Here is a 140,541-nt window from a genome sequence, read left to right as displayed (position 1 = left end):
CCAAGATATCTATCAGCAGGAGGTCAGATAAACAAATGTTATATTCATACCACTCACCAATTAAAAGAAACAAACTGCTGATATGCCCATCGAAATGGCTGAATCAGAAACCATAATCAAAAACATTGCACCAGATACAAAAAAAGTACACAACATACAATTCTGTACATGGGAAGTTCTAGAATCAGCAAAACTATTCTGTCGGCGTTTGTCTGGCACAGGGCGATGGGAACTTGACTGCCAACGAGGCTCCCTTTGAAGTGATGGAAATGTACCAGAAAACCTAATCACCGCTGCTCCCTCACCTGAGGATAGCAAAGGCAGGGCCCCTACCAACCCTGGAACCAGCTGTGTGCCCAGTGGGCGCTGTTGCTGTCTACCCGTGCGATGTCCGCCAGCAGGTGGCATTTCTGTCTCGCCTGCTCCTGGCAGAGCCCCGGCCGTCTTGTTTCCATACGCTCCTCTGGTCTCAGCAGAAGAGTGAGGTTGGCGTGGAGGCTGCTATTACGACCTGCTGCAACGGCCACTTCGGAGCGTTGGTGCAATGAGGTGACGGACCCCCACACTTCTTGGCCGTCTGAGCAGGAGTGCTGAGCCTGGTCACAGGTGGGAGCCTGGGGTAGGAGGTGAGGGAATGGGGGTGTCCCAAGTACATTTTCCAAAGAGGCATCTTATCTACCGTGTGCAGCGTGTTCACGAGATATTAAGGCAATGATGACAAGAAGCTGGAGGAAGCTGAGGGGGAGCAAGGCTGTGAGCTGCGTGGAGCAGGCAGTCATGGGCAGGGGCTCCCTCTGTGCCTGCCCCCACCAAGCAAAGGCCCAGGCCTTGCTCCTCGTCCCCCCCCCCCACTACCTTGTCCAGCCCACCTCCAGACTCATCTTAGAACCTCGATTCCCCTCTGCCCAGACCTGGCAAACTGAGTTTTGTCCCCCGTGTCTGGTAGGTCTGCCGTACTTCTCCTCTTTCACTGAATGAAGGATGAATCCAAAGTCCCTAGGGTCAACCCCTGGTGTGGGCCTAGAAGGTGGACACAGGTGGCAATTTGGGAAGATGGAACGCCTAGGAGTCAGTGGGTCTTTCTTTTTACCAGACATTCTAGAAATCTTTCCAAATGCACTTATTCTAACAGTGCCAGAAAAGACTCCAGCCCTACTGTCCACAAGTGTTAGGGACAGAACGTTCCAAGCCTATTGGAGAAAGCAGCAGCTGGGCCATCGTGTCCTCCACGCCAGGCTGAGCTGTGAATTAATCACTCCTGAGGTTCCCACTGTGGGCCCTTGAGCTCACAAAGGCGCCTTTGTTGACTCAATGTCCAGTGGGACTTGGCAGGGCCTGAGGACAGGACTTGCAGCCATCAGGGCCTGCTGGGGATGCAAATAGGAGCCAGACGGCCCCCAGGGAGTCTCTCTCCCAAGGTCACTTGGTGTCCTTGCTCATCTGGTGCATGGCCCAGAGTGGCCTTTCAGGCCCAGGCCCAGGCCCAGTCTGCTCACTCCCAACTCAAATTCATGGCCACACAGTCTCATTAGACAGGGTCATCTCTTCAGATGGGCAGTCCGTGGGTCAGGGCCCCAACCTCCCAGGGGAAAGGTCTTGTGGCTCCGAGTGTAACCAGAGGCGAAAAGGGCAGTGGGCTTGCAGGACCATAAAAATGTCCAGCTGAACATGCTAACAGTGTTCACAGCTGCTGCTTGTTGAGTCCGGCACGATGCTGACACAGTGTATATTATCTTCTTAACCCCCCGGGAGTCTATGAGGCAGTGTTACCAGTTTCACATCCCAGATAAAGAGCTAAGGCTTAGAGAGGTCAACTAACTTTTCCAGGGTCCCAGAGCCAGTTCAAAGTGGAGCCAGGCATTGGGCCTGCATCTGACACCAAAGTCCTGGCTACCTCTGACAGAGTGCCCACAAGATAACAGCAAGGCCCCGGGTGGTGACAATCCCCCAAGGTGTCTCTCTAGCCTGACCTCTGCCCTGAAGTCCAGGCTCAGTGTCCAAATGTCTACTTGACAGTTCCACTTGGATGTCCGATGGACAGTCAGCATTCGGGTGTCCAAGCAGAACTGGTTTCCCTCCACCCACTCCTGTCCCTGCAGAGTCTTCCCATCTCGGTCAGTGGCAACTCCGTCCTTCCAATTCATTGCTCAGGCTAGAAAGTTTGGACTCACCATTGGGTTTTCTCTCTCTCTCTCGTTCATGCATCCAACCCATCAGCAAATCCCCTTGGCAAGACTTCAGGATAAATAACACGTCTGACTCCTTCTTATCACCTTCACAGCTACCACCGGGGCCAGGCCATCATCTCCTGCCTGGATTACTGCATGAGTCTCCTCACTGCTGTCCCTGCCTCTCCACTTCCCACCCACGTTCTTTCTCAACACAGTAGCCACAGAGACCCAGTTAAAATGCAAGTCTATCTGTCCTTTTGCCCAAACCCTCCAAACACTCCCAGCTCAGAGTAATGCCAAAGTGCCTCTGGTGGCCTACAAGGCCCATATGACCTCATGCTCTGCTGCCTGTCCCTCTGGCCTCCTCTCCTTCTGCCCTCCCCTCTGCTCACTCTGCTCCAGCTACACTCCCTTCCTTGCTGTCCATCCAGCATGCCAAGCACATTCCTGCCCCAGGGCCTTTGCTCTTGCCATTCCCTCTGCTTAAATGCTCTTTCTCCAGATATCCATGCTGCCAAAGGTATCTTTAGGTACTCAGCTCAAAAGTTACCTTCTCAGTGAGACCCTTTCCTGACCCGCACATAAAATGGCCACATCCTCCTCCATGGCACTCTCCCTCCTCTGTTTTATTTTTCTCCATGGCACTTACTACCTGACACCTACACTTATCACTTGTCCTCTCCAGCACTAGGGTGTGAGTTCTATGAGGGCAGGCACTTCGCTTTGTCCACTGCTACTCCCAGAGCCTTGAACAGCACAGGACACACGTGTCTTGCATGGATTAGTGAGTTTCACAGCCTGAACCCCAAGACCCAGGGTTCACGTATACAGCGGACAGGTCTAGAGAGCAAGGAGGGAGGACCCTCCAGGGACAATCTGCGTGATGATTGAGGAGCTGCCAGGGAGACGCTCACCTTAGGGGAAACGATAGTCCAGGCACACAAGTGTGTCCTAATTGTAATGGTGCGATCGGTAACGGAGAGCTGTGGCTCAGCTCCACGGGGCCTGTTGGAGACCCAGGGCAGGGCAGTGGAGTCCAAGGGCCAGCATCCCTGTGAGGCACAGTGGGCACCAAGAGGTGGACCAAGGTGTCAGAGAGCATGACCAGCCAAGCCTGGGTATTGGGGAATGTGACCCCACCTCTTAGCAGTAGAGACACCATGTCAAGAAGCCAGCACAATGCAACCTGAATCACAACTGCATGGTCCAGCCCTCGTAAGCAATGCGTTAGTGCTGCATGACACTTGAACGGATTAGACGTGGCTTCTGCCCCGGGGAGCTCACACTCTGGAAGGAGAAGAACCATTCATCCATTTGACACGTTTGTTAAGAGCCCACAACATGCCAGGCACAGTGCTAGGCCCTGAGCTGCAGGCTGGGGACAGGGCGGGGAGACAGAAATAAACAAGCAGTCCGGCCGGGCGCGGTGGCTCACGCCTGTAATCCTAGCACTCTGGGAGGCCGAGGCGGGCGGATTGCTTGAGGTCAGGAGTTCGAAACAAGCAGTCAAATACATGGACAAGATCATTTCAGACACAAAAGCTACCCCCAAAAAGGGCTATGAGAGGGATTTTGTTCTATTTAATGTTTTTATTGGTGAGTTGGATGAAGCTCTAAAACATACGCGCCTCAGGTCTTCAGGTGATCAGAGCCAGAAAACAGGGCTCACATAATCTAGAGTGCAGCAAAATGGAATTTAGTAGTGACAAGTTCTTAAGACCTGGAATCAGGTTCCCCAAACCAATGACACAAACTCAAAATGTCAGAGTCACAGATTGCATAAGAATGATTTGTGAGATTCTATTGACCATAAATCAAGGATGATGTGGGCCGGGCTTGGTGGCTCACGCCTGTAATCCTAGCACTCTGGGAGGCCGAGGCGGGAGGATTGCTCGAGGTCAGGAGTTCGAAACCAGCCTGAGCAAGACCCCGTCTCTACTAAAAATAGAAATAAATTAATTAACCAACTAAAAATATATATACAAAAAAAAAAAAACCCAAAAAATTAGCCGGGCATGGTGGCGCATGCTTGTAGTAGTCCTAGCTACTCGGGAGGCTGAGGCAGGAGGATTGCTTGAGCCCAGGAGTTTGAGGTTGCTGTGAGCTAGGCTGACGCCACAGCACTCACTCTAGCCTGGGCAACAAAGTGAGACTCTGTCTCAAAAAAAGAAAGGATAATGTGGCTGTTCAACAACTCGTTCATTCAGCAAATTTTGACTGGATGCTCGTAGGGCCAGGTATTGTTCTAGGCAATGGAATTACAAAACGAAACCTGTATTACAGAACATGTTCTTAAAAAAAATAAAATAAATAAAATAAAAATAAAATAAAAATAAAAAAAAAACGAAACCTGCCCCTGTGCTCATGGAGCTCACATTCTGTGGGAGGACCGACAGTAAGCCAACGAACAAGTAAAACATATGCATGCAGATGGCAATGGGTGCTGCAGAGCCGGGCAGGGGGGGATAGTGGGTGGGTTTGGGGAGCGGGGGTGCTACAGTTTGCAGTGGGGTGACCAAGTGTTACTGTTTGAGCTCTCTGGGGAGCAGACTCTGATTTCAAAGATCCAAGTACAGGGTATTAGGGAGTGTAGCTGGGATCAGTGTGTGTGGGAGGAGGGGAATGCCGCAGGACCCGGCAGAGGGAGAAGTTGAGCTTCAATGCGGGCCTGACGAAGGCCTCAGCCAAGCCCGCAAGGAGCTCTGGGCACAGAGCAGCCTTCAGCCTCAGATCAGGGCAGGGGCCGGGCCTTTATACCCCCGCATTGATCAGCCATTGGACGAGGCTGCCCCCAGAAGGAGGTATGGCCTCGGACAGGCAGTTTTCTCAAACTGAGGCAATTCTCTGGGAGGACTGAAAGCCAGTGGCCACCTCCCAGCAGCTAGGGAACAAGTCCTTCCTTCCTGAAGAAGAGCCTGGGCCATGCATCACATCCACTACACCAGGGAAACTTCAGCAAGAAGGAAACATTCACATAAGAACGTGGCAGGGTGAAGGCGAAACCTTTTCCAGAGCGAGGGAGCAGCAAGTTCCCTGAGGAGGGAGGGACAGTGCCGGTGTGTCTGGAGCCAGTGGGTGAGGGCGGAGTGGGGGGCCGGGGAGGCAGTGATGGTGGAGCCTTAGTAAGGGCTTTTGCTGGGAGTCCGACCGGCCCCTCAGAGGGTTTTGTGAAGGAGCAATTTGACTTTCTTGTTGAAATGACCCTTCTGGCTTCTGTGGAGAGACTAGAGTGTAGGGAAGCAAGGACGAGACAGAGAGATCAGAGGGGACCAGGCCATGGGAATTATCTAGGTGGGAAACAGTGGTGGCTCGGGCTCAGACAAAGCCGCAGGGGTAGTACTGAGCCAGGATAGGACGCCAGGCTATGTGGCCCCCAAACCCACTTCCAACTCCGGCCTTCCATCTGTAAGTCGGAGATGACCTGCTCGCCTGGCTGGGCTGCTGGGAGAACTTGGTGCAATGGGGGTGTGGAGGCCCCGGCCGTGGGAGGGGCTCCATGAACAGCCGCCCTGGGATCCTGCGATCGCCATGAACGGGTGGAGGGCAGACAGAGAGAGGGCTCTGGGCATTTGTCCTGCCACTGTCAGGGTCCAGGGTGATTTGAGGCTGTTTTTGAGGAGCCCAGGCCTCTCTCAGGCTGCAAGTTGGCCAAGTTGAGTGCTAGGCCCGGCTGGTGGCCTGGGCCCAGCTGGGTGGGGAGGGAGCTGGCTGGTCACTGAGGCACCAAGAGGGAAGGGAGAGAGTGGCTTCCCCAACCTTAACTCAACCTGGCCAGGCAAGCATGCCCCAGAGGAGGAAAAGAATTGAGTGACTCTCTTGGTTCCTTTCATGTGGCTGCGTGCACAAGATGGATGGCGTGGGGCTTGTCCAAAGCAAGGCGTCAGCCCTCAGATCTGGGTGGGCTTCCTTCATGCCACATTCGCTGCACATGCTCCACGCTCTGGCCCCTCTCTGTGCTTCCCTGTGCCGGGCCTGGTGCAGCCACACGATTGTCACTGAGGCCCCTGCGGGCTCCAGGGCCAAGCTGTCCCCTCCCAGCCTCAGTGCCCTGAGGGGACTCAGGAAGCATGCGTAGTCCTGTGTGGTGGTGGAGGCGGGGTGGGCTGGGGGTCTGCAGAGAAGGAGCGAAGTCCTGGGGTGTGGGGGGAGAGCACGCTGGTGTCTCTCAGACCCAGGTTCCGGCTCCTCTGCTTCCTGGGACTGCAGACACGAAGGTCACTTTACCTCTGGGAAGCTCAGTTTCCCCAGCTGTAAAATGGGAATCATTACATGGACCTGCCCCTTAGGGTTACCAAAAGGAGTAAGCAGATAAATGTACGAAAAGGCCCATGCCAGCAGCCCTGGTCACCGCTGCCACTCACGAGGACTCAGGAACAGTGGGTTAACGGGCTGTGGGGTCAGACACCTGCTCTGCCTCTTGCCAGCCTTGTGCTCTTGGAAAAAGAACCTGCATTTCCCAAGGCCACATTCCCACCTCCATGAGATGGGAACAATAAACATATTGTTGTCCCAGTATTATCCTGAGAGCTAAATGAGATAATTCATTAAAGTGCCTGCACACAGGATGAACTTAATGTAAAAAACACACTCTGGGAAGAAGCAGGGCTCATTTGTGGAGAACACCGACCGGGCCAGGGATGTTGTTGGAAGGACCACAAATCACTGATACAGACTTTAACAGGAGGTAGGATAAAGTTCTTCACTAAAGTTCAAAATACGAGTTCTGTATAAATATTTTTCCACTTTTGTCTTGGAGAAGCCACCCCTCCCTGTAATAAGCGCTTGGAACCTTCATAAAGAAACGTCAAATGAGAAAACCTAGCATGTGCTGGCTTACGGCATTCGCCTGTTTTCTTTTCACGGCCAGCAACCCTTACTGAGCACCGACTGTGCGCCCGGATGCGGCTGGGGCAGGGGAAGCGGGGGAAATGCCCTCACCAGCTGCGCCCGTTTGCCTTCCCGGCTGAGAGTTCAGACGAGCAGGCTGACACCGCCGAGCAGCCGGCTCTCTTCCACCCAGAGACACATGGGGAAACGGATATTCTAGAGGAGTTGTCCAACAGCCATTTCTTGGAATCGTAAACGTCTGAGGGTTGCTGCAATGCTTTAGATTATCTTGTTTTCTTTATCCACCGAAGCCAAGATTTTAATGCTACATCTGTGTGAGTATCTTTTGATAATAAGAACCAAATGTTGTCGGTAGAAATGACTGGAAATTACACTTCGGATCAGAATGTGGGGTTTTAGATTCCCTCTTGGAAGGCAGTGCTGAGAAACAAACACACAGGACGTTTTCCCTATAAATCACCTCGGGATGTTGCAACACTCTCGGCTCCTGCCTCCCCCTCTCCCCAGGCATCGGGAAGACGGGGCGAAGCAGCGGGCAAAGGCGTCACTGCCTCGTGGTGAATAGCCCATAGCTTGAACTAGACCTCCAGCCCCTGTGCCCCCTCTGAGCTCTTTCTCTGTTCTTGCAAGCTCCCCCTGGATGTCTCACGGCCAGGCCCACACGGAACGCATCGTTTCCCCAAACCTGCCTTCTACCTGCAGACTCCACGGTGGCAAAAGGCAACACCTGCCCCCACGCCAGTCAAGTGCCACCCCTCTCTCTCTGACTTGGCTCCCCTTTTCGATCCCTGTGGCCCCCATCCTGGCTTGGGGTCCTCCTGCAGAGCCTCGGCCATCGCAGCACCTCCTCTTGCCGGCCCCCAGCAGCCTGCCTCCCACCCCTCCAATCCCACCTCCAGCCAAAGTGATCTTCAGAAAAACCCAGATCCCACTCGGCCATGGCCTTTTTTGAGAACTCAATTGGAACCTGAATCCATCGGACTTGGACTCTAACTTTGGAGAAAAATATAAATGACGTCAGCATAAAGTCATATCTAGGGCTTAGTGAAAGGTGGGGGGACGGGCGCCCTTCCAGGAGCTGCCCCGAGGCCAGGACACTGGAGGTGCAGAGCATCTCCCTGCTGTCCACTCTGACCCGGGTGGTGGAGCGGGTGGTCTGCAGGCAGGTGCTGGGCGGGGCCCGGGACTTGGCGGTGACCCAGAGGCAGTCCCTGCCGGTGGGGCCTGAGGATGGGTATTGAGAGACTGACGGGAAGGTTTCCAAGAGGAGGGGCCGCCAAGGGCAGAGCCAGCCTGAGAAGGACCCTGGAAGGCAGGCCAAGGCTGGACCGATGCCCGTGGGCTGTGGGTGTTGACGGAGCATCAGCAGGACAGGCGATGGGCAGTGCTGGGCTTCCCAGCCATACCGCTAACGGCCACAAGCTCGCCCACACCCCGTTGCCAAATCTGCTCCGCACTTGGGAATCGGACGAGATCACCCCACCATCCCTCACCTAGATTTGGGTTCTTGGGCCTGGGCCAGCGCCACCGTGGTGCTGGGAGGGGCCTTTCTGTTGCAGCCTCAGGGTTTCTGATTAATAACAGATTTGTGTGTGTTTGCTTCATTTTGCTTTATTTATAGAAGGCAGCTGGGAAATAATTACTTGTTGGGTGAATGAATGGTTCCCATTTCTGTAACCCGAGGGGCTCCCCTTGCAGTCTGCCCGAGGTACCCAAAGGGCAAAGCTGGCAAGACCTTAGTGCGAGTTTGCCCGCTTGGCGGCACCTCTGGTAGAATAGCGATAATGGCTGATGCTTGCTGTGCCCCCTGCTATGTTCTAAGCATTTTGCTTGGATTATTTGATGCTGACAACAACCTGTGAGCTCCATACTCTGATTACTCACATTTGCGGACGGGAAACCGAGGCCCTAGTCAGCTAAGCATCTCCTGTGCCGCCTTGGCTCCCTGCTCGGCACAGCCCGCGCACACAGCACGTTCTCCTTCCCTCCCCTGTTCGCTAGGGCAAAGACCCGAGCCTGTGAGCAACCCGAGCATAGAGTCCAAGGGAATCGTGTGGCACGGAGGAGCCCAGGACAAAGTGGGCACTCAACAGATGTCCTCGGAAAGCGTGCAGGGACAGGAGCCTCACTCAGCCAGACACGAACAGCCCGGCCCACGCCAGCTCCCCTTTTGGACGCCAGTACGACAGGCCCCCGGGCAGCTGTGAATCGATAGCTGGGAGGGGAAGTCCTCACTTGCCCACCCATTTCATACAAGCGGACCCATCTGCCCTTCCCGAAGGTGGGTCCCATTGCTGCTCCGGCTCCGTGGTCGGCTGCTGAACACCCACGGAATGTTCAGACGTTTAGGCGAATCCATGATCAATCAGCTTGTGGCTTTCCTTTGGAAAGGCAGGCATGGGCTTTGGGCGTAGGAGGGTCACAGAACTGACAGTGGGGCGTCCCCCACCCAGCAGAGGGGCCTGTCCTAAAGGGCCCACTTCCACCCCCCAACCCCCACTGCAGTTGCTGCCCCCTCCGCAGGCCACTGCCGGGTAATTGGTTCTGCATGGTGTTTGTTATGGTTTGTGTCGAAATCAGAAAGAGCTCGGTGGGGAAGGCCCTGTCAGAGACCACATGGTTTACTCCCTGCTGGCGTCTCCACTAACCTGTTCCCAATTAGGGGCTTGGGGGGCTCAGGGCCTGGTATTTGCAAAGCCCTTTGACCAAATTTGGCCTCCGAGGGCCCTTTTTGGAGCTGTGCTTCCTTTTTAAAATGCAGACTAAAAACATGGAGGAGGTGAGAAGGAGCAGGATCTTGCAGTTGGGAAGGGTGGGAATAACGTTAACGCTTCTCCCTGCGCAGCAGGCTGGGCCCACGCCCAGTTACGGGCCGACACTCCTCCAGCTGGACGTTCCCGGACACCGCTGGCCACCTCGATTCAAAGAAGAGCTAGACGGAAATTTGGGAAGAAGCGGTATTTGCTTCCAGGGCTTGGGCACCACTTTTGCCATCTACAGAAACACACGCTGCTATATTTAGGCAGTGCTATTAACAGGCCTCGCTCCCCTTTTTTCCCCCCTGAAGAATGTTTCTCAGTTTGTTTTTGTCATTTAACATTTTTTCCTACCACCTGGAGAAATCATCAAGCACTCACATTCCCGAATCAAGTTTTCCTGCTGCTTGCTAATTAAAATAAACCTCTGGCAAGTCCTGACTGTCTAACATAATTTAGGTGTCAGTGGAAAGTATGCATGCGTGTTTCCCCCACCTCGGACAGCTTGTCGCTGGTATTTATGGGCACCTGCTCTGTGCCAGGCACTGTTGCCATGCACACACTGGCCTCACTGGGGCCTTGTCTGCTGTGTTGCGGCAGCCGTGTTCATCATACCACCTTGCAGATGAGAAAACCACGCCTCAGGGAGGCCGAGCCACCCGCTTACTCACAGGGGCGTGGGGAGACGGAGACCAGAATCCAGGTTTGTTTCGCTCTGAGTTCTGTGTCCCACACGATGCTAAACAGCTTCTCCGTGTGTGTCCTCGGGTCAGAGCTGGCGCCTTCGGGACATTCACTTCTGACGTTCAGCGTGTTTTATTTTAATGTGGAATTGCACGGACATCTGGCTAGCTGCTCCTGGAAGCGTCCTCGCCAAAGGGACTGGCCTCCTCACATGCACCCCCACACCACCAGCATGACTCTGAGAAGTCTGCTTTTAGCTTCCACCCCTCACCCCAAAATGGAAGGTCCTCCTCACTGCCCCCAGGGGACCCCAACACTTCAGGTGTAAATTAGGGAGAGCCCCCCTAAGCTGCCCCCACTCCAATGCAGGGCTCTCTGGGGGGGTGTGGGCCTCTGCCCACATCACTCGGCCAGCTTGCGGTGGGCGGCATCCAGGCAGCCACGCACCCCTCGGCCTGACATCTGCGTGCAGTTAGTGGCCAGCTTCAGCCTGCGCCAGCCCTGACCCACTTCAACCAGGAGGCTGCCGGTCACTAGTGCGCGGGCCGCCGTCCTCCTGAACTGCAAATTCAGCCCCTGGGCCCGACAAGTGGTGACAACGTGTCTAATGGAGCACTCAACTGCATGCAGACACTGTTGTAAGCACTTTCAGTTGTACTAACTTGGTTGATCTGTACTACAATCCTGTGAGGTAGGTTCTATTATTACTCCCATTTGACAGATGAGGAAGATGAGGTTGTCATTTGAGAAAATGGCAACTGTGGGCCAAGGTTCTTTTATGAAACAAACCTGACCATGTCGCTCTCCTAAGTCCCTCCAGGCATCCGTCAGTGTGACATCAGAGCGGAGGGACGCGGCCTCCAAAGCCCACAGGCAGGTTCTCGCCTTGTCCTTCCGGGGCCCCACGCCCACCCTGCTGTGCCTCTGGGCCTTTGCACAGGCTGTCTGCTCCCCGCTGCCCTCACCTGTCCTTTTCCACCTGGTCTGCCTGGCAAGCGCCTCTTCCTCACCTGTCAGTGCTTACTGAGCCTCAGTGGTCGCGCAGGCCTGGAGAGGAAGCACCCAAGACAGGTAAGTGTCGTGCACGATGCCATTCAGAGGCCGTGTTCTCAGCAAAACACCCCAGGGAACGCCCAGCTGGAGAAGTGCAGTGAGCCAGGGCCTCAGACTCCCGGCTCCCAGAGCGGGGACGTGCTGGGGTTAATAGTGACAGAGTTCTGTCAGTCCAGGGTGAGGTCTTTCCCACTTCAGAGAAACCCTAACCCTAGCCTCCTGCATCCCTGAACTCCTAACTCTGAACTTGCAGCTTAATTGCCTTGCGTGGTGGCAAACGTGCCCTGAGTGAGCCGGGTCCCACGCCCGAGTTCCCGGGGCAGGGTTCTCAATCCCGCAGCACCGCCCCATCTTGGGGCATGGTCCGGGGGTTATGTGGTAACGTCTGGGTGGCACCCAGGTGCAGGCCCCCTGTCGCCATGCCTGGCTGTGTTGCTGGGGTTACAGGTCCTGGGAAGTGCTAAACTGAGCCGTTCTGCCTGTTGGGTGGTCAGCCGCGGGGTGGGGGTGGGGGGCTGCAGGGATAGGAAGTTTGGAACAGGCTGAGTTCTGAGAACCCCTGGGATGCCCAAGAGGTGATGTTGGATGCAGGTGTCTGGCTCTGCAGGGGCTGTGACCTGGCTGCAGCAGCAAGGGCATGGTGACTGGAGCCACAGGGGAAGAAGAGGTGAGCCAGGATGGAGAGTGGAGGGAGAGGCAGCGCCAGGACCGAGCATGCAGGAACCAGCGTGGCAAGGCTGGGTGGGTGCTGTGAGCTGTGGGGCCGGAGGAGACCCAGGGGAGGTGGAGTCACAGGAGGGACCCAAGGAAGGGGTCACCACGTGGATTGGCCTCCGTGGGGGGTGGGCCTCTTTCTCTCTGGCACTGGTCCCATTTCCAGTCTTCTGAAGATGGCGGCCGGTGTATCCAAGTCCCCGGCGCTCACGCCAGGGGCACGGTTCAGGAATGGAATAAAAATTGAAATATGAAAATATTATTTCCAGTTTTCCTTAAGCAGATGTGAGTTTCTTGTTTTGTATTATAAAATCAGTTCACTTTCTGGGGGTTAAAGATAGGCAAGTGCATCCTTTGATCACAAAAGGTTCACGCCCTACTCAGAAAATGGTTCTGAGCTGAGATGAAACTCCAAGACAGGCTGTTCTACTTGGAAGGTAAAAAAAAGAAAGAAACCCAACCCAGCCTCTGCTCACTGGGGCTTTGTTTTGGCCTTTAAACATTGATTGGTTGAAGTGAATGATATTTTCCAGATGCTTCCATCTCCTCCAGCCTAGAGTCCGGCTGGACAGCTGGGCCCCCCTCGGGCCTCTCTCTCCTTCAGTCCAGCTTCCATCCGCCTCACTCCCGCTGTGTGGCTGTAGAGGAGGGCCGGGCAGATGGCCCCGTGGACACTTGTGACTCTAACACGCCACAGCTGAGTGCCTCCTGGGCTTGTGAGGGCCTCAGAATCAAAGTCAGGCCTCTGAGGACCCCCAGGGGGCTAGCAGTCGTGATGCCTTTTATTTGAAAAGTGCTTCATAATCCTCAGAGACCCCTCTGCACATGTCCGCCCGAGCCGCCGGCCCAGCCCCGCCTCCTGAGCACCGCTGGCGCCGTCCGTTCGTGGTCCCACTGCCGTGATGATCCTGCTCCCCATGGTGGGGCCCGCTCTGCCTCTGAACTGCTGTCCTGGGACCGCCCCACCCCTTGGCTTTGTCACGCACTCATTTGAATCGATGACAGCTTTCTTCTCTTAGAATAAATATCTTTCTTGCGTTCTGATACTTGAACAAATCTGTGAGACACTAATATGAGGAATTCCTTCTAACATTTTATGTTAAAAGGATTATAGATGCACAGGCAGTTGCAAAAAAATAGCACAGAGAAACTTCTGTTTCTGGGAATATATACTTTCCCCTATTCCTCCCACTAAGTACAACTAGAAACCCTGGATGTTTTATAAAACAAATATAAGAAGACGCTGAGACCAAGTCAGCTAGGGACCTCGGGACCCAAGGAACAACACGACGGTAGGTTGCCTGGGTTTTCCTTTTGCCCCCGTTTATCGTTGACTTGGAGCTGGAGAAGCTGGCGTCTGGAAACGCTCACAGGCACAGACATAAAAAGGTTCCAGCGAAAGCCTGCTCTCCCTGAGCAAGAGACGAGGAAGTGGGCAGCCTGGCTAGACAGAAAACTCTCAGACCATAACTGCTCTACTTTAGCTAAACACCACAGTGGTCCCACCCACACCCACATAGGGCTGTAATGGGGTGCCCCGGCATCCTCCGCGGACTGGCATTGGAGAAGGTCCCGCAGGGAGCCAGGGCTTCTTCCTCCAGCTGATGGTGAGGTCCCTCTCCTGTGGTGTCAGTGGAGATGCCTAGGGAGTCTGGACGTCCACACTCACTTGGCAATAGTAGGGCACCTCTCCGCCTCCCACCGGGGTGGTATCCAAGGAGGCCTAGTAGAGTCAGGACTTTCACTACAGCCCAGCTGTAATAAGGCCACACACCGCCCCCTTCACCCTGTGGCCCCAGATGGGGAGAAGTAACAAGGCATTTCTATTTCTACCCCTTCCAACCAGTGGAGGCTTCATGGGGAGCTGGAACTCCCACCCCCACCCATCAGTAATAAGGAGCACCCTCTGCCTCTGCAGCCCTGGACTCCCCCACCCGCTGATCGCACCCTGGCTTGTACAGGTGGATGGCTTTCTTCTCTTCAAGGCAGGCTCAATGGGAAACTCGGACTTCTACCTCCACCCGAAGTAACACGGCAGAGCCTCCCACTTTCCTGCCTGAGAGGTGTCAGAGAAAGCCAGCTAAAACAGGAGGTTTAAATAAGATCCAGAATCTCGTATGTAATATGAGAATATCCAGGTTCCAACTGAAAATCACCCATCATGCCGAGAACCAGAAAGATCTCAAACTTGAGTTTAAAAAGACAAGATGGATTTCAGCCACAAGATGTCAGAGATGTTAGATCATCTGGCAAAGATTTCCAAGGAGCTGTGATAAAAATATGTCAACAAGCAATTATAAATCTTCTCAAAACAAATTTAAAAAAGGAGGCCTCTACAAAGAAATAGAAAATATAAAAAGGAAACAACCTGTGGCAGGAAGATAGAACAATGGAAATTACCGAATACGAACAAGAGAGAGAGAATAGCCTTGGAAAAAAAGTGAACAGAGCCTCGAGGACCTGTGAGACTACAATAAAGGATCTAACATTTGCACATCGGAATTCTAGAATGAGAGGAGAAAGATGGTAGAGCTGAAATAACTGAAAACTTCCCAAATTTGGCAAGAGACACAAGAAAATCTTGAAAGCAGTGAGAGAAATGACGCTTTACCTATAGAAGAAACAATTTGACTTACAGCAGATTTCTTATCAAAACTATAGAAGTCAGAAGAAAGTCTCTGACATTTACGAGACGGAAAGAAAAAATTCAGGATCCTATACCCAGAGAAAATATTCTTTAGAAACAAAGGAAAAACCAGTACATTATCAGATGAATGAAAACTAAAAGAATTTGTTGCCAGCCGACCTATCCTAAAAGAATGGGCTAAAAGAAGTTTTCTGAACAGAAAGGAAAAGATAAAATAAGGAATTTTAGGACATCCGGAAGATAAACAAAACTATGAGAAAATACAATAGGTTTTCTTTCTCTTGAGTTTTCTAAATTATGTCTGATAATTGAAATAAAAATTATAACACTGATGTTCTAAATATATGTGAGGGAAATATTTAAGACAGTTAGAAATGGGAGAAGGTAAAATAAACTAAAAGGAGATAAGGTTTCTATATTTCACTCTAACTGGTAAATGACAATGCCAATAGACTGTGATGAGTTATGTATATAGAATGTAATATCTGGAGCAACTACTACAATTGCTATACAAAGTGATGCATTTAAAAACACTATAGATAAACGAAAATGAAATTCCAAAAATATGTTGATGACATATTTTGTCAGGAAATAGATGACAGGAAAAAGAAAACAGAGAAACAAAAAACAGAACAAATACAAAACAAAAACAAAAATAGCAGACTTAAGCCCTAACACCAATAATTACATTAACTAAAAATGGTCTAAATATACCAATTAAAAGACACAGATTGGCAGAGTGGATTTTAAAAAATGACCAAACTATATGTACTTTATAGGAAACTCACAATGATATAGGCAGGTCAAAGCAAAATCATGGAAAAATATAAATCATGCAAATATTACTCAAAGGAAAGCTGGTGGCTATGTTAATACCAGATTAAGTGAAATTCAGAGCAAAGAAAATCACCAGGATAGAGAAGACATTATATAATGATAAAAGAGCCAATCCACCAAGAAGACATAGCGATCCTAAATGTGTATACATCAGAGAACAGAGCTGCAAAATATGAGAAGGGAAACTGATAGAACTGAAAGGAGAAATAGGTGAAGCTATAATTGTATTTGGAGACTTTAATACCTCTCTTAATAATTTATAGAACCAGATATAATATCAACAAGAATATGGAAGAACTCAACAATACCATCAACCAACAGTATCTCAAAAACATTTATAGAACACTCCACCTAACAATGGCAGAACACACATTCTTTTCAAGTGCCAAGGAACATATATCAAGATAGACCGCATGCTGGGCCACAGAACAAACCTCAACAAATTTTAAATAATTGAAATCATACAGAGTATGTTCTCTAATCATAATGGAATCCAGTAAGAAATTAATAACAAAAAGACCACAGGAAAATCTCTAAATACTTATGAAACTAAACAACACACTTTTAAATAATCTGTAGGCCAAAGAGAAAGTCTAAAGGAAAGTAAGAAAAATACATTAAACTGAGTAAAAATGAAAATATAACAGGTCAAAATTTGTGAGGCACAGCTAAAGCAGCGCTGTGAGGGAAATTCATAGCAATAAATGCACACATTAGAAAAAAGAAAAACCTTCAAATCAAGAAGCAAAGATTTCACCTCGGGATCTGGAAAGAACAAAATAAACCCCAAGCAACCAGAAGGAAGGAAATAATAAAGAACAGAACCAACGAAATGAAAACCCATGAAACAAAGAGCTGGTTCTTAGAAGGGATAAAATTGACAAACCTCTAGTAATACTGACATAGAAAAAAAGAGAACGAATATACAAATTACCAATATTTGGAATGAAACAGGGAATATCACTACAGAGCCTGCAGAAATCTCGAGGACAGTAAGGGAACACTGTGAGTAACTCTATACACACAAATTTAACACATTAGAAGAGATGGATCAATTTCTCAAAAAAAACTATCATTATTCACCCAGTATGAAATAGATCATTTCAACAGCCCTGTAACCATTAATGGAACTGAATTCATAATTTGAAAACTCCCAAAAAAGAAACCTCCAGTCCTGGTGGTTTTACTGGAAAACTCTACCAAATGTTTAAAGAATTCATTCTACATGATCTTTTCCAGAAAATAGAAGAAATACTTTCCAATTTATTTTATGAACACAGTGTCAACCTGACGCCTAAGCCAGAGAGAGCCCCCTACAACAAACAAACAAATAAACAAAAACTACAAACTTATATTCCTCATATAGAGAAAAAATCCTTAACAAAATACTACTACTTAGAATTTAGCAATGTATAAAAATTAGCAATGTATAAATATGTTATTAAAAACTCTATCATAAATAAACACACAGAGTTTATTCCAGACATAAAAAGCTGGTTCAATACTCAAAAATCAATTTGTCCTATTAATGGGTTAAAAAATAATATGAACATATCAATTGATGCAGAAAAAGTGTAGGACAAAAGTCAACATCATGCATGGTAAAAACTCTCAGAAAATAGAGATAGAGGACCAATTCCTTGACTTGATAAAAAGCATCTACAAAAAATCAACAACTAACCTTATACTTAATGATGAAAGACTGAATGCTTTCCCCCTAAAATCAGAAACAAGGCAAGGATTTCTACCCTCTCCGTTCTTATTTAAAATAGTACTAGAAGTGCTAGCCAGTGCCATAAGGTAGAAGAGGAAATAAAAGGCATACAGATTTTCTTTCCTTGGCACATCTTGCTAAAAAAGTAAAACAGAAAAAAATGTATGGATTAGAAGAGAAGAAATAAAACTGTCCCTACTTGGAAATCATATAATTTTCTGTGTAGAAAATCCCAAGGAAACAACAAAAACTCCTAGAACTAATAAGTAAATCCAGTAAGATCACAGAATGCAAGAAAAGCATACAGAAATCTACTTTCTTCCTATATACCAGCAATGAACATGTGGACACCAAAATTAAAAATACAATTGTCATTTACAATCACTCAAAAAAAAATGAAATACTTAAGCATAAATCTAACAAAACATGTACAGGAATTGTACACTGAAAACTGTCCAACTCTAATGAAAGAAATTAAAGGAGTTTATAAGTAAATGGAGAGACATACCTTGTTCATGAATTGAAAATACAATACAGTAGTGATGTCAATTCTCTCCAAATTGCTATACATATTTAAATGCAATTCATCTCAAAACCCCAGGAAGATATAGACAATATATATTAATAGATACAGACAAGACTATTCTAAAATTTATATGGGAAGGCAAAGGACCTAGAATAGCTAAAACAATTTTGAGAAGGAAGAATAAAGTGGGAGGAATCAATCTACTCAATTGGAAGCCTTATTATATAGCTATAGTAATTGAGACTGCATGATACCGGCAGAGGAATAGAGACAGATAAATGGGACAGAACAGAGAACCTAGAAGTAGATCTATACAAATGTGCCCACCTGATTTTTTTTTAAGAGATGGATTCTGTGCTATGTTGCCCAGACTAGACTTGAACTCCTGAGCTCAAGGGATCCCCCACCTCAGCTTCCTAAGTAGCTGGGACTACAGGTGTGTGCCTGGCTTCCAGCTGATTTTTTACAAAGTACAAAAGAAATTCAATGGAGGAAAGACAACTTTTTCTACAAATGGTGCTGGAGCAATTGGACATTCATTGGCAAAAATAATAATAATAATAATAATTTTATATATATATCTATCAACCTAAGCTTATGAAAAATTAATACAAAATGATTCAAAAACTTAAATGTGAAACATAAAAATATAAACCATTTAGAAAAATATAGGAGAAAATCTTTGGGATCTAGGATTAGGCAAAGAGTCTCAGAGTTGACACTAAAAGCATTATTCATAAAGGGAAAAAATTGATAAATTTGATTTATCAAAATTAAAACATTTTTGCTTTGTGAAAGACCCTGTTAAGAGGATGAAAAGACAAGCTATGGAGAAGGAGAAAATATCTGCAAACCACTTATCCACCAAAGCCCTAGTATCTAGACAATATAAAGAACTCTCAAAACTCCACAGTAAGGGAACAAAAAACAAACAGAAACAACAATCCAATTAGAAAATGGACGAAAGGCATGAAGAGACATTTCACTAAAAAGAATATACAGATGACAAGTAATCACATAAAAGGTTTTGGCCATTAGGGAAATGTAAATTAAAACCACAGTGGGATGGTTCACTACACACGTGTTGGAATGGCTACAATAAAAAATAGTGTCAACACTAAATGCTGGTGAGGACGTGGAGAAACTGCATCGCTTACACATTGCTGATGGGAATGTAGAAGGGCACAGCCACTCTGGAAAACAAAGTGGCAGTTTATTTTAAAAACTAAATATTGAACTACCACATGCCCCAGCAATTGTCCTCCTTGGCATGTATCCCAGAGAAATGAAGACTTATGTTCACACAAAAACCTGTATGCCAGTGTTTATTGCACGTTTGTTCTTAATGGCCCCAAACTAGAAACAGCCCAGCTGCTCTTCAGTTTTCAATAAGCGTGTCCACTGTCAGTTTATGTGGCTGACCTTTATCAGGTTGAAAATTTCCTTCTCCTCCCTGGTTTGCTGAGACTTTTTTTTATCATGAATGGATGTTGAATTTTGCCAAATGATTTATGTCAACATGGTAAATTACAGTGGTTGATTTTCAAATGTTAAACCTACCTTGAATTTCTGTGATAACTCCCATTTGGCCAGGATGTTTTGTCCTTTTCATATATTGCTGAATGTGATTTGATAATATCTCATTAAAGATTTTTGTGCCTGTATTCATGAGGGATATTGAACTGCCATTTCCTTTTCTTGTAGAGTCCTTGTTTGGTTTTGATAGGAGGATAAAGCCGGCCTTATAAAATGGGTTGGGAAGTATTTCCTCTTCCTCTGTTTTCTGAAAAAGTTTATGTAAAATTGGTGGGTTTTTTATTTTTCTTTTTTTTATTTTTTTATTTTTTGAGAGTATCCAGAAACAGTATATTTTTCTTAAACGTTTGATATAATTCACTTGTTAATTTTTGAATCTTCCTTCTAACTCAGTTCCTCTCCCATCACAATAGGTACTTAGTATACATGGAATGAATGAGTTTGTGCTCTGGACCAACAGTTGCAAATTTCAAATGGCTTTGAGGCTAGGGCAGTCACATACACAGCCAAAACAGCTGAATCTTATAATAGGGAGTGGTGAAGCTTGTGGCTAGAGAGCAAAGCATTCAAACTCAAGCTTTTAAAAATTTATTTGTGAATCCTGCCTACAGACCTTTGGTTTGCAACCTCTATAAAAATCCTAGTTCCATATTTGGTTAAGGCAGGGAGAAGTTGATAGAGGATGCTTTATGAACTCTACCATTTTTAGCCACATTTTTATATGTGGCTCTGCACTTTCCTTGCATTGATTCGCCCTCCACCCCTGTGTCTTTTCTCTTCTCTCTCCCTCTTACTGCCCTGGGGTTGTGTGCTCCCAATAAAGCATTTGCATGTTTAAAATGGGCGAATTATGGCACCCTGCAGCCGTTGCCCAGAAAAGTTATCCAAAAGTACAGGCAGGTGGGAAGCGCCTGGTACTGCTGTTCTTGCTGGCCCAGCCCCAGCTGGGATTCCTGCTGGCTGCAGAGGATTTGGGCAGCACTTCCTGGCTGGCAGGCTAGAAGTGTGCACACACGGGTTGGAATTCTCTCTCTCAGGGTTATCTTAATGCCACTCATAGCCCCCAGTGTTTGGGGTGCAGAGTCATTGAGGAGATGTGACAAAGAGAAATAAAGCAATTGCAGTCTTTTTCCTAGACTGCTGGAGCCATTCTCCCATCTCTTTTTTTTTTTTTTTTTTTTTTTTTGAGACAGAGTCTCGCTTTGTTGGCCAGGCTAGAGTGAGTGCCGTGGCATCAGCCTAGCTCACAGCAACCTCAAACTCCTGGGCTCAAGCAATCCTCCTGCCTCAGCCTCCCTAGTGGCTGGGACTACAGGCATGCGCCACCATGCCTGGCTAATTTTTTCTATATATATTAGTTGGCCAATTAATTTCTTTCTATTTATAGTAGAGATGGGGGTCTTGCTCTTGTTCAGGCTGGTTTCGAACTCCTGACCTCGAGCGATCCTCCCGCCTCGGTCTCCCAGAGTGCTAGGATTACAGGCGTGAGACACCGCACCCGGCCCCATTCTCCCATCTCTTTATCCTCTGAGTTTCACTCATACAAAAGGGTCAATCAACAAACCTTTTCTGCATATCATTCCTGGGCTGGGCTATGTACTGGGGGCTGAGGGACAAACAAAAACAGTCCTTCCCTTGAAGACTCAAACAACTGCATCCTGTCAACGCGATGACCAGAAACCATCAAAGAAAAGAAAAACGAAATTAAATGATCTCATGCTCTGTTTCTAAAGGCAAGGACATCTCTACATTCCGGAGATCTTTCCATTTGAAATTGTCAAAACGGGAAAACAAAGGCATGTCACTGGAAGGGCTAAACTTCGATATTAGGGAAAAATCTCTCACAGGGAACTGGCATTTTCCAGACGCACTTGACCTATGAACCGTGGCCATGTGGTGTTTTCAAAGAGCAGTTGGAATGTTTTTCTGTCGCTACAGCCCGGGAGGACCCAGGCGGTCCAGCTCCACATTTTAAGTCATGGTGGTGACTTCAGTGTTTAAAAAACAATTCTTTTTGGATCAGTTCTAAAATATTATGAATCCTGCATAGCTATGAACAAATTTTTACTTGACTCTGTAAAGTAGTTCTCATATCTTTATGGTCTGCTTCATTTTCCATGAAAGCTTAAAAAATATATTTTGAATTTTCCCTGGCATCGGAATGAAGTCATAAGACCTCAGAATCGCCAACAAACGCGCTCTCTCCAGAAAGTGAGTGTGCGGGGAAGTTTTATTAAAGTGATGTTCATGTGCAAAAAGAGATGAGGCACATCTCAAGCCTGCCATAAAAAGTCCACGCGTTCTCTGGGGAATGTCTCAGTTTTGATTTCAGGGTTCAGTCTTGGCTAGATAATATGATAGCCTTTGATTTACGCACAGTTCTCTTCTCTTTTAGTTTGGGCTTGTTTTTTTTGTTTGTTTGGCCCGAGTCCCCACTGTGACTCTAAATTGCCAAAACTTACACCTGGAAAACTGGCATTTGAGATTAGGCATAAAATTATGAGATGATACATGCCTCCGGATTTTTTCATGCATTTTGGATAGTCTCGCGTCCAGTGTTCTTTCACGCCAATAATGAGCATGTGCTGAGATGCAGCGCAGGTTGTTAAAAGTGCTTGCCAAACATGCTTCTAAAGCTGACCCTATTAGGGGAAGAAAAAGAAACAGCACTACAGCACATTGGCTCAAAAGCAATTTACCCAATGGTTGGTCCTCAAATGTTTCTCATTAAGAATCTTCCTTCCCCAAGGGCAGGCCTGGGATTCATTTGTTCTTAATTTTCAGCCCCACACTCAGTGCCCAGCACTGCGAGGCACTTAATTGATGTCAGCTAAATGGATCATTTGAAAACGTTTGTCCCTGAGAGGTGTGTTAAATGAGCGGGTCCCAGAAGTAAGAGCCACGTGTCCGGGCAAAGGACACTGCACTGTCTTTCCAAAATGGACTTTTGAAACTCCGAGAAGACATTGTCTTGAAATCCAAGAAGCTGCTTGGTCTGGACGGGGCGATTTCCACCGGGGAGGAAGAGAGCTTTGCCCCTGCTGAGTTCCTGGGCAGGGCCTGTGTCCTGTTCCGGGCTCTTCCCTCAGAACAGCCGGGCCCACAGCACTGGGGGTGAGAGGGGCTAGTGCGGAGAGGACCCGCCAGGGGTTCCATCTGGAACCTCCTTCTCTCTTCCCTGGGTGATTTTTGCCTGTTCTTAAAGACTCTGGTCAGGGCCGGGCACGGTGGCTCACGCCTGTAATCCTACCTGTAATCCTAGCACTCTGGGAGGCCGAAGCGGGTGGATTGCTCAAGGTTAGGAGTTCGAAACCAGCCTGAGCAAGAGCGAGACCCCCGTCTCTACTATAAATAGAAAGAAATTAATTGGCCAACTAATGTATATAGAAAAAATTAGCCGGGCATGGTGGTGCATGCCTGTAGTCCCAGCTACTCGGGAGGCTGAGGCAGGAGGATTGCTTGAGCCCAGGAGGTTGAGGTTGCTGTGAGCCAGGCTAATGCCACGGCACTCACTCTAGCCTGGGCAACAAAGTGAGACTCTGTCTCAAAAAAAAAAAACAAAAAAACTCTGGTCAGATGTTCCCTCTCTCTGCCAAGACTACCCTGAGGCCTGGTCTGGGTGACCCTTCTCCTCTCTGGGCTTTCCTTGTCCCCTGTGCACCTGCCTGTCATGGACCAATAGCACGGTGTTGAGTCTTCTGTGTCCTCCCCAGCCTGCCAGCTCCTTTGGGAGGGACCACGCGTGTTGCAACTCGTGTTTCTGTGATCCGCAAAGGACACTCTTGCACTCCCACCGCCCCTCCCTCTGCCCACCCAGCTCATCAGCGCTGCTCTTCTGGAGGGGATGTGTCTTCCTCTCCCCCAGCCCCACCCCAGCCCCAGCTGCTTTTGCTTCGTGTTTGTTTTCCAGCAGTTTGACCATGCTGTGCAGGTTCTCTTTGTGTTTATCCTGTTGGGGCTAAGTTGAGCTTTTTGAATCTGTGAGTCTGCATCTTTTATTTTTTTGTGGACATTTTTGGCCATAATCTGAGTGTTCCTGCCGTCCCTTTCTCTCTCTCTCCTCTTTTTCAGGGCTACTGTTACATGGGTGTTAGGCCTTTTAACTATGTCCCACCCGTCTTTTTATCTTCCGTTTTGTTTTTTCTGTTCTTTTTTTCTATGCTTCAATTTATGTATTTTCCATTAACTTGCGTTTGAGTTCACTTTTCCTGTGTTCTGCTATGTCTAACATGTAGTTAAACCCTTCCATGAAGTTCTTAGTTTTTTAGTTCTAGAATGTTAATTTGGTTCTTTTTGACCAAAGAGTCCAATATCCCATTGAAAATCTACCTTTTGTTATTTTGTCTACATGTTCCTCTATTTTATTTGACATATTAATCATTTTTTATTTTAAAGTCCTTATCCACTAAGCTCAGAATCTTGCATCGACTCAGGCTCTGCATCTTTTGCCAGTCTTTTCGTCACCTGTCATATTTTCTTGGCTCTTTTCATGTCTAGTAATTTTAATGGAATGTTGGACATTGTGCATGAAAAGCCAGGAGGCCCTAGGTGACGTCATTCTCTCCAGGGTTGGCTCCTCCTCACCTCCTAAAAATATTCACGCTTGAGTGAAAAGAGCTAAATACAAAACCATCCCCAGTGGATAAATAGTATGAGGGGCTTGTCACCTCAATCCAGTCAGAACTTGAGCAGGAAAAGGGGCCGGATTGCGGCTTTGGTCATGCTCGGCCTCTCTGGGGTGCCTCTGTCTCCAGATCAGGCCTCATAGGCCTTTATTGAGAACTTGATGGGACTTTGTCTCCTCACCTCTGAAAGACGACAAGACGGCAGCAGCTCTGCCCTTCAGAGGTTCCAGCCTGGCTCGCCCACCTCTGCCCAAGTAGCTATAAAGCCTGACAGATGTCTGGAGGGGGGACACTGGCAGTGTGTTTGGGACGATTCTCCTTCCAGGCTGGTCTTTTATTCCCTACACCCAATTCCGCCCTCCAGAACAGGCGTCCTCAAACTACGGCCCGAGGGCCACATACATAGCATATTCATCCGGCCTTCCGTTCCCGGGGCCCACAGTGCGCATGTGTGGAATGTGCACTGCACTCTCCAGCGGTCTGAGGGACAGTGAACTGGCCCCCTGCTCTAGAAGATTTCCTCCCGGCTCTCCAGCCCCCTGTGCAGCCTGGACCTCAGCAGAGGTACCGCCAGGGAGAACGGGCAGGCTGTGATCTGGGCACCCGCAGGTTTCCCCGGCTCGCCCTCCCATGCGACCACGCGAACACCTGCTGGTTTCTTGTTCCTGTGGCACGGGGGCTCTCCACCCGGGGAAGCCTGATCCTCATTCCTCGGAGAAAAACAATGGCTGGGCAGCTCACCTCAGGGTCCCCCGCACTAGAATTTAATCCAGTCTAAGCCTCGTCGCTTTCACAGTTCTTGAATGCCTTTCAAAGTATGATTTTTGTAATTCTTCCAGCTTTTTTTTTTTCTCTGATTGTTGCAGTGGGAACATTTTCCTGTTTCTCACTTATTTACTCTAATTTAAAAAGCAGAAAAAGAATGTCTCCTAGTAGCCACATATTTGCTTAAAAAAAAAAGTCATGCTTCAGTGAAAACACAAAATGCACAGTTGCATCTACTCTGTGATTACAGCCGCGTAGACCCGCAATGCAAGTGAATGAGAAGTAGAGAGGAACATGGAAAAGCCAAGCCTGCTGGGTTGGGATGGTGGGACTGTGGGCCAGTTATTTTCTGTGCTTTCAGCTTCCTTTAATATGATTAAAATGTGGTTTATGGAATTTTCCAAAATCTCATTTTGGAAATCCAGGCTTAGTTCTGTGGTCTGCTTGAAGATCGTGTCCTGGGTTCTTGTCCCTGAGCCGCTGCCCTGCCACTACCTGCTCTGAGCCGGCCCAGGTGATCCCCTGCTCTCCTGAACAGTCTTCGCACCTCCTCTGGCCCAACTTCCTCCTCGTGAAGACTCTTACAGAGGTTATGATTGGGGGGAATCAACCACATTGATCCATTCGGGTCTCCTGTCTGTTTTCTGGTGCTTTGGGGGATCGAACCCTGGACTTGGAGCCAGGAGTGCTGGGGCGAGGGGAGCAGTGGGCTCAGCTCGCACTGGCCACACAGCAACTGGAAAGTTTCTGAGCCCCAGTTTGTCCATCTGTAAAGTGGGCATGACGCACCTACCTCTCAGGGCCGTCGCAGGCCTCGGGGCCAGGCTGTGCGTGGCTCGCCAGTTCTTGGCCACGTCCGCATTTGAGCCTTGGAGTCCAGCTGAGTGGCACGAGCACGTGGCAGCTGCAGAGAGGCTCAGGGTCAGTGGGGGCAGGGGGGCCCACGCACAGCCCGGGAGGTTCTGGGACGATCTGATTGGGCACGTTCACAAGTCAGGCCCTCCCACACTTCCACGGGACTCTACACATGGGCGAATGCAGGGCACATGTGCGCCTTCTCTGGGCGAGCCCTGAGCTGGGGACCCTGAGGGGCACCATGGCAGCCCCACGCAGCGGTGAGAGAGAGGAGCTGACCGTTGAAGACCGAGGTTTTTTGTTGTTGTTGTTGACACTGGCAATGCCAAGATGGGCTGGCACATGCTGAGACCTGGCGGGGAAGCGCATGTGGGGACCCAGAGGAGGGCCAAGAGCAGAGGAAGCCCGCACCCCACGTGCCCCCACGGACCACCCAGCCTGCGCCCCCGTCTGTGCGCTGGGCCACGTCACACCCACAGACCCCGACAGCCCAGAGGGAGCCACAGGCATTTGGTGGTGTGAAACATGAGAGCACATAAAACAGGGCCGCGAGTGAAGTCAGCCCTGCAGACTGCGGAACCCAAGACCCAGGCTGGCAATTTCCTGTTTCAGAGTAGACACTGCAGTAGGAAGGATGCCTGCCGAGGCCAGAGGGGAGGTGGGAGCCCCATTCCGCGGGGAGTCCCGCCAGCCCAGTCAAGGTGCCTCTCAGGTCCAGAGCTCCGGGCTGCGGAGGGGCCGGTTGCGGTGCTGAGACATCCCACCCTCACTGCTTCCCAGCCAGCGTGGAGGGGGCGGTTGCGGTGCTGAGACATCCCACCCTCACTGCTTCCCAGCGAGCGCAGCGGGAAAGGGTTCGCGGGGAGAAGGGGGCCTGCGGGACAGGAATGGCGAGGCAGGCCAGGGGAGGGCGGTGAGAAACGTATTTCCTGTCTCCAGTGGAGACTCGTCCTCTGCAGCGCCAGCTTCGTGGAGGCACAGTCGCCGTCATTTGGTTCCCTGCAGCGCCTAGCGTGGTGCCTGGCGCACAGCAGCGCTCAGCGCAACGCTGGTGAGTGAGCGAGGGAGTGGGTGAGCCCCGCCCTGGGCACACGGAGACCAGAGGCCCAAGGGGAAGCTGAAGAAAACAGACAGGGCCGAGTCCCAGGGGCCCTTCACGGCAGGCTGAGGCCTGGGCGTGGCTCTGCAGACCCCGGCAGTCAGCAGCGACGGTGACCACGCAGCCAGACCCCTTTGCTCTTGTCCGACAGTCCCAGGCGCGGTGGCGGGGAGGGGCAGGTGTGCGGACAGCCAGGACCACAGCCACACACATACCAGCCTTCGGGGCAGCCAGGGGCTGGGCGCTGAGTCAGCGTCCTGCTGTGAAGTGTGTGGTGCCTCCAGGGCCTCTCCCTCTGCACCGACCACAGCAGGAGACAAAGAGGAGCAGAGCCCAGCAGCCGGCAGGGGGCCAGGAGCAAGGCCACACAGACGCCAGGCCCAGCAGACGAGGTCTGTGACATCAGGAGGGAGCCACCACGGTGCCACTGGCAGAACCTGCACCTGGGTGCGGGGGCACAGACTCGCTGGGTGACGCCGAGGAGACGTGGACCCCCTGTGCCTCCCTCTGTGGACTGGCACCGACTCCCAGGCCCCTGGGAGCTGAGGACATGCCAGCATGTAGCCTGGAGCAGCGATGGAAGCCCTGGCCCACCGGAGGAGGCCAAGGTCTCCCTCTAAACCTGCCCCCCCCAGCTATAGTGCAGTGGCATCAGCCTAGCTCACAGCAACCTCAATCTCCTGGGCTCAAGCGATCCTCCTGCCTCAGCCTCCGGAGCAGCTGGGACTACAGGCATGCGCCACCATGCCCCCCCTTGCCCCTGCCTGGGGTGCCTTTCCCCTCCCCCGCTGCCTGCGGGACTCGAGGTGCTCTCCCCAGCTCTGTCTGCAGAGTCTCCGTGAAGGTTTCCAAGATCAGCTCTCCCTCCCACATCCTCATTCCCCTCCTCCTCCTCTTCCTCCCCTCCTCCTCCTCCTCCTCCTCCTCCTCCTCCTCCTCCTTCTCCTCCTCCTCCTCCTCCAGCAGAGCTAACATGTACCAAACAGGTTCCAAGTACCAAGCACGGTGCTGGAAGCTTCACATGCGTCATCTAGTTCAACCCTCCCAACACCACTCACGAGAGCGATGCCATTGTCCCTTGTTGCAAGGAAAGCGCTGCAGCTCAGAGCAGGCGAGCCCACTTCCCCGAGGCCATCCGGCTGGTGAGAGGTGGAGGCCGCACTGGCACTCGAATGCAGGTCTGTGGGGACAAAGCTCGCCCTTGACGGGGACACATTGCCGCCATGAGACGGCGGATGTGGCCTCCAATGCTGGTGCTCTATGCATATGAGGGAGCCCTGACCCTTTCCCTTCAGGGTTTGTTTCGTATGCTTGTCTCTGCCCAAGACGCGGGGCGCTGAGTCTCCCCAGAGCCGGGACGGCAGCCCCGCTGCCCGCAAGCGCCGCCGCACCCTCTCCCCTCGGGCCCTCAGCCCTGGCCGGGCGAACTTCTGCTGGGCTCGGGGCAAACCCGGGCTCCTCTGCGAGCCCTCCCTGCTCCTTGCAGGCCGCCAGTTCTCGGGGCGCCCCCAGTTCTCCCCGGCACGGGAATGGCTGGCGCAGAAGCCGGTCTCCCCAGACTGCGAGCTCCCGGGGACAACGTGGCCTGACACCTCCAGGTCTCCGGGGCCCAGCACAGAACCCGGCCAGGTCGGAGTTCGGTGGTGGTTGGGCGAATGAACCCATCCAATGTGGACGGGTTCTGAAGCGCACCTGGAGTGGGAGGGCTGGCCGGAGTGCTGGTTTTGCGCAGTAACTGCGTGACCTCAGACAAGCCCCTTCACTACTTTCGAGCCTCAGTTTTCTCGTCTGTAGAATGGGGACCACTTGAGGCAAAGAGAGCCTGAGGCACTTCATAAACTCTGAGTTGCTAGTTGTGAGGTGAGATGATGGGGTCCCCGAGGCCAGGGTCCAGGGAAGGCCTTTTGGGCCTGTCCTCGCTAAGCAAAGCGGGCGCTCTCGAAGGCTCACAGCTATCATAGACTTTTCTAAGACACAAGTCAACACACAAGATTGTTGGGTTACTTTACGAAACGCTGTATCAGAGGCTCCTTGCACCAGCAATTTAGCTTAGCGAGCTGGCTCTGGTTGTGCAGGCCCCGGGGCTGTCCCGTACCTGCAGCTGGAACCCATGAAGAAACTTTGGACCGTTAATTAGAACCATTTGTCCTTCCAGCGAACAGCAGGTGGCTGGGCCAACTTAGAAAGGGATGCTCATTAGAGCAGCATGTGCGCTTTGACCCCTTCATCTGACTTCTGGGAATTTGTCCTAAAGAAATAATGCCAAATATGGAAAGGCTTATGAACAGATAAACAGTCTTTGCAGTATTTCTTATAATAGCAGAGAAACTGGAATCGACGCGAATATCCGATGCGGGGGCGTGTGCTGCTGCTGTCCCCCCAACTGGATGGCATTTTCTTGCCCACCGAGGAGTGGCCAGGAAGGCTCTGCAGCATGAAAGGTGTGTTCACGGTAGAAGGCCACCTGTCCTCTGAGGCGAGCTGTGTGAATACACTGTGTATGCATTCGTGCAATGATGGGAATGAATACGCCACCATTCTAGTTGTGTCAACACATTAAGGTTGAGGGTAATTTTTGTTTCCATTTTCCCAACTTTCTGCTATGTGGTTATGGTTAAAAGTATATTATAGGTTTTTAAAAATCAAAAACAAAGAAACAAAGGAAAGGGCAAGGGTAGAACTCCTGTCTTGAAGGGAAAACAAGTTCTGCAGAATCACTGGCATGGCCTACTTCAAGTTTTTTTTTTTTTCTTTAATGAAAAATAATACACGTACAGCATAAAAATATTCAGTGTGAAGGATACACAAATACCCCTATCCTAATAAAACTGTCTTTTTCCTTCAATATTCTATCCATTTTATATATATTTTAACAAAGCCCAGTCTATGTATAATTTTAAGTTCTACTTAAATTTTTACTTTTTAAATTAAAATTAATGTTTTACAGTCTCACTCTGTTGCCCAGCTAGAGTGCAATGGCATCAGCCTAGCTCACAGCAACCTCAGACTCCTGGGCTCAAGCGATCCTCCTGCCTCAGCCTCCCAAGTAGCTGAGACTACAGGCATGCACCACCATGCCCGGCTAATTTTTTCTATATATTTTTGGTTGGCCAATTAATTTCCTTCTATTTTAGTAGAGACGGGGGTCTCACTCTTGCTCAGGCTGGTTTTGAACTCCTGACCTTAAGCGATCCACCCACCTCGGTCTTCCAGAGTGCTAGGATTACAGGCGTGAGCCACCGCGCTCGGCCACCGTGCCTGGCCGAAATTAATGTTTTATTATTTCGCGTGACCATAGTGATCTAGTTGTTAAAGTTTTCTTTTGATTGAATTATAGTTACAACTTTTTTTTAAATTCACAATATTACAGAGCTGCAAAAGTTTAGGTTACACATATTGCCTTTGCACTGCTGGGGGCAGAGCTACGTCCCCCAGACAGTGCACACGGCACCTTAGGTGTGAACATACCCATCCCTCCTTCCCCACCACAGGCCCAACACCCAGTGAATATTACTTCCATATGTGCACATGAGTGTTTAATTATTATTTTGTTTAAAAACAAGTACCTAGTTAGCACAGTCTTCATATTTACAGATTTAAAGAGTTACATAATATTCCATAGTGGGGATATATTGTATTTACTTCAATATTACTTTCTATTACATATTAGTTGTTGCGTTTCTATTTATGATTGTGTTTCTTTTTTTTTTCTTTTGAGACAGAGTCTCACTCTGTTGCCCAGGCTAGAGTGAGTGCCTTGGCGTCCTAGCTCACAGGAACCTCAAAATCCTGGGCTCAAGCAATCCTGCTGCCTCAGCCTCCCAAGTAGCTGGGACTACAGGCATGTGCCACCATGCCCGGCTAATATTTTCTCTATATATTAGTTGGCCAATTAATTTCTTTCTATTTATAGTAGAGACGAGGTCTCACTCTTGCTCAGGCTGGTTTCGAACTCCTGACCTTCAGCGATCCGCCCACCTCGGCCTCCCAGAGTGCTAGGATTGTGTTTCTATTATATATCTCATGGCAATAAGTATAGTTGAGCACAATGTACATATAGCTGTATGACTATATGTTGAGTATGTAAATGACTATGTAAATGACTATGACTATGTAAATCTTATAGCTTTCCTTTATATCAGTCCTAACAAATTAGAAAACATGATAGAAAAAAATATTCCACTCAGAATGGCAATAAATAATTTAAAGCACTTTATATTTAAAGTGCTTCAAATTAAAGAGGTAAACCTCAGCCGGGCGCGGTGGCTCACGCCTGTAATCCTAGCACTCTGGGAGGCTGAGGCGGGCGGATTGCTCGATGTCAGGAGTTCGAAACCAGCCTGAGCAAGAGCGAGACCCCGTCTCTACTATAAACAGAAAGAAATTAATTGGCCAACTAATATATATATAAAAAAATCAGCCGGGCATGGTGGCGCATGCCTGTAGTCCCAGCTACTCGGGAGGCTGAGGCAGAAGGATTGCTTGAGCCCAGGAGTTTGAGGTTGCTGTGAGCTAGGCTGACGCCACGGCACTCACTCTAGCCTGGGCAACAAGCGAGACTCTGTCTCAAAAAAAAAAATAAATAAAAAATAAATAAAGAGGTAAACCTCGAGGCCATTATGCTAAGCACAATGATCCAGACACAGAGCATGGTCTCGTTTGTGCGTGAGATCTAGAAACAAAAGTCTAATAGATAGAAGCAGGATAAGATGGCGGTTACGAGGGAGGAGGAGATGGGCAGGTGCAGGTCAAAGGATATGGAGTTGCATATATGGAGGGCGAGTCTGGAGATCGAGGCATGAGGTCTGTCCGCAAGAACCACAGCTGAAAACACTGTACTATGTTTGGGGTTTTCGCTAAGGAATAGACTTTAGGTGCTCTTGCCACACACACGGAAAGGGTAACTGTGTGAGATGACGGGTGTGTTTATTTGCTTGGCTATAGTAGCCCTTTCACTACGTGTAAGTATGAATATATCAAAACATCATGTAGGGGCCGGGCGCGGTGGCTCACGCCTGTAATCCCAGCACTCTGGGAGGCCGAGGCGGGAGGATCGATCGAGGTCAGGAGTTCAAAACCACCCTGAGCAAGAGCGAGACCCCGTCTCTACTATAAATAGAAAGAAATTAATTGGACAACTAATATATATAGAAAAAATTAGCCAGGCATGGTGGCGCATGCCTGTAGTCCCAGCTACTCGGGAGGCTGAGGCAGGAGGATTGCTTGAGCCCAGGAGTTTGAGGTTGCTGTGAGCTAGGCTGATGCCACGGCACTCACTCTAGCCTGGGCAACAAAGCAAGATTCTGTCTCAAAAAAAAACAAACAAATAAACAACAAAAAAACCATATCATGTTGGGCCAGGTGTGGTGGCTCAGGCCTGTAATCCCAACACTCTGGGAGGCCGAGGTGGAAGGATTGCTTGAGCTCAGGGGTTCGAGACCAGCCTGAGCAAGAGTGAGACCCCATGTCTACTTAAAAATAGAAAGAAATTTGGCCAGGCAACTAAAAATATTTAAAAAAAAAAATTTGCCAGGCATAGTGGCACATGCCTATAGTCCCAGCTACTCGGGAGGCTGAGGCAGGAGGATCGCTGGAGCCCAGGAGTTTGAGGTTGCTGTGAGCTAGGCTGACGCCACGGCACTCTAGCCCAGGCAACTGGGTGAGATTCTGTCTTAAGAAAAAAAAAAAAAAAAGATGTGGTCGGTGCAGGAGGACTCAGCAGCACACACGGCCCTGCCTCGGGGAGCCCACGGAAAGGAATATGAGGGGTACGTGTAATAAAGGGGGAGGTGGGTGCAGTGCAGGGGACGCCAAGGCCTGGGGGCTTGGTCAGCAGGATGGGCAGGAAAGGCTGTCTGCAGAGGGGACATCTTGGCTGAAACCCGAAGGACAGGAAGGAGCCAGGGGGACAGGGAAGGGAGACAAGGAAGGGAGGCAGGGGCTTGGGTCCTCCGGGGGCTGTGCAAAGGCCCAGGGGCTGCTGCGGGTGAGCCCTGGGTGTGAGGCCAAGATGCGCCTGGGGCGTCCAAACCCCAGGGAGGGAACCGGCGGGGAGCAGCACCAGCTCCAGGGGCCAAAATCGACGCAGGCATGTGCTGCAGAGGCCGGGCAGCGTCAGACCCATTTGTTTCCTAACTTGGGGAAAAACAGTCCACATGCGCCGACAATGATCTTTCAAACAAACGGAAAGCTGTTTGTTATCAGGGGAGGGTGACCTGTTCTGTTCTTCCGAGATGGGAGAAAGCTGGACTGTGACATAGGACATAATGAATGACTTCCTGCTTGGAGCAGATTCCTTGGGGTGTGTGTCATGTTGCCCAGGACCCAGGGGTCAGAGGGTGGGGGGCCTCCCTGGCCCCTAATTCCCCGCATGGAACCTTCCCAAAGAGCAATCTCATTTTTTTTTTGGAAACGACAAGCAAATGTGCTGCTCATGAAGTTTCTTGACTCTTACATAAAGACCCAGGAGAAAAATGATTAGAATTTAGTGCCAGAAACAACTGTGTCTCTCCTGAGAAAAAGATGCACTTTCTTTGGTCAGAAAACAGAAACTGTTTAAGCGACCATAATTTGAATTTTGCTCTGATTGCCAAGAAGCTCAGGGCCAGGTTGAGGTGCAGTAATTATGTTACACTAGGTTTTTGGCAAAATTATTCCTCCTTGCCTCAATTGTTTTGTAAAATAAAAAACAACAGCAACAAAAATTGTTACGAGTCAAACATGCCGTTCATTTTCATTTAGTTTCCTTTTTATTTTTTGCCTCATGAATACAGTTTTTACATAGGCATAACTGCACCCTCACACTCAATTTTGTTTTCTATTTCTTCAAATCATATTAGTTCACAAATACCATATGTCTATTGATGGATCTATTCTGCCTTTTCAACAATGGTACGATATAGTCCATTGAATCACTAAATATCGATATAGGTGAATCTAATTGTATATATCATAAATATGTTATTATTGAACACTGCATCTTTTTTCTAGATTTTCATTGTCATAAATAATTCTGCTACTGCAAAAACAAATAAGTAAAGGTCATCAAAGAAGTCACCAAGAGAGAAATAGAAACGGCTAATTAGTACATAAAAAGTGTTCCGCCTCTCTGATGATTGCAAACATACACTGAAACAAGATAGCTGTGTAATCCTAGCACTCTGGGAGGCCGAGGCAAGCGGATCACTCAAGGTCAGGAGTTCAAAACCAGCCTGAGCAAGAGTGAGACCCCCATCTCTACTATAAATAGAAATAAATTAATTGGCCAACTAATATATATAGAAAAATTAGCCGGGCATGGTGGCGCATGCCTGTAGTCCCAGCTACTTGGGAGGCTGAGGCAGGAGGATCGCTTGAGCCCAGGAGTTTGAGGTTGCTGTGAGCTAGGCTGACGCCACGGCACTCACTCTAGCCTGGGCAACAAAGCGAGACTCTGTCTCAAAAAAAAAAAAAAAAAAAAGAAACAAGATAGCTGTTTCTTTTCCCTGTGAAAGTAGCTCAGATTAAACAACAAAGTGACCCAGGGCAGGCTGGGCGGTGCAGAGCCCCACACTCCTGAGTCTCTGGGGGAATGCGAGTTAGACTGTCAATCTCTGGGTGCAGCAATTGCTGTTCCAGCTGAGCCTGGAGCACACAGGTTTCAGGGCAGCACGCTTTATAACCCTGCAAGACTTAAATGGCCAAAATGTCCCATCATAGGAGTGAGTAAACACGTATACAACTTTCATACTATCCACTGGCTAGATGTGTAAGGAAGATTTCTCATAAGACAGGGCAATGTTCATGCTATAATGTTCAATGGACAGCAGAAGCCTAGATGAAAAGTTGCTTTCAGTAGAGAGAGTCAGATGACCTTGATCAAATGGAGGGGCTGCCACTGTCTAGTGGTGAGACTTCCGGGTCAGAGACAAGGGACTTTATTACTAGCATAAAACAGCAGCCAGCGCTCCTACATCCTGCTCGCAGGAGTTCCCCGTGCCTTCCGAGTTCAGGGTTGGCGTGAGACCTGCACACACAGTGGGCCGCACTGCACAGCAGAACACTGAGCTGGGGGATTCGCCGCTTTTACGGTAAACTTACCTAGAGGGAGATGTGACCGCAGCCTTCCAGGTTGCTTGCTGCAAATACAGCCCTCGGCCATGAGCACAGAGTGGCCAGGGCTTTGCCATCTTGGACATACCCAGCAAGAATGTGCAGGGACACCCAGGCCCATGGCAGACTGCCTCTCCCAACACCTGGGTGAAGCTTACCTGGGCTCCAAAACCCTCAGGACTGTGATTTTTCAGTGGGTCTCTAAAAGCGGGAGGTCCACCTGGAACTGGAGAAGGGACCTAGAATCAGCCTGGGGTTTGGGGTCTGAAGCTTCCTGGGAAGCAGCCTGGCCCCTCCCCTTCATTTTGCTGGGAGGGAAACTGAGGCCCAGAGAGGGACTTGGCCAAGGCCAGGTGGAGAGTGAGTAGGTCGGGACTGGTGCTTCCTGGCTCTGCTGCCACCATCGCAGCAGCTGACGTGACCACTCCCCACGTGTCAGCATCTCCTTCGATTCTCAGAACCGAGTGAAGTCCTGCCACCGCCCCACTGGACAGATGAGGGAATGAGGCACCAAAGAGGTTCTGTAACTTGCTGAAGGCCACAGAGCCAGGGAGTGGCAGAGCCTGGACTGGAACCCAGGTGGTCAGAGGTCTGGCCCGGGAGCCTGTCCTCTCTCCCCACGCGCAGTCACCACCTCTAGCTGTCCTGGGGGTTCTCACAGTGGTGCCTGCTTTTCTGACACCCGTGGCTGACTCTCCAAGTCACTAGCCACAGGGACGAGAAGATCGGGAGAGGCTGAGGACAGGCCTGAGACCGGGACCAGAGTGAGCACCTACAGAAGGGGAGCCTTAGAGCCGCAGTCGGGAAGGGCTGAGGCAGGAAAGGTCTCTGTGTCCTGTCTCCTCCCCTCCCACCTCCCTGTCCCGCTGCTGCAGGCTGGCTCGGGCCTTCCCCTCCCAGCCAGGCCCATGCCCAGCAGAATGAATGACAGCCACCGACTGTCCCCATTCCTGCATCCCCAGCAGGACTTCCCAGTCCTGGCCTCACTGGCACTGAGCCACACGGGGCAGTCCCAGTGGGAATCACTCTTGGAGCCCTTCTTGGACATCTCCGCCTTCTGGTTGCCTCCCACCATTCCTCCGCCTGTGTCCTCCACTCTCTTTCTGGATCTCCCGGGTCCCCTCTGCACTTGTCCTTGACGTCCTCGAGGCCGCATCAGAAGAACAAGGACAAGTGTTTCGGGGAGGAAGAGAGAGAATTTTTATTACTTTGCTGGCAAAGGAGGAAAAATGGCAGACCTTCTTGTCTCAGAATCCAAATTTCCTGAACACAAGCAGAAATACAGAGCTTTTGAAGGGAGGGCCACTCAGTTCTAGGCTATTGTGGTTAACTGTTCTTTTTTTTTTTTTTTTTTTTTTTTTGAGGCAGAGTCTCGCTTTGTTCCCCAGGCTAGAGTGAGTGCCGTGGCATCAGCCTAGCTCACAGCAACCTCAAACTCCTGGGCTCACGCAATCCTGCTGCCTCAGCCTCCCAAGTAGCTGGGACTACAGGCATGCACCACCATGCCCGGCTAATTTTTTCTATATATATTAGTTGGCTAATTAATTTCTTTCTATTTATAGTAGAGACGGGGTCTCGCTCTTGCTCAGGCTGGTTTCGAACTCTTGAACTCGAGCAATCCGCCCGCCTCGGCCTCCCAGAGAGCTAGGACTACAGGCGTGAGCCACCACCCCCAGCCTGGTTAACTGTTCTAATTGTCCCATCTGCGCCAAAGACAAAGCCTGTGACCTCGGGCAGCCCACCCTGGATGCAAGAACAAAAGGCCTTCTCTGGGCTCCTCCCAGCCCTGGCCTGAGGCAGGGATGCAGGTTCCAGGTCTCAGAAAGAGTGGGGGAGTTTCAAAGAGAAAGCTACACCCCCACCACTCCTCCCTCCCCACTGTCACCTTCTCTGGGTCCTCTAAACTCCAGTGCTTGAACAGGGGCCATTGATGCCAAAGTAGTCATGTCTCCCACCTGTGCCCGGCTCAGAGCTCCCCACCAGCACCCACCTTGCCAGCTGCTGTGTCTTCGGCATCCACACCTCACCCAGTCTGTTGGGACCCGATCCTCTTCCTGAGCTGCCCAGGAGCTCTGCTGCCTCTGAGCCATTGCAGAGGCTGTTCCCCCTGCCCAGGAAACCCTCCCATCCTTCTCAACTCTCAGCAGCCTGGCTGGTCACACGCCTCCTCTTCTGGGAGGCCTCAACCCGGCAGTGAGCACACAGGCCCCTTTCAAGAACTCGCAAGACATCATGTGGGGAAAATGAGTTTTTGTCTTTTTGATTTTGATTTTCAAATTTAACGTGCCTTCAGAAGAGGGCACTTAAGGTAAGTGAACAGCCCGATACATTTCCACACGCTGAGCGCAGCCCCATACCCAACACCCACGCTAAGAAAACGGACCCTAACCAGTGCCCAGAAAGCTCCTCAGCGTCCTCCAGCCACAGGCCCGCCCAGGGTCCTCTGTCTCCTGACTTCCGACCAGCGCTTGCCTGTGCGCGCACACGGAACAGCGCAGCAAGCCCTCCTGCCGGGCCGGCCCCGGGGCTCCGCGCTGTGTGTGCGGATCCGTCCCAGTTCTGTGAGTCCCGCACCCGCCACTTTCCGGAGTTCACGGTATTCCAGCGTGCGGGTTCTCTGTGGACTGTGTTGGGTAGTTCCCTCCTGGAAGCTATTATAAAATAGCGCAGCCACGAACATTCTAGCACGTGTCTTTGTGTCTGTCGGTGCACGTGCATGTGCGTCGCTGCGGGGCTAGACCTGGGGCCGCACTGCTGGGTGCGGGAGCCAGGCGTTTAGCAAACGCCTGGCTTCTTTTAAACGCCTTCTTCTTCTTTTAAAAATAATTCTACTTGTGGTTGCAACAGACTAACTGGTCCTCAGGAACCCCTGGCCGCTGGCAGCCATGAATTCCTACACAAAGGAGCGGCCGCCACACCGGCCCGGCGCAAGGGCCGCCTGCCGCGCGGCCTCCGCGGGGTCCACACGGATCTCCTCTTCCTCCGGGCCTCGGTGTCCCCGGCAGGCCCAGCGCCTTCCATCGGGGCTGGGCGGCTGGTTCAGTTCGTCGGCTGCCCGACTGGCAGTCCCTGAGGGCAGAGCCGGGTCCCAGCCCGAACAGGCCTAGGGGCAAGCCCCCACCCCCACTCGGATCCGCAGGTCCCCGGCGAGGCGCGGGCGGGAAGCGGGCGGGCGGCGGGCGCGGGCTGTGCCGCGGGGAGCCCCGAGTGGGTCCCGCCCTTATTCCCCCTCCAAGGGGCCTCCGACTCGAGGCCGGCTCCGCGGAGGCCCTGGCTGCCTGCGGGAGGGTCCCTCCTTTCCGTGGAGCCCTGGGGCCGGCGGGGAGGGGAATCGGGTTTCGCGGGCGCAGCGAGGGGGTAGCAGTGGGGGTGCCTCTGGCCCGAAGGCGCCCCCCATCCAGGTTCCGCTCCAGGGAAGCCGGGGGCCCGGCCCCCACCCCCGCCAGTGGGCGGAGCGCCCCTCGCGGCGGCGCCGGGTTAGGAGGGGTCCCGACCTGGGGCGGGGGGCGGCCCGGGAGGGAGGACCGGCGCCCCGGCCCCGCCTCCGCCGCGCCCTCCTCGCGGGCGGGATAATTGAACGGCGCGGCCCGGCCCAGCGTTGGCTGCGGAGCTCGGCCGGAGCGTGGAGCCCGCGCTGCCCGCCGCCCGGCTGATCCCAGGAGCCGCCCGCGCCTTTGTCCGCCGCCCGCCCGCCCGCCGGCCCCATGGAGCGCGCCGCGCCGTCGCGCCGGGTCCCGCCGCCGCTGCTGCTGCTCGGCGGCCTCGCGCTGCTGGCGGCCCGAGGTAGGGGCCCCGGGCCCACGGGCCCCGCTTTAGGGTCCCCACCCTTGGGCCCCGCGCTCCCTGGCACTTTGGGAGCTGAGGGCGCCCCGAGCCCGCGGCCGCCCCGCGCCGCGCCCCCGGGCAGGCATCCTGCCGTCCACGGGCCCAGGACACGTCCGCTCCCCTCCCCCACCGCGGGGGCCCGTCCTGCCCGCCTCCCGCACTTGGGGGACTTGTTTTAACGACGGGATCCCCCATCTCCCAAACGTATCCTCTGGGTGGCCTCTCAAATCCAGTTTCCTACCCCAGTCCGGGCAAGTCGTGGGCCCGAAGGCCCCACCCCAGGCCATGGGGGCTGGGGAGCGACGGCTGGGGGCTACCGAGCCCACCGCGTGCCATGCACTTGGCGCCCGAAGCGCCCTTGGTGTCTCTTTTCCCACCCCCCTCACCTCGGTCCCCAGGTAGGGGCTGTTGCACCCAGCTTGCTGGTGGGGAAACGAAGCCTGGGGGGTGGGACGGTGATTTGCCCAGTAGACACAACCAGTCCCGGGGTGGGGGCTGGACAGGAACAAATCCGAAGGTAAGGAAGCAGCCTGGAGGTTTTCAGGGCCTTAGCTGGGGGCAGGGAGGGAGGGGACACGGCCTCCCCTCCTGGGACTCAGTGGGCCCAAGGCTGTGGTTCTGCCAGGGTCCATGCTCAGCTGGGACTGGGGACAGGCCAGTTCCAAACCACTTCCACCTATGGAAAGGGGATGGAGTCTCTAACTGCACATCTGTGACCCAGAGCCACCCCACCCCCAGCGGTGGGACTGACACCAGGATAGGGGCCACCCAGGCTGTCTCTGCCTTCTCTTCCCTAATCCTCAAGGCCTAGCTCCTAGGGGCGGTGAGCACGAGGCCCTGTGGATCAGAGCAGCTACAGGGCAGCAGAGCCGTGACCTCTGACCTCTCTGCTGACCCTCTGGCTTCTGAGGGCCATTAGCTAGGCCTCACCCTACTGGAGTCTTTGTTCTGGCAGGGGCTGGGGCCTGAGGAACGCCCCTGGCCCTCCTGGGAGCCTCAGATTCTTTACCCCAGGTTTACTTTAGCGTCTTTTAAGCGCTGATAACCACCCTCCTCCTTGGTCAAAAGGTCGCTTGTCCCAGCTCCTGCTTGCCAGGGGAGGTGGGGCGTGGGGGAGCCAGCTCTGCAGAGGCATCCTGGCCTGCATGCTGCCCCGGACCGCTGTGGAGGTCTGGTGGTTCCAGGCACTGGGCATGGCTGGGGGCGGTTTTCGGGGCTGGAGACAGCGTGGGGAGGTGTGGGGCTCAGTGTTGGCACCGAGAGCTGTCCTGGCCCCTGGGGCTCACTGGAGGCTCTTGGAGGAGCGGGTGGGAGCGGGTGTGGGAAGAAGGGCATTTCGGAGGGTCCCACAGTCTTGGGACCCAGAGGGGACCTCAGAGCTGTGGTGGGCACCCAAGACTCCAGCTGGAAATGTAAGGGACCTCAGAGACCCCCGCATTTTACAGATGACAAAACTGAGGGCCAGAGAGAAGGCACAGTTCAGCTCACGAGCACACGAGTCCCCAAATCCTCCGTCACTTTTCTTTTCTGCCTACTGTGGAGCAAACAGCTTCTCCCCGTGCATGTTTTACTTTGAATGAACACCCTGGACTCTCCGGCCGGGAGCGCTCACAGCTCCCGCTGCCTTTCTGGGTAGAGAAGGTTCAGCTGGATTGTCCTGTGGGCCTTTTGTGTCTCTGGGGGAGAACCGTTTTTTTTTGAGTTGCAACAAGTTTACTTTGGTGCAGTTTGGGGAGAAGGAGTTAGAAGGCTGCCTGGCTCCTTTCTGCAGCCCTGAGGCTCCTGCAGCCGGGTAACAATGCCTCGGGTGACAATGGGTGACAATGCCCCTGCTCTCGGTGGGGCCACCAGGAAACATGCAGTTTAAAAGGCATCTTGGAAAAGGCCACCAGATGGTGAGCCCTTTAACCAGTCGGCTGAAACTCCTCTGGTGACCAGGAAGCCTGGCCGCTTAAGCATAAATGCAGAAGGGCTCTGATCTTTCTGGCCAGAGGCAGAGATGGAGCCGCCTGTCTGTCCTGCGTCTGTCTGTCCCATTGGGCTTTGATGAGAGCTGGGGTGGGAGGGAGTGGAGAGGAGGGGGTGTTGGGGAAAGGGATCGTGTTTTTTCCGAGGCTTTCTTGGCCTCTGGCTCCAGCCGGGCAGTGGTTTCCTACGGAGGATTTAAAGAAAGTTGGATTAAAAGAAAGTTGAGTTGGGAGGGAGAACAAAGGCCAGAGAGGACTTGGCTTAAAAGCATGTGGTCTGTGCCGCTGCTGCTTCTGGAAGTTTCCCAGACGGGGAGGTGAGGGTCAGAGTGCTGAACTTGGGAAGATGAGACTTGGGGTGCCGTGGGGAGCAGCAGTGGCGCCCGCTCCTGGCACTGCCCAAGTGTGGGGCGTGGGGTGGGGGAGTTGGGGGAGCCCAGCTAGCTCTTTCTCAGGCCCCAGCAGGGTGACATGGGCCCGTGGGACTGCAAAGCAGATGGCCTGTCATCCCTCAGAAAAAGCCCACGGGGTCATTTGGTGGTCATTTCTCATTTGTCACATGGAGATAACAGAAACCTACTTCTTAGGTCGCTTTGAGGATTAAGGGAGGGGACACAGGACTGTGTCTACCAAGATAGCTGTGTTATTATTATTAGCTGTTATTCATGTTGTCCCCTTTCCTAGGGTAGGGCAGTATAGGCAAGACTTATGAAAATTCTACTTCTGCCAAATTTCCCAGCCAGGAGCTGGGAAGGGGCCCAACAGCGCCACAGAACTGGCAGCTGTAAAATCGTGCAAGTGACATCCTCGGTCACTCAGTCACTCATTCTCCAGGCACAGCATCTGTCTGTGCCAGACACTGTTCTGTCCAGGGGCTATGGCAGGGGCCCGTCCCCCCAATGTGGCCCATGTTCCCAGATGATAGACAAAAAGGCACCCAGCCCTGCTGGCAGAGTGGGGGAGTACTTCCTGGAGGAAGCAGCACGCAAACTGGGACCTGCAGGAGGAGAAGCATGGGGAGGGAATGGCAGGGGCAAAGGCCCCTTAGGCAGGAAAAAACATGAGTCTTGCAGGGAGCTTCCAGGAGTCCTGCCCCCTCCTCAGGATGGGGCACTGCGCTGCCCAGCCACTTCTCCAGTGTCCCCACCCTGCCGGTGACTCCGATAAGGCTGGGCTCTGTGAGCAGTGGGGACGTGGGCAGGGCAGCTTTGCAGGGAGAGTTTTATGGAGGCAGTTCTAACAGGGCATGTAGTTATTTTGCCAGTACATTTTATATGACAAAAGATTTCTGTTTTGCAGAATATCAAATCATAACAATTTGATTAATAAATGCTTTTGGAGGCCCGAACAGTTCCAGTTTCCTTGTAATGATTTCAGACGTGGCTGCATAGTTCCCTGGGATCAGAAACCCCTTGGGCTGAGAAGGGAGGAGGCTGCTACCTGGGCGGCCAGGGTTGGGCTGCCGCTCCAGCCCCCAGGCTGGCCTTGACCAGAGGCTGTGGCTCCAGCTGCCCAGTGTCCCTGGGAGGGGCCTGCTCTGCAGCCGGCAATGGAAGGGGGGGTGAGGGTCCCAATCCTGAAGGCGCCTTGAGAGCTCTTGACCGACGACACGGTGATCCCTCTGCATCTGTCTCCTTCCGTGGGATATGAGCGCGTGCTTCGCTCCAGGGAATTACTGAAACAGAAACGTTTTCCAATTGGTAACTAATGTCATCCCCTCGATGACTCTGTGAAGAAGGGCAATCCGGTATTTTTCTCCAACCTTACTTTTCCTTTTGCATCCTGACACCTGCTAGAGTAAAACTGCACTGTTAAGCTTTGCTACCTGGGTAAGAAGTCCTGCTCCCGGTTTTGGCCTGGCGCTCCTCTGCGGATCCGCTCTGTGCCCTTCCTAAGGGTCACTGATGCCCGGGGGTGGGTCCTGGGTGCACGCCCAGCACCTGTCCTCGCAGACTTTCTGGCCCCTCCTGTGCCCACTTCACCTGTGTTACCTGACTGCACCCTGGTCCCATCCCCACGAGGAGGATGTGCTGTCACCATCCTGCTTGTGCAGGGAGGACGCAGGCACAGAGAGGCCGGGGGTCTGGCCCGCACACACAGCTGCTCCGTGGCAGTGCTAGCATTCGAACTGGGCAGCTCATCCCTAGCGCATTCTCCTAACCAGGACCCTGGGTGGCCTCACTCATCTTTTGAAGACGTGATTTTTTTTTTTTTTTTTTTTTTTGAGACAGAGTCTCACTCTGTTGCCCAGGCTAGAGTGAGTGCCGTGGCGTCAGCTTAGCTCACAGCAACCTCAGACTCCTGGGCTCAAGCGATCCTCCTGCCTCAGCCTCCCGAGTAGCTGGGGCTACAAGCATTCGCCACCATGCCCAGCTAATTTTTTCTTTTTTCTTTTTTTTTTTTTGAGACAGAGTCTCACTTTGTTGCTCAGTCTAGAGTGAGTGCCATGCATCAGCCTAGCTCACAGCCACCTCAAACTCCTGGGCTCAAGCAATCCTACTGCCTCAGCCTCCCGAGTAGCTGGGACTACAGGCATGCGCCACCATGCCTGGCTAATTTTTTGTATATATATATATTTTTAGTTGGTCAATTAATTTCTTTCTATTTATAGTAGAGACGGGGTCTCACTCTTGCTCAGGCTGGTTTCGAACTTCTGACCTTGATCGATCCGAGCGCCTCAGCCTCCCAGAGTGCTAGGATTACAGGTGTGAGCCACGATGCCTGGCCATTACCTGTGCTTTCTAGACTGTGAGCCTCCACATGCCTGGAAACATGTAGCGTGCTGTTGGTCTGCCCCATAATTACCACAATTCACAGTTTGCACCATAATCTTTGCGAAGGTTAATTTACCTGGAAGAAATTTAGTTTCGGCAGCTGTCTCGGGTGACACAGGTATCTGACGCCTGTGAACTAAGCCGCGTCTCTCCACTTGCACACCAATAACTAGGGGCAGGTGTGTCTCTCCGGAGAGGGGAGATGGACATGGTGGGGTGTCGGCCACCTGGCAGCGAGTCCGCCTAGGGGTGTGTGATTCCGGTGAGCAAGAAAGAACGTTCTGCTATTCCTGATGCAATAACCTTTCCACTTGCTAAACGTTGAAGATTCGGTTTTTTCTGTGGGTTGTCTCACACTGGTCTTCCCAACCCTGCCCGCAGGCTCCGTTAACCAGCCCATCTTACAGGTGAGGGAACGAGGCTCAGTGATCTGTAGCACTCGTGGGAGCGGTTCTCGGCTGGGCGGTTTAACCCACGACGTGGCCTTGCCTTGGAATGTTCGGGCTGAAGGTGAACAGGATTTGCGAGCAAGTTCGTTCTTGGCTTATATTTAGTATTACGCTTTGTGGATCTAATTGACACAGATGCAGGAATCAGGTTAAAACTGTAGTTGGCTGAAGTTTCTTCTCGGGAAAACAAGGGAAACGATCTGTGAGAGAAGTTCCAGATGGGCCAAGGTCCCCCTTCTCTCCGGAGGGCACCCTGGGCCCGGCGACGGGGCGCTGAGTGGCCGGTGCGTGGGTGGGCATCCGTGGGGGTTTGTCTGCGGCAGTTTCTGGATTTTGGAGCCGCTCGCAGCTGCCGGTGGTTGGGGAGATGGAAGGCGCCGCGGTGGCTGCGTGTACCCCGCCTTGCTTTCTGGACAGCTTGGGTGCGTCGGGTCTGTGTCCGAGTGGCTTTGGTTGTATGCCCTTTGGAAGAGGTGCCAGCGGGTCCAGGCCTCGCCAGCATGATGCCATTCACCCCTGCAAAACTCTCGGTGCCATGAGGTGTGGGGTCGGCGTGGGGGGTCTGCGGCCCCAGCCTGGCTGTGCTGAGTGAGGGAGGGGTGGGGGAGGAGAGCGGCACCTGCTTGTGTGATGGGGCAGTGGCGTGCAGGACGCTGGTTTCAGGTGACCCAAAGGTGAGCCAATTCCCAGGCAGAGGAGCGAGTGGGAGCACCCGCGGTGGGGCTGACCTGGGGCCCCTCACCCCATCCTCCTGCCCTCTCTGGACCTCTGGGGAGGTGCCATCCCTCGGGTGTTTTTTGCTCCTGTTTTTTAAAAAATTTTTAAATCATCTTTGTTTTGGTTGCAGAGTTACAATGTGTGTGTGTGTGTGTGTGTTTGAGATAAGAGTCTAGACACAGCTAGAGTGCCGTGGCGTCAGCCTAGCTCAGAGCAACTTCAAACTCCTGGGCTCAGGCGATCCTCCTGCCTCAGCCTCCCAAGTAGCTGGGACTGCAGGCATGCACTGCCATGCCCGGCTAATTTTTTTATATATACTAGTTGGCCAATGAATTTCTTTCTATTTTTAGTAGAGATGGGGGGTCTAGTTCTTGCTCAGGCTGGTTTCGAACTCCTGACCTTGAGCGATCCACCCGCCTTGGCCTCCCAGAGTGCTAGGATTACAGGCGTGAGCCACCACGCCCGGCCTACAATGTGTTTTGTTACCGAACATTTCACCTGTTCCTGTTGTTCAGTCTCTTAGCTTGCGGTGGGCACTGTCCCATCCGCTGTCACGCGTGCTAAAGCCCCATTGGCCAAGAGTCTTCTTTATACTAAGATCATTAAAACAGCATCGAAAAGGCATGTAAGTTAATGGGCAAAACATCCAGTTCCTTTCCTAATGAAGGATGTTACAAAATGGCCCACAAACACTAAATTATTTGGTGTAAAAAATGTACTTTTTTTTTTGTTTGAGACAGAATCTCGCTTTGTTGCCCAGGCTAGAGTGAGTGCCATGGCGTCAGCCTAGCTCACAGCAACCTCAATCTCCTGGGCTCAAGCAATCCTTCTGCCTTAGTCTCCCGAGTAGCTGGGACTACAGGCATGCGCCATCATGCCCGGCTAAATTTTTCTATATATATTAGTTGGCCAATTAATTTCTTTCTATTTATAGTAGAGACGGGGTCTCGCTCTTGCTCAGGCTGGTTTCGAACTCCTGACCTTGAGCGATCCACCCGCCTGGGCCTCCCAGAGTGCTGGGATTACAGGCGTGAGCCACCTCGCCCGGCCAAAAATGTACTTTTTATTGCGGCAAATTATATGATGCATAAAATTTACCACTTTAACCACTTTAAAGTGTATAGTCAGTGGCACTGAGCACATTCGTGTTGTTGTGCGACCATCACCACCCTCCATCTCCAGAACTTTCCCCCTTTCCAAACCGAAACTCCATACCTGTCAGACGCTAACCCCCTGCTCTCCCCCTCCGCCCAACCACCTTTGTATTGTTGTCTATGGATTTGACTCTAGGGACCTCATAGGTACTCTTGTCCTGGGCTACCATACATGCCTTACTGACCTTATTCGATTTTCATAACTCAAAATTTATTTTTTGAGATATTTTTTACTATGTTGACCTGGGTAGAATGCAGTGACATGATCACAGCTCACAGCAGCCTCGAACTCCTGGTTTCCAGTGATCCTCCTGCTTCAGCCTCCCGAGTATCTGGGACTGCAGGCTCATGCCACGACACCCTGCTAATTTTTTCTGTTTTCAGTAGAGACAGGGTCTCACTCTTGCTCGGGCTGGTCTCTTCCTGAGCTTAAGCGATCCTCCCGCCTCGGTCTCCCAGAGTGCAGGGACTACAGGCGTGAGCCACCAAGCCTGGCCAAGTTTGTTCATTTAAAAGGGGACAAAGACCTGGTTTTCCCCTTTCTAATTGGAATGTGTCTTGGAAGAGACAGGTTCGTGTATATGGGGGGCTGGGAGTGGCATTGGCTTTTGTGCTTCAGGGAGCTGGTCCTGCCCCACCTCGAGGAAGTGCTGGCAGGTGTGGGTGGCTTTACTTATTTTGCAAGTCAAGTTAATAACAGTCCTTTTCTCGTGTGGGATACGCGCGTCTTTTAAAGCCCAGCCTGCTGCGCCTGGTGCCTTTGTTGGGGTCTTGAGCTGAGCTGCAACCCCAGGGAGTTCTGTAGGCCATCCCCTCTGTCCACGGGACCCTCCGCTCCCCGCAGTTCAGCTGTCCTCTGAGGGGTCGGGGCAGCTGGTGCTGAACCCACCAGGGAAATCGAGGCCCATCTCCACGGCTAAGAAAGCGGCAGTTCTATGGTCTCAGACGCCCCCCACCCCCAGCCCGTCCCTGGCTTTTGCTGAAACCCTAACCAGCCCTGCACTTTTCTGTGGTTGGCTCCAGCCTGTGGGTGCTCCCTTGGGGTCCCTCCTTCCACCCGCTGGGATGAGGGAGGAGGAGGCCTGTTTGTGGGGCAGGACGCCCTGACCCAGCCGCCTCTGCCGGTCAAGGGCGGTCTTGCCGAGCGGCCCCCTGCCCTGGTTCTGTGGAGCTAACACTTAACTGAGCCCCGATGTTTGTGCTGGGCGTGGGCAGGTGCCGTGGGCTCGGTGAGAGGAGGGAGACACCGTGCCTGTCCCCAGAGGAGGTCTGAATTCAGGGGAGGCAGAAAGAGCCGGCCAAGCCTGACGCCAGAGCCCAGGGCCGAGGAGCGGTGGGTGGGAGCAGCGGGCAGCCCAGCCCCATGCAGAGCAGGCCACGCACCAGTTCTCCGTGGGTGTGGGCGGCCCATGTGGGAACCAGGACACCTTAATGTCCATGTTCGCATCCCTGGTGACCTGAGTCCATTCCGCTTTCTCTGCTCTCAAAGTCCTGTGACAGTTTGCTGGGTACTCCAGGGACGTCTCCAGGCACCCACAGGAACCCTGGGACGGGATGGTCTGAGTTTCCCAGATCAGGAGCCGGAAGCTCAGAGCAGGGGGGGGCAGGGCTCAAACCCAGGCGGCCTGCAGCGGAGCTTCCTCTGCCCTCCTGGCTGCTGGGTCCCGGAGCAGCCACAGCCCTGTGTGTGCCGGGGGAGGGGTGCTCCCAGCACGTCCCCAGGCAAAGACCCCAGCTGTGACCTGGAGCCTGTGAGCTGTGGCCAGCCGGCTGCAGATGGGCCCCAGGTCCTCCCTGGAAAGCCACATTCCTGTTCCACTCCCAGCACGGAGGGGCTGCCCCCACCGTGATTAGCGAGCGTCTTGAACATGTTCCTGCCTTGGACCCAGCTCTTCTTCTGGGCTCCCGCCTGAGCAAACAATCCTGACTTTCGGAATAGAGATTTATGAATCAAGATGTTCCACCCAGAGCTGTTTGCTCCTTCCTGACAGTGAAAACTTGGAAGCGGCTCAGACCCCAGGACAGGAGAAATGTGCTGGGGAATGGTGGCACTTCGACGCACTGATGTGGAGCCACAGTGCGTGCCGTGTCCTGGGCTGGGCTCGGGGATGAGAGTGGTGAGTGAGGGGCCTTGTCCGCAGGGCCCTCCGGGCTCAGGGCTGGCTACCACTAGGTGTTTGTTACAGCGAGGACGATGATGCCCCTGTACCCCACTCCCCACACCTCTGCCTGTCACTGTGCAGCCCGAGCTGTCCGTGGTCTCTCCGATGGGCCGTGCACGAGCTTTCCCTTGGCTGACGGGGCTGGCGCCTCACGCCCACGGGGCCTGAGCTGATTCCGCAGCCGTGAGGCTCCCAGCTCTCCCGACGCAGCCCCCAGACAGCTCCGCTCCCCAGAAATTCCAGCTCTGGGCTGCTCCGAACATTCGAGCCGCATTCCAGGGGCATTCCAAGTTTCCAGACCGACCATGGGCCTTATTTGATTGTCCTGCTGAGAATAAGGTTCCAAGTGCCCAGCCTCGCCGCGGGGGTCCCTTCCAGACTTGTTTCTGCAGCTCTGGCGGTTCCCGCCCTGCTGGGGGCTGCAGGACCCGCACTGCACCTGTGTTTGCCTTTCTAGGGGGCGGGGGGCAGGGGGCGGAGCAGGGCCGGGGCGGCTCATCTTGGGGGTTGCACACCAAGACTGGGCTGCGTCTCCGCCATTGCTCACGCACTTTGGGGAGTTGGTCCCTTCGATCATTTAACACACAATCAAGCTTCTTTACGGAGAGCTCGCTCTGCGCTTGGAACTCTATAACCTTCAGCGCCTCTGCACCCCGTTTGACCGCTGGGGAAGCTGTGGCTCACAGGGGTGGAAGTCGCCAGCAAGAAGTCACAGAGCGAGAAAGTGCTAGAGCCACTCAGCTCTGCGGCTGCCGAGTACTGGATTTTCTGCCAAGGGATAAGAGGACAAGAGACAGACCTGCCGTTAAGGAATTTGTGGTTGGGAGGGTGAGAGGGCAGACAGATTCTGGGTGAGATGTTCACCCTGCATAGGGTGGTGCTGCGGGAGCAGAGGGCCACCCGAGCCAGGCTGGGGTGGCAGAGAGGCTGCCTGGAGGAGGTGACAGACAGGGTGGAGGTGGCTGGCCAGGACAGGGACTGCAAGAAGACAGGAGGGGTGAGACTGCAGGCAGGGCGCTGGGTGGGCTAGGTTGCAGGGAACTTTGAGAAGGGGCAGAGGGGGTGCTGGGGGCAGGGGTGAGAGCCAGGGTGGCTGCATGGGCATGAGTCTTGGTGTCAGGTCATGAGGCTGGGTCTCACCACGGTCACCTGGGTGAGACCCACAGCAGCGTCTTGTCTGTAACAGATAAGCTCCTATGTTTTGTGCGTGTTTTGCTGAACAGTGAATTGGAGAATGAGGGGATGGGAGCGTCTGAGGTTGTCTCTATGATAACTTATGGTGACTCACATGCTTTGGTGCTGGGAAGCGTGTAGCTCCAGACAGTTCAACGTGAGCTCTGGCTTCTGGTGAGTCTCTCATGTCACCAAATGGTTGGGGAATATGGCCAGGGGACTGCTGAGCTAGGGGATGTGTTCATCCCCTTTGCTGTGGGATGGACTGTCACCATTACCCATGCCACCACAGGACTCCCCTGCCGACCTGGGAGAGCTGGTGAGAGGGGGAGTGGGCAGGTATACCTTTCACTGCATAAAGTAGCTCAGAGTTCCCTGGTAGCCCCGGGGAAAAGGGAAAGCCTCGAAGTTGTCACTGGGGGACCTAGGTCTAGATCAGCCCCCGTCCCCCAACCCCACCCCCTGGCCAGGTGGAATGGCCTGGGCAAGCCTCAGCTCATCCTTGCAGTGACCACACCCATCTGACATGTTTCTGGAAGTTTCTTCTCTGCTGAGAGGGGGACGGGATATCCAAAGGCCACGTGTTCTAGATGCGCACTTGACCGTAGGATGCTGTGGTGGTTGACGGCAGGTAGCCAGAGTGGGCGGTTTAGGAAGTCCTGGCCTCACCCAAGAGCAAGCCTCGTCCTGGGCCACCCCAGGAGCCCAGCCTTGGAAGAGCAATGAGCTCACACGCAGCGCCCAGTGGCTGTCTGTGTTGGGAAACATTGCCAAGTCTGGGGGATTCACCCCATGGGTTCTGGAAAGCCGTTAGTAGGAAAACATGGTGTTTCTTAAAGCCCAGCTGTGTACTGTCCTGCTGAGAGGTGACCTGCCTGGCAGCTGAGGCTGGCAGTACTAGCACTTCTCTGCAGGTAAGTCCCCGAAGCCGAGAGCCGGGTACATGGGCACCTTGGTACCTGCTGGCTCCTTGCTTGGTCATGGTGGGGTCTTCTCCCATGAGCTGAGGGTCGGGGAGGGCACCCACTGGGGCCACAGCTGTGGCTGGGCATGAGGGCCTGCCTCGTGTGGCCGTGAGGGCGTGGGCTGGCTGCAGGCTGCATGCGAGGCTTTTATCTGCCCGCTGTGAGCAGGAGCTGAGACGGCGAGGCAGCTCTTGCTCCAGACTGGGACTCCCTGCCCTGCCAGCCCCGTCCTTACCAAGCTCCTCATGGGTCTCTGCCTCTGTAGAAAAGAGGGTCTCGTGGCAATCCACGGGCAGAGACCGTCACCAGCCTCCGTGTCCTCTCCGGTGGCGTGAGGTCTGGTGCCCCCTTACAGGCTGCTGCAGAGATGAGAGGAGAGAACGTGGATGTGGATCACAGAGATGCTCTAGAAACAGGGGTTCCCTCCTCCTTGCCTGACGGGGCTCGTTGCATTTCGAGTCCCCCCAACCCCCATCTCCAGTCTCTACTCTGGAGAGAGTCGGGTCAGTGGTTCCCTGGACGCTCCCTGACCACTGGGCGGGACGGCAGCCCGGCCAGGCCTCTGTAGCAGCACCCCCCGTCCTGCCATCCGGGTTGGAAGGCGGGGCCCCATCTGCATCTGTGGCGTGCGGCCAGGCTCGGGGCTCGGGTGCTGGGCTGCAGCATGCGGTCCGAGGTTGGATTCGGAAGGCAACAGTCGAGGACGCAGGCCTTTCTGGGAAGAGTGGGCCGTGTGCTCCCAGCTGGGTCCCCGTGGAGTCTTCAGTGCTGGTTTGCAGAGTGACTAGAGGACGGGCGTGCTGTTAGTGCCCACCGCCCTTTCAGAGCCAGCCTGGCGCTCTCGTCGAGACCTCCGGAAGCACGTGTCCTGATGCGGGGCTGGCTGGGGACCACGTGGGGTGAGTGGTGAGCGCCCCTCAGCCTGTTCTCTTCCTCGGCAGTGGCCACCGACGTCCCCATGGAGGCTTGCTGTGCAGACGGACATCGAATGGCCACCCAGCAGAGGGACTGCTCGCTGCCGTATGCCTCGGAGTCCAAAGAATGCAGGTATGTTTGCCAGCGGCTCCCGTGTAACCGCAGTGATGTTCCCCTAGCGGACAGCGGGGGAGGAAGGGCCGGTGTGCGCCAGAACCCCAGGTGCCCGGGCCGGGTCCACCCAGGCTGTGGGCGGTGTGGTGGGTGACCCTGCCTCCCGGAGCTGCTCTGTCCTCTGTGTGCCCGGGGGCCCCGCTCGGGCCTCAGCTTGCCCTTCCTGGCCACCTGTGATTGTCGGGGCATCTGTCCACTAAACTGGGCTGGAACCAGGAAGATCGGGGTCTGCAGCCTGCGCTGCCACAGCTGCAGCTGTGTGGGCAAGTCAGTTTCCTCCTAAGAGTTGGGGGCAGTTGTGGGGAGCAACTGAGGCCGGTGGATCGTTTGAGCTCAGGAGTTGGAGAACAGCCTGAGCAAGAGCGAGACCCTATCTCTCCTAAAAAAATAGAAAGAAATTAACTGGGCAATTTAAAATATATAGAAAAAAATTAGCCGGGCATGGTGGCACATGCCTGTAGTCCCAGTTACTCGGGAGGCTGAGGCAGGAGGATCGCCTGAGACCAAGAGTTTGAGGTTGCTGTGAGCTAGGCTGACGCCACGGCACTCTAGCCTGGGCGACAGAGTAAGACTGTCTCAAAAAAAAAAAAGCAGAGGAGATCATGTGATTCTTTGCAAATGGAAGCTCCAACTGCCTGTAGACCCTGGGACAGGCAACGAGGCAGGCCCAGGGCCATGAGTTCCACCTGCTAGTTGTTCACCTTACACAACAGCCAACATCTGGATCGACTAGCTTTATCCTTCTCTCCCTAAATTGAGGCAGGATCCCTCAAAATTAGAATTAATGATGAAAATAGGTAATGTTGATCATCACCATAAAATTAATAGTAAAAATAACAGCAGCACGTCATGGAGCACCTGCTTTGTGCCGAGCGTTTGAGGCATATCATCTCATTTAGCCTTGATACCGATCCCCGAGTGCCCAGCTGGTAATGACAACGACGTGAGGATTCGAACCCTGAGCAGGGGTCTGGGGGGCGAGTGTGGAAGCAGCCAGCGGCGGGCGTGCGTTTGTCTTCTCTGCCTCTAAGGCGAGTCCGGGCAGCCCCGGCTCGTGCGGCGGTGGGGTGGGGTGGGGGGCGGGGCGGGGTGCTGTCACAGGAAGAGCGTGCGGGGCAGCCCCGTTCGCCTCACCCTGAGGTCTGCGTTTGCGTTGGCACCAGCACTCGCCACCGCCTGCCAGCAGGGACAGCGGGCGTAGACCCTGGTTGAGGAAATTCTTGAAAAGTCGAAAGCATTATAGACCAAACAACGGAAGAGAAACCGGGAAACTCGCGCTGCTTGAATTGCCCGGAAGGCCCCGAAGTCGGTCGGGATTTACGGGGCGTGGCGGCGGCGCTGGCAGCGGAGCCGGCGCCCGGCGGCGCTGTTGACAGTCGGCGCTGGCGAGAGCTGGGCCGGTGCTGGGGACCTGGGTGGCCTTCCCGACGGGTGGCCCGAGCCAGCTCAGAGCCTCGGTTTCCCCGAATGTAAGGTGGGGACCATGATACCTCGCTTTCAGGGTTGCCATAGTGATCAGAGACAGAGTGAGAAACCCGCAGCACACAGCCCAACGGTGGGGCGCGTCAGCTTGCTCCGCTGAAAGGACACAGTGCCCCGGACCGGGCGGCTTAAATAGTCGGCAGTTGTTGCTTCCTCCAGTTCTGGGGGCTGGAAGTCCAGAGCAAGGTGTCGAGGGCTGGGTGCTCTGGGGCCTCTCCTTGGCCAGCAGGTGCTGCCTTCCCCGTGTCCTCACCGGGTCTCCCCTCTGTCTGTGCCCCAATCTCTTCTTCCTCTGAGGACACCAGTCCTGTTGGATTAGAGCCCACTCTAATGACCTCGTGCTACCTGCGTTGCCTCTTTGTTTCATGCCGGACAGGTAACAGGGTTTGAGAGAGGCACGTCTCACTCGTGAGTGTGAACGCCCAAGCCTCACACCCGCGAACTCCCGAAGGATCTCATCACCCCTTCAAAGGTCCCGTCCCCACGTGTCGTGTCGTCACCTTCAGGGGCACTAGGGACTATGACTTCCGCCGAGGAATTTTGGGGCCACTGTTATTAAACTCGCTGAAATCAAAGACTTAGAAAGTGAGGCATCCGCCCGGCGAGCCCCTCCGTGTGCAGGTGGAGAGAGTGAGGGGCGCTCTGGGCCCTGCTCGTGAGTTTGAGTTTTAGTCCCTACTGAATTTGTCACTGACTTCTACTCCCCGATGTCTTCGATAAGTTTTGGAGTTGTCTTTAATCCCCAGTGGTCCCAGAAAATACCCTCCCAGAAAATACTCAGAAAATACCCTGTTACCTACGTACCGGACGTTTGTTTTATGGTCTGCACTCGGCCAAGGCAACTTTCAAATGCACATTAAGAGATTTCTCGAGAAATGCGAGAACTGCCCCCTGCATGGGGACTTTCTTCTCTCCCACGGGAAGCAGGGGAGCCGGTCCAGCCTCCAGGGATCCCTGACTTGTTTCTGGTGGTTCCTGCCTCATCACATGGGGCCTCCGGAAATGCGCCGGATATGTGACTTTCTGTGTCACAGTGTCCCCAGAACATCTTATTGAATGCCCGGGACACCACTCGAGGGTCCCCAAATGTGAATGACCGGCCCTTTGTTTCACCGAGGCTCTGGGAAGCCAATTGGCCTGTCCCAGTGAGCACACGGGTCAGGGGCCACGTACCTGGCTGAGGCCACTCCGTGAGTTGGCCACTGAGCTGCCTGGCTGAGATCAGAGCTGAGCCTGGACCCTTGGGCTTCTGGGGAGGTGGAGCTCGTCTAGGAACTCAGCACGCAGTATCGAGTGGCCCTGCGGGGTCCTCGGTGGGGCACAACGCCCCCCAGCCCGCCCTCCCTCAGACCCCCACACTCAGAGCGCAGTGCCAGGCGGGGCCAAGGCCCTGTGTGCGGGGCAGGGCCAGCCGGGAGGTGATGCCCGGTGGTAGGGATTTTCTAGCAGCTTCAGCACGTGCTGTCTTTTTTAACGCAGGCAGGGAAGGGAGAGCAGATCAGAAGTCAAATTCCACGAATGAGGCTCTTCTTACCAGTGATATTTAAAAGGTACAAGAAACAGGGGTCACCGGCCTCTTGGCCAGTCCAGTTTTCTCTTTCGAAGTGGCGTTCTGCGAGGCTCCCAGCTGAAGTCAAATCCTCAGCCTGCCCTCATTCAGCAGACTGTTGCTGGTTCCTGATGCTCAGGCAGAGGCGGGTGGAGCAACGCGGGCGGGAGGCTCTGAGGGTCCTCGAGGCCCCAGGAGGTGGGGTCGGCTCCCCTGGGGGGCTGCGGGCTCAGAGGGCGCTGCAGGGAGGAGCCGGCCCCTCTGTGGTCTCGTGCTTTAGCCAGGCAAGACGAAGCGGCCTGAAGCCGCCCCAGGGCCACATTAGGGTGGGCAGGAGGCAGCAGCTCCAGTGTTTCCCCAGTTCATGAGCCTCCTTGACCAAGGCCCCTCATTCCCTAGGATCCAGATCCCAATACCCCTGAAGTGCTGGGTTAAACCAGCGAGTTAAACCCACGAGTCCTTGAGCGTCTTCTGGAGGAGTTTGGAAACACACCAAGCGGGCCCTAACTCGGGTCCTAATGCGGGTCCCGCGCTGACGTTTGTCCATCCTACGCCCTTCGCTTATTTCAGGATTATCCCTGAGGCCCTGGTGGGTGTCAGGCACCGTTCTGGGTGATCGGGGTAAACCAGGGAACAAGATGGGCAAAGTCCCCCGGCCTCCTGCAGGGGACGCAGGCAATCTGCAAAGCAAGGCGTAAGCTGTACGGTTTGTAAGGAGGCGCTGTGGGGGAGAGAGGAAAGCAAGCAACAGGGAACGAGGAACGAGCAGGGGCTTCCGGTCAGGGCGGGTTTGCAATTTGAGACAGAGCCGTCGGCCTCACCGAGAAGGAGGCAAGAGAGCGAGCCGTGTGGAGTGCGGGAAGGGCATCCCAGATAGGGAACAGCCAGTGCAGAAGCCCAGAGGAGAGGCTGTGCAGGCGCTATGGGCAGCGGCCAGGGGGCCGTGGGGCTGGGGCGGAGTGAGCAGGGGCCCTGGCGGGTGACCAGGATGGCTGAGAGGGCCGTGGGGGCCATTTTATTCTTTTTTGTTTTTTGAGACAGAGTCTCACTCTGCCTGGGCTAGAGTGCCGTGGTGTCAGCCTAGCTCACAGCAACCTCAAACTCCTGGGCTCAAGCGATCCTCCTGCCTCAGCCTCCCGAGTGTCTGGGACTACAGGCATGCGCCACCATGCCCGGCTAATTTTTTTTTTTTCTATATATTTTTAGTTGGCCAATTAATTTCTTTCTGTTTTTAGTAGAGACAGGGTCTTGCTCTTGCACAGGCTGGTCTCGAACTCCTGAGCTCAAACGATCCGCCCACCTCGGATTGCTAGGATTGTAGGCGTGAGCCACCACGCGAGGCCCTTGCAATCAGTCTTTCTAACTAAACACATACTGAGCGCCTTCTGTATGCCAGGTGCTGTGTGTGTCTGGGGGAGCGGGGGAGGGGAGGCCCCGCCACAGCCCGGCCCAGCCCGCCCTTCCCCACAGGATGGTCCAGGAGCAGTGCTGCCACAGCCAGCTGGAGGAGCTGCACTGCGCCACGGGCATCAACCTGGCCAACGAGCAGGACGGCTGTGCCGCGCCCCACGGTGACAACACCAGCCTGGAAGCCATGTTCGTGAAGGTGAGGACCCGCGCACCGTGGAGGGTCGCTGCCCATCCCTGCTAGCGAGCAGACCCGGGTCCCCTCCCAGCTGAGCGCTGCCCGTCTGCACCCCAGCCCCAGACTGCCTTTCCTAGTGGGCAGCAGGGGGGGGTGCCTGGCCCTGGGGGGCCACTCAGGGGTCCCTCCTCCTCCACCCAGTGCCCAGCCCTACGCTGGGGACCCAGGGCTGAAGTGAGCAGGCCTTGCCCTAAGGATCACCCGTCCCCAGGCTTTAGTCAGAATGCAGAATGACCTCTGTCAGAGCAGGGGTCCTCTGGGGCCTTCTAGAATCTTCTCAGTTCAGGCGAGGCACCCACCCACCCCATCCAGGAGGCCCTCAAGCTTCTCTGCCCCCAAACTAGTCAGGGCCCAGAGCTAAGAATGGGCTCTCACTAAGGCCTCTGATAGCACATGACCTCCATAACCACCCTGGAGGAGGAAACTGAGGTCCAGAGAGGCCCACAGTCCACAATGGCCTCTCGGCAGTCCTGTCAGGGACCCACAGGGGCTCCTGCACTGAAGGCGAGCTGTGAATAAAGGGCATAATCCCCTTCCCTGAGCGCTCCTGGGACCCCAAGTCCAGGCAGCTCATCCAGGGCAGCTGTGGCGTCAGGTATCCAGTGACTGCGCCCTGGCGGGTCTGGGCCCACAGACGCATCTGCCTGGCAGGTAGCTGTGCCCGTGTCCCCAGACTGGAGGGAAAGCGGGGTGCAGAAAAAGCACAGAACATTCTAACAGGAGGGGGAACAGATGCTTTGGCAGATGAGTGATTTGTGCTTCCGAGAAGGATGATCCCCTCCCCAGGAGGGGACGAGGAGCTGACGCTCCGGTACCTTCCGGCAGCAGAGGGGTGGAGGAACAGCCTGGAAGACCCATCAGCCTCCATAGAAAGGGCAAAAACCAGACCCTCGGCTCCTGCGGGGACTCTGGAAAGTTCTGTGCCCTCCATAGGACAACCACTTAGTAAGGACTTTAAAGTGGGGTTGCCATGTATCAGGGCAAATGTCACCCCCGAGACTCGGGTGCTAGGACACAGGGGCTCGGGGATCCGGGCTCCATGTGACAGTCGCAGCCGTGTCCCTTGCCCTTGCTTGACGACCTGTCTTGAGGTTCCTGTGCTTTTCAAAGGCACGACTCAGTTCCCGCTGCCCAAACCCCCAGCGCAAGAGGGGAGGGACGAGGGGCCTGTTGGTTCTCCCGGCACAGCGGAGGCCAGACCCTTGGGAGCCCTGCGTGACCCTCTTCCCGGAGGGGTGTGAGCAGGGCCGGGTGGCCGCTGGGCAGGGCAGGGCAGGGGTGTTCGCGGGGAGAGGAGGTGGAGCTCGCGCCGGGTCCCTTCAAAACCGAGACCTAGAAGATCTGGGGACGAAGGGTCCCTGCGTGCTTTTGCCATTTTCTGCCGACGTGTAGAAGTGGTACCTAAGCCGGACGTGGGTCATCACTGTCCAGGGTGCGTGGACAAGGGGGATCAGAGAGGCCCGCCGAGGCCCCGAGTGGGCCCCCGCCAGGCCACCTGTTCCTCAGCTCCTCCACCTGGCGTCTCCGCTGTGTCCGCAGAGGTGCTGCCACTGCTGCCTGCTGGGGAGGGCGGCCCAGGCGCAGGGCCAGAGCTGTGAGTACAGCCTCATGGTCGGCTACCAGTGCGGGCTGGTCTTCCGCGCGTGCTGCGTCAAGGGCCAGGAGACCGCGGACTTCGCCCCCGGGGACGTCGGGGACATCCAGGACACGGGTAACTGTCCCCTCTCCTCCCTTCCCTCCTGGGCAGTGCTTCAGTTCTCCAGGATATGTATGCGGGGGGAGGGGGAGGAATGTGTTTTTAAGGACACACAGTTGCTGGGGCCGGCCGGTCCCAAACCCACAGGGCAGCGGCAGGCCGGACCCGTAGGGGAGAGAGCGTGCGGCAGCGGGAGTGCCAGCCGTCTGCGGGCGGCTCCTCATTCCTGTGTGTGTGTGGGGGGGGGGCGCCCTCGTCCTTTAAGGCCTTCACCGATTCCATGAGTCCCCCCCCATGTTATGGAGGGTCATCGACTTTTCTCAAATCCACCTACTGAAATGTTAATCTTGCCTGAAAAACACCTTCACAGCAGCCTCCAGGCTAGGGTCGGACCAGATCTCCGGGTACCGGGGCCCCGCCAGGTGGACACACACAGTTGCCCGCCACAGTAGAGTGAGCATGCTCATCACCTTTGCCTTGTTAACACAGCCCCGTTCTCGCTGTCAGAGCCACTTCACCTTCGTAACCTGCCCCCGAGAGCCACCGTCGTGGGGCGGGGCTGAACGCTTGGGACCTGGGCTGACGCGGGTCTGCGTTTGTGTCCCTTGGGCCCCAGTCCCCTCATTGGTGAAACGGCGAGGATGCAGCCCCCCTCGCCGGGTTGCTGGGAGGGTGACGCAGGAGGATGGGTGTCATGTGTTTGGCGAGGGCCTGGCTCTAGGACCGTCTGCCCTGCCATTTCACCCTGCCCCTCCAGCAGCCCAGGGCCGCGAGGGTGGCCGGTCTTGCTCTTGTTCCCTGCAGGAGCGTCTGACGCTCATGGCCACGTGACCGACACTCGAGGAGGCGCGCCCTGGCCTTCGAGTGCCGGCCAGCTCCCTCTGTCCCGCTGCCGCCGGCGTGTGGCGAGGAGCTGGGGCTTCCTTGTGCATGGTGGGCTGCGCTCTTTCAAATGGCAGACACGTACTCAGCAGAGGGGTGCGGGACCCCCAGAGCCGCTTCCAGAGAGCCCCCAGCTGTGCGTCCACCACTGCTGCCCCCGTGTGTCCTCCACGTGTCTGAAGCCTCGTCACGTGGCTCAGGAGACTTCGTGGCTGTCTAGCGATCTCTTTCCGTCACGCAGTGGTCTCTCGTGCCGTATGGAAATATCCCCGGAAAGACGCAGAGTCTGCCTTGCCTGCGCTTGCCGTATGGCTTCGGGCCTGCCCTCTCCTCTCTCTGAGTTTTGTCCCCACTCTGTTAAAAAAAAAAGGGGGGACGGTGCAGGAAGGGGTTAAGAGAGAAGCCCGGCCGCTACCTCCGGCCGCTACCTCTGTGGCTTTGAGGCCCTGCGTCAAAGGGACCCAATTTCCACTTTTCTGTTCTCAATTTTTTAAGCCCTCCAAGGCCCCACGGACGCCATCCGGCTGATTTCAGATGTCGCAGTCGTAAAGGGGGATTGGGACCACATTCCGGCTCCTTCCTTGGCTTTTGAAATCAGAGAGGATGTTTTCATATTCAACAAACCCAGACTTTTCATCCCAGTGGAGGATTTGTCCCGCGTCTCCGGGAGGATTTTTGCTGATTTATGTCTGCAGCGTTTGGCAGTCTCGGGCGTGGGCTGGGGTTTCTGTGGCTCCCATGCTTTATCTCGCTTGTCTTTTATCTGCTCAGCTCCCTCCCGGCTTTCCTCCATCCTCTCTCCCCTGGGGGGGGGGATTTCCTCCCCCTCTCCCCGCAGTCAGGGGCACACCCTCCTCCCGCCTCTGCCCTGCGTGCGCGGGGGCCCACTGTGCTCCCAGGGGCCACACAGAGCGTCCTCACGCCAACGCCGGCTTGTGCTTGCGACAAGGACGGAGAACGAGGTTAAGCCTTTAGAAATGAATAGGACCGGCCGGGCGCGGTGGCTCACGCCTGTAATCCTAGCACTCTGGGAGGCCGAGGCGGGCAGATCAATCAAGGTCAGGAGTTCGAAACCAGCCTGAGCAAGAGCAAGACCCCGTCTCTACTGAGAATGGAAAGAAATTAATTGGCCAACTAATATATATAGAAAAAATTAGCCGGACATGGTGGCCCATGCCTGTAGTCCCAGCTACTAGGGAGGCTGAGGCAGGAGGATCACTTGAGCCCAGGAGTCTGAGGTTGCTGTGAGCTAGGCTGACACCACGGCACTCACTCTAGCCTGGGCAACACAGTGAGACTCTGTCTCAAAAAAAAAAAAAAAGAAATGGATATGGCTATTTGATAGAGTCAGTCTGGGGACACAGTTCAACCTGTAACACTAACCGTGCGCGCTGCCTTAGGCCTGGGCGGTGCGGCTGGGTGGATGGTGAGGCTGTGACCAGATCTGCTGGGCGGCCAGGGGTCGGGACCGTGTGACGGTGCCCAGCGCGAAGTTAATGATGACAGCCCCCCCCCTTCATGTCTGTGTTCTTTCTTTGTAATCAGTCTTGTAGGGATTTAACCTGCGTTTACAAGTGAAATTCTATTTTAAAAAGGACAAACTTAATATTTTAAGCTATTTATAAGATTTACTAATGGGCATTACTGTCCGATTTGACAAGACAAGAAAGTATTTGGAGTTTCTTCTAAAATAAGATGGGACACTGCGTTTGGATAAACATCGTCTTGGTCTCTTTTCCCCCTTAGGTAAGATTTCTGAGGTCGAAGAGGAGCAGGAGGACCCGTACCTGAACGACCGCTGCCGAGGTGAGGCGCCGTGGTCTCCTGCGAGCCATTTGGTGGCCGATACAGCTGAAGGGCAGCCAGTCGGTGCTGACCGCCCTGGGATTTGGGCCTGGTTTTGCCTTGGTTCACCCCGGGCAGTGCCCTGTGGCTGGGGCCAACCACAAGTTGCTTCTGCCCCTCGTGGACTGCTGGCCCCGCCCCTGCTCCTCTGTCTCTCCCCCTCCAGAGCTGGGCCCTGGCAGGGAGGGCCGGGGCACTTATGTGGGGGGAGGTGAAAGCTGGCCTTAAAGCCCTCCGTCCACCTAGACATGCCAAGCTCCCAGGCTCTGAGTGGTGACCGCCAGCTTCCCCCCGGGGCTGGGAGTCCCTCAAGGCAGGGGGCTAAGTGTCACTTGCCTTTGTGTCCCGGGAGCCCGGACTGACTGTACTGTCATTGCCATTGCTAATAATCATTTGTCTCACAAGGGGGACGTTTGCAAATTCAGAGTAAGTAGGGCCTTGCAGGTTTGTTTTTCATATGATAAAACTTTATTTCTCTTTCATGGAACATTCCCGCATGTCTGGACTGGCAGGTCTGCTCTGGCCTGCCCTGTGCTTGGGGTGTTAATTAGGGAGCCAGTTTAATCACAAAGCGATGTAGTCGGTGTGCAGTGACAGCTGGTTGGCACAGAGGCCTGGGAGGGGAGGGACAGAGAGCCCCAGAAAGTCTCGTAGTCCTCCCTGTGGGGGGGTGGGTAGTTGGTTTGCCACAGGTGAGGCTGGAGTAGCCGGGACGATAATGCTGAAAGGGAATTGGGGGCAGCAGAGTGGAAACCTGAAGCCGCGTGAAGGGTGCGGTGCCCCTGGTGGGGCTGGAAGGACGGAGGGAGAGGCCAGAGACGGGCGGGGGCAGGGCCCCGCAGGCCTGGGCAGCGGTTAGAGGTGCATCTCCTGGGACCTTTCCCTGGCAGATGCGTGTCCTGGTGAGATTTGCACTTTGAGCGTGACTCTGGCTGCCCTGTAGGGAGTGTGGCTGCAGGGGTGGGACCCGGGATGCTCAGAGAGCCCAGGTATAGGGAGGCTGCAGCCACAGCCAGGTAGTGGCCGCCAGAGCTGAGGCTGTAGTGGTGGGGACGGGGTAGCCGGGCCAGCTTGAGGGTTACGTCGGGGGCAGGTATGTGAGGCTCGTTCAGGGGCTGGCCTCCCACTCCCTCGGTGCCCGCGGCTGGTGGTGACAGGTGTGCTCTTCTCTGCCTCACCCCTGCCAGCTCCACTGTAACCTGCAGAGGCCACCTGCCTTGCCGGACCTGAGGCAGTCCCCAGAACCAGGCCTGGGGGGCTCACCTGTTAGGGCTGGGGTGGGCTGCAGCCCAGAGGTTTGCCTTCTTGTGTCCATCCCCCCTGAGGCCTTTCCCTGACCCGGCCCGGACAGGTCTGGGCCCCACTCACGCTCGCTCTGGTTCCAGGCGGCGGGCCCTGCAAGCAGCAGTGCCGCGACACCGGGGACGAGGTGGTCTGCTCCTGCTTTGTGGGCTACCAGCTGCTGCCTGACGGTGTCTCCTGCGAAGGTACGCGTCTCCGGCCCGGGTGGCAGCGGGACTGGCAGGTCGCCCACACTCGGGAGCCCGGGCTTGGGGTCTGAGCAGGGCCTGCCTTGCACAGCCGGGGCCCCGCACGCCGGTGGAGAGCAGCCCGGCACTGGCTTTCCACACTCCCTGGGGGCTGCCGTGCCACGGCCCGGCCAAGGCTCTCGTCCTCCGGGGAATGTAAACACCGGGGCTGGGAAAGGGGACCGGGTTTGGGGTCCCAGGGACTCTGGATCCAGGATCTGCCCAGTGGGCCTGGGCACAGCCTCTCCGGCCCTCCTCTGTGAGATGGGGAGATGGGGAAGATGCTGTCCCCTTGGGGTTCCTGGGGACCACATGGCTGCAGCCCATGGCCGGCACTTAGAGTGAGAGAGCCGAAGCTTCGCAGGGCAGAGAAATTGCTGCTTTTGCCTTGGTGACTCGGCTCGGTTTGAGGCGGGGAGGGCTTGGGTGCAGGGAAGCACGTCCATGGTGGCTTTTGGCACCTTCCTTCTGAGAGAGGGAAAGGACTGTTCGTTCTAGCTGGTGACTCCTGCGTCACCTTGGTCTCCCCTAGACATCAACGAGTGCATCACGGGCAGCCACAACTGCCGGCTGGGAGAGTCCTGCATCAACACGGTGGGCTCGTTCCGCTGCCAGCGGGACAGCAGCTGCGGGACTGGCTATGAGCTCACGGAGGACAATAACTGCAAAGGTACGGGATTCTCCGAGTCAGGCTCCTCCTCCCCCGGGTGTAGAGCCGGCGCGGTCGGGGGGAGGCATCGGCAGCGGGGTCTGGGGTGTGGGGTCTGGTCTCGGGGGTGCTGTGCCTGCTCCTCTGCACCGGGTGGGCAGTTAGGCCTGCGTGACCGAGACGCAGGGGGTCCTGGGCAGATGGGATGGAACGTGAAAGTGCTGACGGTGACGTTTAGGGCGTTCAAAGAGCTGACAGCCGTGCCCTGGTACCCATAGGAGAGATTTGCCATCTTACAGTGCCGAGTTCATAATGGCACATTTGGATTTCTAAAAAGGCTCAGTGCATGGTCATTTAAAAACAGGCATGGATTTCAAGTGCTCCCCTGCGCTTTCTACAAAAAAAAAAAAAACCAAAAACAAAAAAACACAACTATTTTTGCACAACAGCTGCCTTCCATCTGGTTCCAGGCTTCCCTAAAGTTCAAAGCACATCCCCGTCCCCTGCATGAAGACATGACATTCCTGGCTGCTGGCCGTTCCCCGCCGAGCCAGAGATGTTCTTTGGCAGATAAGGCTCTGATGAGGATCTTTTAGAATGTGGTTTTTTTGCAGAGGGTTTTAAGCCTTTCAGAAAGACAAAACCACTTGTATAAAAACGTGGATTATTGAATTATGAGGGTGACTCAAAAGCAAGGCACACCCTCCTGACGTCTGAGGGCCTCTGAGCGAGCTCGGTCCGCCCCACCCCTGCGCACCGGCCGGGCGGCGGGGACCCCGAGACCCCAGTGGTCGAGCCAGCTGCGTATACACATTTGCACATTTGTCAGGCTCGAACTTCAAAGGAAGGGCAGCTTTCATATCCTATCGTGACAAAAACCACTGTTAATATTTGCAATATCATGAAGCCTTCAGAATAAGTTTATAGAGACCATGTTTATTACCACTAAGATAATTGCTTTATGGGCTAAGCTAAACACACACTTAGCCCAAATGAATAATAATACATATATCTGCCAGGAAAATGCCTGGGTAATTTATTATATAACAGAAAGTTTGCCTCTTAAGAGCCTTGGCAACAAAAGTCAGCATGCTACGCCCTTAGCAGCCGGAGCACTGTTCAGCTCACTGAAGCCCCTTTTGGTGCACGAGCTTTCTGTTGGGATGTTGTGGGTATTAGTCTGAGTAATGAGCATTAAAAAGAACTTTCTTGTGATTTTAAAGTGTTGTAAGATGCTTCTGGCAGGACTCTTGCTAACAATTTCCTTTTTTTATGATGTACCAGATATTGACGAGTGTGAGAGTGGTATTCATAACTGCCTCCCCGATTTTATCTGTCAGAATACTCTGGGATCCTTCCGCTGCAGACCCAAGCTACAGTGCAAGAGCGGCTTTATACAAGATGCTCTAGGCAACTGTATTGGTAAGACACGCTGCCGCCAGGGCTGGCGGGGTGCTCCAGCGGGGGCCGTGATCCAGTTACGGGCCAGGCCTCTGCAATCCGAGGGTCTGCATAGTCTTGAGGATGGGGCTGCAAGCTGTAAAGGGCTGGACGACGGATATTTTAGGCATTGTGGGCCCTGTGGTCTCATAGTCAGAGCAGCCACAGGCCATATGTGAACAGATGGGTGTGGCTGTGTTCCAATAAAACTTTATTTGCAAAAACAGATGGCCAGCTGTGTTTGGCCCATGGCCTGTAAATTTCCCAATGTTAGATGAAAGAGTTTGGATTTCAGAGTCAGAAACGTTTTTTAATTGGTTGACCTAAGAGCATTACTTCCTCTGAGCCTCGATTTCCTCTTCTGTGAAATGGGAATAACCATACTATCCGGCCGACAGGCTGGAGCGTGAAGTAAGCGCATATCAAGTGCCTGGTGCGTGACAAATGCTCAGTAAATGGCAGTTCCCTGCCATGGCCATGTGATCTCTTAAGACTTGTTTTTAAAAATCCTCTGCTAGCTGAGCACAATGGCTCACGCCTGTAATCCCTGCACTCTGGGAGGCCGAGGCAGGAGGATAGTTTGAGCTCAGGAGTTCGAGACCAGCCTGAGCAAGAGCGAGACCTCGTCTCTACTAAAAAAAAAAAAAAATAGAAAGAAATTAGCTGGACAACTAAAAGTATATATATAAAAAAAATGAGGCGGGCATGGTGGCGCATGCCTGTAGTCCCAGCTACTGGGGAGGCTGAGGCAGGAGGATCGCTTGAGCCCATGAGTCTGAGGTTGCTGTGAGCTAGGCTGACGCCATGGCACTCTGGCCTGATCTCCAAAAAAAAAAAAAAAAGTTCCTCTGCTAGTAGTTGCATACATAGAAAGTGGAAGGGATGGTGGTTACCAGGGTCTGGGGGTAAGGGTCAGTGTTTCATGACTGCAGAGCTTCAGCCTGGGAAGACGAAAAACGTGCGCAGTTGGGTGGTGGTGGTGGCTGCACAGCAGTGAGAATGTGCCGATGCCACTGGACTGTGCACTGAGACTGATGACGCCGGCAAATTTTATGTTACGTACATTTCATCGCAATAAGAAAAAATTGCTATGTTGCTATCAGAGAAAGACAACGAGAAAGGAGAGAAAGTCCCATGAGAACCCAGGGTAGAGATGGGAGGTCAGGGCAGGGGTGCTGGCGTGGGGGGAGCAGCGTGGGCTGGGGCCGGGGTGCCGGCCACCGGGTCACCGCTATCGGTGTCCGAGTCCAGATCTGCGCTTCCCTCGCCCTCTGCCAGGCAGAAGCTCCTTTAAAAAGGTCAGAGAGATTTCTGGGGAGAAAAGACGAGGCGACCCAGCTGCAGATGCCCCTAGTCAGAACCCCCGCCGCCCCCACCTTGGGTGGCTCTGTCAGGCCGGCCTGCCGTGAGCTCGGGGCTGCAAATCTCCATCTCATTTCCGTCTCAGCTTTTTCTTAGATCATCTCTGTATTGGCCACGTGTTTGAAATGGTTGGGATCGAACGCTTTTCCCCACACCCCATTTTCTCAACCACCTCGAGATACGCAAAGACAACTGGAGCAGTCAGCCCTTAGCATAGAGGCCCCCTCTGGAGCTCCCCCTGCGTCCCTCCCGCCTCCTCCCGGCCTCCCTTTCCTCCCGAGGGGGAGGCTCCTGAGCTGGCTGCCAGTTGGCCCCTCGCCAATCTCGGGAGGCCCCCGCTCTCCCGGGCCCGGGAGGGAGAAGGGTCCTGCCCAGACCTGCGGCCCGCTTAGAGGGGCCGTGGAGAGGGGGCCGGCAGCTGCTGAGGACGGAAACCCTGACTCATGGCAAAATCAGCCCCGATGGCCACAGAGAAACAGCGTTTGCGAGTCTCAGCGTGGCCCTGATTTTCGCTGCTACGTGTGCAACGCTGTGTAGGGCCGGGGCACGGGAGCAGTGGAGGAGGGACCGTCCCCTCCCTGTCCAGCCTTAGACTGGGGGGAGAGCCGGCTGCCCGCAGAAGCCCAGCCCGGCGGCACTTGGTTCTTCCGAGCCATCTCTGCGGGTGCTCAGTGGCAGTGTCACAGCGCTGAGAGTGTCCCCTAGGGCTGGGGTACGCGCTGTGTGCTCTCAGTGTTTGCAACCAGGGTCAGGATTCATTCTTTTAGAAACTTAACCTCTTTTTACTTCAAACGCTATTTACCAATAAGCGAACAAAGCTAAACATAGAAAATACGCGCTCGGCCTTCCGGGCTCTGTCCCTGCGGCGTTTGTACTTCTTATGAAGATGGGACTGGACTTTTCTGCCACTAGCTTTTGTCCCCACTGGACGATGTAGCTAGGGGTCACTTTATGTCAGCACCTCTATGTTACCTTTTTTAAAATGCCTGCATCAGCAGAAATAACTCTTTCTATGGAAAAAGTGTTATCTAGATGGAGGCAGTTTCAGGCCATCTGGGAGAAGGCTGCAGGGAAGCGCTGACCCCCCGGAGCCCGAGTCCGGCTTTCTGGGGCTCCCAGAACCGTTCTCAGGGCCGCAGAGCCTGTCCCTCCCTCCTCTGGCCACGCAGCCTGTCGCAGGGGAGCCCTGCCCGCGGGGCGGCTCAAGGGAGGGATCAGGGTCTTTGAAAGCAGAGGCCTCTTTCCCTGTTTGTTATACAGCAGAGAAGTTTCTAGGACCTTGGGGTTGAGTCACTGAGGGCCTGCAGCTGTCCTGTCATCTTCAGGTTTTCTTTGTTCTTTTTCTGCAAGTCCGTCCCTCCTTCCTGCTGTCTTCCCTCTGCCCTGGTGGGAGGAGGGAGGGGGCCGGAGCTCCGCTTCCCACGCGCTAGGCTGCCCCGGCCTGGGCAGGTGCACAGGGCCCCTCCTGGGGCCGGGAGGGGTTCCACCGAGTCCCGGAAGCACTGGCTGAAACAAAGGGAACAGGGACCCCTTTTTTTTCCTAAGTGTTAAATATTCTTTATTCGATATAACACATAAACCACACTAGAATGCCTTTTGATAAGTAGAAGGCAGCATTTTAGTAGACACGGGAGATTAGCTTGGCAGAGTGAGGACCAAAAGCGTATAGTAGACGTGGCTGCCCCGTGTCCAGCCCTCGCCTTTAGCAGGCTAATGAGCGCAAGTTAGAAGGCCGGGGAGTCTCGCTGGGTTCTGGGACAGTGAAGGGATTTCCCTGGTATTTAAATATATTCGCATAACCAGTTATGCAAGTCTCAATATAAAACCAATTTCACTAGGTTCTGAGATGGCAATCTACCATCTCTGTGAAAAGTTGAATGTGACTAATTAAATCCAGTCTGTCTTTAGAAGGGGAAAAGAGTGATAGCATTTACCAAGTTGGAATTACTATCAAAATTCAGAACACCGAGTTAACCACAAGCCAGTCTTAGTTAAATCAGTTTCTTATTGTCCAGGAAAAATACTCAGTCACTCTTTCATGATCTGAATTCTGGTGTATAAGACCAATCAAATTATAGCACACATAGAAAAAGTCATGAGCTATTTCTGTTTTGTAATAAATAAGGCAGTGGCCAATTACTACTCTTTAGTAGCTCTTTTGAGATAAGCTATCAAGTCTGCCCTTTCTCCCTTGTCTTTTTTTTTTTTTTTTTTGAGACAGAGTCTCACTTTGTTGCCCAGGCTAGAGTGAGTGCCGTGGCGTCAGCCTGGCTCACAGCAACCTCAATCTCCTGGGCTCAAGCAATCCTCCTGCCTCAGCCTCCCGAGTAGCTGGGACTACAGGCATGCGCCACCATGCTGAGCTAATTTTTTCTATATATATGTTAGTTGGCCAATTAATTTCTTTCTATTTATAGTAGAGACAGGGTCTCGCTCTTGGTCAGGCTGGTTTTGAACTCCTGACCTCAAGCAATCCGCCCACCTCGGCCTCCCAGAGAGCTGGGATTACAGGCGTGAGCCACCGTGCCCCGCCTCCGCCCAGAGTCTTGTGCTGGCCTTCCCTTTCCACGACGTTGCCCCGGGCATACTTCCGAACAAAACTCTCCTTGCCTTGCTCAGCATCACACCTGTCTAATTCTCTCTTTGGTTGCTGGTGGTGGAAGGTTCCCGGCCGGAAGCCAGACATTCCTCTCTCTTGGAACGGGGACCCTGATGCTGGGATTTCTCAGGCGTTTCCCACGGGAACCTCGAGGAGGGAGAGCTTGCACACTGGGTCCCAAACTCATCGGGTCTTTCACATTGCTTGTTCTTTGTGTGCTCGTCCATTCATTCATTCCTTCATCGATCACCTGATCCTTCCCGGGGACTCCCAAGGGACACTGTCACTCCACAGAGCAGTTTGGGACACGTAGCCTGGGAGGGGACAGTGCAGGGCTTTGGGGGACGGTGCGCTCAGTCTGCAAAACGCCGCATTTATTCTTGATACAAGGCCGGCCGCCCAGCTGTTTCCATAAAGGGCTAAGAAGCAAACATTAACTTCTCGGGGCCGTCAGGGTGTCCACGGCAGCTACTCCGCTCTGCTCTTGCATCCTGAAAGCAGCAGTGCGTAGACAGCACGGAACAGAGTGGGCCTGGCTTCATGCTAATAAAACTTTATTTACAAAAGCAGGCAGTGGGCTGCCTTTGGCCTGATGGCAGTGGTTTGCTGACCACTGATTTAAGGGACCTCGAACTGGCTGGGAGGCAGGAGACCCCGGTTCTAGACCCGGGTCCCGGTTGGCCCCTGACTCCAGCTGTGAGGCCAGAGAGCTACTTTATCTCCCTGGGCCCTGATGTCCTGTGTATAAAGTGCAGATGACAATGTTGTCTTGCTCAAAGGCCCTTGGGTGTCCAGAGGATGCGCCTAACTTGCAGGCTAGCTATGGGGGCTGAGGGCGATGATGGGCATAAAAGCTTTTGCACACTGTAAAGTGCTGTGTGGTCAGGGTGAAGGCCGACCCCAGGGGAGATGGGGAGTCAGGGCCGATTCAGTTGATGTCAGAGGAGGGCGGGCTTGGCCGGGGGCTGGGTGGGGGGGAGGCATAGCTGCCCCTTGTTCTGACTCACGCTCAGGGGCCTCCCCTGTGGCTTCCTTCCCTTTATCCCCCCCAGTCCCTGGGCGCTAGCAACTGTCTGAACAAGGTCATCTTTAAAACTTAGGTCCTTTTCGAAGACGACCTCTAGTAGGAGGTGCAGTCTGTGTGTTTGCACCTGAATTTGAGCAGAGGGAGTGAACTGGTGTGTAGGCCAGTCCTCCTGGGTCATCCACTGGGTCACACTCGCACGTGGTGTGTTCACCAGAGCCCCCCCCCTCCATTGGAGGCGTGTCCACTCTGGGAAGGGGACCCGTGTACAGTGAGCTCAAGGCGCTGTGGCACTTCCCAGCCGGGCCCGAGTCAGCCCGGCCCGTGGAGCGTTCGTGGGGAGTCGGCAGGAAGGCCTGGCTGCCGGGAGACGTGGGGGGCTGGGTGGCCCATCCCGGAGCAGCAGGTGTGTTGTTGGAGCCTGAGTGTCCTGCGTCCTGAGCTTGGCTGGGCCAGAGTGTTGCTGCAGCGTGGAGTCACCTGTCTCCTTCGCACGGTGCGCAGGGAAGGGGCGCCACTTCCCTGCGTGGGGCCCGGCGGGCAGGTGCAGAGCAGGCGCGGCAGCCCATGGTGGTGTCGGAGCCTTAGGGTCAGGAAGAGAGCCAGGAGGTGGTTCGTGAGACAATGTGTGGTGTTGGAATTTGGGGACCAGTTGGGACACTGCCGTGTGGGCCAAGGTGAGGGCTCATAGCATCTGCATTCGTGGTCTTGCAAAGATGAGAAAAGGAGGGTTTCCTTGGAGGTCTGATCGTTGGGTTCTGGGCCGGCCTCCATGTTTAACCACGTCGTCTCTGTCTTTCCCCGTGTAGATATCAATGAGTGTTTGAGTATCAGTGCCCCGTGCCCAGTGGGGCAGACATGCATCAACACGGAGGGCTCCTACACGTGCCAGAAGAACGTGCCCACCTGTGGCCGTGGCTACCATCTCAACGAGGAGGGAACTCGCTGTGTTGGTTGGTATTAAAAGAGAAAACATCCTTTATCCACTTGGGGTATGTAAAAAGATAAAAAGAAAAAAGAGAAAAAAAGAAAACAACTTTTCTATCTGCTTCAAGCACACGCCCTCCCTTCCCTGGAAGTGGAGAGTTGATTCCTAAAGCGAAGGCGTTTCTGCCGTTCCATCCATCCCGTTGCCGATCCCAGGCACAGGCCTTTATGGTCTTGCCTGGACCATTGCAGTAGAACACCAGCCTGTCCGCTGCACCAGCCTCGCCTCCTTCAGCCTGTCCAGGTTGTCCTGAGCCCAAAGCGCTGCCACCCTTCCCTGCTCCCAGTTCTGCAGCAGCTCCCCACTGGTGACAAAGGACAGATGCCCCTGCTTACAGTTGAGCCCTCCTGAGCCAGCCCAACTTCACGGACCTTATGATCCACATGAAATAGGTCTTGCCACTCCCCAAACAAACACGGCCCTTTCCTGTCTTGTGTGGTTTTTTGCTCTTGTGTCATTCCCTCTGTGCACCTGCCCCTACAGTCCTTTGTGTCCAGGGCACCTGGCCTGCCCGGATCCCTGCCAGGGAAGGGGCTTCTTCCCGAGACTCCCAGGACACTTTCTCAGTATCTCCCAGGTCACTGGGCATTTCCTGCCTTCAGGAGGCTCGTTGCTGGCCAGCCAGAGCTGGTCTCCCTGCAGGCAGGGGCTGCCTCTGGCTGGGCTGTCCCCCCAGCATGGGGCCCGGCAGGTAGCAGGTGCCCCGTGAAGTCCTGTTGAAGGACATGGATGCTGCTTATCAGTGTACATTCCCCAAGGAGGGCTGCTTTCTTGTCTTCCTTTCTGATCATCTTGGGGGTGGGGGGAGGAACCACACTAAAGGTTTTTCAACATGTCTCTCTCTCTCTCCTTTGCAAGACGTGGATGAGTGTTCGCCCCCCTCGGAGCCCTGTGGGACGGGGCATCACTGTGTGAACTCCCCCGGCAGCTTCCGCTGCGAGTGCAAGACTGGCTACTATTTCGACGGCATCAGCAGGATGTGTGTGGGTACGTGGGTGTCCCTGCAGGCCGCGGGGACCCCGCCAGGTGGCACCATAGAGTACACAGTCTGTGGCACTTGCAGTGACCACGGTCCCATCCTCATCTCAGAAAATCCCAAGTGCAGGCAGACCCGGGAGAGGACCCCGAGCTGGGAGACCCTGTGCTGGTGCAAGCTCTGCCGCTGCCCAGGGGCGGCCACTGGCAAGGCCCTCCCCACCTGTCGAACAGGACAGGTGTTCCGCTTGACCCAAGATGAGACAGGTCTACAAATGCCCAAAGCGTTAGTGATCACCCAGAGATTCACTGCCGACCTGCAGGCCCATGGCAGCCAGTCACGTGTCCTTAGCCCAGGGCCATGAGGGCCAGACCACCCACCAGGGGTGAGGTCAGACGCCACCGGCCAACGCCTGCCGTCACCGAGCCAAGGTGCTCGGGGGAGGCTGGTGGCTGCCCCTCCAGCCCTCACCTCTGCCAGGTCCCGGTGGACCCTCCTTGTGGGCACTGGTCGCGGACTGGCGGGAGGGCATGCGACCAGATGAGCCACCGTGGAAGGAGCACGAGGCTCGCCCAGTGGACAGGCGGGTGTAGCCGGGTGGTCCCAGCTCCCCCTGACTTGCCCTGTGCTCGGGACGGTGGCTTTGCCTCTGTCCTCGGGGAACTGAGGCGGAGGGAGGAGGCGGGGGGGCGAGTGGACGTTGCTCCGAGCCGCCCTGCCCCTCGGTTTCAGATGTCAACGAGTGCCAGCGCTACCCCGGCCGCCTGTGTGGCCACAAGTGCGAGAACACGCCAGGCTCCTACCTCTGCAGCTGCTCCGTGGGTTTCCGGCTCTCGGTGGACGGCCGGTCGTGTGAAGGTGAGGGCCCGTCCGCTCCCTGCCCCCCCGCCTCCTTCGGGGGGCCGCCTTGTTTGGGGCCAGTTTGCGTCCGTTTCCCAGCGCACGTTAGCAGGGAAGGAAGTGCCCGTAAAAACTTGCTGGGCGGAGAGGGCGGCCCGCCTGCCCGGTTTGTCCTGCAGACACCCGCCCTGCACGGCCGCGTGGGGACTGGCAGCTGCTGCAGAGGCTGCGAGGGATGTGGCCACGAGCGTGGGATTTGGGGGTGTGAGACCCACGGATTAGGATCATGTGACCGTGGGGATGCCTGACCTCACCCTGCCTCAGTGTCCTCACGGGGGAAATGGGTTGATGCATTGAGGAGAAACAAGAGCTGGACCCTTGTGTGAAGGCCGGGTGACAGCTTTTATTCCAGCCACTGCAGCGGGGGCAGAGACGTCAGGGCACGTTGATCTCAAGTCCCCCAGGGCAAAAGGAGGGAGGCTTTGTGACCGCCGGAGCTGGACAGGACGTGCGGAGCCTGTGGCCGCCGTGATTCGGCCGCCTGTGCCTGCTCTCCGGCGCAGGCTGAGCTTAGCCCTGCCCGCCCACGGAGACCGGGGACAGGGCCCCCTGCCTTCCCGAGGGTGACGTTCCGAAGGAGTGCCTCTCCAGCCCTTGAGAGAGACACACCTGGGGTGCGGAGGGAGTGCCAGCGACAAAGAGGCAGAAAAAGGATCCACATTTGCAAGTTGTTCCAGAGTAGATGCTTCTAAGATAGAGGGAGTTGGGGCCTGTGGCCAGGTCCGGGCCGGAACCAAGAGTAGATATTTTGGCAGTGTCAAGCTTCCTTGGGCAGGCGGTTTAAGGGGGCTGGGGGCCCCGTCTTAGGGACATGGTCTTGGGCCGGTGGAAGCCGTGGTGAAGTTGGGGCAGGTCGCTGGTGTGGGGCTGGGCGGCCATTCACGCGGTTCTCAGGTAGCACCACTGGCCTCCTGGCCGACGGGACGTGCCAGGGTCACATGGGCAGCACGTGCAGCCTGGGGTGCCTGCAGGTGCCTGCAGGTGTCACTAGGTGCCTGCACATGCCACTAGGTGCCTGCAGGTGCCTCATCTTGGACGGGGATTGGGTTCTGAGCACGGCAGAAAGAGAGCTTTGGCGGCGTCCCCTTGCCCTCCTCGCTCTGCCTGGCGCGGTGCGCTGGCCCAGAGGGCGGCTTCTGGAGCCGGACCCAAGATGTGACAGGTCTTAAAATTCTGGGTTAAGAAGGAGCCCTGGCCGGGGAGATGGTCACAAGAGTCGGCTGTGCCAGCGTGTGCTGCCGTGCTCGTGGTTCCCACGCTGGAGGGTGCGTGGGGCGGTAGGGCCCTGGGCCCTCGGCCTCCCTGGTCCCAGGCCTGTATTCAGGTCTTCTCTCTTCTGCCATTTGTGTGGCCTTAAAGAAGTAACTCAGCACTTGTGGGCCTCAGTGTCCTCACCAGTAAAATGGGTGCAGTAGGCCCAGCCCCATAGGGGCTGTGTGATGAGATGAGATGAGATGAAGCAAGCATGTGCAGAGCTTGTCCTCGGGCTGGGTGTCCGACAAAGACAGGGCAACACGGACGTGCTAGAATTGTTGTTAGTAGTAGTGTTTTGTTTTGTTTTTTTTCATTTTAGCGTATTATGGGGGTACAAGTGTTAAGGTTACATATATTGCCCATGCCCCCTTCCATCCTAGAGTAACAGTTTCAAGCGTGTCCATCCCCCAGACGTTGCACATCTTACTCATTTGGTTGTATGCACCCATCCCCTCCTCCCCCCCCCACCTGCCCGACACCCAATGAATGTTACTCCTATATGTCCACTTAGGTGTTGATCCGTTAATACCAGTTTGCTGGCGAGTCCATGTGGTGCTGGTTTTTCCATTCTTGAGATACTTCACTTAGTAGAATGGGCTCCAGCTCTAATCAGGAAAATACAAGAGGAGCTATATCGCCGTTGTTTCTTAAAGCTGAGTAGTGCTCCATGGTATACATACACCACATTTTATTAATCCACTCATGAACTGATGGGCACTTGGGTTGTTTCCACAGCTTTGCAGTTGTGAACTGTGCTGCTGCAAACATTCGAGTGCAGTAGTAGTAGTGTTAATGGCCTTCCTGGCTTGTGCGTCCCTGGTCACTCCTGGTGAGTGGGCGGTGTGATGGACACACAGTGTCATAGACACACAGCCGGGGCCCAGCCGACCTTGCCCTGTGACTCCGTTGTCTCTCGAGCACTTGCCTCGGGTGGGTGGTGAGGACTCGGTGCCTGCATCGGGGAGTGTCCCTAGGCTGGGGTGAGAAGCCACGCTGGGCGGAGGTGAGCAGGTAGAGGCCAGGCCAGGTGTGTGGGGCCACAGAGCTAGAACCCGGGGTGGAAGGCTCATGGACTCTCCCTCCTGCCCTGCTAAAAGCACCAAATAAATGTGTGAGGGGACTTTCAGGCCAGGGATTTGCAAGTTTTTTCTTTCAAAGTAAGTATTTTAGGCTTTGCCAGCCAGTCTCTGTTACAGCCTTTCAACTCCGCTGTGGTGGCACAAAAGCAGCCAGAGAACCACAGTAAAGAATGGGCACGGGCCGGGCGCGGTGGCTCACACCTGTCATCCCAGCACTCTGGGAGGCCGAGGAAGGCTCAAGGTCAGGAGCTCGAAACCAGACTGAGCAAGAGCGAGACCCCGTCTCTACTAAAAATAGAAATTAATTGGCCAACTAAAAAATATATATGTAAAAAAAATTAGCTGGGCATGGTGGCGCATGCCTGTAGTCCCAGCTACTCGGGAGGCTGAGGCAGGAGGATTGCTTGAGCCCAGGAGTCAGAGGTTGCTGTGAGCTAGGCTGACGCCACGGCACTCTAGCCAAGGCAACAGAGTGAGACTCTGTCTTTAGAAAAAACAAAAACAAAAAAAAACATGAGCACGGCTGTGTGACAATAAAACTTTATTTGTAAAACAAGCCGCAGGCCAGATTTGGCTTGTGGGCCACAGTTTGCTGACCCTGCGCCAGGCAAAGGAGGCAGCTGGGGGTAGTCAGAGTTGCTGAGAGCCCAGTGAGTTCAGCATCGGCGTTTGGGGAGCGTTGGCGTACGGGCCAGGCCACCGGGGCCCTTCCTCGTGTGCCGCCATCTGTGCAGGACGCCGTCGGGGAGCCCAAGTGGGAGGACAGAACCAGATTTCCACCCGAGAACGGGAACGCACTCTGGCGGCCGGGTGGGGGCGGGATTAGAAGGCGGAGGCTGGAGGCTGTTCGGTCGCCCTGGGGGAGCTGGGGAAGCAGGCAGGGGCAGGGATGGAGAGAGAACAGACTCAGCAGCCGTGGGGGCTCTGCCTCGGCCCCCCACCCCCGGCCCCCGCCTCTCTGCGTGTGTGAACCGGAGGGAGGCGGATGGGGTGTTCTCATCGCTGTCCCTGCTGCCGTGGGCACGAGGGCCGCGGTCCGTCGGGGGCGTGTGGCGTGGCCCTGAGCGGTGACCTCTGGCCCCCCCCCTCTTTCAGACATCAACGAGTGCAACAGCAGCCCCTGTAGCCAGGAGTGCGCCAACGTCTACGGCTCCTACCAGTGCTACTGCCGGCGAGGCTACCAGCTCAGCGACGTGGATGGGGTCACCTGCGAAGGTGAGGGGGCCCTCGCTCAGCGTGGGGGCGGCACCCCCGGCCTGGCCCTGACGCGGCAGCCTCGGGCTCTGCATTTCAGAGCTGGCGGGGGGTCTCTCCCCTGGTGAACCTTCCGTTACACCCTTGGAGGCTGGCGGGTGCCTCGCCGTTTTCCCTCCAACTGAGATTTGTTTGAGTACACTTCACTCTCCTTGGGAGTGGGGTCAGGAAGGGAGCAAGCCTCTTCCGGATCGTTCTTTAATAAACAAACATACCATGATGGTGATTGCTACGTGTACTGGGACCTTGGGCTTGCACCTCTCAGGGCTTGGTGGCCGCCCGTGTCTGAGAGGTGAGGAGGGGGCTTGGGGACCACTCCGTCCCTGACCCGCAGCTCTGCCTCCTCCTCTGTGACCCAGGTGATGGCTCAAAAACGTGCCTTACAGTGCCTGCCTCGCAGTAGGTGCTTTAGAGGGCAGCTGTTGCTAGGATTGTCACTGTTTCCACGTAGGGTGGGTCTTTTATCGGTGAATTGCTCTCCGTTCCCACCCATGCACAAACACACGTGCATACTGCACACCATGAACTTGCCGAGTGAACCTAGCCTAGTCCCATCGCCCCTCCGGGCCTCAGTTTCCCCTTCTGACATGATGGTCCCTGAGGCCGCCCCTAGCCCCAGCACTCTGAGGCCCCCTGTGTCCAGCTGGCCACGTGACGCTGCCCTCCCAGCCCCCAGCCCCACCCCTGGGGGGACACAGGCAGGCGGCGGTGGCCGTGTGCCGGGATGGGGATGCTGAGGTGGGCCTTGCCGTTGCAGACATCGACGAGTGTGCCCTGCCCACGGGGGGCCACATCTGCTCCTACCGCTGCATCAACATCCCCGGCAGCTTCCAGTGCAGCTGCCCCTCGTCCGGCTACAGGCTGGCCCCCAACGGCCGCAACTGCCAAGGTGAGCAGGTGGGACCCCGCCGAGGTCGCTCAGGCTGTGCTTGGGGCTCTGCAGTGTCGGGGGGCTGAGGCCAGGCTGGGCATGTGCTTCCTGGACCCAGGGGCTGCAGCAGAGAGAGCGTGCGTTTGGGGAAAAGAGGCCTCGCCCTCCAAGGCGTGTCTTGGAGTCCACGCGTAGCCCCGTCTCCTACACCCAGGCCCCAGCGCACCTGTCTTTGGGTGTCTGAGCCCCACGAAGGCGTTGTCGGGCGGAACCCCTGAGCCCTCCCACTACTATGCCCTCGGCAGCCTGAGAAGGCTAGAGCAGGGGCTGACAGCCTTTAGGAAGATGCCCCCCCCTCTGGCCCCCAGGGAGGAAATGGGTCAGTGCCTAGGAAATCCATGTCCCCAGCAGAGAGCTGCTTGTTCGTCTTTGATCCGGTCATTTGACAAACTCTTGCTCTGGGCCGGCCCCTGAGCACATGGCGGGGGCCTTTGTCCCAGGTGCTGGCCACTGTCCGGGCAAGGAGAGGGGTGTGGTCTGGTTGGGGACACTCATGGCCGTGGGGTCAGCTCCAGCGTGGGCTATGCGATAGAGCCAGTGGCATCCACACTGCGCTCAGCCTCCGTTCCTAAGAACACTCTGGGGGCACCGTGCGTCCTGTGACTGTCCACGTGACCACGGAAAGGGGTGCTAGGTAGGCGTCTGTGTGCGAGTGACCCTCGGTGCACACGCTGGCCCCAGGAGCCAGATCGCGGGGGCGTCTGTCCATCACAGGCTCCGGGGCCCCCTGGGTTCTGCAGCTGCAGTTTCTGGACATGAAGAAGGTGGCTTCGGCCAGAGGCAGGCAGGACCTGCGGTGTTCCCTGGAAGGGACCCGCTCGGCTTGTGCGAGGAGCTCTGGATCGAAGTCCCTTTGTTGTTTTCGAGTTTCTGCCGGAGCAAATGACTTCCCTTCTCCTGGCCAGGCTCCTTTGCCACAGCTTGGGGTCCTGCCCAGACAGGGCAAAAACACATTCCTGAGCCGTGGCCTTTGAGATTCGGCAGTGCTGTTTTCACCACCGACCATCAGGCATCTGGCACCTCTTAACGGGTGCCTCCCAGGCTTGGTGACGTCCCCTGAGCCCCAGAATTTGGCTGCCCTGGTGCATCTGTGGGAAAGGGGGTGGCTGGCCATCTCTGAGGCCTCTTGGTAAGGCCACCCCCAGCCCCATAGCAGGGGTCCTGGGCCTGGTTCTGGTCCCCAGGGTATAGGGCAGGACATACAATTCCTTTAATCCTGGTGTCCTTGTTGTGACATGGAGCTAGTAGCTTCTGCCCTTTCCCTCCTAGGATGTCACAAGTCATGTGAGGAAAGGACACATGCCGTGGGAGCCGTGGCCGGGGCCGGGTGGTTAGTGCGGGCACTCTGGCGCCAGCCTGCCTGGGTTTGCAGCTCTGCTCTGCCACTTGCAAAATGAGTGACCTTGGCCAGGTCCCCTAAGCTCTGTGAGTTCCTCCCTAAGATGAGGATTGTAACAGTAATCGCCTCATTGACTCCTTAGGAAGAGTGAGTTACCCCTGCTAAGCGCTCCTGGGACCCTTCGTACAGCGTTTGCTCTTATAGTTGCTACACTCATTGAAAGGATTGTGAATAATACGTTAAACGCTCCATGAATGTAAATTTATATTTATTCTATGACTAGGCCAGTCGTGGTGGCTCACGCCTGTAATCCTAGCACTTTGGGAGGCTGAGGTGGGAGGATCATTTGAGCTCAGGAGTTCGAGACCAGCCTGAGCAAGAGCCGAGACCCCGTCTCTACTAAAAAAATAGAAAGAAATTAGCGGGACAACTGAAAAAAATATATATATGTATATATATATATATAAAATTAGCCGGGCATGGTGGCGCGTGCCTGTAGTCCCAGCTACTGGGGAGGCTGAGGCAGGAGGATCGCTTGAGCCCAGGAGTTTGAGGTTGCCGTGAGCTAGGCTGACGCCATGGCACTCTAGCCTGGGAAATAGATTGAGACTCTGTCTCAAAAAAAAAAAAATTTATATTTATCTTAGAAATAAAAGAGCTGGCTTAGGGCGCTGCTTCAGAGATGGGCCAGTGGAGGGCAAGGATGGCCCGATCCCCTCCCTGACCCTGGCCAGTGGGGGCCTGGGCGCCTCTGTCTGCAGATGGGGACGGCTCCTGTGGCCTTGGCCTTCACTGTGCCGCTCTCGGTCTCTTGCAGACATTGACGAGTGTGTGACCGGCATCCACAACTGCTCCATCAACGAGACCTGCTTCAACATCCAGGGTGGCTTCCGCTGCCTGGCCTTCGAGTGCCCGGAGAACTACCGCCGCTCTGCAGACACGTAAGTCCCTCGGGCCCTGCCGTCGTCGTCTGTCTGTGTTGGCCTTCCTGGTGGCCTGGCTCCAGGCCCGGGTGGGTAGCCAACAAGCTGTGACCTCAGTGCCCTGCCATGGGGGACTTGGGCACTCAGGGGTCACCTGGTCCTTGGTTCTCCGGCCCCTAAACGTCAGTGACACTAGTCCCAGAAAGCCAACGGAGTGAGTGCAAATGAGTCTGGGATCTACGGCCACGCTCACAGGCCAGGCAGAAACCACAGGCCTCTTGTTTCCTCTGTGGAACCTTGGGCAAGCTCTCTGGGCCTCAGTTTCCTCTCCTGTAGCATGCAGATGTCAGGAAATGCTGCCATTCAGGTAGCAGCAGGTAGCAGCGTCTCTGTGTCGGCTGAAAGCCAGGGAGCCAGTGTGTGTTGCTGGGCGTTGTCAGGCAACCTGCAGAAAGCCAGATTCCGTCTGACCGGTGGCTGGGAACAGCACCAAAGGCTCTCGTTCTGACTCTCGGCTGTGTGGTCCTGTGTCGTAGGAAGCTTGCGCCCTCCCAGGCCCTGGGAGTTTGGGTGTCCAGGAACCACCTTCCTCAGGGTGTCGTGAGGACACCAGGCACCCGCCCCCCTCATTTTATCCAGTGAGTTTCACTTCGCGCCGCTGACAGTTGTTTCAGGAAAAAGGCCACGCTGGGGACTGATCTCCGGAGTGTGGGCTGGGCCCCTCCCCGGGGTGCTGGACCTGCCGGAGCAGCAGCCAGCCCGGCTGCCCGTGTCTCCCAGGCCTCAGCCTGCTGACCGGGAGCCTGCCTTGGGCTCTGGCAGGTGGATGCCCCCGCCTGAGGGTCAGTGTCTTTTGACCGTGTGGTGCATTCTGGTGTCTGCTGCTCAGCCCGAGGGGCGGCTATCCGGCCTGCAGCTGGCCGAGCAGCCCTGGCCCCCCTCCCCCGGCAGCGCTCCACGTTCTGCCTGCGACTGCTCGTGTGCCGGCCCGGCTGCCTCCCCCGTCTCCTGTTTCCCGGCGTGTTTTTGCCTCTTGAAAGCCCCAAACCTTGTTCTCTTCCTGTGCTTGGGTGTGCAAGTCCAGAGCACCCCAGAGGGCTCCCAGAGGGTTGTGCAACGGCCTGGCAGGCAGTGGCAGTGCCTCTCGGAGCCGCTGAGAAGGTTCCGTGTCCTTGCTTTGAAGCTGTGTAGCCATTTGTCATTGTGAGTTCACTCCCTCCCAGGCCTTTGCTGGCATCTGGGTTTGAGCATTCCAGAAGGCTGGCTGTGGTTGAGACCTCGATTTCTAACCGGCACACAGCCACGATACCGAAAGAAGAGGCCGCCCCCACGGGGGTCTTGGTGCCTCGATGCCCGAGAGTGGGTGGGTTGGCCTTGTGCCGTGAGGTCCTCCTGTCTGAAACGGGCAGACCTGTGTCGGCCTGGCAGCCTCTGCCACCTGCTCAGTGCTGGAGAAAACCATTTCTTGCTGGACCTACTGTGCGCAGACACCTGGGTAGGCAGTGAGCCCACAGAGGCCCCCGACCCCGTGCTAGCCGCCAGGCGTGCGTGCAAACGGCAGTGACTGGAGCCTGGCCGGTGCTGGGGGGCGGAGGCCCACCTGGTGGGGGTGGCAGTGGGCAGGGGCAGGAGTGTGAACATGGGGCAGTGAATGTGTGTCCAGCACAGAAACCACGCCCTGCCCTCCACTCAGCCAGGTGCCTGGTTTGCCCTGCGGTATGGGGTCATCCGCTCCCCAAGGCCGATGAGGAAGGAACTCTGTCGGTGTCCGAGTTCACTGGGAGGCCTCTGGTTACTGTTTTCTCATCAGTCGGCCGCTGTTGAGGACGTGCGGGCCGGCCGGGAGCCAGGGTTAGGCGTAGGAAGTGGAACCAGGGCCGCGGTGACCAGGGAAGGGACCACGGGGGGTTTATCCTGGTTGCCCCGTCCTGGCGGGGGGAGCTGTAGTGTGATCCGCAGTGACAAGTCACTGACAATGGGGGACTGTTCCTTTGCCAGCTCGGGGTAAGCCAACACAGGTGGGGCGTGGGCCAGAGGCCCGGGCGAAGGGGCCACCCTCTTGCAGCCCTACTTACCCCGCAGGCTGGAGTTTTTTCTATTTGGTGTCCGCTTTTCTTCCTCTTCAAAAATCCAAGCCTCTATGGGAATTTACTGTCTGACTTTCAGAAAGCAACTTCTAAAACCTAAAAGAGCCAAAATTAGAAGGGACCTAGTGGCCAGCGCCTCTGTGGTTAACACTGGGTGAGAGCAGCCCCTAGTCTCGGCAGGCAGGATCTGGGAGTCTCTGCTCTGCCTCGTCCCGTCTAGCCGGGCCTCTCCGGTGCACGGCTTCCGTCTGGGCCGTGCCCGAGGCGGCCGAGGGCGGTAACTAGAGCGTGACCCAGCAGGCTGGCCGCAAACCGCAGGACTCGGCCCTGGGGACAGGACCGGGCTGCTGCAGCCCTGCCCACACGAGTCCCTCCTTCCCACAGGAGGAAGTGTTCCGGGCTGTCCCGCAGCCTTTGATGGGACCAGGAACATCCTCTTTATGCCCTACTGGGGCCGGCCCCTGATGGTTGTGGTCTTGAAAGCCGGAGCGGAGCCGGGTGGCCTTGGTTGCCACTCCACGGGGAGGGGACACAGGGAACAGCCCGGGCAGCAAGGGTGTGACAAAGTGGGCGGGGCAGAGCCCTCAGGACCCCCCTGCCTTGGCCGGTTCCTGGGCTTGTCTCCAGAGTGATGAGCATGTGACAGTCGGGAAGTGCCAGCGGGCCGGCCGCAAGCATCAGCCAGCCTGGGGTGGCCGGAATAGCTGTGCCTCCCTGGAGAAGGCAGTAGGCCTTAGGGCCTTTTTCTCCGGTGTGTTACGGCTTGGGACAATTTCACAGACTTGGGGTGTTATGGTCAAACATGTTGAGCCGGGAAACTGGGGCACGTCATTCTCTAATGCACGCCATGACCCAGGATGCGTGGCGCGATGAGGAGGAGGCATGTCTGTGGAAACCAGAGCCCATGGTCCTGGGAGCCAGGCAGGGGCCAGGGCAAGGTCACCTGTGCTCTGCTGTGACGACAGCTCGTGCCCGAGCTAGACACCCCTGCTAACAAAGATTTTCGCGCCGTTTCCAGTCTGACAGGCGGTTTGCCAGCTACGGCGTTTACGATTTGTGGGAGTAAGTTTGGGTGGGGCAGGACGGGAGAATTGAAGTTGGGACCTACCAGGAGGATCAAGGACATGTTTATTTGCGCAGCGATCATCTGCTAGGCACGCAGTAGGGGTTGAGCCCTGTGCTGGGGCTGAAGAGCCCCAAATGAATGTAAAGAGCTGAGGAGCTGCCCCGGGGAAACCAGTGGTGTAGAAGGAGCCGGCCAGGAAGGACTGGCGAGGGAGGGCCGCCCAGCTCGCTGGCGTAGGAGCTGTACCCGAACGTCTTGCACACCGCGCGGCCCTTGCCTGGCAAGGTCCTTCCCCCACCGAGGAAGGGACGCAGTTTAGGGTGGTGGGAAAGTCCGCGGGTGGTTGGTGGTGCCTCTTACCAAGGGTGAAGTGTGTGTGACCTTAGGAAAGGCCACCCGGACCACGCTTCTACCTGCAAGCCAGAACCCCGCCCTTGGTCAGTACAGGCCACGCTGCCAGACATGAGAAGCTCCGTCCCGCCAGGGGACTCTAGCGCCACCTGCTGCCCAGGCCACCCAGGCCATTCTCGAAGCAGCTGGGTATGCGTGTGTATGTGTGCATGTGTGTATCTGTGTGTGTGTGTGTGTGTGTGTGTGTGTGTGTGTGTGTGTGTGTAAAGGCTTTGAAGTGAGACAGGCCGACTTTGAAAGCCAGACCTGCCAGTGACTACGGACTGTGGGGTCGCAGACAGGCTCGTGTGCTGCTCGCTGAGCTTCCGGCTTCCTGTGAGAATGGGGCGCGCTGCGGGAGACAGTGCAGTGAGCCGGGGAGGGAAACCCCGACGTCCACCGTGTGCTGCCACGCGCCCTGGAGAGGCACAGTTTGGGGACCCCAGCCACCACCCCGGTTCTCCACAGCCTCCTTGGATCCCGGGAGACCTCTCTCTGGGAGAGGGCGCTAGGACATGAGGAGCACTCCCGTTTGGCCTGGGCCTGGGTGTCCCTGGGGGTGGGCTGCCCCCACAGCACCTGTGCCCACCTTCCTTCCCACCTCTGTCTCTGGGCTCGTCCCACGCAGGACTGCCCTGGTCGGCGTTCCTGACCCTCGTGGGCCTTGGGCACCCTGGGGCGCGTCCCCAGGGCTGTCGTTCTAGGGCTCAGGGTGGTAACAGCCAAGTAAACGAAAGGCTTCCTGTCAATCCCGATAAATAGTCTGGAGGGAGAAGACCCCGTAAACGATAAATGCCAAGTGTAAAATAAGTCTAAGCACACAAGGCTCGGCAGTCAGCAAGCCCCAGGGGAGATGTGGTGGCGAGGCAGGACATGGCTGCCTATCCTGCAGGGGAACCCAAACACAGTCAAGATGGCCGGGCTGCCTGGGACGTGCTCGCCAGGTCCCGTGGGGCTCTGCACCCTGGCTCTGCCTAAGGCAGCCGCCTTCAGGGTAGATGGGCCTGGAATTCAGGACGTGGACGACGTTAGTCCCTGTCCCCATCCTGTCACAGGAAGTTGGAAACTGTCTCATCTCCAGCTCAGGAAGTTATGGTTTGTCCTCATCCTATGTGAGGAAGTTAGGACCTGCCCCTGTCTCCACCACAGGAAGTTGGGACCTGCCCCCAACTCCAGCATAGGAAGTTAGGACCTGCTCTCATCCTGTCACAGGAAGTTGGGACCGGTCCTCATCTCCACCACAGGAAGTTAGGACCTGCTCTCATCCTGTCACAGGAAGTTGGGACCTGTCCCCATCTCCACCACAGGAAGTTAGGACCTGCTCTCATCCTGTCACAGGAAGTTGGGACCTGTCCCCATCTCCAGCATGGGAAGTTAGGACCTGCTCTCATCCTGTCACAGGAAGTTGGGACCTGTCCCCATCTCCAGCATGGGAAGTTAGGACCTGCTCTCATCCTGTCACAGGAAGTTGGGACCGGTCCCTATCTCCAGCATGGGAAGTTAGGACCTGCTCTCATCCTGTCACAGGAAGTTGGGACCTGTCCCCATCTCCAGCATGGGAAGTTAGGACCTGCTCTCATCCTGTCACAGGAAGTTGGGACCTGTCCCCATCTCCAGCATGGGAAGTTAGGACCTGCTCTCATCCTGTCACAGGAAGTTGGGACCGGTCCCTATCTCCAGCATGGGAAGTTAGGACCTGCTCTCATCCTGTCACAGGAAGTTGGGACCTGTCCCCATCTCCAGCATGGGAAGTTAGGACCTGTTCTCATCCTGTCACAGGAAGTTGGGACCGGTCCTTATCTCCACTACAGGAAGTTAGGACCTGCTCTCATCCTGTCACAGGAAGTTGGGACCGGTCCTTATCTCCACTACAGGAAGTTAGGACCTGCTCTCATCCTGTCACAGGAAGTTGGGACCGGTCCTTATCTCCACTACAGGAAGTTAGGACCTGCTCTCATCCTGTCACAGGAAGTTGGGACCTGTCCCCATCTCCAGCATGGGAAGTTAGGACCTGCTCTCATCCTGTCACAGGAAGTTGGGACCGGTCCTTATCTCCACCACAGGAAGTTAGGCCCCCTCCCTTTCTCCACCACAGGAAGTTGGGACCTGTCCCCATCTCCAGCATAGGAAGTTAGGACCTGCTCTCATCCTGTCACAGAAAGTTGGGACCGGTCCTTATCTCCACTACAGGAAGTTAGGACCTGCTCTCATCCTGTCACAGGAAGTTGGGACCTGTCCCCATCTCCAGCATGGGAAGTTAGGACCTGTTCTCATCCTGTCACAGGAAGTTGGGACCGGTCCTCATCTCCACCACAGGAAGTTAGGACCTGCTCTCATCCTGTCACAGGAAGTTGGGACCTGTCCTCGTCTCCACCACAGGAAGTTAGGACCTGCTCTCATCCTGTCACAGGAAGTTGGGACCGGTCCTTATCTCCACTACAGGAAGTTAGGACCTGCTCTCATCCTGTCACAGGAAGTTGGGACCGGTCCTTATCTCCACTACAGGAAGTTAGGACCTGCTCTCATCCTGTCACAGGAAGTTGGGACCGGTCCTTATCTCCACTACAGGAAGTTAGGACCTGCTCTCATCCTGTCACAGGAAGTTGGGACCGGTCCTTATCTCCACTACAGGAAGTTAGGACCTGCTCTCATCCTGTCACAGGAAGTTGGGACCTGTCCCCATCTCCAGCATGGGAAGTTAGGACCTGCTCTCATCCTGTCACAGGAAGTTGGGACCGGTCCTTATCTCCACCACAGGAAGTTAGGCCCCCTCCCTTTCTCCACCACAGGAAGTTGGGACCTGTCCCCATCTCCAGCATAGGAAGTTAGGACCTGCTCTCATCCTGTCACAGAAAGTTGGGACCGGTCCTTATCTCCACTACAGGAAGTTAGGACCTGCTCTCATCCTGTCACAGGAAGTTGGGACCTGTCCCCATCTCCAGCATGGGAAGTTAGGACCTGTTCTCATCCTGTCACAGGAAGTTGGGACCGGTCCTTATCTCCACCACAGGAAGTTAGGACCTGCTCTCATCCTGTCACAGGAAGTTGGGACCGGTCCTTATCTCCACCACAGGAAGTTAGGCCCCCTCCCTTTCTCCATCACAGGAAGTTGGGACCTGCTCTCATCCTGTCACAGGAAGTTGGGACCTGTCCTCGTCTCCACCACAGGAAGTTAGGCCCCCTTCCTGTCTCCACCACAGGAAGTTAGTCCCCCTCCCTGTCTCCACCACAGGAAGTTAGTCCCCCATCCTATCTCCATCACAGGAAGTTAGTCCCCCTCCCTGTCTCCATCACAGGAAGTTAGTCCCCCATCCTATCTCCATCACAGGAAGTTAGTCCCCCTCCCTGTCTCCATCACAGGAAGTTAGGACCTACTCTCATCCTGTCATGGGAAGTTGGGACCTGTCCTTGTCTCTGCCACAGGACATTAGTCTCTGTCCCCATCCTGTCACACGAAGTTGGAAACTGTCTCATTTCCAGCTCAAGAAGTTATGGCTTGTCCTCATCCTATGTGAGGAAGTTAGGACCTGTCCCTGTCTCTGTCACAAGTTAGGGCTTGTCCTCATCCTGTCCCAGGAAGTTAGGCCCCATCCCTGTCTCCATCACAGGAAGTTGGGACCTGTCCCTGTCTCCATCACAGGAAGTTGGGACCTGTCCCTGTCTCCAGCATAGGAAGTTAGGACCTGCCCTCCACCCTGTCACAGGAAGTTGGGACCCGTCCTCGTCTCCACCACAGGAAGTTAAGACCTGCTGCCACCCTGTCACAGAAAGTTAGGACCTGTCCCCTGTCTCCATCAGAGGAAGTTAGGACCTGTCCCCTGTCTCCATCAGAGGAAGTTAGGACCTGTCCCCATCCCCACCACAGGAAGCTGGGACCTGCCCCATCTCCATTGCCAGCTCTGAGCTGGCCCTGGAACACAGACGGGAAACTGGGCACAGGGCTTAGTGACGGGGCCTGGGGAGCAGACCTCACTGCCTGAGCACAGACCTGGTTTCCTCCCTCCCTCTGTGAGTGACTTGGGAAGCGGGAAGGCCACACTCTCTGAGCCTCAGCTTCCTTGTCTGAAAATGGCACACAAGCCACCGTCACAGTGCAGTTGTCGTGACCACACTAGAGAATGCGTGACGAGGACTAGCCGGGCGCTCGGGGAACAGCAGCAGCCTTGATTGCTAGTGACGGACATGGTCACCCCAGGGTGGTCTCTGAGACCCACCCAAGAGCCTGTGTGGGCAAGGGCCCAGGAGCCTGGACGACACCCAGAGGGCAGGGCGTGCCTGCTGAGTGCTCCCGGGCGGGGCCTGCCAGGGAGAAGGGGGCTCCCCCGCTCCGGGCACAGCCACTGACCCCAGCCGCCCCGAGCCCCACTGGGTGCTGGAGGAGGCTAGAGCGTGAGTCGGCGCTCGGAGGTCCACGGCGCCTCCCCCAGGTGAGTGAGGGGTGCTCTAGGCGGGGGCCGAACTGCAAGGGGCGGCGGGAGGCCCCACCCCGCGAGCCCCTGCTTCCCCGCCCGCGCTCTGCCGTTTCTCCGCTTGCTGAGTCGGCCCTAACCCTCTTCTTGTCTCTCTGCCCACTTTTCTTGCAGCCGCTGTGAGCGCTTGCCTTGCCATGAGAATCGGGAGTGCTCCAAGCTGCCTCTGAGAATAACCTACTACCACCTCTCTTTCCCCACCAACATCCAAGTGCCCGCGGTGGTGTTCCGCATGGGCCCCTCCAGTGCCGTCCCCGGGGACAGCATGCAGCTGGCCATCACCGGCGGCAATGAGGAGGGCTTTTTCACCACCCGGAAGGTGAGCCACCACAGCGGGGTGGTGGCCCTCACCAAGCCTGTCCCCGAGCCCAGGGACTTGCTCCTGACCGTCAAGATGGACCTTTACCGCCACGGCACCGTCAGCTCCTTTGTGGCCAAGCTTTTCATCTTTGTGTCTGCAGAGCTCTGAGCAGGCGCTTGCGGCCTCGGGGGGTCCCTCCTGTTGCTTTCCCAGCCCCCTCCGGGATGGCAATAAAGCTCCGCGGGCCAGCCCCAGCGTGCCGAGTGCTGCCTCTTATTTGGCGCGGTCGGGGGTCTCTGCGCTGCTTCTGGGGCGGGTGGGTGAGCACCTGCCAGGGCCTGGTGCCCCGGGGCTGCCCGGGGAGTGTGTCTGTGAGGGGGGCACGCGCCGGGGTCCTGTGCACACCGCCTGGGAGGCCAGGCTCGTCGTGTCACCTCAGGTGGTCACCTCTTCTCCAGTTTGTGTCGAACCTAAAGGGTAAAGGTGATGGTTGAGACGGGTCCCCAGAGATTGCTGAGCTCAGTCCCCCCTCATTTTACAAATATGGAAACTGAGGCCCGGAGAGAAGGGGAAGGGCTTGGCCAAGGTTACACGGCCTGTTGTGGCCCCGCCAGGCCAAGAAACCCGGTCTTCTAGCCCCTGCGTGGTTCCTTGCGTGTCGCTTGGAGCTGACCGTCTGAGTTGACACAGCCCTGCCCTGCGGCGCACACGGAGCTGTTGTCTTGGTGAGCAGCCTGAGGCCGTGGCGCGGAAACACGGAGCTCGGTCGTGCCGTCTCGGACGCGGCTCTTGCCGGGGCCGGCGCCGAGGACCCAGGCCTGTGCGGGAGGCAAAGGCCCGCGCAGCATCTGTGAGGCTCCCGGGATCCTCCGCAGCCAGTCCTGCCAGGCACACGTGTCTTCCTCTTGCAGAGAGGGCGAGTGACTTGCCCAAGGTCACACAGCTGGCAGCCAAGCCCTGGTTTCCTGATTCCTCAGCTCTGCCACAATACCCCGCCGTGGGCCTTACCTCCCTCCTTCTCCTCCGCCTCGGTTCCAGCTGAGCCACTGTCCTCGCCTCTCCCCTCTGCTGGTCTCCCAGCGTCCATCCAGCTCTCCCTGGGGCTGCTCAGCAGCCGGGGTGATCTTTCAGCCTCTGTGTAGACCCTTCCTGGCTTCCTTCGCACTTCGGCTGAGCCCTCCAAATCCTCACCGCGCCTTTTGAGGCCGTGCATGATCCAGTCCTTGCATTGGTCTCCAGCCTGACTTTGAGTCATTCCCCCCTTGCTCACTTCCCGCCAGCCACACTGCCAAGCTCTTTGCTGCCTCAGGCCCTTTGCATGTGCTTTGCACCTAAGGCCGGAATGTTGCTTAACCTGCAGCTTACGTGTGCCTTCCTCAGACAGGCCTTCCCTGATGCCGGCCTGCGTTCCCTGCCAGTCTTCCTAGAGACACTTCCTCATGGTGCTGACAGCAGGCTGCGGGTCCCACTGACCCGTGTTGTGCATTTGTCTTCCCCGTCTTCCAGAAGGCTCCGTGAAGGCGGGGACCGGGTGGTGTCCCCAGCTGCTGGCAAGGGGTGCCTAGCGCACAGTAGGTGCTCTGTCCACCTCTGTGGAGGGAATAGATGACTTTCTGCCAACCCCGGCTTGTGTCTCTAGCATGTCTGTGGCTTTGACTTACGACACTTTCCAAGCACACGCCGAAGGGGGGAGGCAGAACCACAGTGGCATCAAGTAAAGAATATTGCAGGGTCCTGAGGTCCTTCCTGCACTTCACGTAAGCGGGGACGGGGGATGCCTCACCTGGCTGCCCAGTGGGGAAGGCCGCACGCAGCTCATGCCACGCCTCGTGCAGAGGCAGCCGCTGCTGTGCCCGGGAGCGTGAGCCCGTCCCGTTGGCTGACTCCAAGCCTCCCTCTCTGATCGTATCTGGTCTGACCCAGCGTCCCCTCTCCATCTTCCAGTGCATCCTCCAAGGTGCAGCCAGAGGGCTTTCTGGTCCTGACTGGTCTAATCCTCCTCACAATCTTCCGTGGTTCTAGCTCCCTTGGGATGGCATTTGAGGCCCTGCCTGCTTCGGCCTCTGCCCACTCTTTTAGCTGCGACTGCCCCCACTCCAGCTCACCCCCTTGCTCCTGTTCTGACCCCAGGGGTGGCTTGCCCTTCCCTGAATGTGCCCTCTTGTGGCTTTCGCATGTGCCATGCTGTCCTCCTGCAAACCGCCATTCTCCTCGGGTGGAGCCTGCCTTCGTCTGAGCTCCCCTGGCTCCCAGGCGTCCTCTGTCAGAGCATTTACCCCGCTGTCTTGTGGCTGTTACTTGTTTATCGTCCTCTCTGGACGGGGGGCTCTTTGAAGACAGGGACTGTGTCTGGGTAGTTTCTGCCTCCTCAGTACCCTTCGAATGTTTGGCCCGAAGAAGGAGCTCAGTAAACATCTGAATAAACATATGGGCGGATCTACGGATTGATGGGTGGGTGGACAGATGGACGGATGGGTGGACGGACGGACGGATGTGTGGATGGGTAGATAGACGGATGGGTGGGTGGATGGATGGATGGATAGGGTGGGTGGGTAGATAGATGGATGGGTGGGTGGGTGGGTGGATGGATGGATGGGTGGATGGACTGATAGATGGGTGGGTGGGTGGGTAGATAGATGGATGGGTGGGTGGATGGATGGATGGATGGATGGATGGATGGATGGATGGATGGTTGGATGGGTGGGTAGCATTTTCAAGGTTTAGTTCAAATACCATCATCTCCATGATTCCAGCAAGGCACAGCAGGGATTCAGTTGCTCTGTTCCATCATTCATTCATTGTGGTCCTGATGACTCTGCCAGGAGGAGCACTTCTGCTTTCGTGTCTGTGGAAGTGCTGAGAGGAGGGGACAGACCTCTCCGGGAGAGGTCCCAGTAGCCTTCCACGGCTTGGCCGAGTCCCCTCTGCAGCTTTCCCACCGAGTGACTCTCCAGCTCTGCTTGGACTCCCCCTCGCTTGTGGAACTCCCGACCCTGGCAGGCGGCCGGTCCCACTGAGGTTTCTGTGTGTGCCTGAGTGCACGGGTGGGGTGACATCGGAATGGCCTGAGAGCTCACCTCTGCCCTGCGGCTCCTTGGGGCTCTACCCGTGTCCTAGACCACCCTGCGGAGAGACCATCCGGTGCCCCAAAACCAAAACAGGAGCAGAGCTTGAATCTCCTCCTTGCCGCTTACCAGTTCTGGGAACCTGGATAAGTCGCCCGCCTTTCAGAGCCCCAAGGCCCACCGCAGGGATGATTTCGAAGACTATGAAACAACACGCTGGGCGGTGTCTGGAAGTCAGCAGGCAGTAAGTGTTAGTGTTGGCTTTCTCCATTCCTTGGAAGGTCACCGAGTGGCCATGCGGTTCTTGGTTTAATGGGGAGTGAAGGTGCAGAGAGTTTGGACCTACGCAAGGTCACGGATGTCGAGCTGACATCCCTTCTGACTCCTAGACCTGCGCTTTTCTGGCTGTGTCACTGTAGTAAGTCAAGTTCCCAAGGAGAAAAATAATACTAGCGGTATTCAGTGTAATGATAACAGTAGCAGGTGTGGCCGCTGCCGCAGTCCTTACCGAGAGCCAGGCACTTCAGGCTCCTAACTCATTTGCTCCGCACAGAAGCCTGGCGAGGCCAGTACTGTTAGTGTCCCCGTTTCACAGCGAGGCCGTGGAGGCACAGAGGGTTTGAGGAACTTGCCCAGAGTCCCACAGCGTGCATGCGTTTCGCTCATTCCAATGGCCAGGGTGTGCAAAGGGCCTGTGGCGGGGATTGAGGGGGCCAGAGCAGTGCAGCCCTTGCGAACTTCTGCAGCGGAGCCGCCATGGCTTCCCTTGAGGTCAGGGCCGCACACCGGGGAGAAACCGCTGGAAACGCAATAGAAAGTTGAGGAGGAAAGAGACAACAGAGACCGGGAACCGGAGGCCCGGGAAAACGTGGAGGAATGCCGGCAAGTGAGCTGCCCAAAGAGACAGAGCAGCGAGTTCGGTGAAGCCGGGAGAACTACCGTGAGCGGCGCTCTTTCTGATGTTTCAGGAAAACTGATTTCCCAGGAAGTCGATCAACCAAAAACCGTCAAGGTCAGACTCCGTGTATTAGTTTCTGCAACAGGACGCCACAGGCTGGCGGCTTGACCGACAGAGTGTAGCGTCTCACGCTTCTGGAGGCCGGAAGTCCTGGGTCACTGTGTGTGCGGGGCCGTGCTGCCCCTGAAACCTGGAGGGAATCTCTCTTCCTCTCTCCCCGCCGCCTTTTCCTGGCGCTGGCGGTTTGTGGGCAGCACGTGGTGTTCCTGGGCTTGCAGCTAAGTCACTGCGACCTCCGCCCTTGTCACCACGTGTCATTCTTCCCGTGTGTCTCTGTCTTCACGTAGCCCCCTCCTTATAAGGACACTAGTCACAGTGAATTAGGGGCCCAACGTTCTCCCGTGTGAACTCAACTAACTGTGCCCACAGTCAAGCCCCGCACGTCCAAATCAGGTCACATCCCGAGGTACGGGGGCGAGAACTTTGACACATCGTTTTCGGAAGGACACCATTCAGCCCAGGGCAGCCATACAAAGTGTCATGGACCGAATGGTGCCCTCCAAAAGGTATACCGTGTTTCCCCCGAAAATAAGACAGGGTCTTATATTTACTTTTCTTCAAGAAGACACCCTAGGGCTTATTTTCAGGGCACGTGTTCTTTTCCCCCCCAAAGCCTCAGCTTGCAGCACGCACAGGATGGCCAGGACCCGACGGGGGGAGCTGACCTTGTTGGTGGGGCTGCCCGCACCTTTCTGGTCACCCCTGGGATGGTAGCTGTCATGACGGGGCAGATGAGAAGGGCTTGCTCCTCTAATTTACCGTTCCACGACGACATGCGTGGGTTGTGCAGATGCGCTGCGTGGCCACGCCCGTCATGAGGGCTTATTTTCGGGGTAGGGCTTCTATTGCTCAAATGTTTAGCTATCCTGCTAGGGCTTATTTTATGGGTAGGTCTTATTTTTGGGGAAACACACACAGTATGTTGAAGTCCTACCCTCAGTACCTCTGAACCTGACTGTATTTAGAGATAGGACCTTTAAAGAGGTAATCAGGGTAAAAATGAGATCACGCGCCCGGGGCCCTAAGCCAGCACAGCTGGAGTCCTTATAGGAAGAGGAGATGAGGACTCAGACGCGCACAGAGGGAGGACCATGCGGGGACGCAGTGAGAAGGCAGATTTCTGCAGACCAGAAAGAGGCCTCCGAAGAAAACTACCTGCCGACACCTTGATCTTGGACTTCCGGGCTCCAGGACCAGGAGAGAGCACATTTCTGCTGGTTGAGCCGCCAGTCTGTGGTATTTTGTTGGGGCAGCCCTAGCAAACTGGTACACGAAGTTGTTAAAAGATAGGAAGAGTAAGAGGCGGAACGCCGTCCCCCCCGGGCGACGCCAGCTCACCAGAGGGGCGTGCTCACAGACTGAACAAAAACTCTCACATTCTATCTCAAACCCACCGAAAGTGTTAAGAAAACGATCAGAACGTCGTGGAAGAACAACATAAGTCGGAGTTAGAAAAAACTGAGCAAGGAGGCAATAGACTAAAGAAATAATAAAAATTTTAAAAATAATCTCAGAAGTAAAGACTAGACTTAGAAGGGACACAAAAGTGAATAAACACTTCGAAATGGAAGTCGAAACAAACAAAAATTTTGAAAATCAAAAAGGAAATAACAAAATAGAAGAAAGGCTCCAAGAAACAGTGACAGATATTCAAGGTAATGCAAAAGAGGGCTGAGGAACAGGTAATAGGACTCTGTAGAAACCTGGAACAGGGGAAATGCTATAAATGATAAGTCGGGAATTTTATACAAATTAGAAAAGAGATTCAAGATTCCATATTGAAAGAACACAACGCAGACCTGGGAATATCAACACTAAGACATATTCTTGTGAAATTATTGGGCTTTAAAGAAAAGAGGGGAAAAAACAAACTATGAACATCTAGAAAAAAGAACAGTAAGTGACTTATAAGGGGAACAATATGTTCTCATCAGACTTTTTGACAACACTTTATACAAGAAGAAAATGAAACAGTATACTTAGGATACCCAAGAAAAGGTAAGCCAAGGATTTTATATCCAGCAAAACTAACTTTCGTGGACAAAGAGCACTATTGATATTATGAACACGAAAGCGTTAAACATATAATTACTTGTAGAACTACAACTATTGTCAGGGAAAGGTATAGCGTGAATTGCTGTATGTAGCTCAGACAAAGCAGATACAGCGCATCTGTTTAAAAGCTGAGCAGGACAGGGGAAGCATATCAAAAAGTTATTTTCAATAATTATGTTAGTGGTGGTAATTTTAGAATTGTCATTCTCAAACTACTATGTATGTAATGTGGAGCAAACTGAATGGGTAATTCTGGGATACTCTGTGTCCTCGAGAACCAGGATTCTGATGTAGAAGGGGGAAAAGATTCCTTTGTAATATGGAAGAGATTAAATTAAAGACCGTGTGGTCCTTGTTTTGAATTGGAAATATCAGTGTGAACTCATGTTGTATATTATTTTTTAAATGTCCTCTGAAGGGGGCTAGAAACAATGACCAATCCACGGGCACCGAACACCCCTCATATCTACATTGTGGCCTTGAAATGCCGTTTCCCACTAAAAACAAAAACCAAAAAAACAAATCCAGGGCTTCTTGGAGAAGTGGCTGATGCCAGGTGTTGGGCAGTAAAAGCTTAAGATGAGGCCAGACCCTTTTGTCAAATGCCACAGCAAGAAAGTTAGGAAAGGCTGCTTGGGCCGGGTCAAAAGGACCTGAGAACCAACTTCATTTTCCCTCTGGCCAAAGATGGGAAAATTTGAATTTCAGCAAAGGATAATAATTGCAAAAGGATCACACCTCATCAAATGGGTTAAATCATGAGTTCATACTGACTTTTTTTTCCTCCAAAAAAAATCCTTTGGAGAAGGACAGAGAGCTAGTTAGTTCATTCCTCTGAAAACTGGAACACACAAGGAAAGGATTAAGTGCTGATCTTGCTTTTCCTCTGTGAACTGCATTTCCTGGTGACAAGTAGCATAAGGGAAGCATGTCTTTGCAGAAGGTTCCCAGCTAATAAATGAACATGCAGAGACAGAACCAGCCTGTCAGCATCTTGCAGTCCCCGGTGAATCAGTGGCCTGCGCCCCAAGCATCACTGCCACTGCTGGCTTCGCAGCCCCAATGGGGGACACCCCACCACCTGTCCCCCTGCCAGAGGGGCTGGGCCTCCTCCCATCGGGCTCTGGGTCTGACTGCTGAGGTGCAGGAAATCCGGGAGACAGCGGCACATGCTGAGCAGCGCTGTGGGGACGCAGCCGGCAAAGTCCAGACTGCAGGAGACTCCACACCTCACCTGCTTTGGTTTTTTTTTGAGACAGAGTCTCACTCTGTTGCCCAGGCTAGAGTGAGTGCCGTGGCATCATCCTAGCTCACAGCAACCTCAAACTCCTGGGCTCAAGCAATCCTCCTGCCTCAGCCTCCCGAGTAGCTGGGACTACAGGCATGTGCCACCATGCTCAGCTAATTTTTTCTATATATTTTCAGTTGGCCAATTGATTTCTTTCTATTTTTAGTAGAGACGGGGTCTCGCTTTTGCTCAGGCTGGTCTCGAACTCCTGACCTTGAGCGATCCTCCTGCCTCGGCCTCCCAAGAGTGCTGGGATTACAGGTGTGAGCCGCCACACCCTGCCCTGCTTTGGGTTTTCTAACGGGGAAATTGTATGGAAAATAAAGAGGTGAAGAAGAAACCCGTAGATTAAAAAGAACGTAAGAGGCGGAACAAAAACTTGTTCATGGGCAGGTGTAAGTGGTGTGTTTAGAGATACACACCTGAGTGATAAAACTCCAGAGAAGCCCCACAGGGGATCGCTATGGGCCCCAGGCCGGGGGTTACTTTGGGGCAGCAGGAGGGGTCGACCCCGGTCTGGCACTCGTGAGGGGCCCCGGGTGGCTGCCACGTTCTCTTTCTTGGCCTGGGTGGTGATTGTAAAGGCATTCGCCTTATGATAACCCATTAATCTATACCTTCGTGTTTGTGTAGTTTCTGTGTGTTTTATGATAGAGAGGTTTTAAGAATGTGTCTGGCACGGCGCCTGGAACACAGACCTGATGAACTCTAGCCCCTTCTGCCCCCGCTGCAAGACGCTGTGGATTTGACCTCCTGGTGCTGGCGCCGGGCTCTGCAGTGTACACGTGCCCGCTCGTTTAGTACCCTGCTACCCACCCCGCTGTGGGCCCTGGGAAGGCGGGACCACGCCTCCCCGTTCACCTTGCTGTCCCGGGCCCTGGTGCCCTGCAGGCATTCGGATCACCTTTGCTGGGCAAGTGCATCAGTGAGTGAGTGGCTGTCGCAGATGCCGGTGCTCGGTCTGTGCGTTTGGCAGGTCTCAAAGCCGTGCTCACCCCCAGCCGGGGCGGAAGTAGACCAGGGGGCACCTCTGGTGTGAGGGTGCTAGCCCAGTTTGCAGGAAGGGCCGTGAGGTGTCCCCGAGGAGCAGCCAGGCTCCGGAGGCCACCGCCGTTCTCCGGTGGAGCTGCCTCCGGGACCGGCCACCTGCTGCTCCTCCCTGGTCCTCGGCCCCTGTTGGAGCCGTGGCCTCGACGTGGCCGTCAGCCTCCTGTGCTGTGGTTCCCCCCAGGCTCCGCCAGGAGAAGACAGACACCGTGCGCTGCATCAAGTCCTGCCGCCCCAACGACGTCACCTGCGTGTTCGACCCGGTGCACACCATCTCCCACACCGTCATCTCGCTGCCCACCTTCCGCGAGTTCACGCGCCCTGAAGGTGAGTGCGGGTGGCCTGCAGGAGCCATTCCTTGCGGGCCGGGGCTGGGTTGGCGACGTGGAGTGTGGCCGGCCTCTGTCCCTGCTCCCCGCACCCAGCCTGCCGCACGCCAGCCCTCCTCTTCTCACGGTGACCGTGGTTCTGCAGGCAGCCACCAAGTGTCGGTTCCGTGCCGTGCGCTGGGCAGTCAGGGAGGGCCTCCTGCAAGAAGCGACCGCCACGCCGGGGCCTGAGTAGTGACTAGCAGATGACTGAGTGAGGGGAGGAAAAGGGGAGAGGAGGGTGCTGAGCGGAGCGGGACACAGGCCTGGAGGCCTGGGGGTTTGGGGACACTGGGCACTTGAGGACCTGGGCCGAGTTTTCTGGCTGGAGGGGAACAGCGTGGCAAGAGGTGGGCTGTGGGGACACGCAGGAGCCTCAACTTGGGGTTGGAGCTTCAAGCCCAGGGCTTCGGGGAGCCGTCGGAGGGTTGCCGCTGGTGAGATGTGCATGTAGAAACGTTGATTGTCCTGAGACCTGGGCAGACGGACTGCAGGGGCTAGACTGGGGGCAGGGATCCCAGGATTAATTCAGTCAGTGTCCCCACGCCCCAGCCTGGCTCTCCAGCCCCTGGCTTGCTGTGTAGACCCGCCATCACTGCAGCGTTCCCCTGGCGCAGGGCCCAGGCCGTGGGTGGAGCACTGCCCTGCGCATGTCACTTCCGGGCTGTGCCACCCTCCTCCCTCTGGGGAGTCTCCCTCCCCGGCCTTCAGAGGGTCGAGCCATCACTAATTCACTCAGCAGGCGTGGACGGAGGCCCTCTGTGTCAGGCTCAGGGCCAGGCTCTGGGACACAGTTATGAGAAAAGAGAGCTCTGACCCTCTCGGGGAAGAGGTACAGGTGAGCCAGACATGACGACACCCGCGTTGGCACTGTGACACAGTCGTGCGGGGTAACCTGGCCGTGGGGGCGGGAGGGCGGAGAGACACCCCAGCAACGGGGTTGCCCGAAGGAGCAATCTGTGCCCCGGCCCCCCTGCACGCCGGCCCGTCCCTCTAGAGAAGGGAAGGCACAGAGTCTTCACAGGGTGGCAGGGATTGGGTCGGAGAAGATCTCAAACTGGTATTTGCCTTGTGCAAAATGATGGGGTTTCACCAAACCACACACAAGCCCTTCCCAAGTCCCTAACGGCCGGTCTCGTGGCCTCTCTGGCCAGCGCTGAGCTGTGACTTGGCTACCGGCAGGGAGCTGGGTGCGGCTAGGGACACCTGCTGGCATCTTGGGCCCAGGAAATCCAGACCCTGACTGACCTTCACTGGGCAGCTGCTGGCTTCCTCGTTCACCTTGCAGATGGGGAAACCAAGGCGCAGGGAGAGGACACCCCCAGTATTGCCCAGACCCGGGAGAGTGTGCACCCGCGGCTCTCAGGCAGGGTTTGCCCAGCGCTTCTGTCGGGTCTGGGGGATGGACGCAGCCTCCGACTGCCCGGCCCGCAGCGCTGTGGGCAGGGAGGAGCCTGCCCCATTGGCCTCCCTGCCCTCTCTCCCTTTGTCCCCCTGCCCATGTCCCTCCCCTGGCCCAGAGTCATGACTCCTCCCTGCTGGCACTGCCACTGATGAGCTCCGTGACCTCCTCCGGGAAGATCCCACATCTCTCCAAACCTCAATTTCCCCGCTGAGCGAACAGGGACAGGCTGTGATGCAGGGAGCTCAGGAACAGCCCCCCTGGGTCACAGGGAGGTGGGCTCCTGGGACGGGCTGGGGCTGCAACTGCGCCCTTTCCCACGCGGCGACCTCTCGCTGCAGAGATCATCTTTCTCCGGGCCATCACGCCGCCGCATCCCGCCAGCCAGGCCAACATCATCTTCGACATAACGGAAGGGAACCTGCGGGACTCCTTTGACATCATCAAGCGCTACATGGACGGCATGACCGTGGGTGAGTGGCTGGAGACCCCCGGGCCAGCACAGCTCCCATCCGAGTGCCCCTCCCAAATCCCGCCCGCCTGTGCTTCAGGGCCCAGCGCCGAACTCCGCGGCTCCCGGTCAGTCTCAGCCAGAGGGGCGGCCTGGGATCTGACCCCAGGTGGCCCCTCTGGGCCTCAGTCTCCCCGCCTGCAAAATGGGCAGGTTAAAGAGACCTCTCTCTGGCTCATGACCACGAATTTCAAGTGATACTACACAAGCACAGGGCTTGTCCCGGGGTTCAACACAGTCCCGCGGTCAGTGGGAGCTAATAGGATTTTTATCCTCATGGAGGGGCCGGACAGCAAAGTAGGGCTCAGAGGACCTGAGCTCTCGTCTCGGCCTCGGAACTGACTTGACTTGCATGTGGGCTTGAGAGCTGCTGTCCCCTCCCCCCGCGTCGGTTGGTAAGAGGACCAGGGTCCGGCCATCGCTCACAGCCCCCTGGACGTGGCGCTCGCTGCTCCCCTCCCTGGAGAGTCCATGTCTGTGTCTGAGAGCGTGAAGGAGGCCTGGGCGGAGGCCGGGAGGGTGCTTCGTGGAGGTGACACCCGAGCGAGGACGTGGGGTCGACCGGGCAGAGGGAACGGCCACAGCAGTGGCTGCAGGGGAGTCGCCAGGGGGTTGGAAGCGACACTCAGTGCGCTCTGGGTGGAGGGCGTGCGTGAGTGACAGCTCGGGCCGGGGCAGGACGCTCCTTGACCGGGGACGGGCTTCAGCCCCGACCTGCGCGTGTGAGCAGACACCCAGACCCACCCCACGTTGCGAGCTTGTCCCGGTCGTTCACAGCCCCTCTCCCGAACCGCCACATCTCAAAGCATTCGTGGGGAACGAAAATGGTTACATCTGCCGTTTTGGGGTTTAAATTTATACTCTGAACAAGCTTTCGAGGCAGCTGAGCAATGGAGGGCAGTCCCTGCCGTCACCTGGGCCTCAGTTTCCCCACTGTGAATGGAGGAGGGTAGACTTCATAGTCTCCCAGGCCCTGGATGGATCCTGTGGTCTTGAGCGGAGCAGGCGTCCGGGCGCCGAGCAGGGCGTGTTGCAGCGTGGCCTCCAGGTGGCGCTGTTGGACCTCGGATCCGCGGTCCTCGCGCCCAGACCCGAGGGACGGTTGTTTCGAGCAGGTTGTTGCGTGCAGCTGGAGGGAGGGAGTCGTTACTCCCCTCTTGCCAAAGAGCCATTTATAGCAACTTTACAAGCTCTTAAATGGGTTTGCATGTTGTAAACACGACTGAGTCACTCGAGGCTCCCCCACAGCCGCCTCCTCCGCTAGTTGGCAGCGGGAATAATTAGTTAATTACAATTAATGGCTCATCGGCCCTCGCCGGGATCCCGGGAGGGCATGCAGCTCCGTCGTCAGCAGCCCTGAAACTGCCACTTGCCCTTGAGTCTCTGCCCACGCCGGGCCTCACTTTACCCGGTTGCACGTGAGCGTTTAGACGAAGAGACCCTCAGGGACCCTGCAGCCCCCTGTGCGTGAGGGCGGGCGGCAGGAGGTGGGGGCAAGGGTGTGCCGAGCCCTGCCCTGCCCTGCCGGGGGCGGGGAGCACCCTGACACCGGCCCACGGAAGCCCTCCACGTGCCCGCCCTGCTTGCCGCTGGCCTCCACGGCCCAGCCCCAGGGCGACTCCCGGCTCTGGGAACCACGAGTGTGGAATCAGAGAACCTTCCAACTCACTCGTTCGTTCTTTCAGTTTCTGAGCTCTTTCTGAGCCCCCCTCTGTGCCCGACCCTGGGCCGGGCCCTGCGGAGACAGAGATGGGTACACACAGTGTGGCCCTTGGCCCCGGGGGCTTGTGTCCCAGCAGGGAAGCGAGGCCACCCTGTACCCATGTCCTCAGAGAGGCTGAAACAGGCATGCGCAGAGACGGGGCCCAGCCTCCACGGCGGCCCGAGACGGCTCTGTCGGGGGCGGGTTCCTTGCAGTTTTTCATCTTCGGTTCCCAGCTAAATCCTCCCTGGGCGACCGGAGCCAGGAGGGTGGAGAGTCGCCAGGCCCGGAACCGGCGCCCACCCGCGCCTTTCTCTGGCCCCTCTGCGCCCCAGACAGACCCGACCTGGGAGCTTCGATTTCTCGGCTTCCCACCCACTGGGGCAGAAAATCCTGGCGTGTCAGAGCCGGAAGGCTCCCAGAGACCCATCTCTTCCAACCCCTTCTGCTGGAGGAGGGGAAACTGAGGCCCATAGAGGCTGGGAGGGTTGCCAGTCTTCTCACAGTGACTCAGGGCACGGCGGGCAGTGGAACAGAGCCCCGGGGGGTGAGAGGTGACCGCAGGTGCCAGTCCCGGCAGTGGGCTTCCTGGGAACGGAATGTGGATCCGGCTGCAGGGACCGAGTGGCTTGCCCTCCGAGTGCTTAGTCACAGGTGCCCTGGCCTGTGGAATTCCGGGCTGGGGCCGCGTAGGGGCGGGGCCCAGCCTGGCCCTGGAGCTCGTCCTGCCCGTAGCCCAGCCCCAGCCAAGCCCCGGCCCCTTCCACTCAGAGTGTTTGCAGGTTGTCCCGTCTGGCTGGGCCCTGGACTGTCCCTGGCCCCAGGGTCATCTCTCAGGTGGAGGACTGAGAACCGGGGAGCCAGGTGCTGCCAGGCTGGGCCTGAGGCTGGGTTCTGGCTGGTCTCTGAGCCTGTTCCTCTGCTTGGACTCTTCTTCCCTGGGCCTCCTTCCCCTGCCTCTTCTGGCCAGAATAACTTATGATGCCCCAGGGGCTTCCTGGCCTCTGGGGGCAGCCACCCGGGTGCACAGCTCCAGGCCTGTCCCACTGGCGCAGGGCTGTTCTGCCGCTGGACGCGAGCCCGGCGTGGGGCAGCCGAGGAAGGCAGGGTTCCCCGGTGCCTCACCTGGCCGGCTCCTTGGCATCGCCAAGCGCTTTGACCTGCGTTCTTCTTCGGTGCCCCCGACCGCCGCCACGGTTGTCTCCCTCGGGCAAAGGACGGAACTGAGTTCAATGCCACGTTAGACCGTGTGGCTGAAAAACCGCAGGGCCTGGGCGTCCTCACCTGGTTTGAGCAGCGAGGTGCTCACGCCGGGCCGAGTCTTAGACAGAGACCCTTTAAGTCATCGCAGGGGACAAGGTATCTTCTGGGCCACTTAAACCTGCCACCTGCTGCTCCCTGCCGGGCGTGAGAGGCCCCTGGGCTGCACACTTGCCCGCTCCAGGCCACGCCAGGATTGGGAAGGCCCCGGAAGAAGCCAGGCCCGAGCTAAGTCTCCTCGCATGTGAAGGAACAGCACGTGCTGAGCTCCTGTGATGACCGAGGGCTGGCGTTTCGTCATTGCCATGACCCGGTGACGTGGGGGATCGTCCCCTCTAAAGAATGAGGGAGCGAGGGCCAGAGAGGGCAGGGACTTGCCCGAGGCCACGTGTCATTGGGGGCTGGAGGGGCCTGGAGCCCTTCTTCCCCAAACGCCCCACCGCCCCCGGAGCTGGAGCCCGCGGATGGCCGCTGCTGACCCGGACAGAGTTGCCGGGAGTTTGGGTGGTCCAGAAAAACAGCCAGTGTACGCGCCGCCAGGGCCCTGCGGCCACTGTGTCCACCCCTCCTAAAGTAACAGGAGAAGAGGGAGAAGATGCCCGGGGTCTACTGAGAGCCTGAAAGGGCCAGGTCTTCCTCTGACGCAGCCTTCAAAGCGCAGGGCTCAGCGGGGTCGGGAGGCTCCGCGGCAGGCCCACGCCGCGCTGTGTCTCTGCGGAGCCCGCGCATTCCTCCTTCACCAGCTGTGGCGGAACATGGAGAATGCGTCTCCCGCGGGGCGAAAACGCCCGATTAACGCCCGGGGCTCTCTCGGGCCACTACAAAGCCTTCCTCGTGCTGCTCTGGGTTCATTCTCAGCATGCGGGGTACAGGCTGCAGTCGGGGTGCCCCGGGAAGGGGGTCTTCCAAGTAGTAACTCCCAAGCGATGACTAATGGGGAGCATGGACCGTCTTGTCACCAGCCTGGGGAGGGGACAGAAAGGCAGCCGGGGCCCGCCCAGGCGCCCTGGGCTGCTGGGCTGCAGCGGGCACCTGAGCCTCCTGACCACGCTCCTCAGCCCTTTCTTTTTCTAGGGAGGGAAAACCTGTCTGTGATGAGGGTCTGCTTTGCCAAAATTTCTGTTAAAAGCTCACCAAAGCCGGGAGGAGCCAGCGAGCACGCAGGCTGCCTGCGTTTGCACCTGGCCCCCCAGTGTCTGCTGCCAGGGCGTCCGGGGTGCGCAGTGGGGCATGGAAGGGAGGCTGGAAGGGGCAGGGCCAGGCCTTGATGAACGTTCTCCAGGGGCCTCGGTATCCACTGGAGGTCTGGGAAGCTCCTCGGGAGGCTCGTGCCGCCCACGGCTCTTCTAGATCCCCCTGCTTTAATAACCCGCCCTGCGTCCAGCAGCACGGGTGGTGCTTGTGCCCATTCGGCAGGTGAGAAGATTGAGGCCAGAGGAGCTGAGTCACTTGCCAGGATCTCCCAGCCGGGGAGTGTGCGAGGGCCAGGGTTACGCCTGGGGCTGCCCGACTCCAGGGCTTCCCACCCCCATGGTCTGCATGAAGCCCCGTTTTTTCTCCAGCCTACACCAGCCGCGTCTACACTGGCCAGCAGCAGTGGGGTCTGGGTCCCAGCCAGAGAAGGGAAGTAGTGAAGCATCTCCTTTTAAACAGTCCCAGCGTTCCCAGCCATGGGGTCTTGGGTCCTGGGCCACCCCTTCGTGAGCAAAGACCTCTCTTCACGTCCGTGTGGTCGAGAGGTGACGTTCAAACGCCGCCACACTGAGGCAGGGACGGGGGCCCGGAGCAGTGCTCTCTGATTCTTCTCCCGCCAAGCTCCGGCCACCGTGCCGAGCTGCTGCCCGGGACGCCTGGGCCTGCGTCCTCCCGTCTGCTGCTGGGGGCTGGCGGGGGCCCGGGGCCGCCAGGAACCCTCGGAGCTCAGTGGTTCCTGGCGACACCCACCCCTTCGGGCAGATTTCTGGAGTTGGCCCCTGTCTAGGGAGGCTGTTCATAGGCCGGGGCAGGACCCTCCCTGGCTGGGAACAGGCTTTAATTACAACCTGCGCGTCTAAAAAGACGTTCAGTCCCACTCCACTTTCCAAACTTGCGTCTGGGCGAGCCCTCTGATCCGGTTTGGTGCGCGTGGCTGGGCGCGGGGGTGCGTAGGTGCGTGTGAGGGGGTGAGTGTGGGTGGGCGCGTGTGTGCACGCCGCATTTGATTTCTGAGCTCATTTACACTGTCTGGCTTGGAGACAGATGAGCCTGCAGAATCGAGGCCAGACCCCATGTGCCCAGCCCGAGGCCGCCCTGGGCCCAGGGACAGGATTTGGAGACTTTGCTGACAGCTTTGCGGTGGAGTCCCTGGTTCCTCCCTGTGCGTTCACCCCACGCGGGACAGAACCCTTTGCCATGCTGTGCGGCTGGGTTCCCCAGCAGTCTCGAGGGCTGGCCACCCTGGCTGGCGTCACCATTTGTATGAGAAAGATCCAAGTGCCGGCCCAGGGCCCCACAGCCAGCGAGTCGGAGCTGCGGCTCCCTGGCAAGTCCCATGTGCACTCTCTGCTGCCCCCAGTCCCCCGGCCCCCCAGGCACGTCCGAGGGCCCGGCTGCCGCAGGGTCCCCCGAGAAGCCGAGTGTTTGTGTCCTCATCCTGGCAGGGGCAAGGTGGGCGGGCACCACGGCAGCCAGTAAAGTCTGAATGGACAGGGTTGAATGAGGGCGGCTCACGGTAGAGACAGCTACATATTACGGTTAGAAAGGAAATGCCCCAATTACAGACTCCCAGTAAAGCGCTGGGATGAGACGGCCCACGTGAAAGGCTCGCACAGCCTCTCACATAGTAGGGGTGCCGGGTGTAAGTCCTAATGACCCAGTGTTTTATAAACATCAGTTCTTTCTTTTAAAAAAAAATGTTTTATTTTTAGAGACGGGGTCTCACTCTGTCACCTGGGCTAGAGTGTGGTGGCCTGACCATAGCTCATTGTAACCCTCAACTGCTGGGCTCACTCCATCCTCCTGCCTGAGCCTCCCTAGTAGCTGGGTCTAGAGGCACGTGCCACCACACCCGGCTAATTTTGAAATTTTTTGTAGAGATGAGATCTTGCTGTCTCATCCCAGGCTGGTCTTAAGCTCTTGGCCTCCAGCGATCCTCCCTCCTTGGCCTCCCGAAGTGCTAGGATTACACCGCCTGGCCTCTGCTTTCTAATTTGGTCTGGTCTAAGTGCCAGCCCTAACCAGGAAGCAGGTGAGGGGCGTGTGTGCAGGTAAGGTGAGTCCTAGGGCAGGCAGCCCAGCCCAGCAGGACGCAGGCCACGGCAGAGCAGGGTACTGCTCACGGATCCGAGGAAGAGCTCGGCGTGCCTGGCAGGGCCGGCGGGAAGCGGGAGCCATCAGGAGACACAGGTGGGGAGAACCTTTGGGACTAAAACCTTTATTAGGGTCCAGGGCGTAACCCGGGCAGGTGTCCCCCGGGGAGTTTTTTTTTTTTTGAGACAGAGTCTCGCTCTGTTGTCCAGGCTAGAGTGAGTGCCATGGCGTCAGCCTAGCTCACAGCAACCTCAAACTCCTGGGCTCAAGCGATCCTCCTGCCTCCCGAGTAGCTGGGACTACAGGCATGCGCCACCATGCCCGGCTAATTTTTTCTATATATATTAGTTGGCCAATTAATTTCTTTCTATTTATGGTAGAGACGGGGTCTCGCTCTTGCTCAGGCTGGTTTCGAACTCCTGACCTCGAGCAATCCGCCCGCCTCGGCCTCCCAGAGTGCTAGGATTATGGGGCGTGAGCCACGGCGCCCGGCCTCCGGGGAGTTCTGATTGGAGGGTTTTTCTGCGGGAGACACACTGGGACCGAGAGGGGTCACTGCGGCGTGTCCGGGCAGTATGCAGGGTGGCCTCTGAGTCTGGCCAGTGTGCCAGCGCACGCCGACAGCCCTCTCACGCCCCTGTTAAAGGTAGTTGCAGCATTTTACGTCCTGCAATGGCATTTGCAGTTTCGCCTCTTGGGATGCAAGGACTGTCACCCTATTTCACGTTTACCGTTTGAAAAGCAGCAGTGGCCGGGGCGGTCCTTGAGGGCAGTGGGCGACTGGGTTCCGGTGGCCGTGGTCGGCCGTCCTGGGCTTGATGCTTTGCTCTGTTTCTAGCCGTGTGACTCCAGGCAGCTTACCTCGCCCATCCGGGCCTCGGTTGCCTTCTCAGTAAAGCTGCCGTGGTAACGTCGCCTTCGCTCTTGCGAGGACCAAGGCGACGTGCTTAGGTTAACACGCGACGAGTAGTCTGGCCGGAGGTGGTCAGGATGGCAGGTGCGCCGCCGGGAGGGAGCCCCGAGCGCGCTCAGGGAGCGGCGGCCGGAGCGAGGGCCGGGACTGCGCAGCCCCCGCGGCCCCACCTGCCTGCGCTGCCGGGTCCGGCCTGGCTGGAAGCTGGTTGTGCCTCCCGGGTCCTCTCACCCTTGAAATGTCTTGTTCATTCACAGGAACATCCTGGGTTGCTGCTCTGTGCCAGGGGGACCGGGTGCTGGGGGGCAGATTTACGACTAAGCTACGGAGCGTGCTTCTGAGAGGTGGCCTAGCAGTGTCCCTAGCATCCTGCCATGTGAGCCCCACAGCTAAGAGTGCTTGCTTTTCAGGGGTTGTTGGTTTTGTCCCTGTTAATGTCCCAGAGGGAAAGAGAAGTGGTGTGTGGCGGGGCTGCCCCGTATAGCTGAGTGTGCTGTGTACTGCAGAACCCCAGGGAATACAGTTCACAGCTTAGTCTGTGTGCAGTGCACAACCTGCTCAACTGTACCTAGCGGCCCTGCTCTGAGGGCTTGTGAGGGGAGACACCAACCTAGCCAGGCGACAAGGCCTCAATCAAAGCTTGAGACCATCAGTTGTCCCAGCTAACAGGGCTCAGATCATCTCTTTGAAACCATTACCTCGTAAGGGGTTAAATCTGCACTGCTGACCCCAACCTGCAGCCCGACGTGTAAGGCTTGGCCCGGGATCAGTGCACATTACAAACGAGATTCAGAAATTCCACCTAAAGACAACAGCGCGGCCGCCCCTGCCCGGCGATGAGGGATTGGCCCTGTCCGGGCTTTCACGGCAAATCCCAGGGATTAGGCGCTTTCTCTTCTCTGGGAGGCACAGCCCTGTCACCCCGGGGGCCACGCCCTGGCCAGCAGCCAAGTGGTTTCCCGGGGCGATGGGCCCAGCCTCCTCCAGGCCGGGATGGCTCCACCTCCAGGCGGGCGGTGTTGCTGGGGTGGGGGGGGGGTGGAGGGCAGGGCAGGGGGGTCTCAGAGGGGACGGGGCGGAGGGACAGAAAGGGACAAACACCTTTTGCTCCCTGTGTGCTCCACAGGGAACCCCTCGGAGCAGAGACACAGTCGCAAGCACAGCTCGTTGCTCTGCCTGACTGCATGACTGCTCCAGAACAGTCGCAGGCACAGCCTGTTGCTCTGCCTGACCGCGTGACTGCTCCAGAACAGTCGCACGCACAGCCCGTTGCTCTGCCTGACCGCGTGACTGCTTGAGAACAGTCGCACGCACAGCCCGTTGCTCTGCCTGTCCGCATGACTGCTCCAGAACAGTCGCACGCACAGCCCGTTGCTCTGCCTGACCGCGTGACTGCTCCAGAAGAGTCGCACGCACAGCCTGTTGCTCTGCCTGACCGCATGACTGCTTGAGAACAGTCGCACGCACAGCCCGTTGCTCTGCCTGTCCGCATGACTGCTCCAGAACAGTCACAGGCACAGCCCGTTGTTCTGCCTGTCCGCGTGACTGCTCCAGAACAGTCGCACGCACAGCCCGTTGCTCTGCCTGACCGCGTGACTGCTCGAGAACAGTCGCACGCACAGCCCGTTGCTCTGCCTGACCGCGTGACTGCTCGAGAACAGTCGCAGGCACAGCCCGTTGCTCTGCCTGACCGCGTGACTGCTCGAGAACAGTCGCAGGCACAGCCCGTTGCTCTGCCTGACCGCGTGACTGCTCGAGAACAGTCGCAGGCACAGCCCGTTGCTCTGCCTGACCGCGTGACTGCTCGAGAACAGTCGCAGGCACAGCCCGTTGCTCTGCCTGACCGCGTGACTGCTCGAGAACAGTCGCACGCACAGCCCGTTGCTCTGCCTGACCGCGTGACTGCTCGAGAACAGTCGCACGCACAGCCCGTTGCTCTGCCTGACCGCGTGACTGCTCGAGAACAGTCGCAGGCACAGCCCGTTGCTCTGCCTGACCGCGTGACTGCTCCAGAACAGTCGCAGGCACAGCCCGTTGCTCTGCCTGACCGCGTGACTGCTCGAGAACAGTCGCACGCACAGCCCGTTGCTCTGCCTGTCCGCGTGACTGCTCGAGAACAGTCGCACGCACAGCCCGTTGCTCTGCCTGTCCACGTGACGGCTCGAGAATAGTGGTGTTGTCCCTTCCAAGTGCCTGGGGGCGGGTCGGCAACCCCTAATTTCGCAGCTGTGGAAACTCAGGGTCACCCCAGCCACGCAGCTGGTGGGCCTCCCTCGGCCCCCAGGGCTTGGACCAGCCTCCGGAGGGCTCGGTGGGGGCCACGGGGCAGGGTCTCTGCTGGGAGCCCACATGGGCGGGGCATGGCGGGGAAAGGGGGCCACCCTGCCCGGGGAGCCCCAGGGGGTCTGCTGCCCCCCGCTCTGCAGGCCTTCTGGGTGGGGCTCAGATGAGATGACGCGACTAAAAGAGTTTGGGAGATGACACACCTCTGCGCTCACGGTGTTCCCGCGGACGGGACTGTCAGCGTCCCGGCAGGAGGGTGGAAGAGGCCACACTGAGACGCCTGGCTCGCTCCTGGGCGATGGCGCTCAGCAAGCTTCGGGCTGGAAGACTCACCGCCTGGCAGGCAGCTCCATGCCCTGTGCCTGCTGGGTCCCCATGGACATGCCCCTGGTCACCAGGGCGGTGAATCGCTGCACCCAGAGAGGGGCGCGGCAGACCCCTGGGCTGCCAGGTACGTGAAGACGCGGATGCGCGCTGAGCGGGTGAAAGGCTGCAGGTCGTGCGCAGGTGTCTCCTGGGGAGTCAGGGAGGGCGCAGAGCAGGGACAGGTGGGCAAGGAGCGCGTCTGTGCACCTGCCGTCAGCCAGAGGGCCCGGCCCGGCGGGATCCGGTGATGCCTGTTGGTGGGTGATGTTCGGCCACCAGACAGCCCTGGGAGCCGACAGGCAGGGCTGGGGCCAGGCCACGTGGGCAGAGTCTAGGGACAAGAGACCCTCTTGTGGCCTCTTGACAAGGCCAGCCGTAGGGCCTGGGACCCCGACATGCTGCCGTTCTCATGAGCGTCCCGGGGACTGAGCCCCCACCTGCACCGTGGACCCATGCACCCATGTGGGCTGCTTCTCAGATCTGCAGGTCCCCTGCCTCCCAGACAGTGCCACCTGGCTGGGAGGTCCCATGGGCTGAGCCTAACCTGCACATGTCTCCTCTCTCAGCAACCTGCTTGCATGTCACGGTGAAATGTGCTCAGCCCGTCAGTTCCTAAAGCCAGCAGCGTTGCTGTGTGAAGCCCCGCCTGCCACGCCCATCCCTGCCGCCTGGCCAGAGGGACGTCCTCAGCCCAGACTCGCCCATCTCCCCCTCTGCTTCTACCCTCCGCAATACAAAGTGTACGGGGTAGGGATTCACGTCTGTCCGTCCATTGTGGTCACTGCCGCATTCCTTAGAGCAGGCCCTGGCCCTAGGGCCCGGCGTGCGGGGCTGCCTAGGCTCCAGGCAGGGGTGAAGCCCCCAGGTCTGCCTGCTGGCTGCTCGGCTCTGCCTCTCTCGTCTCATCCCTCCTCTCCCCTCCCCTCTGCTCCAGCCCCACCAGCTCGTGCCCCAGGCTCCAGACGTTCCACGGCCTCTCGCTCTGCTCCTGGACTTTACCTTCTCCTCTTGGTAAACTCCTATTCATCCCTCAAAGCCCAGGTCAGCTGTCGCCTCCTCTCAGATGCCTTCATGCCCCCCACGTGCAGCACGGGCTCCTACAGCGCCCTGCCTGAGCCTGTTTTGGAGCTCTCCCCACACTCATTCTTTCAACGGATAACGTGCGCACCCCTGGGTGCAGGCCCCGCTCATAGGGATGCAGCGGTGACCAAGACAGACGCGGATGCCTACCCCGCATGCTTTGTGCTCCGGGGGTAGGAGCAGACAGGAAGCAGCTAGGATACACACCGCCGGGTGCTGCCGAGTGCTGGGCACAGAGGGAGAGGGGGACGGCGGGACAGGGTGTGCAGTGGTGGGGCAACACGACTCTAAGTCTGGTGGCTGGTGACGTTTGTCGGAGACCCAGGAGCTGAGGAAATGACTCACATGGGGATGGGGAGGAAGAGGGCTCCAGGCAGAGGGAACGGCACATGCAAAGTCCCCGGGGCAGGGCTGGGCCTGCTGTGCCCAGGAAGTCCTGGAAGCCCAGAGCAGAAGGAGTTTCCAGGAGGGTGGGGGAGGGGCAGCCGAGCTTGTCAGTGTCGAGCCAGACGGGACCAGGGATCGGCCACTGGATTCAGCGGACGGGGCTGTTCGGTGGAGCTGATGGAGGAAGACACTGCAGTGGGCACTCCTGGGAGGCTGCTTCTACAAAGCCTGCCGTGGACAGGAGCAGGGAGCGATGGTGCCGGCGGGAAGGGTGCAGTGACGGGGAAGCGCCAGGGGTCAGGGCGTTGGGAGGGGTTCCCTTGACTTTCAGTTCCACCAAACCGAGTTCCTCGAGGGGAGAGCCTCTGAGGGGTGCATTTGTACCAGGCTCCCCTCTGTCACCCTGTTCGTCCTTGTTTCTTGTGTGTGTGGTGCATGCGTCCATGCACACACGCCTGCACCACGCACACACACACAGAGACACACACAGAGCAAGGGCACCACTAGCAGGCAATCCAGGCCCGGCCCCGGCAGGGACCCGCAACTGCGGGATCCCACACACCCGCCGACTCCCAGGTCACCAAGGGGTTAAAACAAGCCAAGAGCAGCAGCTCCTTAGCACTCTGAGCTGCTCAGGGGAGTGATTTGTGACCCTCTCACGATGCTGGCCTGCACCTTCTGAGAAGCCTTTGATAGGACCGGGCACGTTCATAAATTATTCTTTAAAAAAAAAAAAAAATGGAGTGTTTTAGCCAAACAGCGGTAGAGGCATGTTGTGCAAAATTAGGGGAAAAAAAAATAGTCTGATGATGGTATAAATCTTCTGACAGCCTTGCCTGACCATCTTTAAATATGTTAGGGGACCTCGGGGCCACTGTCACCGGGCTAGCAGCCATTTCCTGCAGCCTCAACAGACAGGGGACAATGTCGGGGTGATTCCATCCGTGGCCAAGGCCGAGAACCCCAAGTATCGTGGTCCTCAGATTAACAGCAAACCCCGAGTGGCCCTTGCCCCTGGGGCCAGGAGCTCTTCTGAGCATGTTGTGTATGCATTTTATGTCACTAGCTCCTCATAGCCACCCTGTGGGTGACTATTCCCTGCTCCAGACGCAGAAACTGAGGCACGGAGCGGATTCCAGGCTAAGAATGCACACGGCATGTTGGGACTCGGTGTGGGTTCCTGCTGTCATGACCTTCCTGGTGACCTTGGGCAGGGGACAGCTCTACTCTTTGAGGCCCGGCCCAGTCCTGAAATCTCACAGTTGTCACCTTTGGGTCCCCAACAACCGTGACCAGGGTCCGCAGAGTGGGTGCATAATCAGTGCTCGGCAGACGGCTGGCCGGACCTCTGCCTGGGGACCCAGCGAGCCTCTCTCAAGTGCCGGAAGAGCCCCGTGTCAGACACCTGCCTGGAGGAGGGGACGTGGAGGACGTGGCTTGCTCCGGCGTGGCAGGCTCTGTGCTGTGGCCCTGCCCGTGGGAAGTCCCTCCCTGCCCGAGGGGGCCCATGCGTAGCAGCTCTCGGGAAGGAGAGGAGACGTGGGCGCTGGGGCTCAGCAAACCTCATGTGCTGTCCCTGCTACAGTCCGGCAGTGACTCCTCGCAGCTCCATAAGGGTCTGGTCTGGTGTGGCCCTGCCCACCCTGCCAGCCTCTCTCCTCGCCCCACTCTTTTTTTTTTTTTTTTTTTAGACAGAGTCTCACTTTGTTGCCCAGGCTACAGTGAGTGCCGTGGCATCAGCCTAGCTCACAGCAACCTCAATCTCCTGGGCTCAGGCAGTCCTCCTGCCTCAGTCTCCCAAGTAGCTGGGACTACAGGCATGCGCCACCATGCCCGGCTAATTTTTTCTGTATATATTAGTTGGCCAATTAATTTCTTTCTATTTATGGTAGAGACGGGGTCTTGCTCTTGCTCAGGCTGGTTTCGAACTCCTGACCTCGAGCAATCCGCCCGCCTCAGCCTCCCAGAGTGCTGGGATTACAGGCGTGAGCCACCGCGCCCAGCCCCCTCTTATTCTCATCCACGTGGGGAGACTGGCGAGCACCTGCCGCCCCGTGTTCCCAGTGTACAGGTGCCCGCCTGGGCCGACTTCTTGCCAGACACCTTGTCCTTCAAAGTCCGCTCGAGGGTAACCCCTTGGGGGAGCTTCCAGGAGCGCCCGGTGTGCGGTTTGGGGTGAGCGTCCCCCCGGCTCTGCCGAAGCACCTTTGCTCGCTGTCACCAGCCTCCCCCGCCCAGGCCCGGCAGCATGTGGCCCCAGCACCCGCACAGCCCTGCCCAGAGCGAGCGCCCGTGCGTGTCCCGTGAGCGAGGAGAGGGCTCTGCTCTCCGCCGCGGGCGTGGGTCCCCGTGCTGCAGACGGAGCAGCGCGGCCTGAACTGGAAGGCAGGGGGCGAGACGTGGCCCTCCCTGGTGTGCCGAGTCTTTAAATCAAGGTGGCAGGACGTGGGCTCGCTCTGCCCGCCGTGGCCCCCTCATCTCGGGGGGATCTGGAGGGGTGCGGGGTGGTTGGAGCACCGTGTGCTGAGACGTGGGGCCGGGCGGGGCCCTGGGGGCCTCAGCAGGGTGCGTCTCTCCTGCTGCGAGCCGGGCTGGGGCTGGGGGGAGCAGAGTTTCCAGCAGAGCCACAGGAGGGAGCCACAGGAGGACCCCACAGTCGGATTCATGGTCAGATTTACGTCCCGAAGCCTGTCTGTGACCAGGGCGGGAGGGTGTGGGGGTGAGGGGCGTGTGAGCGGTCGGGCAGAGGCAGAGGCGGTGAGGCCCGGGCTGAGCCTCAGTGGGGTCAGGGGAAGAGGGAGGAGGGAGTGCGGCTGGAACCCATCAGCCCCAGTAGGGACTGCACTTGAGCAATGGGAGCAACTGGCTTGTTGAGGGTGACCCCAAGTTCCTGGCTGGGGGGAGGACCCTGGTGGGAGATGGGAGGTAGGGCAGTGGGTTTGGGGAGGAGGGTGGGTCCGCGTTTGGCGTGCTTGGGTTTGAGTTGCCCCTCTGGGGGCGTCTGGAGAGATTTGGGTAGGCTGACGTGTTTGAGTCTGGGGTCTGGGAGGACCCCAGCAGGTGGGTGGGGGCGGAGGTCGGGGCAGAAGCGCACGGAAGGAGGGGAAATGATTTCTTACCCTTCCTGTCACAGCCACGTTTCTGGCCAGCTTGGTAGAAGTCGGTGCATCCGATGGCAGATCCTTCTGGAACACGGCCCAGACCTCTTCTTTGGCAAGGCCATGCGGCTTGGTGGAAGGGGCATGGCCCAGGTTCTGCGTTCGAGTTCCGGTTTGTTGTTTGCTGGCTGCGTGATGGCCAGCAACTCCCTCAGCCTCTCTGCACCTTGTTTCCTCCTCCTGAGGCCCCGGCAGCTCCTGCCACCTGCTACCTGCAGTGGGGATGGGGAGGGACCCGGTGACATGAGCATCACCATGACCACGTGCCGAGAAACGCAGGCTCCCACGTCACAGATGAAGGCCGAAGGGGTTTGGTCCAAAGCTGACGTTTCTCCCCAAGGGGAAGGTGTGTGCTGGGGGTTTCTCTGTCATGCAGCCGCCCGCCCGCGGCCGTCCCCTCCGAACCGTCTGGGGCAGCCCGCAGCGCGTTTGTGATAACCAAGAGGCGCGGGTGATGGGCTTTGCTGAGACATGCCGGGTGACATCGGCATTCTAAACATGCAGTCAGACGGCTGCCCCGGTTCCCAGGGCAGGCAGAGAAGACAGATCCCCGGAGCCCGGTCCCCTCGGCGGCACCGCCGGTTCCCGATGTGGTCACGCGGTGGGTCCCAATCCCTTCCCGCCGCCCTTGCCGTGCTTTACGACTCAGCCAGGGGCGGTGCGCTCCGGAAGCCTCCTGGTCATGGCCTGGCACAGGGAGGAGGGAGGGGCGCAGCGGGGTGGAAAGAGCTGGGCTGCGGGCTCGGTCCCAGCGGGCCTGGAAGCCTCGGGCCCGCCAGCTCTGCGCTCCGGGACGTGCCTCTCCGCCTGCACAGCCCCGTCTTACTCCCCAGCGAAAGGCAGGTGCCGACGTCTCCCCACGCACCGTGGAGGGGAATGAACAAAGCAGCGGGCACACGGGGGCCATTGGTTCCCACCCCCCACCCGCCCTTGCCGTGGGACCGCCTTCTGGCCTTCCGCTCGCTGGTTCTTTGCCCTGCAGGTGCCGGCAGTACTGCTCCTGTGCCTGGTGTTCCACCTGTGCCTTTGGTCTGTGCTAGACATCCCGTCCCGGGGCGACTGTGGTTTCTACCCACGCAATCCCCTGAGATCTGGGCGGCTGTCGCCTCCTTCCAGTTGCCCATTATGCATGTGGTGGGCCCGTGGTCTCCTCTGAGCTCCCTGCCCCTCTGTTCTAGCCCCTTGTCCATGCAGGCCCACACTTCGCCTTCCTCCCTGCTGGTGGCTGGCTCCATGTGGTGGCCGCCGAGGCCAGACAGGGAGGCTGGCTCTCGTTTGTTGCTCTTCCTCCTTCCACGTGGTCCCGACCTCTGAAAACTCAGGGACCTTCGGCTATGGTCCATTCTTTCCTAATACTTTGATTCGTGGGTGATAATTTTCAGCTTTTTTTTTTTTTGAGACAGAGTCTCATTCTGTTGCCCAGGCTAAAGTGAGTGCCGTGGCGTCAGCCTAGCTCACAGCAACCTCCAACTCCTAGGCTCAAGCGATCCTCCTGCCTCAGCCTCCCACCTAGTTGGGACTACAGGCATGCACCACCATGCCCAGCTAATTTTTTATATATATATATATATTAGTTGGCCAATTAATTTCTTTCTATTTATAGTAGAGACGGGGTTTTGCTCTTGCTCAGGCTGGTTTCGAACTCCTGACCTTGAGCAGTCCTCCCGCCTTGGCCTCCCAGAGTGCTGGGATCACAGGCGTGAGCCACCTCACCCGGCCTCCAATTTTCAGCCTTGTAAACTGTGCTTAATGTTTTAATCTTTACCCAGTCACTCAACAACCATTTGTGAGTGTCTCCTGTGCGTCAGCCATAGGGCAGGACCACGGACATCCCGTGTTCCAGGAACCAGGGATTCACCAGTGGCCAAGACAGAGCCCTCAGCCTTCCACGGCAGTGGGGGAACAGGTGACCACCAAGGGGTAAATTGCTCTGTGATCTGACTTCTGCTAGAAACAGCTTCTTACCTTTCTTATCTCATTGACACGGTGCTTTCAAAGTCTTAACCTTTGCCTTTTCCAGCTCAGTCCCTTAGAAAGCACAGTTCGTGTCCATCGGGATGAGCTACCGGCAGTCCCCTGGGTCATCATCGTGCTGGTCAAATACTCTCTGACCGCCTCGTTCACTCCGTTACCCTGTGTCAGTTGGAATCACAGACCTGGGTTGGAAGCTGGACTTCAGAGCGGAAGGTGGCCTGCGCGGGGTGGCACAGCTGGTCTGACCAGAGCTCGCGTAGGAACCCCAGGCTCCGGGTCTCTCTCTAGGTCAGGGTCGGGTCCGAGACGCGAGACTCACGCCAGGAGCCCCCAGCCCAGTTTTCACCATTTCAGACAGCTGATGGGCAAGGAAACGCGACCTCAAATAGCAGGAGCAGGCAGGCGCTTCGGGGGCCAAGAACGTGGACCTCGGAGGCTGAGAGGCATGGAGCTGTCCCCGTCGGACCCGTGCACCTCGTGTCCGCGGTGCTGGGTCCCCGGCCCACCAGCTGCAATGTACAAAGCAGAGACTAGACGTGAGAGTGAAGTGCCTAAGGGGGGCTACATTTTTTAACAGCAGAAAAAAAAAGGCTTAATTATATCTTTAAGAGGCACAGACACGCCAAGAAATACCAGCAGTGCCTGAGACCCGAAGCAGAAATGCCAAGGACGAGGATTTGGAAGATTAACACAGTTGAACTCAACACTGTGGCCTTTTTTTCTTTCTGGGGGCTTCGGAAAGGTGGGGAGGTAACACCAGCAGGTGAGAGGGACAGGCCAGGTGAGATGGAAACGCACCTCTCTTTTGCGCTGCGTTCGGCTGCTAGGAGCGCTTGTCCCACGTGAGGCCTCTCGCCCCGAGCCTGCGGTGACCCCTCTGTCCTTCAGGACAAAGTGTTGACTTCCTTCCTAGGTGGCAGGGCTTCAGGGGCTGACCTCCCGTCTTCCTCTCTCCTTCCTTCTGCCTTCGTCTCGCTCAGCAGTCGTGGCCCTGGCTAGGGGATGGTGAGCAGAGATGAGCGCAGAGCAAACCCTGCCCCTGGCTGGGGGCCGACTGCGGATGCCCCCTGCAGTGGGCAGACGCAGTGTCGCAGCAGAAAGAGACCAGGTGCCCAGTGACTCAGAGGGAGTCTGGGAGGGGGACCTACGCAGTCCAGCCAGTCCCCAGTGTCAGGCACGTGGCAGATGCCAAGGAAATGTCCGTAGAATCAAGGGGATGGGTGGAATCGGCCCCTGGCAGAGCCTTCGTGATGTGGCAGGTGGCAGTGAGCACCCCTTGCTTCCTTTCCTTCCTTCCCAGCCCTGGCCCCCCTGTGGCGGGGAAGTTGGTGGTGGTTCTGAAGAGCAGTGGTGTGGAATTGGTGGTGGGGGGAAGCCAGGAGAAAGCTTCCTGGTCCCCTGGAGCAGTTCATCTGTCTGTCCCTCCCCAGGGTTGACACTGTTCGCAGAACTGGCCTGAACCTTCACAATTTGGGGCTTTGCACATGTGTGTCCTGCTTCCTTGGCTTCTACTTATCCTTCAAAACCCAATGCCAATGTCAGTTCCTCTGTGCAGGAACTTAAAGCCTCTTCCTCAAAGTTCCCTGTGCAGAGTGGCCCTATTGGATGGATGGATGGATGGATGGATGGATGGATGGATGGATGGATGGATGGATGCATGACTGGGTGGGTGGGTGGATGGATGGATGGATGGGTGCATGGATGGGTGGGTGGATGGATGGATGGATGGATGGGTGGATGGATGGATGGATGGATGGATGGATGGATGGATGGATGGATGACTGGGTGGGTGGATGGATGGGTAGATGGATGGGTGGATGGGTGCATGGGTGGGTGGATGATGGATGGGTGGGTGGATGGGTGCATGGGTGGGTGGATGGATGGGTGGATGGATGGATGGATGGATGGGTGGATGGGTGGGTGGATGGATGGATGGATGGGTGGATGGGTGGGTGGATGAGTGGATGGATGGGTGGGTGGATGGATGGATGGATGGGTGGATGGGTGGGTGGATGAGTGGATGGATGGGTGGATGGGTGGGTGGATGGATGGATGGGTGGATGGGTGGGTGGATGGATGGATGGATGGGTGGATGGGTCAGTGGATGGATGGATGGATGGGTGGATGGGTAGGTGGATGGGTGCATGGATGGGTAGGTGGATGGATGGATGGATGGATGGATAGGTGGATGGATGGGTGGATGGTGTATTAGTCTGTTTGGGTTTTTATAAAGGAATATGTGAGACTGGGTAATTTATAAAGAAAAGAGGTGCATCTGGCTCATGGTTCTGCAGGCTGTACAGTGCCAGCATCTGCTCCTGGTGAGGGCTTCAAGGAACTTCCACTCTTGGCAGAAGGTGAAGGGGGAACAAGTGTGTCACGTGACAGAGAGGGAGGAAGAGAGAGAGAGGGGAGGGGTGCCAGCTATGGAGCGAACTAACAGAGCGAGAACTACTCCATTCGTGAGGGGTCCGCCCCACGACCCGAACACCCCCCACCAGGCCCCACCCTCAACACTGGGAGTCAGATCTCAACATGAGATTTGGAGGGGACAGAAATCCAAACTGTGTCAGACGGGTTGACGGATGGGTCGACGAGTGGATGAGTGCATGGTGGGTTGATGGATGGGTGATGAGTAGGCAGGAAGCTATGAGCAAAGACGTGGTGTCAGAACCAGCCACTCCACACTACACTATATTGGGCACCTGACATGTGCCAGGCACGGGCACCAGCTGGACTTCCCAGGCCCTCTTTTGTGAAGCCCTCCCTGGCCCCTGGCTGCGTGTGGTCAAGGTGAGGGCAAGGAGGGGGAAGACAGGCTCGAACTAGCCTGGGGATGGAGGAAACTCGTTTCCCCACACCCGAGCTCCGGGGCCGTGTGGCCGGGCTGGGGCAGGGTGGCCTGGGAACGGGAGCCCTGGGCCGAGCGGCGTGTGGACAGTGGGAGATGCAGCGTGGACCTCAGGTCAGAGGGGAGGGGTGGAGAAGCCAAGTCTGGAAGGGCAGGAAGGGACCCACACTCCTTGGACACCTGCTCTGTGCAACTGCACGATTTTTTGGCTTAACCCTCACAGCGTCCCTATCTGTCCCGTCGTAGTAGTTTCTGTTGTTACATGCAGAGGACCTGAGAAAACCCAGGCCCCGACTGGGCCCCACATTGGTAATTCAGCCTCCGCCTCCCGCCTCTGCGGCGTTTTGCCCTTGCGCCGTCCTTTGCTTCCGTCAGCGTTTGTTGGCCACGCCGCTGTCTCGCTCTGCGTTGTCCGCCCGGAAAGGGAAACTCAAAAAGGTTAAGTAACCCCCCTGGGGTCCCGCCACGGCTCTAGGTTGGTGAGTGTCCTGCAGGTCTCAGAGGCCATTTGGAATGGCCGTGGCAGGTCCCTGTCCCCACACCAAGTGCACTCCACCAGCACTTTCTCTTTCCTTCTCTGGCCCCAGACTGACCCCCCCAGGGCAGAGCTTGGTTTCTTGACACCCCCATTCGGCCAGTGCCTGCCCATACGGCAGCCTGCTGCAAGGCCGATAGTGGTCCGCGTGCAGCCAGGAGGGCTTGTTTAGATGTAGCTGCATAAAATACAATATCAACATAGCAATATGCGAATTCTGATGTTTTATGTTTATATTTTATATATAAATTCTATACCCATTATAAATACATCCTATATGGTAATATATAAACTATATCTTATATAAATAATATATAAGCTTATGTGTAAATATAATTATACATAAATAATATATACAATATATATTATTTACATATAATATAAAATAATGTATAAAATAATATATACAGTATATATTATTTACATATAATATATACTGTATTTATATATAATATATACTGTATGTATAATAATATATACAGTATATATTATTTACATATAATTATATTTACGTAAATATAATTATACATAAATAATATATAGCATATATATTATAAGCTTATATATAGCTATATATGTAGATTATATATTATTTATATAATTGTATTTACTTATATGTAAATATATATGTGTAAAAATACATACGTATAGGCCGGGCGCGGTGGCTCACGCCTGTAATCCTAGCACTCTGGGAGGCTGAGGCGGGCGGATTGCTGAGGTCAGGAGTTCTAAATCAGACTGAGCAAGAGTGAGACCCTGTCTCTACTATAAATAAAAATAAATTAGTTGGCCAACTAATATATATAGAAAAACTTAGCCGGGCATGGTGGCGAATGCCTGTAGTCCCCGTTACTCGGGAGGCTGAGGCAGGAGAATTGCTTGAGCCCAGGAGTTTGAGGTTGCTGTGAGCTAGGCTGACGCCACGGCACTCACTCTAGCCTGGGCAACAAAGCAAGACTCTGTCTCAAAAAAAAAAAAATACATATGTATAAAAAATGTTATATAAGCCATGTTATATATAATTATATTTATTTATGTGTAAATATATATGTGTAAAAATATGTTACAAATATGTTAGCTTATATATAGTTAATATATAAGCTATATATCATTTATATATAATTGTATTTACACATAAGTATATTACATATAATTGTATATAAATTTATGAAATATATTTTGTATAAAATATTAAAGTATGTATCTAAATTTAATATATACTTTATCTGTAATAAATTTATATATAATATATTTTATATATTTTAAATAATACATATTACATTTATAATTATATATTATGTATCACATATGATAATTTTATGACATACAGAACAGTAACAGACAGACACAAACACATGTCTGTGTGGAGCTTGCAGAGGCGTCCCTGTCCCCCCCTTGCTCAGCCAGACAGCAGTCGTCCGGCTCACTCGGGCTCTCTGGCCTTTCTCCTTCAAGCCCCAAACCTCTGAGCACCAGGAGGGGCAGTGAGAACCTTCTCTGCGACCAGGATAAGTGACGTCGGCAGGTAGCCCAGGCCTCTGTGGCTGGTGGGCGCCACCAGTGGCCTCAGGCCTGGGGAGAAGAAAAGGTGACATATAGGGGCCCCGGGGTGTGTTTGGGCTCAGCGCTGTGAGCCGGCACTGACCCTGGCTGGCGGCCAGGGGTGACCCTGCTCGGGGCCTGCAGGTAAGCCGAGGGCGGTGATGAGCCCGCATCTTTTGCTGGGCGCTGAAGACGTTCGTGGGCCTTCAAACAGGACAAAGCTGCAATGTCAGCGCCAGGTAGCAGGCAGAGAAAGGGTGCTGACAGCCTGCAGAAGCCTGTGCTTATCTCTCCATCGGAGCCAAAGCCTGTGTTTGCTTAGGGAATAGCCTGGAATTCCACCCGGGCTGCTGGGCATTTTCACTTTTGAAACTTAAGCCCAGAGAGTGAAAGGGGGGACATTGTGCCCAAATTTGAACATGAACTTGACATTCCTGGCTGGGAACTAGCTGCTGGTGCAGAAGGCCTTGGAGACCCCTCAGGTCTCCCCGAGTGGTGGCTGCGTGCCGGGCACCAAGGGCCTGGGACAGGCTGCCCCCTGCACCTTCCTGAGCCTGCAGAGGTGCTGCTTGCAGACACCAGCCCAGAATCAGCTATTTGTAGCAGCCAGTGGCTATTTCTCACCATGCAGTTATGAAGCTGCAGGCTGCAGGCTTGCTTTTCACATAGCGTCTGAGCAGGTGTGCCAGAGCCGGCTCACACCGGCTCACACCGCTCTGGAGAGCTGCCTGTACACACGTCTCCCCAACTCCACTTTCAGTGACGTCACGTTGGTACCTTGAAATCGGCTGTGGACATTGGTACATGGCATGATCGGAGAGCCAGCTGTTAAGCAGTCACCAGCATGGCCCTGCAAACACGTGACTTCGGGCAAATCCCGACACCAGAGCTTGTGGAATGGAGAAGGGGGCTTGGAGGTCATTCATTCATAACTGTCAACATCCCAGTCTGTGCCTGCTCTGTCCCGGGCCCTGGGGGTCGGCCTGTAGGCCTGGCTCATGCAGCTTCGTCTGCAGGGGCGGGGCACCTCCTCCAAGAAGCCTGTCCTGACTCCCCCAGCCCTCCCCACCTCCCTTCTTTCCCCCGATGGAGGATGCTCAGGCTTCTATCAGAGCACAGCGCTTACCTGCTCTTAATCCTAGGTCCTCCGCCAGCTTTGAACCCAGGATTCTGTTCGCTGTCTCTGTAACAATGCGAACAGGAGTGAGGCATGTACGCACGAGCAGGTGAATTGCTGAGCCCCCTGGGCTGGCAGAGGTCGGCCCTGCACACCTGGAGCGGACGCCTTGGCCCACGCTGGGCTGCGTGCCTGGCTCGTGCAGTGCCGAAGTACAGACAGACCCCGCACCGTTTACTCGCCGGCTCCAAAAGCTCAGGGAGACGAGGCTCTTTCTCCACAATCCAGCGAGGATGGCGGCACCCTAGCCCCATCCCAGAGTGCGGAGAGCTCTCTGGGAGCCTTTGGGTGCCCTGCAGAGGCAAGGTGGTGCCGCCAGGGCCTGGCCCGAAGACGTGGAGATGGCCAGGCCCAGGGTGGGAGAGAGTTGTGGAATCCACTCTCTCACCACCAAGCCTGCTCCCCCGCAAATCTGCAGAGTGCCTGGGGTTGCTGCCTCTGCGGCCCTGGTGTGGCTGAGCTTTGTCTGTGCCCTGTCCTCTGAGCCCCAGCGGGGGAAGGCCGCGGGTCATGGAGTTTGTCCCAACAGAACTCTGTGCCACCCCCTGCAGTTCCCTGGAACTGACACCTGTCTCCCTCCACCTCCTGTCCTCCTCCTCACTGCCCCACTCTGCTGCTGCTCTGAGCCTCTGTCACCCAAGCCATCTCTTCTTTTTTATTTGAGGCAAGTTTCACTCTGTCACACAGGCTAGAGTGCAGTGGTGTCATCAGAGCTCACAGCAACCTCAAACTCCTGGGTTTAAGTGATCCTCCTGCCTCAGCCTCCCGAGTAGCTGGGACTACAAGCATGTGCCAACACACCTGGCTATTTTTTTTTTTCTAATTTTTCAGTAGAGATGAGGTCTCGCTCTTGCTCAGGCTGGTCTCAAACTCCTGAGCTCAAGTGATCCTCCCGCCTCAGCCTCCCAGAGTGCTAGGATGACAGGCGTGAGCCACCTCTTGATTTCATTACCACAAGCACTGAACAGTGAGCTTGGGTGTCACCCTCCACAGAGGTGTGGGCAGCAAGGGGTCCAGGGGCACGTCCCCTGGGCAATCAGAACTGCTCCGCTTGGAGAAGGGGGGTCCAGGACTGCACTGCAATCCTCAAACATCCTGGGGAAGAGGGTATGCCTGCTCCGTTTCTTCCCAGGCCCAGGAGGAGGGGATAGGTGTCCATCAGGCAGGACCTTTTCTAGGCTCTTCCAAATCCTGCCCGGTAGATGGTGGTAGAGCAGGAAACCTGGGCTCTGCGAGGGCAGGAGCTGGCATTGACCCCAGAGCCGCCCACTGCAAAGCCCGCACTCACAGCGTCCCTCACAGGCTGAGCTGTGCATCGCAGGAAGTAACAAGTTCACTGTCTCCGGTCCCTGGAGGGGGAAGCAGAGCCCACTTGGAGAGGGATTTTACTCAGGGGACCTGAGCATCTGGCTCAGGATGGGACTCAGTGAGGTCCAAGACCTCTTCTAGCTCTGAAATTCCTTCAGGGAAATCGTTTCCCAGACCTCCAGGTTGCTGCGGTCCCTGCTAACTGCCAGCACGCTTTCTGCTCTCTCCCCAGGTGTTGTGCGCCAGGTGCGGCCCATCGTGGGCCCGTTCCACGCCGTCCTGAAGCTGGAGATGAACTACGTGGTTGGGGGTGTGGTCTCCCACCGGAATGTCGTCAACGTCCACATCTTCGTCTCTGAGTACTGGTTCTGAAGACTGGCCTATGGCACAGCCAAGGCTGCACCTCCAGGCCAAGTCATTGCTGCCAGCGACTATGCAGCAATAGCCGTTGTTTGTACCCTCAGACATTTCTTAATGTTACATATTTGTAGTGTTAGGCCAACATGTATCAAGCTGAGCCAGATGAGTAAGTCCATCTGATATATTCTGGTGTTTAAAAAATGAGTCCAGTTGTTCAACTGTTGGGTTGAAAACCTGGCTCATTTTTTAGTGCAAAGGATAAATTTTACTTCCTTTCTGTGTCTGTGGGCTGGGCCTTGCTAAGGACCAAGGAAAGAAAGACATTTTTCAGGGGGGCAGCCAGTCTAAATGCCAAGAGAAGGCAAGTTCTTGCCCTGATTGTATAAAATTTGACATTTTGGTACTTTTTTTTTTTTGCCAATCAGATGTATGTTCTAAGGACATGGCTGCTGTAGAATAGCACATAAATGTGAGATAAATTCTCCCCAGAAGCAGCATGACAACATGCCTCGGGGAGCACTTAGAAGGTTAATTGCAGTTCTGTTGAAACAGAGGAAAATCCCTTGGTAAAGACACAGCCTGCTAGGTTTGTGTGTGGCCCCAGTGTGTTCAACAGGGGGGTGGTGGGTTTTTCTGCACTCTGCACCCATCTTTTCTTACAGGTGGGAAAATAAACAACTTTGTGATCATCCTGATGGCCTGTGCATGGCAGTCTTTCGAGAAGGGGGCTCCCTGCTAGCTTAGGAGTCCTCCGCCAGCAAAGAGACGGAGAGTCTGCCCCCTCCCCGGGCCGTCTCAAAACTCCTCTTGCTCCACAAGGTTCTGGGATGTGGGCCCAGCTTGTGAATTATAAAAGCTTCCTTTTCATTTCATTTCCAGTACCATGCCCTCTGAGAAACATGCCTCAAATCTGTTTCATGCCCACATCCAGCCCTGCTAGGCAAGCCACAGGGCTCCGGCGTCTTTGAGACTTGCTTCCAGTCCCATACCTCGTGCGCATTCTGATCCTCTCTAGAAATCGCTGGGGGGAGAAGACGACTGTCTTCAGCAGTGAGGAGACAGGACTGGGGTTCACTGGGTCCCAGGCACTGCGCACATGGTGCTTCATTTATTCCTCCTGGCAATCTGGCAAGGTGGGCGTGACCATGCACACGGTGAGCGTGAGATGGGCAAACTGGGCTCAGAGAGAGGAACACAATTGCCAAAATCCACACACCGGCGTAGAGAAAAAGGGAATTCAGGAATTCAAACTCAGTTTGTCTGGCTCCAGATGCCCTCTGAAACCCTGTGTCAGAACAGACCGGGGCAGACTGAACCAACACCACCCTCGGCATCAGTGGTGGGGCCAGGAGCACCCGATGCCCCAAGGCCCACTGCAGCCACAGGGACTCAGCATCCACCTCCATTTCCACGCATGCCTCTCCTCCCCTGGGCGGATCCCATCTTCCCAGGCTGGGACCCCACGCACGGCTCAGAGCCTCTCTCATCCTGCGCCCCAGTTCGCCTCAGCAGCATGGACCCCAGCACTGGCTGACATCTCAGCCCCATGCCCAAGCCAGCACCACTCCAACTCTCCGCCACCTTTGGGGACTTAAAGCGTTTTCAAGGTCACTAGCTTTTGGGGTGCTGGTCCATCAAAGCCAGGCCTGGGCCGGCCTGGCACAAGGCCTGCTGGAGCCCTGGAAGCTTGAGCTGATGGGAAGGAGAAGGCCAGTGTGGGGCTGGACAGGCCAGGCAGCCCTGTCCAGAAACAAGACTGAGCCCAGGGGACATCTGGTAGCTCTTCATGCCAGGGAATTGGCTCAGGGCATGGAAGCCAGCCTGGGAGCTAGTTGCAGGAATGAAAGCCTCAAGGCCAGGGGTAGGAAGCCAGGTAGTGTATGGGGTCCTGTCTGCCCACTTGCAGCTGGGGTGCAAATCTGCAGGAGCCAGGCAGTTTTGGGCCCGGCTCAACAAAGCTTTCTGGAAGCACCCTCAGGAGGGCTGGGCGGGACTGGGCTGAGAAGACAGAACCAGTGGCTGCTTCCTGGACAGGGTCTTCCCACACTTCCAATAACAGAGTGGGAGCTGCCATTGGTGGGCAGAGCCAAGCCCCCTGCTGTTGACTGGCTCTCACAGGAGCATGTGACTCAAGCTGTCCAATCAGAGCCCTTCCCGAGGGGCAGGGAGGACAGGGAGCCTCTTCTCCCCATGAGGAGCCCAGGGGAAGAGAAGCAGCCAAGTCCTGGCCCTACCTGATTCGGAGTCAGTGGCCAGGACCAAGCCTCACCTGGACAGGGCATAGCAGGGCGAGTCGCTGCCATCTTCCGAGCCTCCCTTTCCGCACCTGCAAAGTGGAAGCAGTAAGTCCTAGATGGCAGCGCTGGCCTTGGAGACCTGCGCACCAGAGGGCTTTGCAGACTGTAAAGTCCCGCGTGCTTGTGAGATCTTATCATTCACAGCGGTGGGGATGATGCTAATGGTCGTCACTGCCAATCGGGCCCCAGGAATGCGCTCTGGAAGCTTGGCATCTTTTCAGCCTGCATTTCCTTTTCTTAATCGTCCAGGAGAGACTTGGTAGACAGTTGTGTAAATTACACACGAGCCTAACGTTTCCCATTTCATATCACGCTACGGGTCGGGCACCTGATGGACCCATAAGTATCTCATTATACTTGCAAAATAATTACTGTCAGAGCCTCGCATCAGCTGCATTAGGGGGCCAGCTAATGGGAGCTGGCGGTGCCTCTGGGTCCCCCGGTAACAGTGATCCCTCCTTAATTGCAGCCTTAGAACAAAATAATTAAGGGGAATCGCTCAAGGCAAGGCGGTTTATAAGCAGCATGAGAAGGCAAACACTCAAGAGACACCAGGTTGCATCCTTTTCGCTGATCTGGTAGAAGAAACGTGGAGGGAAGGTTCTAGGAGGTCTCCTACAGTAGTATTCGACCAGAAAGCTGTCTGCTTTGAGAGAAGGAAACCTACTCTGATGCTGTACAGAGGAGCTCCCTGGGCCACCTGGCGTCCTAGAGGGACATGTGTTAGCACATGTGTGAGAGCTTAGCGGAGGGTGGCAGGACCCCCCTGGCCAGCTAGAAACCCAAGGAGGTAAGCCAGCTTTTCCAAAGTTCTCAAGTTTGTTCAGGTGAAAAAACACCTGAAAATCAAGTTATATTGTTTCTTATATTTTATTATGAAAAATTTCAAATATAAAGCAAAGTTGAAAGAATTATACAACAAATGCCAGGATTACCTACCACCAAGATTCTGCCACTCACATTTTATGAGATTGTAGTTGCATTCTGAAGAAATGACAATATGATGAGATACTAAATATAATATTAAAAACTCTGGGTTTTGCAGGCTTGAGTTTAAATCCAGCCACTTACTGGCTGTGTGGCCTCCGTTTTCTCTACCACAGAATGGACATAATGACACATCCTTCACAGGAGTGACTGTAAGGATGAAATGGGATGGTTACATAAAACTGCAAGAACCGCTACACAGGAGGTCCCCGATAAATAGTACTGTCATTACAAATACATTGAGGAGGACAATTTTTATTCAATTAGATGCCACGTTTTATTAGATGATAGTGTGTACAAGCAGTAGAAGCAGGGCATCTTGGGCTGGGTGTGGTGGCTCATGCCTGTAATGCTGGCACTCTGGGAGGCTGAGGTGGGTGGATCGCTCAAGGTCAGGAGCAAGAGCGAGATCCTGTCTCTACTAAATATAGAAAGAAATTAATGGGCCAACTAAAAATATATAGAAAAAATTAGCCGGGCATGGTGGCGCATGCCTGTAGTCCCAGCTACTCGGGAGGCTGAGGCAGGAGGATCGCTTGAGCCCAGGAGTTTGAGGTTGCTGTGAGCTAGGCTGACGCCACGGCACTCACTCTAGCCTGGGCAACAGAGTGAGACTCTGTCAAAGAAGAAAAGAAAAAAGAAAAGCAAAGAAGGGAAGGGAAGAAGGGAAGGGAAGAGGAGGGGAGGGGAGGGGAGGGGAGGGGAGGGGAAGGGAAGGGAGGGGAGGGGAGGGAAGGGAAAAAGAACCAGTGAATCTTCAGAAGAATTTATAAAAGAATAATCTGAAGTGCTTTAGCATGACATGGCTCCAGCAGCAGGACCCTCTGCTGGTTCACTTGGGGACACCAGCTTTGAGAGGGCACATTTGGTCGTATATGGGCCGTTCTTGCCTGGGGCCACCTCCTGGACCACAGCTGGGCTGTCACTCAGGCCCATTCAGATCCTTATTCAGGACAGTTTGCATAATTGTCCCCTTCCCTGGCTAGCCTCTGTTCCCCGGGACGCTGTCTGGGTGCCAGCAGCAAGCCCTCAATGCCATTCCCATTTCCCAGCATCATTCATGCCAAGGAGAGGGGCCTCAGGAGGCTGTCCGTCGTGGAAGTGGAATGAGGTGGGAACTCCCTCTTGAATCACTTCCGAAGCGTCCCAAGGGAGAAACAGGGCCATTGCAGAACTCCTGTAATACAGCCAACGGGCAGCATGGTGACAGTCACCACTACTAATAATCACATCACTGTGTTGAAGAAAGACCTCCTATGTACCAGGAAGGCTCTGTCACCATCCCCCCAATGCATACACACACACTCACGTGGGCACACACTTCCTCCTCAGCCCCTCGGCCTTGCCCACCGCTGGACCCCCTTCTCCCGTCTTGTCCCCTGAGATGACCCGCACACCTGTCGCCACCGAACACGCAGCACTGCCTGCTCTGGTGCTGTAACTGCACCCGACCCACCACGGGGCTTTGCCTTCATGCAACCAAGTTGTGAGTTGCTTTTCGCTTGCAAAAGCCTTCAGCCCCCCAGGTTGAAGGTCATGTAACCTGAGCATACCCAGATGGACCAAGCATGCAGCCGCAGGCGGAACCTGAGTGCTCGGGCCGAGGAGCGGGGACTGAATTAAGAAGCAGACACTGGACGGAGCCCTGGCATCGCCCCAGGGCAGGATCCGGCCTGAGTACCTCAGCGCACCCAAGAGCCCATCAGACCCGCCACGTGGCCTCTGACTATAAAACCAGCCCAACCCAAGTGCCCCAGTAACATAGACCCCTTTGCTGTAACCAACTTGGCTGCTTCTATCGACTTGATACCTGCCAAGCAAATGAACCTTTATAGGCTAGCGTGTATCGGCATTTTTCTGCGTGAATAGCTTTCCTCCTCCGAGATAATGGATCGGTGACTATTAACTATTGCTATTTTATTGTAAAATGCTATTTTATTGTAAAATTTTTACAATGCATCAAAGTATAGAGAAGAGTATATAAAGCCTCTGGTGCCCACCACCAGCTTCAGCAATGATCAGCCTTCCACCAATCTTCTTTCATCTCTCCCTTCACCCCCTTCTTTTTTTGCAGGAATATATTTTTTGAGACAGAGTCTCACTATGTTGCCCAGGCTGGCCTTGAACCCCTGGACTCAGGCCATCCTCTCGCCTCAGCCTCCTGAATAGCTGGGATTACAGGCTCGTGCCACAGCACCTGGCTTCAGGAGTATTTTTTTTTAAATAGATTTTATTTTGTAGAAGAGTTTTAGGCTTACAGAAAAATTGCAGAGATAGTACACAGGGAGTTCCCACACTCCTGGCTCCCAATTTCTCTGTTATTTACAAACTCTTATGTTACATGGCACATTTATTACATGCATGAACTCATACTGATACAGTATTGTTAACTGAAGCACATGCTTCATTCTGGTTTCCTTAGTTCTAACCTAACGTCCTTTCGCTGTTCCAGGACCCCACATGACACTTAGTCATCACGTCTCCTTGGGTTCGCCTTGGCTGTGACACTTTCTCAGATTTTCCTTGTTTTTGATGACTTTGACAGTTTTGAAGAGTTCTGGTCAGAAATTTTGCAGAATGGTCGTCAACTGGGATCTTTCTGATGTTTTTCTCATGGTTAGATGGGAGTTGTGGGTTTGGGGAGGTAAAGTGCCTTCTCATCACATCCTGTCGGGGAACTCACTACCGACATTACTCACCACTGCCGGCGCTGACCTCGGTCACCTGGCTGAGGTGTGTGTCGGGTGTCTCCGCCGTTAAGTTCCTCTTCCTCTTCCTCCCTTTCTGCACTCCCTGGAAGGAGGTTCCTGCACTTAAGGGGTGAGGAGTTATGCCCCACCTTCCCCAGCATTTTGAGGAAAACCCCAGACATCATGACACTTCATATTTAAATAATTTAAATACTTCAAAAAATACCTTTCTGGCTGGGCGCAGTGGCTCACGCCTGTAATCCTAGCACTCTGGGAGGCGGAGGCGGGCAGATTGCTCTAGGTCAGGAGTTCGAAACCAGCCTGAGCAAGAGCGAGACCCTGTCTCTACTAAAAATAAAAAGAAATTAATTGGCCAACTAATATATATAGAAAAAATTAGCCGGGCATGGTGGTGCATGCCTGTAGTCCCAGCTACTCGGGAGGCTGAGGCAGTAGGATCGCTTGAGCCCAGGAGTTTGAGGTTGCTGTGAGCTAGGCTGATGCCACGGCACTCACTCTAGCCTGGGCAACAAAGCGAGACTCTGTCAAAAAAAAAAAAAGATAGAAAAATTAGCCAGGTGTTGTGATGTGCACCTGTGGCCCCAGCCTCTCAGGAGGCTGAGGTAGGAGGATTGCTTGAGCTCAGGAGTTTGAGGTTGCAGTGAGCTATGATGATGCCATGGCATCCTAGCCCAGGGCGACAGAGTGAGACTCTGTCTCAAAAACAAAAAAAGAAAAACAGTTTCCGATGGTAAGGACTTTTAAAAAACCCAACCATTGGCTGGGCGCGGTGGCTCACGCCTGTAATCCTAGCTCTCTGGGAGGCCGAGGCGGGCGGATTGCTCAAGGTCAGGAGTTCGAAACCAGCCTGAGCAAGAGCAAGACCCCGTCTCTACTATAAATAGAAAGAAATTAATTGGCCAACTGATATGTATATAAAAAATTAGCCGGGCATGGTGGCGCATGCCTGTAGTCCCAGCTACTCGGAAGGCTGAGGCAGGAGGATCGCTTGAGCCCAGGAGTTTGAGGTTGCTGTGAGCTAGGCTGACGCCACGGCACTCACTCTAGCCTGGGCGACAAAGCGAGACTCTGTCTCAAAAAAAAAAAAAAAAAAAAACCCAACCATCATGCCTATCACACCTGACACTATTACCAAAGATTCCTTAAATTTTCTAACAAGCGGCTTATACTTCCAATTCAGCTCAGCCTGCATGTAGTAAGGCGGGCGTAAGCCTCCCGGGGAGATACGGAGATAAGACACAGCCCGGCTCCCAGGGTTGGGGGACCAAATCCAGGGCTGTTATTTCCTTCACAAAAGGAATTTTCCATTTACCAAAGGATTCACCTTGGGACTGTTTTACAAAATGAGCGTCCACCCTGTGTTCATGGCTTACAAAAAATGGAAAAATGGAATGTTTCTACTTCCTATCTCAAGCCTTAGCCCACATGTGTCCCCTCCCTGACTCCCACTGCCCGAGCACAGACCTCCCTTTTACAGCAGTGTCAAGTGTAGACCTCAGACTGTGCCAGGACGGCCTGGCCAGGGATTACGGATGTGGACACCAGGTTCCAGATGGTCAGAGCCAGGAAGTAGGCGCTGAGCAGGAGGGAGGAGGGAGTGGTGAGAGCGGGACCCCCAACCCCATCCTCATACACCAGCACCCAAGTCTGGTTGAAGTCAAAGGGCAGGAGACTGAGGAGGGGTGGCCGGCCCGGCTCCTGGGGTGGAAGGACAACCGCACCCCACCGTGCTGCCTCCTGCACCCCACACGCTTCCCGCTGTGCTTGGTGAATGAAGTAATGTTCATAGATAGAAGGCAGTATTTATCTCTGTGCAGGGGACGGAAGAGTGTGTTCAAGTCCGAACCCCAGCACCTGCGAATGTGACCTTATTTGAAAATAGAGTCTTTGCAGATGTGATTGAGTTAAGGATCCAGGGAGGAGGTCATCCTGCGTGCAGGGTGGGCCCCAAATCCGAAGACTGGTGTCCCCCTAAGAGAAAAGAGAGAGAGAGAGATTTGACGCGTGGACCCGGCAGGGAAGGCCATGCGACAACAGAGGCAGAGATGGCATCTGAAGCCAAGGGACCAAGGACGGCCACAGCCCCCAGGAGCTGGAAGAGAGTGACGGGAAGGACCTCCCTTGGAGCCTCCGGAAGGAACCCACCTGCTGACACCTTGACTGTAGACTCCTGGCCTCCGGCACGGACAGGATAACTTCTGCTGTTTTAAGCCACCGAGTTTATGGTGACAGCAGCCCTAGGAAATTAACATTGTGTGTATGTGTATATATATATGTGTATGTACATATTTTAAAAATTCTTATCAATATGTCTCTTCATCGATGTATTTCTTACTGTAGGTAGTGAGTCAATACTGTTCTTTTGCCGTGCTTTTCAAAAGTGAGGCGTGCCTGAGTGCGGATGGACAGGACTTCAACGTCTCCTGGTCCCCGTCTTTGAGACAGCGGCCCACCCCAGGCCACCGTCTGCCTGGGACTTGCCGCCAGGAGGGAGGTGCAGGGCACAAAGGAATGATCCCCTCAGTGTGACTGTTTCGATGACATCAAGCATCCTCAGAGGCGGCGAGCAGCACAGAGGGTAGCGTGGCCGCTTGGAGAATTCAGCTGTGGTTCCCGGGCTCCACGGCAAGTGTAAGGCGTCACGACCTAATGATTAGACGTTATGGGGCATTAGAAGGCTTTGGCACGTGCCCATAAGTGATCCGTTTTTAACGCAGCTGGTTTATTACTGTCTGCAGCAGGTCCCGCACGAATCGGCGTCAGTTAACTGGGCCATGCTGGTAAAATTACGCATTGCATTATGCACGGGAAGAGGGTCAAGGGTAGGAGTCAGAAGGAAGCGATTACTTTGAGTCATCGAAACCTCCTGGACTCAGTCTCTCTGCAGAAAAATGGAACTCTGGCTTGTTTTCTGTTGGTTTTCTGCAGGCATTTAGTGGCCGAAGCTGGGATTCCCTGAGCTGTGTTCTGATGGTGTATCAGGTGCCACCCGAGATAAACACATCTTCCCAGTTAGATGTGGTCGGTGAGCATCCTAAATCCTGTCCCTCCGCCAGCCCTCTCCTCCGGGGCCTGCCTCTTCCTGGTAATTTGCTCCTTTAGAGGAAAGAGCCTCGATCCCACTCCCTGAGCCTTGTTTGCAAGACCTGATGCTAACCAGTCCCAGCAGTCCCTGGTCCCTGACACTGACTGACACCACGTGGGCCCATTCCTTCCACCTCCTCTTGTTCGTTCATTCATTCACTCATTTCACCTCCTCCCACAGGTGAATCAGTTCTCCTCTCCTCTCCTCGCCTCTCTGTCTGGTCCTCCCCCAGGCTGCCAGATTATCTGTCTGAAACCCAGAGGGGATGGAGTTCCTCCTGGCCGTGGATCTTCAGGGACTCCTGCACCAACCTCGGGGTGTGGCTATGAGACATAAGGAGAAATGTTTGCCGTATTCGGTCTCTTCCCCAGTTCCTGACACAGAGCTCGGAATCCTTTGGAACCTCCTGGGTGACAGGTGTGTCTTTTGTTCTAATGAGGTAATGCTTGTAGCTCCGGGAAGGGGGCTGGTCACCAGGAAGCTTTCAGCTCTGCCCCCGCCCCCCCTTGCTCCAGGGAGCATTGGAGCTGAGTTAATAGCCAATCATGCCCACATGATGAAGCCCCCAGAAAAATCCCTAAACTACAGGGGCTGGAGAGATTCTGGGCTCGTGAGCACACCCACCTGCCTCCAGGCTGGAGCACCCCAACTCCACGGGGACAGTCGCTCCTGCCCTCCCAGACCTCGCCCTGTGCGCCTGCTCGCCGGCTGTTCATCCGTGTCTCGGCAGACTGGTAGACGCAGGTGCTCCCCCGAGCTCTGCGAGCCATTTTAGCAAATCATCAGACCTGAGGAGGGGTCTCGGGAGCCCCCTAATGTGGGGCCGAGTCAGACAGCAGCGTGGGGAACCTGGGCACCCAGCACTGGCGACGGCATCGGCAGTGGGGACAGTCTGGCGGGACGGAGCCCTCCCCCTGTGGGGTCCACGCCAACCCCGGGCGGTTAGTGCTGGAACCGAGTTGAACTGGGGCACGCTGAGCTGCTGTCTGCAGGGAACCGAGGCACCGAGGCATTGCCCGCTGTGGGCAACACACACACACCTGGTATCAGAGGCGTTGTGAGCAGAGGGACCGTTTTTCCTTTTAGGCTACAAGACTGTTCCTATTTGGGCCTCGACCTTACCCCCAACCCCCGCGCTTTACGCAGGGTGGGGACACACGCAGCTGCTCTGCTTCCGTCATCAGCCACGGACTAGGACACCTCTGAGCCTTTGTGCCCACGGATCCCACTGCCTGGAAGACCCTTTGCCCGTCTCTGCCTGGGGAGCCCCTCCGGGCCCAACGTAAAATGCCAACTGCTCTGGGCACAGACCCCAGACTGAAAGCAGGGATTCCAATGGATATTTGGGCGTTGTTTTACTTTTTTAATTTTTTTTTTTTTTTTTTGAGACAGAGTCTCGCTTTGTTGCCCAGGCTAGAGTGAGTGCCGTGGCATCAGCCTGGCTCACAGCAACCTCAAACTCCTGGGCTCAAGCAATCCTCCTGCCTCAGCCTCCCGAGTAGCTGGGTCTACAGGCATGCGCCACCATGCCTGGCTAATTTTTTGTATATATATATTACTTGGCCAATTAATTTCTTTCTATTTATAGTAGAGATGGGGGTCTCGCTCTTGCTCAGGCTGGTTTCGAACTCCTGACCTCGAGCAATCTGCTCGCCTCGGCCTCCCAGAGTGCTAGGATTACAGGTGTGAGCCACCCCGCCCAGCCAACTTTTTAAAATTTTTTATATATATTATTATTATTTTGAGACAGAGTCTGGCTCTGTTGCCTGGGCTACAGTGCCGTGGCGTCAGCCTAGCTCACAGCAACCTCAAACTCCTGGGCTCAATCAAGCGATCCTCCTGCCTCAGCCTCCCGAGTGGCTGGGACTACAGGCACGCGCCACCGTGCCCGGCTAATTTTTTCTATATATTTTTAGTAGTCCGGCTAATTTCTTTCTATTTTTTAGTAGAGACAGGATCTCAGTGTTGCTCAGGCTGGTCTCGAACTCCTGAGCTCAAATGATCCACCCTCCTCAGCCTCTCAGAGTGTTGGCATTACGGGCGTGAGCCACCGTGCCCGGCCTCAAATGGATATTTGTACACACGTGTTCACAGCAGATTTATTCACAATAGCCAAAGGTGGACACAACTCAAGTGTCCATCGACAGATGAATGGATAAGCAAAGTGTGGTGTATCCATGCAAGGGAATATTATTCAGCCTTAAAAGGGAAGGGAATTTTGATGTAAGCTACAACTTGGATGGACCCTAGAAACATTATGCTTAACGAAATACACCAGACACAGAAGGACAAATATAATATGATTCCACTTATAAGAGGTACCTAGTACAGAAAAATTCATAGGGACAGAATGAATGGAGGTTGCCAGGGGCTGGGAGAAGGGGAATTATGAGGAGCTAGTGTCTAATGGGGACAGAGTTTTTACTGGGGGTGATGAAAAACTTTCGGGTATAGACAGTGATGATGGTTACACAACTTCGTGACTGTATTTAACACCACCTGAGTTGCGTGCTCACAAATGATTAGAATGATAAATATTACGCTATGTATATCTTGCCACAATTAAGAAAACTCGGCCGGGTGCAGTGGCTCATGCCTGTAATCCCAGCACTCTGGGAGGCCGAGGCGGGCGGATTGCTTGAGGTCAGGAGTTCAAAACCAGCCTGAGCAAGAGCGAGACCCCATCACTACTATAAATAGAAAGAAATTAATTGGCCAACTAATATATATAGAAAAAAATTAGCCGGGCATGGTGGTGCATGCCTGTAGTCCCAGCTACTTGGGAGGCTGAGGCAGAAGGATTGCTTGAGCCCAGGAGTTTGAGGTTGCTGTGAGCTAGGCTGATGCAATGGGCACTCACTCTAGCCTGGACAACAAAGTGAGACTCTGTCTCAAAAAAAAGGAAAAAAAAAAAGAAAACTCTAAAGACAGAAATGGCATTGCTTTCACATCTGAATTAATGAAAGTAAACAATAAAAGAGTAAAAAATTAATAAATTTTTAGATTGAAACAAACAACAAAAAAAAGAAATGCCAGCTGCCCCGAGCCACCCGCCTTTAAGTTTCCAGGTGTGATTGGTTCTTCTCTTCTCTGTCATGTTTTCGGAATCATTCTGCCATGCTTGCTTGCAGAACCATATCGTAGGTGTCCACTCACGAGTCTGTCCCCTGCCAGACGGGGCAACCGAGGGCAGGGACGCGCCGTTGTCATCCCTGGGAGTCCCCCCCAGCAAAACGTCTGGCACAGAATAGCTCTCAGGAAGTGTTTATTGGGTGCAAAACATAAAAACACAGCAAGCAGGCAGGGATGGACGTCACGCTCACAGATCCCTACTGTACCGTCCAGCCATGTGGCAGCCCATAACGTCCCTGTGACAGCCACCGTGGGCAGCTGGAAACAAAGGGTTTCTAGAAAGGCTTCCTGATGGCTCAGAACTTACGTGTTCCAGAGTCTCTCGGCCTTGTTGTTGGAAGTTTTAAGAGATCTAACCTAAATCCACCCTCCTCGTCCTCCTCTTCTTGCCCATAGTGTAACTTCCAGCCTTTTCACACAAGAGTCCATTTAAAAGGCCCAAGACCCCACCGTGCAAGACCCGAGCCCAAATCTTCCCCACCCCGGGCCTGAAGCATCGGCTCCCCTGCCCAGGACTGTTGAGCCCTTGACCGGCCGTCCTCTTTGTCTGCGCCCAGCGGGCCGGATGTGGCAAAGCCCGGCAGCCCCATCAGCCTCCTCCGCCCGCCCTGCCCGGCCCTGACGTCGGGCCTGAAGCCGGGACCACCAGGTCCCCAGGGAGGCAGCCCTCATGCTCCAAGCCACCCAGCTGCGTCACCACCACAGGCCTCCGTAACTGCAGCCTAGGTTTTGCGAATGATGACCGCTCGGCTGCGCCCGGCCAACCCCAAAGTGCTAGGTGCCGCTGTGCCCGCGGCCAGCCACACGGCGCTTAGAAACGAGAAAGGAATGCTGTCCTCTCTGCAGAGGGGAGGCGCTCTTATCCCGAGGCCCATCTTGACAATTTGATCGTTGCTCTTCTCAACCCGACCTGGATAATTGCGTAATTAATCGTGCACGGGTAACTCGGCCAGAGGAGGTGGTTAGGCGGCGCGGGGAGCCCCCTCCCACTGCCCTGGAGGGCTGCCAGGTCACCTGGTGCCAGAGCCCACGCGGTCGCCCGCCCAAGGTGACAGGAGCGGCTCTCGGCTGGGAGCCCGGTGGCCCTTGCCGCCGCCTGTTTGCTCCGTTGGGTCAAGTCAGAGGCTGTTCCCCGGAGCTGGGCCCTGCAGAGGCGGCTGAAGCGAAGACAGCTCCTTGCCTTGAGGGTGGGAGGAGTCACAGCTTCCCCCTGTGGCTTCAGCCATTCCCTTTGTTGATTTCCAGAGATGCTTCCGGAAAATCCGTGTCCTTTGGTTCCTTCCCCGCCACCCCTGGTTCATAAAGCCTCACGTTGGCTCAGGGGGCCAAGGTGCCGGTGCCGGATCCCCCGGCTTGGATCCCCCGGCTTGGTCACAGCCCCCGGAACCCCTGCGGCCCCGCCCTGGGGGCTCTCGGCCTTCAGGGAGCCAGGCGTTGCTCAGAGGACCATCATGGCCCTGGCACAGCTGGACAAAGTGCTGGGGCCAGGGGAGTGGTCCCCCAAAGTCAGGCTCCATTCTTCAAATGGCACCTCCCCAGCAGCACCGTCCTCAGCCTCTGCCGCCTCCCCCACCAGGCGCAGATTCCCCAGGGCCTCCCGCTGTGCCGCCCAGCGGTGCTGCTGCAGGGGTGGAGGGGGAGGCCGGCCCAGGGCTGCTTCTGCGTGGTGGGACTACTACATCGTGCCCTGAACCGCTGACCTCCATCTTCCTCCCTCCTACTTTCTCTCTCCCTCTGCAGAAAATTGGAGGGCAGAGCGCACGGCTGCTGCTTATGGATGGCTCTCCAGCACTGGGCGCAAGGGGCAGTGGGCACCAGTGGCAGTGGGTGCAAGTGGCAGTGGGCGCCAATGGCAGTGGGCGCAAGTGGCAGTGGGCGCCAGTGGCAGTGGGCACCAGTGGCAGTGGGCGCAAGTGGCAGTGGGCGCAAGTGGCAGTGGGCGCAAGTGGCAGTGGGCGCCAGTGGCAGTGGGCGCAAGGTCCAGCACCTGCCTGCACGCCTGGGAGAACCTCGGCGTGTGGCGCAGCCACCCCAGCTGCAGGGAAGCGTGGCGCCTCCCTCCGCCGCCCCACACAGCCTGCATGGACACAGAGTCTGCCCCGGCCCTGGCTCTGGGAGCATGGGAGAAGAGGGACAGGCAGGAGTGGGGGGTGGAGAGGGGTCGGGGGATGGGAGAAGACAGGGTGGCCCCTCGTGGACCTGAGAATGGGGGAGCGGCAGCGGGCACGAGGTCCAGGAACTGGGCTGAGGATGAAGGGTCTCCCGGAGAGCGGACCCAGAAGCTATTGGAATGTCACCGAGCAGAAATGGCCATCTAATGCCACCGACAACGTCTTCTGTGGGGCAGCGACCAAGTTCCAACATCCTAAATGGGAAATCCAACCGGTTACCAGAGTCGACTGTGACGTCTCTTGGACGTCCCCCCTTCTCTGCCTAATACACTGCTGTGCATGCAGCAGGTGCTTAATTCTTGCTCCAGGGGCAAAGCCCACCTGCCCCAGTGTGAAGAGTTTGGTTTTGCACAAAGGGGATTACAGGCATGAGCCAACTATCTCTACGTTGTCTCCCTGGGTTAGAGAGGTCCCCGGTTGAAATCGCTTCTCCTGAGCCTTTGAGCCTTTGAACCTGACATCTCGTTGTCGCAAGACACCCTCCCTCTCAGCGCCCGGTCCCATGCCCCGGCCACCTTGCCATGGGTCCTTTAAGAGTGAGTTACTGGCCAGGCGCGGTGGCTCATGCCTGTAATCCTAGCTCTCTGGGAGGCCGAGGCGGATTGCTGGAGGTCAGGAGTTTGAAGCCAGCCTGAGGGAGACCCCTGTCTCTACTAAAAACAGAAAGAAATTAATTGACCAACTAAAAATACACACAAAAACTTAGCCGGGCATGGTGGCGCATGCCTGTGGTCCCAGCTACTCGGGAGGCTGAGGCAGGAGGATCGCTTGAGCCCAGGAGTTGGAGGTTGCCGTGAGCCAGGCTGACGCCACAGCACTCACTCTAGCCTGGGCAACAAAGCGAGACTCTGTCTCAGAAAAAAACAAGAAAACAAAAAACAAAACAAAACAAAACAAACCCAGAAAGCTTATTGGGTCGGTCTGTGGCTTTCCTGCCAACTTTTCTGTTTCTTACACGACAGTGAGACCCATGCCAGCTCATCAGGGCACGGAGAGCTTCGGCTGCAGCTAAGGCCCGGCTCGGCAGGTTCACGCCCGGGGAGTGGGCACCTCGGGTGTTTGGGGGGCACCATGGGGGCGGGTGTGAGAGCTCAGAGATGGGAGCTGTCTGGCGAGCAGCAGAGTCTGACTCTCACTGAGATTAAAAAGGAAAAGACATTTCCAACTGGACAAGGATGACCTTCTTTCAAGAAGCGCCAGCAAGGTGGCCTTCACCACCCAAACAGCACTGGGAGGTCAACGTCATCACCACCATTCTGCGGAGGACAGACTCGAGCCTGGGACGTGAAGGGGCCCACGCAGAGGGTCACACAGCCAGGCTTCCACCCCCCACTCCTCCTGCAAGACACAAGGCAGAGGCTGCCTTCGGTCTGAGCTCTGGATAAACCTTGGCATCGTGGAACCCACCCTTCAACTTTGCAGACAACGTTCAGCTCAATTCAGAGAATATCTATCGAGCATTTATTGTGTGCAAATCCCTGTACACAAATATGCCCGAAATAAAAACCACAGCCCAGTGATCACCCAGCCAACAGGCACGGACAGAGGCCTAGGATGGGCCCCGCCTTGGCACAGGCACACGAAACGCCTCAGCCAGCGAGGCTGCTCCCGGCACCCTAGAGGGGCGAGTCTGGCATGACATCACTGGGGAAAAGCCCTTTTCCCCGCTGCCCCCTGGTAGGGCCAAACCCAGTGTCTAGCACTTTTCTCCAGCTCTTTCAAGAGCCTCCCAAAGAGTTTTCCTGATCGGTATCAGTTTTCCCATCTGAGAAATGGGCCTAATAATTGCTACTTTGCAGGGCTTTTGCAAGAATGAAGCAAGACGCTGACTACAAAACACAAGCACAGTGCCTGGCCTGGAAGGGGAGCTCAAAAAATATTTGTTCTTCTCTTCCTTCCCTGGGGACTTGTTTTTTTGGTTCTCAGTAAATATCACTTCACTCTCCTTTTTTTTTTTTTTTTTTTTTTTTTGCATGTCTCCTATAACCTGGGTCAGGAGCCATACCCAGAGATACAGTGCCAGTGAGGCACGGTGCCTGCCCTTAGGGCGTGGGGCCTGCACGCCCAATAGGAGCCAGTTTCTTTGTCTATTGCAAACATACTGAGCTAAGTTTTGTTTTCATCACTTTTATTTTCTCTCTATGTTAGTTTTCTCTCTATGTACCAAGCTGTTTAAGACAAAACTCACTTCAGTGTCACAAGAGAAATAAATTGTAGAAGCAGGATCCAGTGAAGCTGGTCATAATTTATCTTGATTAACTATAAAAGAAAAAAAAAATATATATATATATATATATATATTGGAGACAGAGTCTTGTGCTATTGCCCAGCTAGAGTGCTGTGGTGTCGTTATAGCTCACGGCAACCTTAAATTCCTGGGCTCAAACAATCCTCAGCCTCCCGAGTAGCTGGGACTATAGGCATGCACCACCACACCTGGCTAATTTTTCTATTTTTTTAATAGAGACGGGGTCTTGCTATGTTCCTCAGGCTGGTATTGAACTCCTGACCTCAAGCCATCCTCTTACCTCAGCCTCGCAAAGTGCTAGGAGTACAGGTGTGAGTCACAGTGGCTGACCTTGACTAACTATAAGAAAACATCATATGCTTCCAGAATCCTAAGAATCAAAGTATCCTTTTTTACTTTGGCTTCTGGGAAGCTCAAAATCTAAATTTAATATCCAATTGAATAATACTCTGACATTTAAATTTAATTTTACCTCCCACTTTGTTTCTGATCTCCATTTTCTTACTCTATGTTATACTAATTCTAAGGCAGATTTTTAACCACTTTGGTACGAGTGTCAACTATAGTCAACAGCCACAGATGAACTGAGTGTCGACTTTAGCCGACACCTGTAATATGACTTTTCTAATTTTTCATTTATCAAAATAAAATTGTGAGGCCGGGTGCGGTGGCTCACGCCTGTAATCCTAGCACTCTGGGAGGCCTAGGCGGGCGGATTGCTCCAGGTCAGGAGTTTGAAACCTGAGCAAGAGCGAGACCCCATCTCTACTATAAATAGAAAGAAATTAATTGGCCAACTAATATATACAGAAAAAATCAGCCGGGCATGGTGGCGCATGCCTGTAGTCCCAGCTACTCGGGAGGCTGAGGCAGGAGGATTGCTTGAGCCCAGGAGTTGGAGGTTGCTGTGAGCTAGGCTGACGCCACGGCACTCACTCTAGCCTGGGCAACAGAGAGAGACTCTGTCTCAAAAAAATAAAAATAAAAATAAAAATAAATAAAATTGTGAATATTTAAAAATAACGTAATGAAAACATATATGTGTAGGTTACCTATTCTGATTTATGTTACAAGTAAAGCTGCCTGTAAAGTAAAACAAGTGTTCAGTGCTTTCAAGCTTTCCTCGTCACACAAGAGCAAGACGGACGCGTGGTCAACGCACAGCGCAGACTGCCGCGCGGACCGTGAGTGCGGCTGTGGGCGAGGCGTCACGGCCGGCGGGCGCCGGACCCAAGTGGCTGAAAGGGAAGTCATCTGATATCCTTTTGTGAAGTGAGGCATAAGTTATATATAATTTTTTTTTTTTTGAGACAGAGTCTCGCTTTGTTGCCCAGGCTAGAGTGAGTGCCGCGGCATCAGCCTAGCTCACAGCAACCTCAAACTCCTGGGCTCAAGCGATCCTCCTGCCTCAGCCTTCCTAGTGGTTGGGACTACAAGCATGCACCACCATGCCCGGCTATTTTTTTCTATATATATTAGTTGGCCAGTTAATTTCTTTCTATTTATAGTAGAGACGGGGGTCTCGCTCTTGCTCAGGCTGGTTTCGAACTCCTGACCTTCAGTATTCTGTCTGTGAGATTCACCCACGTCACTGGGTATTTCAGGAGTTCATTAACAGGAGGGAGGGTTTTTCATATACACTTTTATTAAAACAGATTAAGGGAGTTCCTTTATAGTGAATTTTTAATTGGCATGGTTTTTTTTTTTATCATGAATAAGTGTTGAATTTGATCAAATGTTTTTCTGCATCAATGGACATGATCGTACGATTTTTCCCTCTTTATCCTGTCATTGAGGCAAATGATATCGATCGATTTTCAAATGTTAAACCAACCTTGTATTTCTGGAATAAACTTTACTTGCTCATGAGCTTTTATCCTTTTAATATATCTCCAGATTTGATTTACTGATGTTTTATTTTGGATTTTTCATCTACATTCATGAGAGATGTAAACCTGTAAACTTCTGTTATTGTACGGTTCTTGCGAAGTTATAATATCAGGGTTTTGTTGGCCTCACACAATGAAATTGGGAGGTTCTCTCTTTTTCTCTGTGCTCTTTATGAGTTTGTATAAGATTGGTATTATTTCTTAAATGTTTAGAAAATTACCAGTGAC

At 55.4% G+C, this 140,541-nt stretch overlaps 1 protein-coding gene, 1 long non-coding RNA gene and 1 pseudogene across 3 annotated transcripts in view; 1 reads left to right on the top strand and 2 right to left on the bottom strand.

Annotated features, from left to right (window-relative positions):
• LOC142873261 (uncharacterized) overlaps positions 1–608 on the bottom strand; it is a 5,553-nt gene extending 4,945 nt beyond the window's left edge. The window contains exon 1 of the long non-coding RNA XR_012921298.1: positions 306–608. This is a non-coding gene — a long non-coding RNA (uncharacterized LOC142873261). The remainder of the gene's footprint in view (positions 1–305) is intronic.
• A 37,910-nt stretch (positions 609–38,518) lies between these two features.
• Positions 38,519–122,489, top strand: FBLN1 (fibulin 1). Of its 2 annotated transcripts, XM_012757376.3 has the most exons (17): positions 38,519–38,704; positions 51,049–51,154; positions 55,698–55,833; positions 57,412–57,583; positions 60,197–60,256; positions 61,681–61,782; positions 62,357–62,494; positions 63,758–63,895; positions 69,708–69,851; positions 70,745–70,873; positions 71,595–71,720; positions 75,191–75,310; positions 76,107–76,238; positions 78,437–78,560; positions 95,513–95,655; positions 97,440–97,571; positions 121,666–122,489. In XM_012757376.3, exons 1-17 carry the CDS (start codon positions 38,626–38,628, stop codon positions 121,803–121,805), a joined length of 2,121 nt encoding a protein of 706 aa, XP_012612830.2. In that variant the 5' UTR covers positions 38,519–38,625; the 3' UTR covers positions 121,806–122,489. The 2 variants fall into 2 exon arrangements, with proteins under 2 accessions (XP_012612830.2, XP_012612836.2); XM_012757382.3 differs by lacking the exons at positions 95,513–95,655; positions 97,440–97,571; positions 121,666–122,489 and adding an exon at positions 86,669–87,110.
• On the bottom strand, positions 53,040–53,132 carry LOC142873654 (uncharacterized; annotated as a pseudogene).
• Positions 122,490–140,541: the final 18,052 nt, after the last annotated feature.

Source organism: Microcebus murinus, chromosome 10 (assembly GCF_040939455.1).
Source record: "Microcebus murinus isolate Inina chromosome 10, M.murinus_Inina_mat1.0, whole genome shotgun sequence".
Lineage (NCBI taxonomy): Eukaryota > Metazoa > Chordata > Mammalia > Primates > Cheirogaleidae > Microcebus > Microcebus murinus.
This window is presented reverse-complemented; position numbering and strand designations above follow the sequence as displayed.

Excerpts from the sequence above, each read along its gene's own strand:
- FBLN1 (XM_012757376.3), top strand. The coding sequence starts at position 38,626 with ATGGAGCGCGCCGCGCCGTCGCGCCGGGTCCCGCCGCCGCTGCTGCTG. Across the intron at positions 61,783-62,356 it reads TGACGGTGTCTCCTGCGAAG|ACATCAACGAGTGCATCACG; the intron begins GTACGCGTCTCC and ends GGTCTCCCCTAG. Across the intron at positions 78,561-95,512 it reads TACCGCCGCTCTGCAGACAC|GCTCCGCCAGGAGAAGACAG; the intron begins GTAAGTCCCTCG and ends GGTTCCCCCCAG.